This window comes from Staurois parvus, unplaced genomic scaffold (assembly GCF_062004578.1).
Source record: "Staurois parvus isolate SC_StPar_1 unplaced genomic scaffold, SC_StPar_1.0 ptg000145l, whole genome shotgun sequence".
Lineage (NCBI taxonomy): Eukaryota > Metazoa > Chordata > Amphibia > Anura > Ranidae > Staurois > Staurois parvus.
Genome location: NW_028317941.1, coordinates 10,016,729 through 10,160,907, shown reverse-complemented (window position 1 = coordinate 10,160,907; position 144,179 = coordinate 10,016,729). Strand labels below are relative to the sequence as shown.

Sequence of the window (144,179 nt, the reverse complement as noted above, 5' to 3'; positions counted from 1 at the left end):
CCGATGGCACGGGACTGCAGCTAATTAGCCACTAGGATTACTTTTTCATGAAAAAATGACACCAGGATGATGCCTGCAGGCACTGTAGATCGCTTGTCCTTGTTGGGTGTATTTGCTATGTCCAGCCTGTGGGCTGAATGAAAAAAATAGAAGAAATCTCTGCCAGAAAAAGTGTGTGGTAAGCCCACCATTAGAATATACTGCCCTGCATTCACCCACTTCTAATGGTGGGCACACATGAAATGTGCCAACAAATATTATAAAATATATATGCCAAAGCATAGGGGCCAACAGCGACAATGACAACAATCACAACAAAAAAAAACTATAACTATTTTTGGTTTTTACATTTTTTTTATTTTTGGGGGATTTGCACTTTTTATTTTTTCACTTTTTTTTAAAACTTTAAAATTTTTAAAACAGATTGTAGGGTCTCTTCAAATGTGATAGCCAGTTTCCTACCTACCTAACATCTTTCGAGACCCTGTGTAAATATGTGTCCTGAACTGTGCCATGCTGTACCCTATACTAATACTCCACTAGTGTGTGGTAGTGACAGAAGCAGTCCTTGAGGCAGAGACCCGGTTGGCCAGGACAGGAGGGACAAAAACAGTGGGTGTCATGCCTAAATCCATCTTTGCTACAGACACAATATCTTTTTTGGGGTGTTCTTTGGATTGGGTTACCAGGAATGCCTCTCATGCAGCCGGCTAACTGCATCTGGGTTGGGGTTTGGACCACAGCACCTTCTGGATACAAAAGGGCCGTGATGATCTCCTCCTGGAATTTTAGGAAGGATCCAGTTCATCCAGTTGCTTTGTAAAGCACAAAATCATTATATAGAGCCAATTGAAATAAATAAAAATAAATTTTTTTGTACCAACATCTGGATTTTCATGAAACTAAGTACGGCTTCATCATCTGGTCCACCTTTCCCATGTTAAGGTTATAGTCGTGTACACAGAGGGGCTTTTCAACAACACCAGCTGCTGTGGCAATTTGGATGGTCGTATCTGCGTGAATGGAAGACAGGACGAAAACATCCCGTTTGTCCTTCCACTTCACTGCAAGTAATTCCTCAGTCCTCAAGCAGGCTTTTTCCTCATTTCTAAGACCGGTATTTGCAAGCCGTTGAGGGAAGCCCCGGCGATTAGGTCACACGGTGCCACATGCGCCAATTCCAAGATTGTACAAATGTCTAAATAGTGGCACGCTTGAGTTAAAATTGTCCACGTATAAGAGGTGTACCACATATGGAAAAAGAATGACACTAAGTCCCAAACTATCTTGCCACTGCTCTCCATGTAGTCTGGACATCTGGGGGGCTCCACATGACTATCTTTTCCCTTGTAAATCCAAAACTTATATGTATAGCCTGTTGCCCTCTCACAGGTCTTACACACCTTGACCCCATATCTGGCACGCTTGCTGGGGAGAAATTTTTTGAATGCAAGGCGGCCAGAAAAATTAATGAGGGATTCATCAACACAGATGTTTTGCTGGGGATTATAGACATCTGCAAATTTTTAGTTAAGGTGATTTACAAGGGGCCGAATTTTGTGGAGCCTGTCAAATTCAGGGTCACCCCAAGGATGACAGAGTGTGTTGTTGTTGAAATGCATAAAAAGCATTATAATCTCATATCTATGCCTGGCCATGGCAGCAGAGAACACGGACATATGATAAAACGGGTCTGTGGACCAATACAACCGCAATTCTTTTTTTTAGTAATGCCCAAGTTGAGGGTTAGGCCCAAAAAAACTTTAAATTCGGAACCCATAAGGGGTTTCCATGTGAATGGTTTGTCAAGGTTTGTATTTGGGTTGGTGGCAATAAACTGTTGTGCATATCAATTGCTTTTATCCACAATCAATGCATACAGATCTTATGTGAAAAACAGCTCAAAAAAATCAAGGGTAGTATTTAAATTTGCTATTTCTACCTGAGTTGGGCCGGAATGGGGGAAGTACGGGTTCTGCAGAATTTGTGGGCTGCCAATCAGAATTTGCAAGCACACCTGGAAGGATACTAGTGGCTCTATGGACCTGTGTGCCAATTCTTGGTGGCTGCAGGCCACTACTTGTGCTTGCCACCGCACCAGCTTGTACTGCACTTATGGGACTTGCCACATCACCAAGTGATACTGCAGTGCTGGTATGTGAAAGACCAGGATGTACTAGGCCGCTGGTGCTCGCCTGTTCACCAAAAGGTAGTACTGGCACTCTGTTGCATATGAGAGTCATCATACGTTTTGGAACATCTCAGCAACCTGGTAATGGAGTTGGGTACACCTGATCTTAGCAGGGACCTCTTCTCCATTGTCTGAGCTATCTGTCAGCGTGCTGCTGCTGTCTACAGGTTCATATTCTGAGGCTGATTGTGTCAGGGAGTTTTTCCCTTTGATCTCACCTGACATGCTTAGAACCCTTAAGGTCTCTTCACTAGAGTACCTTTAGTTGGACATTTTGGCCACTGAAGTTATAGGTACCTAGTGTGACTCACAGGAAAAAGAGCACCTGGTTGTCAAGGTCTGCTTGAACTGCTACAAAGAAAATTAACCGGCAAGTGCTAACAGAGATCAGGCCTGATTCTGCGAACACTGCGATTTTGTGTGCGATGTATCAAATGACAGTAATCTACAGACACTGCACTTGCTGGGGGACAATGCGGGGTAAGCATAGGGGCTAAACACAAGTGCTGGCAGGTGCCGGGGCTGATGCTGCATCTGATCAAAGATATTGATCCGTTCAGACACTATACAGGTGAAACTCGAAAAATTCGAATATTGTGCAAAAGTTCATTTATTTCAGAAATGCAACTTAAAAGGTGAAACTAATATATGAGATTGACTCATTACATGCAAAGCAAGATAGTTCAAGCCGTGATTTGTCATAATTGTGATGATTATGGCTTACAGCTCATGAAAACCCCAAATCCACAATCTCAGAAAATTAGAATATTACATGCAATCAATAAAACAAGGATTGTACATAGAACAATATCAGACTTCTGAAAAGTATAAGCATGCATATGTACTCAGTACTTGGTTTGGGCCCCTTTTGCAGCAATTACTGCCCCAATGTGGCGTGGCATGGAAGCTATCAGCCTGTGGCACTGCTGAGGTGTTATGGAAGACCAGGATGCTTCAATAGCGGCCTTCAGCTTTTCTGCATTGTTCGGTCTCATGTCTCTCATCTTTCTCTTGGCAATGCCCCACAGATTCTCTATGGGGTTCAGGTCAGGTGAGTTTGCTGTCCAATCAAGCACAGTAATCCCACGGTCATTGAACCAGGTTTTGGTGCTTTTGGCAGTGTGGGCAGGAGCCAAGTCCTGCTGGAAAATGAAGTCAGCATCCCCATAAATATTGCACCTTTTCACAATATTCAAATGTTCTGAGATTGTGGATTTGGGGTTTTTATGAGCTGTAAGCCATAATCATCACAATTATGACAAATCACGGCTTGAACTATCTTGCTTTGTATGTAATGAGTCTATCTCATATATTAGTTTCACCTTTTAAGTTGCATTACTGAAATAAATGAACTTTTGCACAATATTCCAATTTTTCGAGTTTCACCTGTACTAGCAATGGAGGTTTGAATCTGAAGCTATCCGGGAGGGACGCTAACTGACTCTAACACTATCTGAAGTTGCCGGTGACACTAATACAGTGATCAGCAAAAAATCTGTACACTGTACTAATGACACTGGTGAAAGGACAGTGAAGGGGTTAACTGGGTTGGGGGATCAAGCGGTTAAATGTGTCCTAAAGCGTTCTAACTGTAAAAGTGTGCTGCTTTTACTCACTGTGTGTTGATTCTTCTCTCTCTGGGATGGAATGTGCTCTGAGAGAGAAGATGTCATCATTTCCTGTACCTGTGTAACTGTAAACACAGGTACAGGAAGATCCCTGATAGGACAGGGATCAACCATCCGACTTAGGCCGACCATCACTGGCCTAAATTAGACGATTGATCCCTCGGGGATCAAATTGCGGCACCCATGGGTCAGCAAGACGACCGCTTCCCCCCCCCCCCGGCCCACGAAAACCGCGGGAGCTCAAATCATGTACATATACGTGATTTTGCGCACCCGTGCCGCCCTGTGGCAGTATTTCTGCTATAGGGCAGCGCGGATGTGGTTAATGAATGCTTTTGTTTATATCAACTTAACTAACTTATGTGGTATTTAATGAATGTTTCCTATTTTTCCAATAAATAAAGCATAAACCTATAGTAATTCACCTATAGTGAATTGAGCTTTCCAGTATTGCATGCAATATATGGATACATGATCCAAATATCGTATGTGATCTCCTTTAGTGGATTAAGCCCAATGTCAGTTATGTTTACTATGCCTTCAGTAATAAATGAACACCTGACACTCAGTACTGAGCGCTCCTATGTTCATTAAGGTAAGTCAGGGGATCAATAAATATGAAAGACATATTTTCAGATCTCCCACTGATCATTCTGGACAGTTACAATCCTCCCCACTGTGTGCTCGCAATACAATCTCTAGTTCAACCATCATCAAAGTGACTTAGTGATTAGCACTTCTGCCTTGCAGCCCTGAAATCCATGGTTCGGATCCCAGTTGGGAAATTCCCATATGGAAGAAAAATATATTTAAATCTACATTTCTGGAATGCATTTACAAATATATGTAAAAATATATGTTAAAATTACTTTTTTTATATGCAAAAAAAATCTGAAGAATATGTTTAAAATATATATTTTTAAAAAATCTATTTTTTAAATATATTCTTCAGATTTTTTTGGGGTGATTGGGCAGATAGATGGCAAATGAGGTTTAATGTTGATAAATGCAGAGTTATGCATTTTGGGGCTAAAAACATGAATGCATCATACATCCTAGAAGAACTGCTTGTTTAATCAATGGTTGAGAATGATCTGGGTGATCTCATAGATCATAGACTTAATAATAACATGTAATGCCAAAGTGCAGTTTCTAAAATATGTTCTTGTAGTTAAAGAGATGTAGACTGTGTATATGTTGGAGAGATAATTCTTCAATTATTATCACACTTCACATTTATGTCACCAGTCATTGGAAAAAGAAGCCAATGGCTCTTCATGTAAATACTAACATTATTTTCTTGGTTCACTCTACTAAAAAAGTATTTTTTTATTACTATCTGTGTCTCTGATAAATTTCTGTCTGCACTTCTTGCACTAGATGGATCCAATCCCCTGAACCATTACTGAGTCATTTGAACTTGAATAAGGGCAGCAGTAAAACCTTTTGAATGTGTACTTAGTTACCCTTGCTCTTCTTTAGCATACTGCATTGACACTGTAGTGTGGTGTTCCTACTTTACAGGCCCAGGTACTTTTAATATACCAGCCCCAATATGCACCCCTTTAAATGATTTCAGACCAGGATCAAAGACAAAGTTTAACAGTCTTTACTGCAACTTCAACGCAAACATGATGAAAGTGCAAACGATCCCTTCCCCAATTGTGACTAACTGATAAATGGCTGCAGAGTCCTTACTCAGTAGTACCCCGATACCCTCAGTGTTGGGATGACACACACGGTTCCTCAAAGAATTTCTTGAACACAGCAGGGTTTCAAGGACCTCATCCTTTCCTCAATTTATATCATGGGTGGGTTGTCTGAAACTCAAAAATCCCACGCACTGGGAGCAGAGAATTTAACACCAACCCAGCCTGGGCCAATACCAAACATAAAACATGAAATATAATTACATTACTTTAAATTAAATCCAACAGCAGATAAAACATCAAAAATATAATATGTTAACAAAATTAATAATGAGAGCAGAACTCATAGAGTCTGCAGTTCACAAATATTAATATGGGTCTGCGAGGAGGACCCATTCTTCCATGACCGGATGGCTTCCAATTACCTGGCGCACAACCAGATGCATATAGCCTGGCTTAACCAGCTCTTCCCTGTCGATATAGATAAGTCAGCAGATGTTCCACTCTTTGTAAATTTGGAGGAAGCAGGCCTTGATGAATTCATTTTTTAACCAAAACTCTCAGAAATTCCCTCCCACATGAACTGGATATAGATTTTCAGTCATTCCTCTTGCAGCTGCTGGAACACTGGTTCTAGTGAAAAAGGCAAGGTATATAAAAATTTTCGGCGAATATAATTATCAAAAGGTCTCTGCAGTTTGGCCAACCTGGTCAAGACAAGTGTCATCTGGGCAGCAGGATCTTCCCTGTGGCTAGCCACATGCATTGGACAAGACTTCCTTGGGGGCACCAAGTGAATGGGATGGTGGCCTCTTAGGAGGAGGAACACTCCTCCTCACTGCTGCCATATCATAGTTTGTTCCAGGCTACCTGATTCTTTTTGACTGTCTTAGATGGCACTGGGATTGAAGGTTCTGGGGGCACCAATGACACAGAGCAGTGGAGCCTGACCGTACTGGAGGTAGTATCTCCAGAGGCCCTGGTACAGGGGAGTCCAAAAGACCTGAGTCTAACCTGCTTACAAATCTGCCAGCGAGTCTCACCTTTCCCCACAGTATCTAAAAAAAAAAAGAAAAGTTTGGCTAGACTTTTCTATTAAAAGGATGAAGCACTTTTACATTATCACAGTGAACCTATTTCACCTACCCTATGTGTTCAAGGGATATAAAAAAACAAATTTCTAATAAACCTTAGGAAACAGTTTGAAATGAACAAAGGTTCAGAGAGCATGTGTACCGCATTCATATCTATTACAGCATGAAACAGAGCTTCTGTTCATACTGTACATTTAATGGATTTTTAACAAAGCTTTTGTTAAAGCTGAACTGTCATGTCATGTCAAAATGTATCACTGATGTGTTAATCTTAGTAATATATAAACTGCATTTTAGAAATGCTCTCATGCATACCCTTTCATTTAAATTTAAAATATATAAAATGAAATGGCATTAAGTATATTTCTAATTGCCATGTGACAGTGCAGGAGAGGAGTTGAGTATTGCAGCCAGACTTGCTTTTTTATTCTAAAAGACACACGGGGAACCGTTTATAAAAATACTTGAAGTCAGGCTTTATTGAACAGAATAGCAGCCTGAGCAATATGGAGTTATGACTCTCAGCATGAAAGACCTGTTTGGTAGTGTTGAGCTTTAAGGGCTATATGAGAAGTTAAAAAAGAAAAACTCACACACACACATCTTTATAGTTTAGAAAACTCTCATTACCATGGGAGCTTCTTTTATTGCACACTTAGCCAATGTACCCTTGATACATGACTCTGTGCTCCCCACTGGTACAGGGACCATCACCTTTAACCCACATAGTCATTCTGTTTGGTCTCTTTAAACAAAAAAAGAGATCCTTCTTCCTTAGTTAACACCACCAAGTAACATTGCTGCCTAAAACTGTCACTCACTCTCCCTTTCTCTTTATGAGCCTATTCACAATAAGTCCATTAGGCTGTGTTATTTAACACAAGTCCAATGCAATGCAAGCCAAAATTGATTATATCCAACAGGCTCACTTACACCAACACTGCGTTGGTGTGTACCATTGAACATGTAACATGCTTAATGAAGCATGTTAATAAAGAAAACAAAATGTGGCTCTTGCTAAAATTATAACACATTTCAGGACAACGTGTGAATATACATCAACTCAAGTTATGGTAAATTGCACTATTTTTATAACTTTATAAAAAGATTATGCAGATATGCTGTATATACTGTTTCTATATATACAGAATATATATATATATATATCCCTATATTGCCACACCCCTTCAAATCATTGGCTTCAGGTGTTCCGATTACCTCCATGGCCACAGGTGTATAGAACCAAGCATCCAGGCATGCAGACTGATTCTGCAAACATTTGTGAAAGAATGGGTCACTCTCAAGAGCTGAGTGAATTCAAGCATGGTACCATGATAGGCAGCCACCTATGAAATAAGTCCATCATGAAATTTCCTTGCTACTAAATATTCCACAGTCATCTGTTAGGAGTATTATAACAAAGTGGAAGCAACTGGGAATAACAGCAACTCAGCCACAAAGTGGTAGGCCACGTAAAATGACAGAGTGGGGCCAGCACATGCTGACACGCACAGTGCACAGAAGTCGCCAACTGTCTGCAGAGTCAATAGTTAAAGACCTCCAAACTTCATGTGGCCTTCAGATTAGCACAACAACAGTGCTTAGAGAGCTTCATGGAATGGGTTTCCATGACCGAGAGGCTGCATCCAAGCCTTACATCACCAAGTGCAATGCAAACCGTCAGACGGAGTGGTGTAAAGCATGCTGCCACTGGAGTCTAGAGCAGTGGAGAAGTGTTCTCTGGAGTGATGAATTATGCTTCTCTGTCTGGCAATCCAATGGATGTGTCTGGGTTTGGTGGTTGCCAGGAGAACAGTACTTGCCTGACTGCATTGTGCCAAGTGTAAAGTTTGGTGGAGGGGAGTACTATGGTGTGGGGTTGTTTTTCAGGGGTTGGGCTTGGCACCTTAGTTCCAGTGAAGGGAATTCCTAAGGTGTCAGCCTACCAAGACATGTTGGACAATTTCATGCTCCCAGCTTTGTAGGAACAGTTTGGGGACAGCCCCTTCCTGTTCCAACATGACTGAGCACCAGTGCACAAAACAAGGTCCATAAAGACATGGATGAGTGAGTTTAGGGTGGAGGAACTTGACTGGCCTGCACAGAGCCCTGACTTCCACCCAATAGGACACCTTTGGGATGAATTAGAGCGGAGACTGCGAGCCAGGCCTTCTCATTCACCATCAGTGCCTGACCTCACAAATGAGCTTCTGGAAGAATGGTCAAACATTCCCATAGACACACTCCTAAACCTTGTGGACAGCCTTCCCAGAAAAGTTGAAGCTGTTATAGCTGCAAAGGATGGGCCAACTCAATATTGAACCATAAGGACTAAGACTGGGATGCTATTAAGGTTCAGGTACTTGTTAAAGCAGGCCTCCCAATACTTCAGGTAATATAGTGTGTGTGTGTGTATATATATATATATATATATATATATACTGTATATACAGGGGCTGGACAAAATTATGGAAACACTAGGTAAAAGAACAATGTGTGCACCAAGGGGTGCACATGGTTAGCCAATATTTGTATATAATTATCATCATTATTATTATTATACAGGATATATATAGCGCCAACAGTTTACGAAGCACATAGTCACAGGCATGTGATGATGGGGCCTACAGAATACCTTCTCAAACCATGATTGTCCTGCTACCATGCTTTACCATTGCCACAAGACAGTCCTGGTCATAAACTTCCTATCAATATGGCAACCTGGAAATGTTTTATACACAGCTGGTGTATGAAAAGTAGCGAGAAATGTAATTTTCTGCTTGTGTAATTTGATCACTGCTTTTTGCACAAGAAATACTAAGCACAGGTCAAATTTTAGGCATCCAATGCAACAGAAGTTTTATTTTTAGTGAGACTTTACCTAAGGCTGAAATACTTCTAAAGGGATGCAAAAACTGTAGGTTTCCGCATTAGAACACTGAGACTTGCTCTGATGGTTATAATGAAGGCTAACCCTTACATTTAGGAATCAGTCTGGAAAGGACATGGTAAAACAAACAACAATTTCTTCAGAACAGGAAAAGATAGGGATCTGCAACAAGGTTTCCTAAAAATCCTTGCAATGTACATAGATCACCTAGAGATGTTGTGTTTTCTCAACAAACTGGAGTTACACTTTAAATCTCTGTTTGATTTCCATATCCAGCAAAAACAAACTTGAACAATCAGTGTTTGTAGTTTAAGTTGTTTGCAACTTTACTCCATGAAAATAGAACATATATGATGTTGCTCTATTGGATTCTCAAGTCTTCCACTTAAAATGTTCTTTTCAATCGTACTTTATGCTGTCCATACATTAAAATGCACATACTACAAATGTCCATATTTTTGTAATGAGAGTTTTGTAAAAAGTTTAAATAAAAGTTGTTTTAACTTGACAGTTGTTCTCTATAAATAATGCTTTTAACTATTTTTTTAGTTATTTATTGCTGTCTGTGTCTCTTTTGCACATTTTTCCCGAGGTATCAGGGGAGCCATTGGAGAAGATTTACTAAAAGTGGTACACACTGAACTTGGGACAGCTGTGTAGAGTAACCAATCAGATTCTAACTTCAGCTTATCAATAAACCATTGACAAACAAACCTAGTAGCTGACTGGTTACTATGCGTAGCTGCACCAGGTTTTGTGTGCACCAGTTTTAGTTAATCTCCCCATTGTCACAGACTGGGGGGAGAGCGCAGCACAAGTTGCCAATTAGTTGTGTTGTGCAAAGAAAGTACTGATAGGATAGAAGTGAGAGAAAGATAAGCTCATCAGAGTGCTGTCCAGTGAGGGTTTGGGGGCAGTGAGGAGACCTTTAAGGCCTAGTTCACACCACTGCAGTTTTTAGTGCTTTTTGCAAAAATGCACTACAGTCCATTTAACATGGTTTCCTATGGGACGCATTCACATCTATGTATTCTTCAGCCACTGCGTTTTTGGAAAGGGTGAGCAACTTTTTTAAACACAAAACAGTGCATTTTGTTTTAATAAACTTCAATGGAGACGCTGCAGAAAATGCATGTGATGCATTTTTGACACGTTGATGCGTTTTGCATTTTTAATCTGCCCAGTGTCAAATTGGCCAAAAAAAAGCTTTAAAAACACAAAACGCATAAAAAAAGTGTTAAAATTACGTGTACAAAAATGCAAAACACACCACAAAAAGCACTGTAGAAACAAATCAAATGCAAACTGCTTATTTGTGAACCAGGCCTAAGGGTTAATGAACTTCAGCAGAAAAAAAAAGGTCCTACCGATGCTAGACAGGGCTGCACTGTGTTTACAGAGCTATTTAAATCTCAAGACTAGATGAATAGAAAAACAAATCCTTGGCAGTTAAAACAGCTCCCTTTACAGTATTTATGTATCTATGCATTTAGCTGCTTGTCTGGAGTTAAATTTTAAAGACTAAATGTAGCTGAAATAAAAAAAAACAAACATCACCACAAGGGACTTAACTTATGGTCAGTAGAATCATGTGTCCCTTCTGCTGATGACTTTTGTTATGTGCAGGCTTCTTCCACCTATTTCCCCGCACCCCTACTGCTGTAATCTTCTGATTTTTTTTTTCTGGGGGGGGGGGGTGTTAATGAAATGAAGGGGCTGTCACAGGCGCTCATCAAGAAGCATTCATAGAAGCCAGTATAACAGCTGCTATCAATGAAACATGATATATGAATGGAGGAGGGCAGACCTTGTAATGTGAATGGGGCCTGAAGGAAGTGTTAGCTTTAAACTCCCATGCTGTTATTGGCAGATTCTCTTTCAGAAGTCTTTCTAAGCAACTACTACATTCAGATATGTATTTGGAGGTCCTCCATTTCGTAGATCATGTCTATTATGCTTGTTCCTCCCTTTTTGTCACCAGTCTTGTTGTTACCAGAGCTTCAGTATCTTTAAACTGTACAGTCTATCTCTGCATGTCACTTTTATAAAGAGGGCTGCTGTGCCCTTAAAACATTGGTGTTTGATACGGGACTTCAGTAAACTCTTACATGGATGTATTGTTGACAAGCTTGCTTTCTTCTTCTTGAAGAACTTGTACAGTTCACCAATTATGGCTTACAGAATGGACTCCCAACTGTAAAGCAGCATCTAGACAAGTAAAAAATAATTTAAAAAAAAATTAACAAAAATTTTAAATGCCTTAAGGCCCCTTCCACATGGGGCAGACTCCACCAGCTGAACAGGTGGATGGCTAATCCGTATCTACTGTGCTTATACACAGACACAGCTTACTCTCCTCTATCGGTGATTGGATGTAAATGGACCATCAGCCTGTTTACACCCGACTGCCATCTGATGCCCTAGAAGGAATCTGTCTCTTTTTAGATTGGATGCTCCATAGAAGAGAATTTCTGATCAGTCCGCTCATGTGAAAGGGGCTTTAAAACCCAGCTGAACTTTCAGTTTAAATCACTAAATGAATTCCAGAAGCATCAAACCAAAAGATAGGCAAAGTATTTAGAAAGCAGCCACAGCCTGAGTAGAAACGTCAGTCTAATGCAATCATACTGCAGAGAAGGATACTTGCTCTCTGCGGAAGCATCAGTCTCTCTCTGCAGATATCTGCAACATGCTGGCAGGGGAAATGTTTTTCTACTTAGGCGATGTCTGCTTACTAAAAAAACAAGCTGTAAGACTTTGCAAATATTTTTTTTGATGCACCTAGAATTTACACTGCTCAAAAAAATAAGTGTAATAGCATCAAGGATATTCCTTTGGTCAGTTAAGTAGCAGAGGGGGTTGTTAATCAGTTTCAACTGCTTTGGTGCTAATAAAATTAACAACATGTGCACTAGATGGGCAACAATGAGACAACCCCCAAAACAGTAATGGTTTTACAGGTGGAGGCCACTGACATTTTTTCTCTACTCATCTTTTCTGACTGTTTTTATTAGTTTTGCATTTGGCTAGGGTCAGTGTTACTACTGGTAGCATGAGGCGATACCTGGACCCTAAAGAGGTTGCACAGGCAGTCCAACTCCTCCAGGGTGGCACATCAATACGTGCCATTGCCAGAAGGTTTGCTGTGTATCCCAGCAGTCTCAAGAGCATAGAGGAGATTTCAGGAGACAGGCAGTTACTTCAGGAGAGCTGGACAGGGCTGTAGATGATCCTTAACCCATCAGCAGGACCATATCTGCTCCTTTGTGCAAGAAGGAACAAGATGAGCACTGCCAGAGCCCTATAAAATGACATCCAGCAGGCCCCTGGTGTGAATGTCTCTGACCAAACAATCAGAAACAGGCTTCATGAGGGTGGCCTGAGGGCCCGACATCCTCTAGTGGGCCCTGTGCTCACTGTTCGACACCATAGAGCTTGATTGGCATTTGCCATTAAACACCAGAATTGGCAGGTCCACAACTGGCGCCCTGTGATTTTCACAGATAACAGTAGGTTCACCCTAAGCCCAGTGGTGTATTTAGGTTCTGTGTTGCCCTAGGCAACACAAAAATTGGTGCCCCCCACAGAAAGAGCCTGACATTGACCAAGAACACCCCTGCTCTCCACCAGAGCCTTCCACTACAACTGCCCCGATACACCAGCCACCATCCCCCATGGCGAGAGAGAGAAAGACACTCACCTTCACAGCTCCGGACATCCCCAGGAACGAGAGTTGGGGTGTGCATACACCATCATGAAACCCACAGCATCTCTCAGAACCCACCAGGTCACCATGCCACGTGTGTCCCTTCTTCCATCCCTTCTTTCAAGGGGCAATGCTGCCCTGCCCCCCTGAAAAATGCCACCCTAGGCAAATGCCTTGCTTGCCTTGTTGTAAATACACCCCTGCCTGAGCCCATGTGACGGATGTGAAAGGGTCTGATGAAGCTGTGGATAATGTTGTGCTGCCTTTAACATTGTTTAGCATGACTGTTTTTGTGGTGGGTCAGTGATAGTCTGGGGAGGCATATCCATGGAGGGACACACAGACCTCTACAGGCTAGACAATGGCACCCTGACTGCCATTAGGTATTATGATGAAATCCTTGAACACATTGTCAGACCCTAAGCTGGTGCAGTGTGTCCTGGATTCCTCCTGGTGCACGACAATGCCCGGCCTCATGTGGCAAGAGTATGCAGGCAGTTCCTGGAGGATGAAGGAATTGATACTATTGAATGGTCCTCACACTCGCCTGACCTAAATCCAATAGAACACCTCTGAGATATCATGTTTCGGTCCATCCAATGCCACCAGGTTGCACCTCAGACTGTCCAGGAGCTAAGGGATGTCCTGGTCCAGATCGTGTAGGAAATACCCCCGGATACCATCCATCATTTCATTAGGATCATGCCCTGACATTGTCAGGCATGCATACAAGCACGTGGGGGCCATACAAACTACTGAGTACCATTTTGAGTTTCTGCAATGAAATTTCAGAAAAATGGACTAGCCTGCTGCATCATTTTTTCACTCTGATTTTCGGGGTGTCTTTGAATTCAGTCCTCTGTAGGTTGATCATTTTCATCCTTATACATCCTTATGTTCCTAATACATTACCCAGTCTATATCAGTAAAGATATCCAGCATTATATTTTTCCCCATTGAGATCTAATGTGTTTTCAAAGTGTTCTTTTAATTTTTTTGAACAGTGTATTTAACTAATTTAAACTGAAAGTTCCATTGGGCAGTACCGCTGTTGTCCCTTCCCACACCCTGTGCTTCATCCTAAAAAAAACTAAAAGAAGATGAAAAGTCTACATTTAGAGATAGAGAGCGAACCTTACTTCTCCTAAAGTACCTGTATATACTGTCACAATTACCAGTGCCCTAGTCTAATATCATTAATGTATTAATGTAAATATGCAGTACAGTAACACTGAATTAATATGATTGTCATGATTTACTACTTTTACAAATTAAATAATTTATAATGCTTGCTATCTCATTGTCTGCCAACCTCATAAAAGCAGGAATCATAAATTCATCCATATGGTGTCTCTTTAAAATATACACTATTTTATTGCATTCATTACATGATTACTTCTTCTGAAAAGATCACTTTGATAATGTCTGCTAAATTATTTTCCATTATAATATTACTATGCATTAGAATTCTGGATGAACTAAAATGCATTCTCAAATTAAAAGGGGTGGTATATTGTTCGGATTCCAAGAAAAGCTATAAAAAGACTTACAAGATAAATTGGCTTATAAAAAAAAATAAATGTGTATTTTTTTTCACCTAGCATTAGCTTGTCAGAATTAATCTTGATGAACGGATACTGAGCTACAAGGTTGTATCTTCTTTCTTTTTTTTATGCTTTTAAAACCAAGGTCAAACAGTAGGCAACATGAGACCTTGAGGATGTCATTGACTGGAAAAAGTATAGACTATGAAGCTACATCACTAATTATTTACTGTTCATATTGTTACAGATATAAATGTAGAGAGGAAAAATGGAGATTCAAAGTTGTTTGCTCATAGTTATTGCTATAAATGTTATGTTTGTAGCTTTAAGTGGAACTCCAGGTTAATTGAAAATTAAATGCTACATTCTATAATGGCCAATCAATAAGCTTTTTTTAATTTTTCTTCTTGTGTGTTGTTTAGTTACTTGGTGATCCTACCAGTGCCACTGTATAGTCTATGTTTTTTGTGAAGGGCCAGGTGAATTTGTAGCAATGTTGTCAGCTCTCTGAGTCACAACTCTTAAACTGATACAGCAGTGATGTCATCTCGCTGGCATCCATAGCTGTATAAAGGTCGTTGGGACAGAGATCATACTCATCAGTCACACTACTCAGGAGAGAAATGTAAGCAAACTGAAGGTTAAATAGATAAATAAAGTGCAGCGCTAAAGCATATCAAAAAAGTTTGTTCTTAAAAATTTGTTGTCAAAAGTTCATAAGATATCTCGATCAATACAATGGTATACACAGCTAGAAGGATCCAGTGGAAATGACAGAAATGCGCACTCACCGACCGCGCATAGGAAATGCGCATTTGTGTGTTAAAATCACAGGTGTCGAACTCCCTCAGGACGAGGTGTCATCAGGCAGTGATCTGCTAGGCTCACAGGACCTCCTTAGGATCAGGATTAAAAACGGCCAGGTGAGGGCTCCCTCCTCCAGATATAGCTGTGTCTGCCAGTCTGATAACCCCTCAATAAGGGGTAAAAAACGGGAAAATGCCCATAGTGTAGTATTTCAAAAGTTTATTTTATAAACACATATAACAGGACAGGTCAGTATTAAAACTGGCAAACAGCCAGAAAGTGCAAGGTGAAAGGTACTAGTACTGACCTAGAGTAAAATGGGCACCAGACCTCCTCGTGGTCTGGGCGGTGATGAGGCGTCACAAGCTGTCAGTTCCTCCTGAGGCCTTTCGTGCTAAGACACATCTTCAGAGGGGAGGCTGACAGCTTTGTGACAGACGCCGGATTCTGAAATAGCAGACAGCGGGAGTCGAGCATGCGCACAAACTCGCCGCCATTTTCGAGTGGACCGGGCAACTGCACACCTAGACGCCATTTTGCCGTGGATATAGGAACTGCCAGCAGAGATGCAATACATACAGCTGTCAGGGCACACTGAAAGGTGCTTTTGAGACGAAAATAGTGGCTCATGATCCCAGGGGATAAGCAAAATGATCAGTCCGGTATTACAGCGGAAAATATAGCGCCAGAACCCCTTGACAAGTACTTTTATCACCAGGGATGGTGATTCATAGGTAAGATAATGCTAACTTATCCACAGCATATGGAGGTGCTTCGGATACATAAATCCACATTTAAACATATATACATAATATGAAATATAAAATAAAATGTGGTCAAAGGTTAATAATGGTGTGTCCTAAAAAATGGTTCGAGGAAAATCCTTATATATAATTGCATCAATGACCGGTCTGGAGTTGGAAGTCACATATATGTGTGAAACCACTGCCATTATCTGAGAGACCAGACAATTCAAAAAATCTTTATATTTCAAGACACCATATTTGCCAAAGATGCTGGTGGTTAAAATTATAGCTGCACCCAGCAATCAAAGCACACAGCACAAATAATTGCCATAATTGGTAGCTCTTAATCCTAGATGGGTGATCAAAATTACCATAGCCGGTCCTGATATTCAATCCTTCATCATCAGAATTAATACCAATTTATCCATGGCATATAAAGGTGCTAAAAGTGCAACAATCCGTACCAAGAGTATAAATACTTGAGTAATAAAAAGCACATAAATGGATATAGGTATATATGTTGATATATAAAATCATAAATGATATGACCAGGTACACTAAAATAATGTTTCATAAAATATAGACTAGGATAGCATAAAATGCATAAACTGAATAGAATAGCATAAAATTACATATGATAACATAGAAGCGTCAAAGGTTTAATATAACATTCATATATGTCAATCTGGAATAAATAATCAATAAAAATATTTATTAAAAAAGGACTTCTCAATAAAAGCATAGGATCCTAACTGTTAGCTATAAAGCAATTAACGTCAATCTCGATATTGTGTCCTCTGGGGTGTAAAGTATCTAATTCGTAAACCCATCTTGTTTCTGATTGTGACACAGCTCTGGTCTTGTTAATACCCCTCCAATGTGGTGATATCACATCAATTCCTACAAATTTAAGAGAGGAGGGGTCGCTGTTGTGAAGTAGTCTGTAATGGTTAGAGAGTGAATGCTCCCTGTAGCCCTTCCTGATATTGGCTACATGTTCTCTTAACCGGTAAATGTATTTAAAGTGCTGACTATATTTAGCACCTGTTTAGTATCTCGTAGGTAAGATGGGGTTTGTGTTACCAAAGGCTGGAGGTAGTGATCTATATACTCCTCTATTTTACAGCTGAGGGATCCGATCCCACTAATTATTGGACGTCCTGGTGGGTGGACTGGGTCCTTATGTATCTTGGGTAAGATGTATAATATAGGCAGTTTGGGTGCTGAAGGGCATAAGAAAGCCTTTTCTTTTTTGTCTAGAATATTTAGGTCATAGCCTTTAGTAATAATCCTCTTGAGCTCCTTTTTGTAGCCTAGCATTGGGTCACGTGGTAAAGGTTTGTAAGTAGTACTGTCACCAAGGATGTTATTGACCTCAGTGATGTAATCGGTCTTGTTCAAAATCACAACTCCTCCCTTATCGGCCGGTCTGACAACCAGATCTTTCCTTTCAAGCAAAGATTTAATCACCCTATTGTCCCCCGCTCTATTGTATGAGTCTTTAATAGGGATGTTTCTAAGATCTCTTAGGACCTATCTTTAAAAAGATTAACACAAGAATGTGCTTGGGGTGGTGGGTTGTAAGTAGATGCATTCCTTAAATAACTGGCCACCGACTCAACAGTACCTTAAATTGGACTGCATAAACCCATCAGAGATGATATTACTCGTGATTGGGTTATTACAAAAGTATCGTTTTTAGAGATAACTGTCTTGCAAATTTATGTACATCAATGTATGTGCCAAATTTATTCAGTTTCTTTGCAGGTGCATATTTAAGTCCTTTATCAAGGAGACGTAGTTCATCATTAGTCAGATGTGTATCACTCAGATTAAAGATGCCCTTGCCAACTACATTTTCCTCTTTTTTGGGGTATCTATTCGTCCTCCTTCCCCCTCTCTTTCCCCTCCTGAATTTCTCCTTTTTCTTGACAGACCCTCCTCTAAAAAAGGCTGTCTGGGGTGATAAGGTTGATGTGTACCTTTAGGGACGGGGTTTTGAGGTTTATGATGATGATTCTGATAATTATTCTGAGGGTTGGTTGGTTTCCTCTTTTGAGGGGGGTTATTAGAAGGGGGATGTTTAACCCTATTATCCCTAAATTTCCATGGGGATGGGTGATAATAGGGATGGTGATAATTAGAATTGTACTGTTGAGTCGGTGGCCAGTTATTTTGTCTTGGAGGGGTGTAGTAGTCAGTGGGAAACCTGTCTCCTACATAATTGGTATAAGCATTAGGGTGTCTATAAAGCTCTCTAGAGCCAATATTATTGTCCTGGAGGGGTTGAGATCTATTGGACGAGGGAATAGGATATTGTTTATTGTGATTGAAATTGGAGTTCTTGTGTTTCGATTTATTAGATCTAGAATTGTTAATATTGTTAGTAATAGGAGTTTTGGGAGGAACGGGATCTTCCTGTTTTTGCCAGTTAAAGACTGATTGATCCGAATAATCCTTAAACTCCCTATGGTACTTTTTCTTCTTCTTTATCTTTTGTTCTTTTTCTATCCCCTCCAGATGTTTTTTGAGTTTATCTGATTCTATATTGTAGTTACCCTTATCCTTATGTGGAGTTAATTTATCTCTAATAAGATTAATCTCTTTATCTAAGTGTGCTAGTTTCTTCTTTTTCCTGATGATGAGGAATTTTAACAGATCTATTCCAGCATTGTTAAAGAACTGGAACCATTCCAAATGACTGTTAGTGTCCTCTGAATCTGGGCGCACATCCCAGCGTAATGACTTGGGGACCATATGTTCCTTCGTATATTTATTCAAAAAGGAGATGTCCCATAATGTTTTAATTTCACTTGTGGCAAGATTTTTAAGTTGTAGGAACAGACCTTTTAGGTCGTCAGTCTCTTTATCACCTGTATCAACTGTAAAAAAATCCTCCGATATGACAGTTCTAGAAAGCCTGTAGTCAAAAATATCCCCCATATTACGTCAATAGGATAGATGGGATATAATCAAGTATGTACGATACTAAAATCAGAAAGCAGCTCAAAACTTATAGTGATAAAAACAGAACATAAATTATATAAAATAAAGTGAGCGCTCATTAAATAAGAGAAAATATCAATGAGAAAATAATCAGCTAATGGCACAAGAGGGGATCACAACCTCCTCTGACTGTATAAATAGATAAATAAAGTGCAGCGCTAAAGCATATCAAAAAAGTTTGTTCTTAGAAATTCGTTGTCAAAAGTTCATAAGATATCTCGATCAATACAATGGTATACACAGCTAGAAGGATCCAGTGGAAATGACAGAAATGCGCACTCACCGACCACGCATAGGAAATGCGCATTTCCTATGGCGGCGAGTTTGTGCGCATGCGCGACTCCCGCTGTCTGCTATTTCAGAATCCGGCGTCTGTCACAAAGCTGTCAGCTCCCCTCTGAAGATGTGCCTTAGCACGAAAGGCCTCAGGAGGAACTGACAGCTTGTGACGCCTCATCGCCGCCCAGACCACGAGGAGGTCTGGCGGCCATTTTACTCTAGGTCAGTACTAGTACCTTTCAGCTTGCACTTTCTGGCTGTTTGCCAGTTTTAATACTGACCTGTCCTGTTATATGTGTTTATAAAATAAACTTTTGAAATACTACACTATGGGCATTTTCCCGTTTTTTACCCCTTATTGAGGGGTTATCAGACTGGCAGACACAGCTATATCTGGAGGAGGGAGCCCTCACCTGGCCGTTTTTAATCCTGATCCTAAGGAGGTCCTGTGAGCCTAGCAGATCACCGCCTGATGACACCTCGTCCTGAGGGAGTTCGACACCTGTGATTTTAACACACAAATGCGCATTTCCTATGCGCGGTCGGTGAGTGCGCATTTCTGTCATTTCCACTGGATCCTTCTAGCTGTGTATACCATTGTATTGATCGAGATATCTTATGAACTTTTGACAACGAATTTCTAAGAACAAACGTTTTTGATATGCTTTAGCGCTGCACTTTATTTATCTATTTATACAGTCAGAGGAGGTTGTGATCCCCTCTTGTGCCATTAGCTGATTATTTTCTCATTGATATTTTCTCTTATTTAATGAGCGCTCACTTTATTTTATATATTTTAAAACTGAAGGTTAGTGGTTATGTGACCTCAAAGAAAAACTGAAAACAAAAATGTATTTATATGATAAATTATTTCAAAATGATGAAGCAACTATGGGCAGGTGGTTTTGTGTAGCCTTTCCTTCAACTTTAAGTATGCAACCTTGTTATTGTACTAAGGATATTGAATCAAACCATTCTTGCAAAGTTTGTGAATACTGGCAATTCCTTCTGTCTGCACTGCTGAACACCAATCTGACCCTAAGAAATCCACATGTAATGTCCACAGGGAAACCAACACTTATGCAGGTCTCACTGGTTCCTCCTACTGACTAGAGATTGGAAAACCTGCCCACATTCAAATCATCGTTGACAGTTTCGCCATGATTGAAGATCATAAACTTTGCCATGAACCCCTTTAAAGTTTAGGGGGAAATCTTCTTATTCAATTCTGGCAATATGTAGGGCTATTACACAAGGTACAGTCAAATAAAACACATTGGAAGCAGGGAAGAATGGCACTACCATTAAGGACATTTTCTAATGCCAAAAAGAACATACAGTATATCACAGTATATCTCCGAAAACAGGACTGTCAGCTGTCAATTGGGCATTTCTATATAACTATACATTTCTTCAAATGATTGGCTCTTGTGACTCCGCTAAGTGGGCAAAGTAAATGTCTTGCGTTATAGATTTTTCCTTTTTTATGGTGGCAAGGTTTTCAGCCAAAACATTAGGATTCATTTATCCAGGGACCCCCCAAAGGTTTGCCACAAACCTATGGTATCAGTGAGCCTGAACTTCATTCCTGTGACTGACCTACACATCACTGCAGGAGTGTATTGTCCGCTACATGAAAAATAGCATATAGAGTCCCATGGTAGGGTGACTTGAGTATTGCTCCCAATGCGCATGCTCACCAGTGTCAACTGGGTCTCTAAAATTACCAACTTATGACATTTCCCCTCCCTCTCTGTCCACATATTTAATACCCACCTTTGGTGGGTGAGGTGTGTTTTGACGCAGTGGTAGTATGGCCTGAGCAGTGCATCAGTCGTGTGGGCTGTGCATGCTCTGTAGAGCCGCTGGTGTCACTGTCTGCGCCACTGTGCGGCCTGCGGCCAAGCAATCCGGTGGTGGGAGCCAGTGCAATCAGCTAGTGGGGCATGTGACCAAGTGGTCCAGCGGTAGGGATGGCCCATAACGCTGGTGGCTATGTACTTGACTAATCCTTGTCTAATGAGATGTTGGTGTGTTTGTTTACCATGGGTTACTTATGCATTACAATTAAATAACAGTAAAAGTGAGCTCTCTATAACAAAAGCAGCTGAACATTCAATGAAACCAGATAAAGCCTTGTGGTAATAATGTAAACAATAATATGCAGCACTAATAATCAATACCAAATGTCTAATAAATAATGCAATAAAATTGCATACAGCCAGTGACCAATAAATGTATGGTAGAACAGCATTAGAATCCAGCCGTTGTGATGGTGCTCCCCGTGCATATTGTATAAATGCACACTAACCAGACGCGTATTGAAAAATACGTGGTGTAAATGTATCTCATGAAGATCCCCCTCTCTGGTCAAATGTCTGGACTGGAACTTGCGATTTTTCCCTACGCTGGCAGAATGTCTCAGACCTTTTTCTGAGTGTACTCCTGTGATGGACACACAGGAGCTAAGGGCTGCAAGTCTTCCTAAAAGGAAGTTTGAAGATAAGCAGAACTGCTGAGAAAGATAGTCTTGTATGGGCTGTGCTTCGCATTCTAAACTGCTGGAGCTTGTAGTTTCATATTGTCTATGTCACTTCCTGGACACTGGGACTCTGCTCTTCTCTCTGCTCTGCCTGCAATGGGTGCCTGTGTGATCTTGAAGCTGCGGCTAGGACACCATAGCCCACTGAGGACCCGTGATGAGTAGCTGAAGTCCCTAAATTGCTGCCCTGTGCCCCTGGACTTTGCTGTTCCAGTCTGTGGCCTGTAACTCACTGTGTCTGGAACCTTTTACTCTGTGTGCTGGACTTAATTTTGCTCTGCCTGGACCTTTTGCCATGTGTGCTGGACTTAACCCTGATCTGCTTGGACCTTTTGCCCTGTGTGCTGCACTTAACCCTGCTCTGTCTGGAACCCTTTGCCTGTGTGCTGGACTTAACCCTGCTCTGCTTGGACCTTTTGCCCTGCACGCTGGACTTAACCCTGCTCTGCCTGGAACCCTTTGCCCTGCGTGCTGGACTTAACTCTGTTCTGCTTGGACCTTTTGTCATGTGTGCTTGACTTAACACTGCTCTGACTGGAACCCTTTGCCCTGTGTGCTGGACTTATATCTGCTCTGTTTGGACCTTTTGTCCTGTGTGCTGGACTTAACCCTGCTCTGCTCAGAACCCTTTGCCCTGTGTGCTAGTCTTAACTCTTTGTCTGCTGGAGTCCTGCCATCCCTGTAGTGTGTGCAGCCCTGTGTTACAGATTTACCCCTTTGCCTACCAGAACTCTGCTTTCCTTGCCTTTCAATAAAAGTCTTGTGTGTACTCCTGCTCTGTGTGTGTGTTCTTTTCCACCCACCCCTCCGTCACATACACCTATTATTTTTGTATGTAGAATCCATCTGGGGACTATTGTTTTTTGGCTTTTTGGAGTCCTCACAGCCCTTATTTGGTTATTACACACTATAAGGATAGGATGTGTATTGCTTTAGCTAGAGTCTACTGATGTGTGATTCCCCTTCTCAGATATATAATATATGCTGTATTTTATTTAGACAAATATATATCTTTCCTTTTGGGTGACCAATTTGTTGGAATATAGTGATGGCCTGAGATCAATTACTCTGTCAATGACCCGCGTACTGCTACCCTTTTGGTAGGTACACATCTTAGAGGGTGGAATTGGTCTGTGATAGCCCCTGAATAGTTATTTAGCCAATTATTGTATTGCATTATCAGGATAAGCCATCATACCATCTAGTGCTCGCTCGGCCTCTTTTTTGCTCTGGTGCCCACCCCAGGGGAACCCCCAGGCTATTGAGATACACATGATTAAGGTGCTTTATATACTTCCTGTGTATATGGGATACATGTCAATTGTTCATTGAATGCACTATATTTGTATATTGTACTGTATATGATTTTTATGTGATTATTCTTACATTTCAATGACTGCTACTGAAATCTCATTGTCCTGAAGAAGCTAATAAAGAGAAATGTGTTGACTCATGAGGACTCATAATCCTACCACATAATAATTGCTGCAATATTTAAACATGATTACACAAATAATAGGGAGAGTGAGTCAGCAGCTATATCTACTAGAAAATTATGCATGCGTACTTTAGCTTGAGATACAAGCAGATTGTATAAGTTTGTAATTAAACTATGTTTTTATATACTATTGCTGTATTTTTCTTTTTTCGCCATTTATATCATATAGTAATATAAAAAGTGATTAAATATTGAGCATTTTGTTCTGAATTTATATAATATAGTAATGTAATTAGTGAGTAATTATTGAGTGTTATTACTATTACATACCATATAGTACAGATATATAGGTTTACTAAGAAAGTTAACAATAAATTACACTTTCTTTTATACATGAAAAGGAGGCATGTAAAAAAGTCCACATTCAAAGAGGGAGACATCAAAACAACTGTAAGTAGAAGGTAATGCTTACATTCCTTGTGCTGCACCATTGCCATGTTGAATGTATTAGAGATCTAAAGCAATATGACCAGCTACATAGAACTGTAAGATGAGTTTGGATAAATATAAACTAGGAAGATGAGGCTGCAAATGAAGTTCTTAATACCATTTGCTATCTTTCTGCAGGAAACCCCTATGACTTATTTCAGCACTTTTCAGAACATGCTTGTTGGTTGACAAAGTTGCACAGGTGCCAATTCACTGGCTGTATCATTCTTCCTACTGGGCTGCTTTGTTTACATACAGAAGGAATCAGCCAGAAGCTCTCATTTACTGGCAATTTATCCACTGGACCTCTGGAACGTTTTGCCACTTTCATAACCAGAGAATTTTTTGCTATCCAGCACTGTGCTTTTAAAATGGCAATTGCTCAGTCATGCAACACTGTAGGCAAATGGAATATATATTTTGTATTACTATAAATAGAGCTTTTGGTGGTATTTGATCACCACTGGGTTATATATATATATATATATATATATATATATATACAAAAAAGACCAAACATATTGGAAAAAAAACAATATTTTATTTTTTCTGTTTTAATACATATCCAATGAAATCCATTTTCTACATAAATTTAGGCCAAAATATATTTTGTTACATGTCTTTGGTGAAACAAAATCCCAATAAGTGTACATTAGTTTGTGTGAAAGTCATGACATCTATAATCTATCGTATACATACTGGAATTTACTCAGCGTTTACTTTCTGACTGCTGCTCACATTTCTTGAGGTACTAAAATGCCAGGACAGTACAAACACTGGACAGTAGACACCCCAATGTATTTGCTTAAAAAGGAATGTTGAGTCCATGGCAGATTTTATTTTTTGCCACACGTTTTTTGGAAAATGAAAAAAAAAATATTTTTTTTTTACACAAAGTTGTCAATTTAATGAGATATTTCTCACACATGCCATGGGTATATATAGAATTATACCTCAAAACACATTCTGCTACTTCTCCCAAGTATGGGCATACCACTTGTGAGAGACGTTTTGATCTAGCCACATACAGGGGCCCAAAATCCAAAGACCTTTGCATTTTAAGGGGTGTTAATTATGCATTGAATTACCTGACTACCTTTCACATTTTCAGAGACCCCAAAATGCTAGGACAATATAAACACCTCCAAGTGACCCTTTTTGGAAAGCAGACACAAAGGTATTTGCTTATGGGCATGTTGACTCTTTGGAAGATCTTTTTTTTTTTTTTTTTTTACACAAAGATGCCACTTTACTGAGATATTCCTCACACACAGCATGGGTATTACACACCCAAAGCACATTCTGCTACTTCTCCTAAGTATAGGGATACCGTATGCGTGAGACTTTTTGGGAGCCTAGTCACGTACAGGTTCTCAAAACCAATAAGAACCTAATAGTTTCTTCCTTTCACATTGATCAATGTGGATGAAGAAATCTCTGCCAGAAAAAAAGTAAAAAAAGTATATGCTAAAGCATAGGAGCTAACACGCAATGAACACCCCACGCTCCTAATGTTGGGCATACATGAACAAAAAAAAAAACAGATTTCTCCAGTCACATGGATAGATATGGATGAAGTAATTTCTGCCAGAAAAAAAGTGAAAAAAGTATATGCCAAGCATAGGAGCTGTTGTTTGCTGACCAACCCATGCTCTTATGCTGAACATACAGGTTCTGACCGACTCATGCTGTGCCCAATCAAAGCACAGATCAGCAGGGGTGCTATCACTCCTGCCTCTAATCTTTTAGAGGCATGGTGCCTGGGGGAGCCTGCCACTAGCAGCAAATGTACTGTTAGCAGTCAGTTATTGTGGTCAAATTCTTTACCAAATAATTATAGACTCGTTAGTTAGTTTACCATCTATAGTTGGGAAGATACTGGAGAGTTTAATAAAAGACCACATAGATGAGTTCTTGCTGGAAAAAAATATTTTAAGCAACAGACAGCATGAATTAATGAAAGACAGAAGTTGTCAAACAAATCTTATTTCTTTTTATGAGGAGATGAGCAAAACCTTGGACAGAGGGGAGCGGTGGACGTAGTATACACGGATTTTGCAAAAGCGTTTGACACAGTTCCCCCCACACGGCTAATGTGTAAGGTCAAGTCTACGGGCTTGTAGACACCTTAATTGTGAGTGTTATTCATACATTAAAGCAGTTAACGATTTTGAAACTTGCTGCACCATGATCTCTTTCTTTTGCCTTTGAATATGGTCCCAATGGTACGGAGATATATGATATAAAGGTGATATATACCCCTGGAATCTATCCATATCTTTGAATGGTGGCTACTCATCCTATGGGATATCGTTTGTTTGCAGAGCACTGCATCCAAGAAGTAGATTGATATCTATTGCTCCCAGAGCAAAAGCGTTTTTTGCTGGTCCATTTCCTGATCAGCATTGAGCTCTGGTGAGTGACCCAACTTTTTTTTGGTTGTGGATTTAGCACGGTGTGGACATCACTTGATTTTGAAAGATATTTTTTGGACATTTATTGTATTTATGAACACTTCTTTTTTTCATATATTTTTTTACACATTTTTTCTTTGTCATTTAATTATTTATATGTTTATTTAGCTCATTCCTTTTATTGATTTAATAATGGCATGCAATGCCAAGCTGCTGTTTCTAAATCGAGCAAAATCCTCTCTTGTATTAAAAGAAGTATAGACACCAGAGAGAGATATATCATGTTACCCCTGTAAAAATCATCAGTAACACCTCCTCTGGAATATGCAGTTCAGTTTTGGGCAACAACTCACAAAAAGAACATTGGGGAACTATAGAAAGTGCAGAGAAGGGCAACCAAACTGATAAGAGGAATGGAGGAGCTCAGCTATGAGGAAAGATTAGAGGAACTGAATTTATTCTCTCTTGAGAAAAGAAGATTAAGGGGGATATAATCAACATGTATAAATACATCAGTGGTTCTTATAGTGAACTTTGTGTAGAGCTATTCACCCTGAGGTCACCACAGAGAACAAGGGGGCACTTTTTATGTCTGGAGGAAAAGTAATTTAATCTCCAAACACAGAAAGGTTTCTTCACAGTGCGCTGGCTGGCCAGTTCAATGGATTGCTTTAAAAAAAAGCCTGGATTCTTTCTTAGATACACAGAATATAACTGGATTCTAACATTTATAGGTAAAGTTGATCCAGGGAATATCCGATTGCCTCTCGGGGGATCAGGAAGGATTTTTTTTCCCTTCAGGAGCAAATTGGATCATGCTTTGCTGTTTTTTTTGCCTTCTTCTGGATCAACTGCGGTTATAGGATTATAATTTTTTTTTTTTTAATGGTTGAACCAGATGGACATTGCACATGTGATGGATGGTCAGCTGGATCACAGTCACACAGACATCAGAGGCATCAGAGTCAGACTTTTCTGCACAGGCACAGTTCCGCTTTTGCTTCCACTGATGAATGTAAAGAGGGGGGCTGGAACTCCGCTAACCGGCTTGCAGTAAGGAACCGATTCTGAGAGGAACAATGGAAGGAGCTGCATCTCAGCTGCTATACTGGTCCCAGACACCCGGCATCTTCCTCTGTCCTTTTTTCCTCTCCTCTGCCACCCCTCCCCTCAGCTAAAGGATTATTCATCACGTGGTGGCATCCCACACAGTGAGAGTGCCGGCCAGCGCTGTGCCTAGGTGCTCCTAGGTGGCAGTGCACCCTAGGTGGCTTCCTAGTTTGCCTAGTGGAAGCACCGACCCTGGTTGTCATTAAAACTGCCCAAAGTTAAGTAAATCACTTAAGAGAAGTGCTGTGGTAAATAACTCATATTCAGTAATGGCTTCCACAATCGAACACAAGTTTCCAAGTGTCTATTGACTTTCAGTGCAAAGGTCTTAAAATGTATGTATGGTTGTCACAGAGGCAATTAGGCTGGACATAGGGATTCCGTCAAATCTAACCAAACCATCCTCCCCCACCTGTTTTTGTACTCCCCTGTCATGTATACACTTAAAACACCAGATAAGACAAATAAACTGACCAATTTATTTAAATCAACTCTCATACACCTTTGTGTAACCCTTATTATTTATATGACATTATAAGGGGCAGTTCTCTGGGAAATGATATAAAATGCTGAAGGGACTTAAATTCAGACTTTGTTTTAAAATTGTCCTTACCACAGATCTGCTTTATAGCCAGATATTTTAGGATAACCTGTAAGCACCCCTCAGGGACTACAGGGGCTAGCTGTATGATTCCCTGTTGTTTGCAGTCTGCCCACACCTCTCTTTCCCTGCCCTTCCTGAATATTCAGTGGGGAACTCCTGCATGTCTTTTTCTTTCCCATATACACTCACCGGCCACTTTATTAGGTACTCCTTGCTGGTATCAGGTTGGACCACCTTTTGCCTTCAGAACTGCCTTTTTTATTATTATTATTATTATTATACAGTATTTATAAAGTGCCAACAGTTCGCTCAGCACTGTACATTACAAAGGGGGACAGAACATGCGACAGTTCAATTACAATACAATGCGATATACAAGGAGTTCGAGGGTCCTGCTCTTTCGAGCTTACAGTCTAGGAGGGAGAGGATAGTGGTACAGGACGAGATAGCTATGGGGGATGGCGTGGTAGGAAGAGTGGAGGATGTCGGCAAATTAGCAGGGGGTGGGGTAGGCTTCTCTGAACAGGTGGGTTTTCAGGGTGCGCCTAAAGGAGAGGAGAGTAGGTGATAGTTGGGGCAGGGAGTTCCAGAGGATGAGTGACACCCTGGAGAAATCCTGGAGGCAGGCATGGGAGGAGGAGACCAGGGAACTAGAGAGAAGGAGGTCTTGTGAGGAGCGGAGTGTGCGTGTTGGGTGGTACTTGGATATTAGGTCGGTGATGTAATTTGGGGCAGTATGGTGGACAGCTTTGTACATCACTGTTAGGATTTTGAATTTTATCCATTTGGAAGCCAGTGGAGGGATTGGCAGAGGGGGGTGGTGGAAACAAAGCGGTTGGTAAAGTGAATTATTCTGGCTGCCGTATTCAGAATCGACTGAATCGGGGATAGCCTGTGGCGAGGCAGGCCAGTGAGGAGGGAGTTGCAGTAATCGAATTGTGATATGATGAGGGAGTGGATGAGCTGTGTAGTGGTTTCTGGGGTTAGGAACGTGCGGATTTTGGCGATGTTGCGGAGGTGGAGTCTGCATGAGTTTGTTAATGATTGGACTTGGGGCTGGAAGGATAGGTTGGAGTCAAGAATGACACCAAGCACTCTGGCCTGCTGGGCGGGTCTGATAGTGGTATTGTTGGATGTGATGGAGAAGTCAATGGGGGGTGGTGTGTGAGCTGGGGGGAAGACTAGGAGCTCGGTTTTGGAGAGGTTCAGTTTAAGAAAGTGGAGCGGCATCCAGTCTGATATGTCGTACAGTAGGTTTGTGATTCGGGCGGAGACTGAGGGGGTGAGGTGTTGAGAGATAGATTTGTGTGTCGTCGGCATAGAGGTGGTAGTTGAAGCTGTGAGAGTGTATGAGTTGGCCAAGGGAGGAGGTGTAGATGGAGAAGAGAAGGGGCCCGAGGACGGAGCCTTGAGGGACCCCAACAGAGAGGGGGAGTGAGGCGTAGGTGGTAGCGTTATAGGTAATGCTGAAAGAGCGTTGTGATAGGTAAGATGAGAGCCAGGAGAGAGTGGAATCTTTGTGGCCGAGGGAGTGTAGTTTTTTTTTGAGGAGGGGGTGGTCGACTGTGTCGAAGGCCGCGGAGAGGTCAAGGAGTAGGAGCACTGAATAGTGGCAATTAGCTTTGGCAGTTAGAAGGTCATTGGAGAGTTTGAGTAAGGCGGTTTCGGTGGAGTGTAGGGGACAGAAGCCAGACTGTAGGGGATCGAGGGATTCTAAATGGCATAGATTCAACAAGGTGTTGGAAACATTCCCTCTTTTGGTCCATATTGACATGAGTTTCTGCTGCCTTTCTATCACCTTTAGCCCATTCTCCTCTGACCTCTGACATCAACAAGGCATTTGTGTCCACACAACTGCCACTCACTGGATATTTTCTGTTTTTGGGACCATTCCCTGTAAACTCTAGAGATGGTTGTGTGCGAAAATCTCAGTAGATCAGCAGTTTTTTAAATACTCAGACCAGCCTATCTGGCACCAACACACATGCCATGTTCAAAGTAATTTGAATCCCCTTTTTTCTCCGCTCTGAAGCTCAGTTTGAACTTCAGCAAGTCATCTTCATCATGTCTAGATGCCTAAATGCTTTGAGTTGCTACCATGTGATTGGCTGATTAGCAATTTGTGTTACTAAGCAATTGAACAGGTGTAGATAATAAACTGGCCAATGACTGTATTTACTGGTTTGGGACAGTTCACTATAAGAGAGAGTCCATAGGTGTGTTCATATGACCACACCTTCAACTTATGGACTTTGAGTCTTGATCACCCTTTTGAAGTGGTGCAGTTTCATCAGGTGTCCAATAGTACATTCCTGTATCTTGATTGCTTTCTCTCAGGCTTGAATTTCAATCAATGTTTTGTATTGAACATTTTGTGGTGAATATTCCCCCTAGCCTTGTCCCTTGTCAGAATAGACAGTTTGGGTTTTTTTTGTTCAGGGCGAGAAAAGGTAGAGATTTCTTTGCACTTCCTGTTGTGTCTCTGGGACAGGGAGTAAAAGGAAACCTCTTCAACATGACACAGACAGCAACAGTAAAATAGCAGGGGTTTTAACCTTTTTTTACTCCAAAACTTAGAAAAAGCACCCTTAAGGACAATTACTTATGCATCCACATTTTGCTGCTTATTTTATATGACAAAAAGATTATATCCCATAGAAAATATTTACTGTATATAGCAAAACTGGTAGATAGTGGTGCCACATCCCAATGTACAATATGTAAGAGATAGCAAGAAAGGGGACTTTTTATGCATCATACAACAATCAAAATTAAAAAGTAATATTTTTTTAATTGAAATTGTTACAAATTCCATGAAACACCAAGCATATAAAAGTTATATGCATATTACATATTATATCCTAAAGAAGTTAAGTGAAATAAATCTTCAGACCAAGGCCATAGGTTGTGGTCAAGGCCAGGTTGTGGTGAATTCAAACAACAATTATTTTTGTATAAAAAAAATATTTAAATTACAAAAGTATGCTTTATTGGATAATGGCAGCATTAATATATATAAAACTTTATACTGTAAAGAGAATATTTTAATTTACAATATGCTCATTACCACAAAGATGAGCAAAGCAATTTCTACCTAAAAGTGGACCATGAAAATACTGACAGTCCCACTCCAACCAAATGTAAATGGTTAAATAAAACCTGTCAAAAATAAAGAAAAAAAACCTTACCCCTGCCCCACCTTCCAGCTCTTTTAAGACCTGTAAGTGACTATCTCACCTCTGCCTCCTGGGAAAGCCGAAGCGCAACATTTCATGAGAATGCACTTATGCAATGTGTTCGAGCACATTCACATGGAATTTTAGGGAAGACATTGGTGAGACATGGTGACATCAGCTGCATTCCCTGACAGTGTTCGGAGCCAAGGCTGAGGTAAGTAGTTTTACTTTTTTTTTAGTAAAAATTTTATTTTTGACATTTTTTAGCAATATGTATTTAGGGGACGGGGGAGCTGGCAGTAAAGTAGTTTTGGGTTTTCTATAAATAAAGAAATCATGTTTACACTGGCTGTGTTTACTACTGCTTAGGTACTTGAAGTGTACATTACTGTCAAAAACTGAGTGAAACAGAGCAAAGCAAACTAGCCAAAAGTCAAAGAATGGGCAGTATTCACTAGGGACCCCCTCAAATGAGTTTAGACTCTGCTACTTCCCGCTCCCAGGTTGCTTCCCCAGACACTCTTAGAGGTACGTGGAAGTTGCAGTAGGACTGGTAAAAATGGCCAGGCGACTAGAGAGGAAACTAAAGAGCTGGCATGAACACCAAAGAAAAAAGCTCAGATTTATCCAGCTGTGAGGGCTTGGGGAAGCATAGCTTGGCAAATAGAGTATATCTAGCGTTGCTGTGCCCAGGATCAAGGGCTCAGAGTAGCAAAGTTTTACAAATGAAGTGTACCAAAAGTTGAGATGCCTGGCTGCAAAGGCTCAGGATCAGAGGAACAAAAGTTTTTCAAAATGAGAATACCAATGCTAGTGGGCAGAAGTGACAGGTGGAGCAAACCAGGAACAATGCCAGAGGGAAGAAGTGACAGGAGGTGGAGTGTACCAGGAACAATGCCAGATGACAGAAGTGATAGCTGGAGCACATCAGGATCAATGCCAGAGGCAAGAAGTGACAGGTGGAGCGTACCAGGAACAATGCCAGAATGAAGAAGTGACAGGTGGAGCATACCAGGAATAATGCCAGAGGGCAGAAGTGACAGGTGGAGCATACCAGGAACAATGCCAGATGACAGAAGTGATAGCTGGAGCATACCAGGATCAATGCCAGAGGGAAGAAGTGACAGGTGGCGTGTACCAGGAACAATGCCAGAGGGAAGAAGTGAAAGGTAGAGCATACCAGGAACAATGCCAGAGGGAAGAAGTGACAGGTGGAGCATACCAGGAACAATAGTGCTAGAAGATGCACTACTGAAACAAATAAGGTAAGAAGCATCCACAATTAGCTTGTGTAAAATTGTTTCTTCATTATTTCAGTCCCACTAAAGATAAGATCTAACACTTATTACTATATACATCCCTAAGTGACAGCCTCCAACTTTCTGTCTGCAGACAAAATATACAAATCAGGTGTTCTAAATCATGATCTTACACAGGCCAGTCAGATCTGAGGATACCGAAATATACTGTCTATAAATTAACTGGTTAAGAGGACCTCTCACCAAGTCACTCATACACCTGTGGCCCACTAGCTTCTGACTCTGGTTAGAAAGTGAGAAATGATGATGGGGACCATTTATATGATTGGGGAGGACTTTCATTTATTCACTGTGATGTATATGATCCATTTGATATAATTAACTCAGGGGTAGGCAACCTGCGGCTCTCTAGCTGTTGTGGAACTACATTTCCCATGAGATATTGCAAAATAGACAGTTACAGCTATGACTTGCAGATGCATGATGGAACTTGGAGTCCTGCAACAGCTGGAGAGCAACAAAATTCTTACCTACTGAGTATATTATGTAATGCATTGACATGGGATACCAGAGTGCAAGAGTAATAGGTAAAATCAATCTGAAGGCAATAAAGAACAAATACAAAATAAGAATGTCAAAATGAGAAAGAAAGAAAATAGAGAGACAGATAAAATCTGCATGTAGGGTCAGATTTAGAAAACAGCAGGTATGGTGGATTGTAAAGAAAACCTGTTATAAAACACAATGGATGTTATTCTAGATATTGTTAGCTTCCTGGCTGTATTCAGCTTCAATGAAGTGAACCGTTAATCTTGCATATTTTTTTTTTTACGTCAGGGACTCAAAAAGCAATGGGCTAGCAATTTTAAAGGGAGGTTAGTATATGTAACCCACATGTTTTTCTCACAAAAGCTTTAAATTTAGCAAGTACTCTAATTTCCAGGCAGCACCATAAAGCTATGTATCATAGAAGGTCAGTAGTTAAATAAACAGTGATGGGAAATTGGAAAGGAATGTTATGTTTAAAGGAACTCTGTAACAAAGTAAAATACCTGTGTTAGAACACTTATATGTGAGCTACCATTCTCCTTCAAAGTGCAATTAAAGTCCATTGTGTGGGGCTGAGTTGTCCACATTATTTATTATTTATTATACAGTATTTATATAGCACCAAAAAGTTTGCTCAGCGCTGTACATTATAGTGGGGGACAGTACATGAGACAATACAGTAACAATACAATACACGAGGGGTTCAAGGGCCCTGCTCCTTGGAGCTTACAATCTAGGAGGGAGGGGATAGTGGTACAGGAGGAAATGGCTGTGGGGGATGGAGTGGTAGGAGGAGTGGAGGAGATCGGCTGTTAGGTGAGGGCGGGGTAGGCTTCCCTGAAGAGATGGGTTTTCAGGGTGTGCCTAAAGGTAGGGAGGGTAGATGACAGTCTGATGGATTGGGGTAGTGAGTTCCAGAGGATGGGGGAAGACCTGGAGAAGTCCTGGAGTCGGGCATGGGAGGAGGAGACTAGGGAACTGGAGAGTAGGAGGTCTTGTGAGGAGCGAAGAGTACATGTTGGGTGGTATTTGGATATTAGGTCGGTGAGGTAGTTTGGGGCAGTATTATGAATAGTTTGTACGTCAATGTTAGTAGTTTGAATTTTATGCGTTGGGCAATCGGAAGCCAGTGGAGGGAATGACAGAGGGGGGTGGCGGATACAGAGCGGTTGCTAAGGTGAATGAGTCTGGCCGCTGAGTTCAGGATAGACTGAAGCGAGGAGAGTCTGTGATGAGGTAAGCCAGTGAGAAGGGAGTTGCAGTAGTCAAGTCGTGCGATAATAAGGGAGTGAATGAGTTGTTTAGTAGTGTCTGGGGTTAGGAACGAATGTATTTTGGAGTTGTTGCTGAGGTGGAGCCTGCATGAATTTTCCAGTGATTGGACATGGGGCTGGAAGGATAGGTTGGAGTCTAGAGTGATACCTACAACTTTGGCTTGCGGGGTGAGACTGATGGTGGCGTTATTGGTCGTGATGGAGAGGGTGGGGGGGCACGGGCTGGGGGGAAAACTAGGAGCTCGGTTTTGGAAAGGTTTAATTTGAGGAAGTGGAGTGACATCCAGTCTGATATGTCGTTCAGTAGGCAGGTGATTCGGGCAGAGACTGAAGGGGTGAGGCGAGGGGTAGAGAGGTAGATTTGCGTGTCATTGGCGTAGAGGTGGTAGTTGAAGCCGTGGGAGTGTACCAGTTTGCCAAGGGAGGAGGTGTAGATGGAGAAGAGAAGGGGCCCGAGGACAGAGCTTTGTGGGACCCAAACAGAGAGGGGGAGAGAGGGGAAGGTGGCAGCATTATAGGTAACACTGAAGGAGCGCTGGGATAGATAGGAGGAGAGCCAGGAGAGAGCGGAGTCATTACATTACAGGCAAGTGTGCTGTGCATGCTTGCACTTTATGGCACACTTACCTCTCAGTGTTCCTTCCTCCAGTGGTAACAGGTCCAGGCTACAGTCTATGAAACAATGCTTGCACCTGCGAATTATGAGGAAGAGAATGTGCACATATGCCTTAGGCAATTATTAACTCCTATCAAGTTTTTGGGGGTTTTACTTTGTGTGTCTGTGTCTCTACATGGTGATTTCAACAAATTGAGGGAAAATCCAAAATTTCGAGTTTTCACCAAGAGGTAATGGTAAAACTCTCAATGGTGGCACCTGTTCAGGTATGACCTGTACAAAAGATATTTTCTTCCCTCTTCTTCAGAACAAAAGACACAAAGTAAATTAAAACTCCCTAATAGAGCACAGGCAGAAAAAAATTAAAATGTCCAAAAACTAAAAAAAAAAAGTTTTGGCTACGTGTACATATGGTTGTGGTACATATTACAGATAGCTCACTCATTCGCTTCCTTCCTTTTACCTTGATCCTCTAGACTGTAAATTCATAAAAGTGTAATTTTCTAGATCCCTGTAATATCAAGTCATTGTTGTTCCTATTGTGTTAATTTTGTTGTTCCTATTGTGATAATTTTGTGATAATTTTGCACTGTATGCAAACAGTAATTGAAGTTGAAATGTAATTTTTAAAAGTTGTACAGTACAGTTTTATTATATTATTATTTATTATATTTTTTATATTGTTATGCATTTGATTTTTTTAAGCCTTGCAATATGTACTGTCCATATCACCATTAAAAATTACACACAGCTATACAAATCAATAAACAAAGGGAACTTCTGTGAACTTTTCCCAACCTTTGCAGATGCCTCATGACCTATTGATCTTGGAAGAACTGATAATTCATTTTTTCCTAGCCAGTTACTGTTGTCTATAAACACCTTTAGCACTGACTTGAATGGGTTAGGTAACATTAGAAATAGGACATAAAATAGTCACAATAGCACATGACAGACCCAGAAGTATTAGCAATACCAGAGGTTCCAGACATAATGCATTCAAAGCAACATCAATCAGCACAGTTGATCTATGCTTCATCCCAACACATCCACCCAAATGCCTGATCTGGCGTGTTCACAAAAGGGTCGCTTATAAATCTTGAAGGTTGACTGCACCGTGGTATGCTGAAACTCTTTTATTAGCAAAGCAGCATAAACACAAGCATGCATAAGAGATTCCTTTGTTCCCTCCCTTATGCTTCTTTTCAAATAAAAGTGGATTTTCACTATACCACACTGAGGTCATCCTTCAACATTCCTATTGAATTTACAGTGTGCTGAAAGACAAATTGACCATGCCTTCTATTGCACTATTTCTTTGAAAATGTATATGTGTTCAATACAGCAAATGACTAAAAATCCAAACGGAAACTACATCTCCATACAAAAATATATGTCTGCATGTATTGCAATTATGTACATCAATGATATGGTATTTTATGTTAAATATTGTTGCTGTTTGAATCTTGACACTCTCGACTGTCCATCAAACTGCTGACTATCTCAATTTCTGTGATAGGCTCGGGTTGTTCATTGTGCACTGCGACACATCTCTAGAAAATAAAATATAAAATAATGCATCAGATAAACATAAGTAACAGCCAGCATCATATTTTATATATATATATATATATATATATATATATATATATATATATATATATATATATATATATATACACATATATCTATATACAGTATATACACACACATATATGTGTATTATGGAAATTTGTTATACTTACTGTAATTTTCCTTTCCTTGACCCTCCTCACGTCAGCCTACTACGGGTCAGCTCCGCACTCCTGATTCCTCCAGGACAATCCATAACTAGCCCATAAATCTAAGCTAATCCTCCACTCAGGTGTTCCATCACTAGCCTCTCAAGGGAAATGAAGGGTGGGAGGGTCAAGGAAAGGAAAATTATGGTAAGTATGATAACAATTTTCTGTATTCCTGGACCTCCTCACATTAACCTACTACAGGACATAACTAGCAATGACAAGGCCCAGATGGGAGGGAAAACAACAAAAAGATACTGGGACAAGAAAAGTACTGCAAAGCACACAGACATTTAATGGTTCACAACTGAAGAAATAACTTAAGTCCCAAAGTGATCAGAATCCCTTAGAGATACATCCAGCCTGCAATGGTGCATGAAAGTATGTATAGTGCTCCAACTAGCTGCCTTGAAAACCACCTCTGCCGAGACTTTCAAATAAGAAGTCCATAATGCCACCGTGCCCCTGGTTGAATGAGCCCTTTCTTCTTCTGGAGGAGGAAGGCTCAAGAATGTATAAGCCGATTGTATAGTTCTAATAATGTAGGCTAAGAGAACCCTAGGAGACATAATCTGCCCTCTTCTTGGGCCTAAGGGGTAGACAAAGAAATTATACACTTTTCTGACATGTTTGGTGCACTCTAGGTATGAGGTAGAAATGAAACTAGATCTAGTTTTTCCATTCTTCTTCTGTTTCCTCAGGAATAAAGTATGTAAATATAGACTCCCAATTCAAGTGGAAAGACGTGGACACTTGGGAAGAAAAGAAGGTTCTTGCCTGAAAACCACTCTCTGGAAAGAACAAGCAGTACGGTTCCTTCACCAAGAAGGCACACAACTCTGAGACTCTTCTTGCTGAGGAAACAGCTATTAGGAAAATCATTCTTAAGTAAGATAATACATTGAACAGGACGATGGAGGGTCAAAAGGAGATACACAATAAAGCTTTAAAACCAGGGTCAAATCTCACTTTAGAAAGTAGGTCTTCACCAGAGGATGGATTCTCATTGTGGCCTTCAAAAAGCGAATCACCAAAGGATGCAATGCCCATCTTCTTTGGGTCAAAGCTGCTAAGGCCAATACTTGGACTCTCAAGAAATTATATGCCAGACCCTTATCCATGCCCTTTTGGAGGAAGTCCAACACAGTAGATATTGATGGAGAGATAGGATCCCAGCCATTTGTCAAGGCAAATTCATGAAATGCTCCCCACACACGTTGGTATGTGGAATTTGTAGACTGTTTCCTTGAGCGTAACAAAGTGTCCATGACTCCGTCTGAAATATACATTTCTTTCAACCATCCCCTTTCAATCTCCAAGCCATTAGATTCAATTTCTTGATGTATGGGTGTTGTTTTCTATTCTGCATCAACAAATCTGCCTGATGTGGTAAGGGAATTTGATCTTCTAGTCTCATTCTCCATACTAAAAGGAACCAGGGCCTTCTTGGCCAAAACTGATGAATTACTATTGCCTGGACCCCCTCCTGCTGTATCTTCAGTAACACCCAAAGAATTAGAGTTATGGGAGGGAATTCATACACTAGGTGAAAGCTCCAGGGGCTTGAAAGGGCATCCTGGCTCAGAGCTTGCAAATCTCAAAAACACGAGAAGCATCAAGGAAGCCTGTTGTTTGCAGCTGAGTCCATCAAATCTATCACTGGTGTCCCCCACTGGCTGAAGAGTGGCTAGAGATAACTCAGACTGAGCGACCACTCATACAATTGACTTAGAGGGGGGACGTGGCCGGCTGCAGAAGGAGATGGCAGCTCTGTAAGAGAGCTCCGGGAGCCGCCGAGAGCTGCAGCCCAGCAGAGTGACGAGTGACAGCGGGGATACCCGCCAACACCACAGTAAGCCCTCGGAAAGAGGGGGGCACCGGGGAGGCATGATGGGGAAGAGGAAAAATAAGGAGGGGCCCCGCAAATTGACAGAGTTTTTCATTCTGGCGGGAGGCCCCTCCCCTCAGGATGGCGCTGGTCTCTGTCCCCCTCCCGTACATCAAGGACACGTGAGGGGGGATGGCCATACTCTTCCACTACACACATCCAGCCCAGCAGAGACTGCAGGCTCTGCACAGTCTTCTCCCACAAATAGCCCACAGAAACACAGCCAACGCTGCTCCCCAGAGGTACAGCCTGGGGGTGAACATCTGCAGAATGCATCATTACATAATTCCACTACTGAGTTTGTGAAACATCTGGAAGATTACCCTGCAGAGTCCTTGCCCCTTACGACTGCAGTAATGAAATATATGTTAATTACACTTAAAGGCTCCCTGCATAAAGATATTATGGGCTTTGTATCGCAAGTTAACAAGGATATTAAATGTATGGGAGAACGGGTATCACACGTGGAAACTAAAATGGGTGAATTCGCTAAAGCTCACAACGAATTAGTTGATGCACATAATGAATCTGAAGACGACTTAACAGCATTAAAGGCAAAATTGGTGGATCTAGAAGACCGGTCCCACAGGAATAATGTTAAATTCAGGGGTATTGGCAAAAATATTTCTACTGCAGATCTGCGCAAATATATTCAGCAAATGATTTCCACTCTGCTACCTCACACTCCGCATAGAGAAGTAGTAGTGGACAGTGCCCATAGACTGCCAAAACCCTCCTTTCTCCCCGATCATATTCCAAGAGACACTATAGCGAGAATCCACTTTTACCACTTTAGAGGAGCTAATGCTATTTGCTCAAAAAAACAACCCGCTCCCAGTCCCTTATACTGGGATCTCCTTATTCACTGACCTTTCTCAACATACCATACTAGCCCACAAAAAATTAATATCTTTCACGAAACTGCTACGGAACAATGATATCAAATACCAGTGGGGCTTCCCTACCAAACTGCTTATCTCTAAAGACAACCGTGTTATAACGGTCAAATCTGAAGTGGAAGGATTCCAATTAGCTAGAAAGTGGGGCATCCTGCCGGCAGATGACGAACCAATTCCTGCCAAAGCCTCTCCTAAAGAAAATCTCCTGACTGGGAACAAGTAGCGAGATGAGATACCATGCTGTGCATTCTCCCGTGCCTCCTAATTCCTACCCACTGTACACTTGGACAGCCATCATTAAGCTGCGCCTCTCGGCATTGAACCCCCAACCGTTGCAGTGATTAAGTTCACACAAAGTTACTCGTTGATTGTTATTTTTGTTGTCTCTTATTTTTTTTCTTCCCTTTTGCTAACTTTTTTCTCACAGAGCACCAGAATTGACCAAGTATGGGAACAAAACATATCTCTTTTCTCCTGCTATATGAAGAAACAACTCTTCACTCCTCGTTGGATCTTTACAGACACCGTAAGCCTATCCACCTGGAATACCTCTTTCATTCTTAATCATACCACTTGAGGGCATCCCTGCATCATTTACCCTACATCCACCATGGTTCTAAAAATAATATCTATGAACTCACTGCCTCAATAGCCCGTTTAAACGCCATTCCATGTGGAGAGAGGCATAACGGTTGGCTGGCGATGTTATTTGTGTCCAGGAAACACATTTTGCCTCTACTAAAGCTCCACACTGCTCACATCATTCGGCCCGGATAAGAAATGTGGCGTCTCATAGCCATTCGTAATTCTGTTTGCATTTTCATTGCTTTCCCAAGAATCTGATAGCAAAGGTAGATACTTAATTATTGTCTGTGAAATCAGCAACATCACTTATACCATTGTCAATCTATATGCCCCCAATGTTCATCAGATCCACTTCTTAAATTCCTTGCGGAAAAAGGTGGCAAAATTCCAGAAGGGATTCCTACTTTTCTGTGGAGATTTTAACGCTATCATTAATACCTCCTTGGACATCTCACACTCCTCTCGCAGCCTAAGACATTCTCTCGCTAATGTGTTCTCGGAGGCTAATCTGTATGACCCCTGGAGATGTTTAGCATTACTCCACACCCCACAACTCCTACTCAAGAATTGACTTCTTCTTGATGGATATTCAATTATTACAAAATGTTTCCAGTTCATTTTCCAGTGCATTCCAGTGCAAGAAGCAGTTAACCAACCTAATCACAAAGGAAACACAGATTAACAGTGATATCTTCTTTCTCTTAAGATGCAAAAAGAGGAATCTCATACCACAAGGCCTCCGGATTAAAAAACCTTGCGTAAATACAATCAACTCTCCTTATGCAGAAGGACTTTGCAGACGCACCAGCAAGAGATTAAGGAATAACCTCATTCACAAACTGTATGTAAAAAGGGTAACTATCAGGATACAAAAGCAGTCTTTGTTTGAAACCCTAACATCATTGGACCCTATCAACGTTAACCAAATCAAGAATGAATTGGAAACTTTACAAAGACAAACACAAAAACTTGCCATGAATGGGAAGCAAAAAAACTTCAGAAGCTACAGCAAGAGCAGATTTTTTGGATACAACCTAAACATAAAAGCAACCCAACATCTATACCTCCTACTATCGGTGACCTGGAATCTAATCTGGAATCCCAAGGTATCCCTTGTGTAAGTGCTGACCTGACTAAAAATGTGGATAGAACAGAGGAACTTGGAATCATCAACTTGTCAAATCATAAACCTTATGAACCAGAATTAACCATCCTCTCCAAAGGCCTTACATTCTGCCCAACCACCAAATTAGATCATTTACAATTATTGTCAGATATGGAGGAATTCTTCAGGAGACTAAGGCTCAAAGAATATTTCCACAGCAATGAAAGGAATCCTAGGACAATGGAGTGCTACACAAAGAAAAAGAATAGCCGCTTCACACCTCCACAAGGACGCAACCCCAAATTGGACACCTATATTGACAGTTTCAGATTGCGAGCTACATCCCTGATATCCACCCAGCAAAAGAAAATTCTGTACAATCTTTCACCACTAGAGCGAAGGGCTATACACGATTTGCGCAATAATCAGGCCATTACCATCAAACCAGCAGATAAAGGGGGAGCAGTTGTGATGGATACAAACAAATACATACAAGAAGGCCAGAGGCAGCTGGAAAATACCATCTACTATAAGAAACTGGATTATGATCTGACCCAGGACTTTGCAAAGCAATTAAAAGGTCTCCTTAAAACACTTCCAGCCCACCTACTTTCAGAACTTATAAATGCGATTCCGGATCATCCAGAAATCGGGGACTTCTACATGTTGCCCAAAATCCACAAGCCAGGAAATCCAGGCAGACCCATCATAACAGGTATGAATACACTCACCGAATAAATTTCAGGCTTTGTAGAAACATTTTTAAAACCGTTTCCTGCAAGACACAACTGACTCTCTAAACAAGATCAATAACATACAGCAATTACCATCTAATACACTTCTAGTGACTATGGATGTAGTATCCCTGTATAGTAATATCCCTCACAAGGATGGATTAGCTGCATGTCACAGATCCTTATCATCCTCACCAAACCACAAATACACTGCTGAGGATGTTACACAGCTCATTGAATTCATACTTACACACAACTACTTTGCCTTCAATAAAGACATCTATCTTTAATGTATGGGTACTGCGATAGGCAGTAAAATGGCACCCCAATATGCCAATTTATTTATGGCTGACCTGGAGGAAAAATTCCTGAACAGCATGGAACAAAAACCATACAGATACTATCGCTATATTGATGATATTTTCATCATATGGACAGAAGGTGAAGAATACCTAAAACAACTTTACTCATTGATCAGCACTTTTCATCCATCAATCAAACTAAAAATGGAATACACAAACACACACGTAAACTTCCTAGACACTACAGTATACATCAGGGATGATACGCTTCACACCTCAATATACAGGAAACCCACTGACAGATGCAACTACCTCCACAGTTCTAGCTTCCACCGCCAACACACAAAACGTGCCATCATACGCAGTCAGGCCATTAGATACCACCGAATATGTTCTGACCCAAGAGACAGAGGTACACATCTCGGGACACTAGCAGACTACTTCCATAAGAAAGGTTACAAGAACAAAACTATCAACAACAGAATAAACACAGCCTTGAGAACCCAAAGGGAAAATCTACTTCAGTACAAAGAGAAAAAAACAAACAACCGTGTACCTTTAGTAACCACATACAACCCAGCACTAGAAGGAATAAGAAAAATTATCAAAGATTTACAACCCATCATAACAGAGGATGGAACTCTGAAAGAAATATTCCAGCAACCATCAATACTGGCCTTCAGACAACCACCCAACCTCAGAAATAAACTAATCAGTAGGAAACTTCCTTCTGATGATGATGTCACAAATAATGGAAGCAAACCCTGCAATAAAATACGCTGCAAACTGTGCAACCAAATCAATCCATCAAAAAGTGTCAGACACTCAAAAGGGATCTTTAATATCTCCAGATCATACAGCTGCACCTCCAGTAATGTTGTGTACCTTATCCAGTGCAGAAAATGTAACAAAGGATCCTATGTTGGTGAAACAGGACAGAAGTTACAAACAAGGATGAATTTGCACAGACATACCATCAAGGAACATAAAGAAGATGACTTTTGCACACCTGTGGGACACCATTTCGCACAACCAGACACCACAATGGGAGACCTCAATATTTTAGTTCTTAAAGGAAATTTCAAATCCATCCAGGAAAGAAAAACTTTTGAACTAAGAATGATAATTCTGTTTGACACAAGAGATAACGACCTTAATTTGGACTTGGGATTCCTCACTCATTATCCAACAGTTTTATCACCTCAAGCATCACTGCCTCTGTGAGTGTAGTCTCCCCCCTCCCCAGACTTTGCTTTTGATGTGTCTTATCTTATCTGCTCTCCTTTTTTTTTTTCCTTCCAACTCCAAAACATCTCTTCTAACCCTTTGTGATCAGTACTGCTTTAACCTGAAGAAGGGGACACTCCCCAAAAGCTTGTCCTTAAAATTGTTTGTTAGTGCAAATAAAATTAGTATCAAGGACAGTACTCAATTGTTTCTGTTTCCAGTGCAGAAATTCATCCTGTGACGTGGTCAGATCACGCACCTATTTCTCTGAGTATCGAGGAATCCTTAAACTTTTCTCCAGTGTTTTTGTGGCGGAATAATGTCTCTATGTATTATAACCCTGCTTTTCGTTCCACTCTTACCACAGCTTTAAAGGAATTTTTTTACATCAATTCCTCTCCTACTACAAATGTTTTTAGTATGTGGTGCACCCATAAAGCATATTGTAGAGGTCTTCTTTTGAAATTGGCTTCACAGGCAAGACGTGATAGGAATAAATCCTTCTCGGAAATGGTTCACAGGATAGCTAGATTAGAACATCTCCATATGCAATCCTTATCTCCCAGTGTCCTACAGGACCTTCAAAATTCTAGGCTTGAACTTAGGACCCTTATGTCTTGGCGACACGCTATGAATTTGAAAAAAGCTAAAACTACCTTTTATACACAAGGGATCAAAGCGGGTAAGATGCTCGCGAGATACCTTGCTATTAAGCAATCAAAATCTAAATTAACGTCAATAGTGGATCCTATATTGACTAAACCTTTGTACCACCCCAATAAAATAGCGGATGCGTTCCGCTCTTACTATTCTCAACTATATAACCTTAAAGAGGACTCTAATACTCCCCAACCTACCCCAGAGCTTATCCAAAAATTCTTAGATAAATTATCACTGCCTAAATTATCAAATCAAAAATTAGAAGAGCTCAATCAACCTATCTTGGAAAACGAGATAAGTATAGCTATTAAGGCTATAACATCCAAAACCCATTCATCCTTCACCGATTCCGTTCAAACATCTGTGAAATGGGCCAATCTTGCCCTTACCTGAGATGTTTGGCAAACCTTCATAAGCTCTTATCTGCGGGCTTGGCATTCTGCCTTGGCCTTGGGTCCCTTAGTAAAGGAGGACTAACCAGACCTCAAGGAGGGTCTGAAATACTCCCGTCCAGGTCTGTAAGACTTTGCGTCTTTAAACTGATCCTTTGATCACTTATTTGTACGAAAGGAATGGCGCTGCCTTCTTCTCTCCTGGGGCAATAATCTTGACTTGCCCGCTGAGACTCTGTGAATGGCATCCTCGAGGGTCTTTCCAAATAGCATTTTTCCCCCCAAAGGGAATAGAGAAAGGGCCTTGTTTCAATGCATTATCAGCAGACCAGTGCTTTAACCATAGAAATCTGCGTTCTGTCACTGAATGAGCTATGAGCTTGGCTGCCATACTGCAGTCTCTAAAAGAAACAGAATCCTCAAGAGGCAATGTAACATGCCTTGCCAGCCTTTGCAATGCTGCATCCACCTTGGGGAGTGTATCGCAAAGCTCAGAGTCCTTTATTTTAAAAGGAAATAGTTTAGCTCCCCTATTTTGTGTTGTAAGCATGCGGTTGGGCTTCGCTCATTCTTCCTCAATTATTTCCCTGATTTTGAAAATCAAAGGGAAAGCAAGTAACTCTCTTTTTAGTTTAGGATATTTCCTCTGCTTTCTTGAAGGAGAGGCTTCTTCATCCTCCCAGACAATGGCTTGTTTAACTGCATTCACCAAAGCTGAGACTTAAGTAAAATCAAATAAATCTGTCTCAGGAACCGAATCTGACTCTAAGGAATCAGAATCTGAATTTCATTTATGATGGGAAGACGACACTGGAGACCGTGAAATTTCATCCGAGGAATATCTTCTGACGTTTTCCAAGATCTTTCCGAAAGCCTGCGAAAGCCATCGGCTACTGCCTTTTGAATATAGGATTTAAACTCCTCAGATTCTGCTTTCTTATCTTACGCTGCATCTTTAAGGCAAGAAGCACACACCAATTTTGTAGGTAGCGCTGGCGCTGAACAGGCCCAGCACAAATTCTCATGCATGCGTAATGGAGAAGCCTCTTGAGAGGAGAAGTCCCCGCCTTCACGTTGCTGGTGTGCTCTCCTCCTGCGGGAAATTCTTGAATTGTGGGTGACCTTTCTTCTCAGAACCTCCTGGTGACTTTCGTGAGCAACTGGGGAAGGCACATTGACTGACACCACTGATTGACTTTTATTCCGTGCTGGGCTCTTCTTCCTGTCCAAGAGAGGATGCACTCTTTTTTTTAAAAAAAATGTTGCCAGAACCCAAATAATGACAAATAAAAAAAACTTGTTCTTACTAGTATAAAGAACACACAAAATAAATAAATAAAATAAAATAAATAACCTTTCAGAAGTTTGCTTCAGTACTCTGGCTGGCGGTGTGGAGGAACTCATGATGACATTAAAGAAACTGAAATAAAAGAGAGCATATGAAAAACACAGCACAGGAAGAAGCTGACATTGACGGTACCTCAGAAGGAACCATGGACTCACAGGGGCAGTTGGAGCTTGAAGCCAGCAGAAAGAGATCAGGAGGCTGCAAGTCTGTGTGAAGTCTCCACAGATGACAGGAGCTGAGAAGGAAGCTGCATTTAAATCTCCCGCCCAGAAGCCTTGGAAAGGAGCTGAAATCTTCCCAACTGCTGCCTAGTAACCAGGAAGTCCCAGCCACTCACACCTCCTGCTTCAGCCAATGAGGATCACCTGTGAGCTGTAAGGGAGCTGGAGGACAGCAAGCCAAGTCATAATGGATGAAATAGAAAGGAGAGAAAGGTAAGCACCTCCACACCTGCCAGACACAATCTGAAGCAGTTTATGCTCCTAACATCCTCCTTGCCCGAGCACTCAGGGCACCCACCATATAGGATAGAGAGAAAACAGGTGGCGCACACACCTAGTGCATTATCCAAGGTTTATTGTAGGAATTAAATCATAAAAACATACTCACAGATGAAGCATGTATCTAAAAAGCATAGAAAAATGACAATGGCCACAACGGCGGGCAAGGTGTTCTCACTGTCAGTGCGGTCAAATTGCTGACGCGTTTCAGGGACGAATCCCTTTCCTCAGAGCTGATGACCAACCTCTGATGCTGATGTATGATGAATGGAAAGTAAAGTAAGAGCCTCGCTGTTGATGTCTCTCTATCCAGTGGCTGATTTCCCTGTCTGAGGAGGGCTGCACCCCTGGAACATTTCCTTTTGGTTGTCGCTGTCCTGGTACCCTTGGCTTCCCTTTTGGCTGTGCATATCCTGAGGCACTGGAGAGTACATACGCTACCCACCATATAGGAGCCTTGCACCTAAACAGGGGGTCTACAGCCCAGGAGAAGCTGAACCTGGGCAGAGGTCACATTTTCACTTCTGTCTCTTCAATGAGTGTCCGAAGCGAGGACGAAAAAAGAACACCTGAGTGGGGGATTAGCTTAGAATTATGCGTTAGTTATGGGTTGTCTTGGAGGGGTCAGGAGGGCGGAGCTGGCCCATAGTAGACTGATGTGCGAAGGTCCAGGAAATATATCTATATATATTCAGCATCATTCCTACATGAACCTTGCATAATAACTGCTGATATATTTTACTACCTATAATATATCTGTGACAGCTTGAGTAGGACATTCCTCAGTGACAGATATTCAGGTAACAATATCTGTTCATGCACTCTGGTCTATACAGCACCTGATTTATTTATTCCATTTTCTGTTTACATTGTTGAGGTACATTACAATGCTCACACATACCATCATGGTGTTTATACAGTATGCATTTAGTGTAATAACAGGAAGGTGAATGTTGTATGCATTCAGCTTTCAAAATACTGGAACAATATATTTTACATATATATGTATACACAGTGGGGCAAAAAAGTATTTAGTCAGCCACCAATTGTGCAAGTTCTCCCACTTAAAAAGATGAGAGAGGCCTGTAATTGGCATCATAGGTAGACCTCAACTATGAGATTTGGAAATAATTTATTTGCACATTATGGTGGAAAATAAGTATTTAGTCACCTACAAACAAGCAAGATTTCTGGCTCTCACAGACCTGTACCTTTTTCTTTAAGAGGCTCCTCTGTCCTGCACTCATTACCTGTATCAATGGCCCCTGCTTGAACTTGTTATCAGTATAAAAGACACCTGTCCACAACCTCAAACAGTCACACTCCAAACTCCACTATGGTGAAGACCAAATAGCTGTCGAAGGACACCAGAAACAAAATTGTAGACCTGCACCAGGCTGGGAAGACTGAATCTGCAACAGGCAAGCAGCTTGGTGTGAACAAATCAACTGTGGGAGCAATAATTAGAAAATAGAAGACATACAAGATACAACTGATAATCTCCCTCGATCTGGGGCTCCACGCAAGATCTCACCCCGTGGGGTCAAAATGATCACAAGAACGGTGAGCAAAAATCCCAGGACCACACGGGGGGACCTAGTGAATGACCTGCAGAGAGCTGGGACCAACGTAACAAAGGCTACCATCAGTAACACACTACGCCGCCAGGGACGCAGATCCTGCAGTGCCAGACGTGTCCCCCTGCTTAAGCCAGTACATGTCCGGGCCGTCTGAAGTTTGCTAGAGAGCATTTGGATGATCCAGAAGAGGATTGGGAGAATGTCATATGGTCAGATGAAACCAAAATAGAACTGTTTGGTAGAAGCACAACTCGTCGTGTTTGGAGGAGAGAGAATGCTGAGTTGCATCCAAAGAACACCATACCTACTGTGAAGCATGGGGGTGGCAACATCATGCTTTGGGGCTGTTTCTCCGCAAAGGGACCAGGACGACTGATCCATGTACAGGACAGAATGAATGGGGCCATGTATCGTGAGATTTTGAGTGCAAACCTCCTTCCATCAGCAAAGGCATTGAAGATGAAATGTGGCTGGCTCTTCCAACATGACAATGATCCCAAACTTACCGCCCGGGCAACAAAGGAGTGGCTTCGTAAGAAGCATTTCAAGGTCCTGGAGGGGCCTAGCCAGTCTCCAGATCTCAACCCCATAGAAAACCTTTGGAGGGAGTTGAAAGTCCATGTTGCTCAGCGACAGCCCCAAAACATCACTGCTCTAGAGGAGATCTGCATGGAGGAATGGGCCAACATACCAGCAACAGGGTGTGCCAACCTTGTGAAGACTTACAGGAAACGTTTGACCTCTGTCATTGCCAACAAAGGATATATAACAAAGTATTGAGATGAACTTTTGATATTGACCAAATACTTATTTCCACCATAATTTGCAAATAAATTCTTTCCAAATCAGCCAATGTGATTGTCTGGATTTTTTTTCTTATTTTGTCTCTCATAGTTGAGGTCTACCTATGGTGCCAATTACAGGCCTCTCTCATCTTTTTAAGTGGGAGAACTTGAACAATTGGTGACTCACTAAATACTTTTTTGCCCCACTGTATATATACATACACACACTATATTGCGATTTGGATTTAGGTGTTCCAATCACCACCTACCACAAGTGTATAAAATCGAGCACATAGGCATTCAGACTGCTTCTACAAACATTTGTGAAAGAAGGGGTCACTCTCAGGAGCTCAGTGAATTCAAGCATGGTACCATGATAGGTTGCCACCTGTGCAATAAGTCCATCCATGAAATTTCCTTGTTACTAAATATTTCACGGTCAACCGTTAGTGGTATTATAACAAAGTGGAAGCAACTTGGAACAACAGAAACTCAGCCACAAAGTGGTAGGCCACATAAAATAATGGAGCGGGTCAGCACATGCTGAAGCGCATAGTGCGCAGAAGTCACCATCTGTCTGCAGAGTCAATAGCTAGCTCCAAACTTCATGTGGCCTTCAGATTAGCACAACAACAGTGCGTAGACAGCTTCATGGAATAGGTTTCTGTGGCCAATCAGCTGCATCCAAGCCTTACATCAACAACTTCAATGCAAAGGGTCAGATGGAGTGGTGTAAAGTACGCCACCACTGGACTCTAGTGCAGTGGAGATATGTTCTATGGAGTGACAAATCACTTTTCTCTGTCTGGCAATCTGATGGATCTGTCTGGGTTTTGGCAGTTGCCAGGAGAACAATACTTGCCTGACTGCATTGTGCCAAGTGTAAAGTTTGGTGGAGGGGGGATTATGCTGTGTGGTTGTTTTTCAGGGGTTGGGCTTGGCACCTTAGTTCAAGTGAATGGAACTCTTAAGGCATCAGCCTACCAAGACATTTTGGACAATTCTATGCTCCCAACTTTGTGGGAACAGTCTGGGGATGGCCCCTTCTTTTTCCAACATGACTGTGCACCAGTGCACAAAGTATGGTCCATAAAGACATGGATGAGTAAGTTTGGGGTGGAGGAACTTGACTGGACTGTACAGAGTCCTAACCTCAACCCCATAGAATACTTTTGGGATGCATTAGAGCGGAGACACTCGAGCCAGGCCTTCTCATCTGCCATCAGTGCCTGATCTCACAAATGCGCTTCTGGAAGAATGGTCAAACATTCCCATAGACACACTCCTAAACCTTGTGGACAGCCTTCCCAGAAGAGTTGAAGCTGTTATAGCTTCAAAGGGTGGGCCAACTCAATATTGAGCCCTACGAACTAAGACTGGGATGCCATTAAATTTCATGTGCATAAAGGCAGACGTCCCAATACTTTTAGCAATATAGTGTGTGTATGTATATATATATTATTATTATTATACAGGATTTATATTGCACCAACAGTTGGCTCAGCGCTTTACAATATAAAGGGAGACAATACAGCAACGATACAGTCCAATACAAGAGATTCCTTCCAGGAATATCAAAGCCACTCAACAACTATATTTTGTAGTCCTGTACTCAAAAAAATTCACAGTTACAGAGTCTTGTCGTGTCACATATCCCTCCCCCTTGTTTCGACCCAGTAGGAGGTGGAACACAGTAGCCCGAATTCTTGATTGGGTCACCTCTGCGTGAGCTGTCAGCCAGGTAGGCCCATTCTTTCTTCTGGGTGCACCCCCTAGATTGAATCTCAGCAGTGTCTACTTTTTACTATACTCAGCCCTGCCATGGGGTTCCAGGGGTTAACAGTCTTTTTGCGAGGTCTTCTGCCTTTCCTAACACTTATTCCCAACTCCCTGTCCTGATGGTGTAGGCATCCCTCCTGTCACAATATATATATTCAAAATGGAGAGTATGTTTCCAAAGATTTGAATAGTTTTTTTTTCATTAATGTATATTTAAAAACAGCACTACCACTCCCTCTACCTATAATCACAATCAAATACTGATATATCATTATCATACAGTACACCCCAGCTCGAATTCTAGAAACATAGTATGATTTTTCACTTAAGGAAAAAAACAAAATTCCATGAAAAGTGTTCCAACATGAATTATTCCAAGTGCATGCAGTATTAAATCTGCACCGATTTCTCCAATACTAAAAATAGATCAAATCACTTTTTTTGCTAAAAGGTTATTTATGGAAAAAAATTGTTGATTTAGTAACATACCAGATTATACTTAAAACAATAACAAAATCTAATGTACTTTTAGTAAAGTAATCCTTTAAACGACCCCCTTCCCCTCCAAAGTCTCAAACTCATCTGTCCATGCCATATCTATGTGTGCCAACTGGGCCAGGCAGCTTCTCCATGTGTGCAGATAATCCGTGTTCGCGGCAATGAAGATGCTGTCTATTTTAAGTACCAACAGTGAATATAGATGTTTATTTACATGTGTAGAATAATCTGCTTACTAGGGATACTTTATGGTGGCAGTTGTGTAGCTCCTGGGGGCAACTTAAGACATGGCAGAACTGCAACCAAGTCAGTATAGTGTGTAGGGCTTTGAGGAAGCTTTTTGGGGAGGGGGGGAGGGATAAGTGCACTAAAATTACAGTTACACTTTAAACTGAACCTGTGTTCAGACTGCACACATTCAAATAATTACATATCCCTAAGAAATACTGAAACACTTTAAGACAATCCTCAATTCTCCTCTGCAGTTATAGGCATTGTGCAAAAATTCATCTTTAAAACTCACATCAGAGGAGCTGAAACCACATTTCATTAGCACTTTACCTTCTGTAGAGAGCAACATCTCAACAACCTACCAGCTCTCTAAACACACAGTAGTTATTTGTAAGCTGCTAGAAGACTACTGAAACTGGACTTTAGATTATTTGCTGTGGTCATCTTTAAGAATAAATTACTTCACAGTACAAGCAGCTAGTGAGATCAGTGAGATCTTGTTTAAAGCTTTTTGCTGCTTATTATAAGTATGCAAACCATTTATGACCATAGTGTGGCACAGGTGCACTTTAAATATGATGTGTTACACAAATGGAAATAGAACATAACAGCTTTTTACATCAAGTATAATTGGAAGACCCAGCATATCTAAATCAGAGTTTAGTTTAGTAGATTCTGGAGTGTTGTGTCAATGATCACAGCACATGACATCTCATGTTTATCTGCCATGAATGTTACCACATAGTCTCACTCTCCCTGTCATATTAGTCATTTTTTTTTTTTAACACAAGAACAGTGACAAAAATTGTGGTCGAGATTTTTCAGCTGTGGCTTCAAAGATGTGTAGAAGGGCTAGCTTATTGTATCTAATCAATTAATAACAACAATATTTCATTTTCTCTGTTTACATCATGTTTAGAGCATTGTCTTAATATTATATATAGTAGAGTTACTATCGTAAATGTACCTGCCAGTTTATATTGCTTGATGACAATGAAAGTTTTAATTTTTCAGAAGGATCCGGAATTGCAACATGAATCAGTATCTTCACATATCTGTAAATATTCAGAACATTGCAAAAGTAGTTAAAAGATTCCTACATAATAAAGGTACTACTGATAATTTCAGTTTTGTGTCTTTGTTAGAAGTGCAAAATTGCCCTTTGAATTAATTCAAGGATTCAATAAGACGTGTGGAAGCCCTTTGAGAGGGAGGTTGACAGGCGGCTGAGGGGCATATGTTCAAAAGGCCAAACCACCACACATCAGAAGCACTATTATCTTGAATGGGTAATTTTTAGAGATGGTACTGCCCACCAAATGTGACAGGCGGTTTAAAATTTGCCAAGGCATGTGTACAGTCTCAAACAACTGCATGTCATTGTTTAGGTGGGGAGTCAGAGAGGAGCCTCAAAACCATGGCTCAACCACCTGCTTTTATCACCCACTGGGCACCTGTGTGGATGAGCCCTAAAAGAAAAAATCTAGACCCAATGATCACTTTTTTTACAACTTAGATATACTTGCAAATCACCCTTGCATGTAAACTTGTAGTCAGACTATTGTACCAAATTCAACTCTGCACGTAAAATCTGACATTAATCTGTTTGTTGTAGGGCCAATATTTCAGTTTTTCACACACATGGAACATGCACATTATTCCTAGAGATGAGCGAAGAAATGAAAAATTCGATTCGACTGATTCGGCGAATTCGTGGACAATATTCGATTCGAGTCGAATAAATTCGCTGTGAATTTAACTTAAAAAAGGGTGTTTCTAGGCTTCAGAGAGACTTAATATTAGTGCAGAACACTGTACCTTTAATTTAAATGCCCTTGGAGTCTGCTGGGGAAGAGAAATAATACTGTCAGTCAGTATGACATGCAGATGAGTGCCGTCGATCTTAGAATCACCGCACACTTCACTCATTTGGGCAGTCACGGGGCCAAAACCAGAGTGTGGAGCCACAGTGTGGCGGTGGAGGCAGCAGCAATGGGAGGCCATACAGCACCCTATGACAAAAATGGAAACCACCAGCAGTGTGAGGAGACCTGAAAGTGGCACATGGCAGAGTGTGGCGATAGAGACAGCAGCAATGGGAGGCCGTACAGGGACCCATGACACACTCTGGACCTGGCAGCAGCATGAGGAGGCGGTACAGGGGCCCATGACAGATTACGGGCCTGGCAGCAGCATGAGGAGTCGGTACAGGGGCCCATGGCAGATTACGGGCCTGGCAGCAGCAATGGGAGGCCGTACAGGGACCCATGACACACTCTGGACCTGGCAGCAGCATGGGGAGGCGGTACAGGGGCCCTTGACAGATTACGGGCCTGGCAGCAGCATGAGGAGTCGGTACGGGGGCCCATGACACACTCTGGACCTGGCAGCAGCATGAGGAGGCGGTACAGGGGCGCATGACAGATTACGAGCCTGGCAGCAGCAACTTGGACAGGAGGACGTTCAGCTTCTGCACCGTCGGGTGCGTGCTCGCAAACTGTTGTCTCTTGGAAACGGATTCCAAGAAAGACTGCTGACGGAATCCGTGAAGAGGAGTAGCAGGAGAAGGAGCATCTGAACGAGCGGAATATGCCAACAAGCGACAACAGGGGCCCATGACAGATTACGGGCCTGGCAGCAGCATGAGGAGTCGGTACGGGGGCCCATGGCAGATTACGGGCCTGGCAGCAGCTATGGGAGGCCCGTAATCTGCCAGCACCCTATGACAAAAAATGAAACCCACCAGCAGTGTGAGGAGACCTGAAAGTGGCACATGGCAGAGTGTGGCGATGGAGACAGCAGCAATGGGAGGCCGTACAGGGACCCATGAGAGACTCTGGACCTGGCAGCAGCATGAGGAGGCGGTATAGGGGCCCATGGCAGATTAGGGGCCTGGCAGCAGCTATGGGAGGCCCGTAATCTGCCAGCACCCTATGACAAAAAATGGAACACACCAGCAGTGTGAGGAGACCTGAAAGTGGCACATGGCAGAGTGTGGCGATGGAGGCAGCAGCAATGGGAGGCCGTACAGGGACCCATGAGAGACTCTGGACTTGGCAGCAGCATGAGGAGGCGGTATAGGGGCCCATGGCAGATTAGGGGCCTGGCAGCAGCTATGGGAGGCCCGTAATCTGCCAGCACCCTATGACAAAAAATGGAACACACCAGCAGTGTGAGGAGACCTGAAAGTGGCACATGTTTGGGGCATGATTCATGGCGGATTTAGTCAGTTGTGTCAGGAACTGGTGGTTTGAAATCCAGACTAATCCACGCCTGATTCATTTTCACAAACGTGAGTCTCTCCACACTTTGGGTGGACAGTCGTGTCCTCCGCGGAGTTGCAATACCTCCTGCCGCACTAAACACGCGCTCCGATGCCACGCTACTGGCCGGGCATGACAGCCTTTCAAGGGCAAATTCAGCTAGTTGGGGCCAAAGGTCAAGTTTCGTTGCCCAGTAGTCAAGGGGATTGTCTACCTCGGTTGGCAGGGTGCTGTCCAAGTAGGCCTAAGCCTGTTGTTTGAGGTCCTGCTCCAGGTCCACCTGATGCTGCTGCTGCTGCTGCGGCTGGTTAGTAGTTTCCTCACTGCGCTGGTGAAGAAAGCTACTCATCATCGACTGCAGACTGAGGCAGCCGCTGCTGGTGGAGCTGCCACTGCTCCTACCACCCCACCCCTCCCCTGCTGCCATGGCAGCGGAACACGAGCGCACAGGGCCCACAGTGTCTGAGGATGGACGTTGGCGCAGACAGGCAGAGACCAGCTGACTACATAGGTGTTTTTTATAGTACGTTATTTTGGCCTCCCTCTCAGCAGGTGTGAAAAAGGCCACCATTTTTGAACGGTAGCGAGGGTCCAACAAGGTGGACAGCCAAAAGTCATCCCTCTGTCTGATGGTTATTATTCGGCTGTCGCTACGCAAGCAACCGAGCATGCTATGGGCCATTTGTGCCAAGGAATGCGAGGGACTCCCTGCCTCCATCTCCACAGCATACTGCCACGGTGCGTCTAGGTCCTCTGTCTCCTCTTCCTCCTCCTCTACCAGATGCTCCTGCTCCTCCACTCCTGTCCGCTGAGTGGAAAAACCACCCATTTCACTCAATAATTCCTGAGCACCAATGTCCTCCTCTACCTCCTCCTCTTCTTCCAGTCCTGCCCCCACAGGGGCCATGTGGCGTTGAGATCTGTGCGCCACGTCTACCGCACCCTGACCAGCCATTGTTAACAGCATTTGTTCCAGGACGTGCAACAGAGGAATGACGTCGTTCATCCCATAGTCCTGCCGACTCACGAATAGCGTGGCCTCCTCAAAGGGCCTGAGCAAGCGCAGGTGTCACGCATGAGCTGCCAATGGCTGACATCTAAGTTACACAGGGAGTACCTTTATCTGCTTTTAACCTCAGGAAATCTGTGATGGCCTTTTGCTGTTCGTAAAGGCGGTCTAACATATGTAGGGTTGAATTCCACCTTGTTGCAACGTCACAGCAAGAGGAGGCGGTATATAGGGGCCCATGGCAGATTAGGGGCCTGGCAGCAGCTATAGGAGGCCCGTAATCTGCCAGCACCCTATGTCAAAAAATTCAACACACCAGCAGTGTGAGGAGACCTGAAAGTGGCACATGGCAGAGTGTGGCGATGGAGACAGCAGCAATGGGAGGCCGTACAGGGACCCATGACAGACTCTGGACTTGGCAGCAGCATGAGGAGGCGGTATATAGGGGCCCATGGCAGATTAGGGGCCTGGCAGCAGCTATGGGAGGCCCGTAATCTGCCAGCACCCTATGTCAAAAAATTCTACACACCAGCAGTGTGTGAGGAGACCTGAAAGTGGCACATGGCAGAGTGTGGCGATGGAGACAGCAGCAATGGGAGGCCGTACAGGGACCCATGACAGACTCTGGACTTGGCAGCAGCATGAGGAGGCGGTATATAGGGGCCCATGGCAGACTAGGGGCCTGGCAGCAGCTATGGGAGGCCCGTAATCTGCCAGCACCCTATGTCAAAAAATTCAACACACCAGCAGTGTGTGAGGAGACCTGAAAGTGGCACATGGCAGAGTGTGGCGATGGAGAAAGCAGCAATGGGAGGCCGTACAGGGACCCATGAGAGACTCTGGACCTGGCAGCAGCATGAGGAGGCGGTATATAGGGGCCTATGGCAGATTAGGGGCCTGGCAGCAGCTATAGGAGGCCCGTAATCTGCCAGCACCCTATGTCAAAAAATTGAACACACCAGCAGTGTGTGAGGAGACCTGAAAGTGGCACATGGCAGAGTGTGGCGATGGAGACAGCAGCAATGGGAGGCCGTACAGGGACCCATGAGAGACTCTGGACCTGGCAGCAGCATGAGGAGGCGGTATATAGGGGCCTATGGCAGATTAGGGGCCTGGCAGCAGCTATAGGAGGCCCGTAATCTGCCAGCACCCTATGTCAAAAAATTCAACACACCAGCAGTGTGAGGAGACCTGAAAGTGGCACATGGCAGAGTGTGGCGATGGAGACAGCAGCAATGGGAGGCCGTACAGGCACCCATGAGAGACTCTGGACCTGGCAGCAGCATGAGGAGGCGGTATATAGGGGCCTATGGCAGATTAGGGGCCTGGCAGCAGCTATGTGAGGCCCGTAATCTGCCTGCACCCTATGTCAAAAAATTTAACACACCAGCAGTGTGAAGAGACCTGAAAGTGGCACATGGCAGCAGAGTGTGGCGATGGAGACAGCAGCAATGGGAGGCCGTACAGGGACCCATGAGAGACTCTAGACTTGGCAGCAGCATGAGGAGGCGGTATATAGGGGCCCATGGCAGATTAGGGGCCTGGCAGCAGCTATGTGAGGCCCGTAATCTGCCTGCACCCTATGTCAAAAAATTTAACACACCAGCAGTGTGAAGAGACCTGAAAGTGGCACATGGCAGCAGAGTGTGGCGATGGAGACAGCAGCAATGGGAGGCCGTACAGGGACCCATGACAGACTCTAGACTTGGCAGCAGCATGAGGAGGCGGTATATAGGGGCCCATGGCAGATTAGGGGCCTGGCAGCAGCTATGTGAGGCCCGTAATCTGCCTGCACCCTATGTCAAAAAATTTAACACACCAGCAGTGTGAAGAGACCTGAAAGTGGCACATGGCAGCAGAGTGTGGCGATGGAGACAGCAGCAATGGGAGGCCGTACAGGGACCATGACAGACTCTGGACTTGGCAGCAGCATGAGGAGGCGGTATATAGGGGCCCATGGCAGATTAGGGGCCTGGCAGCAGCTATGTGAGGCCCGTAATCTGCCTGCACCCTATGTCAAAAAATTTAACACACCAGCAGTGTGAAGAGACCTGAAAGTGGCACATGGCAGCAGAGTGTGGCGATGGAGACAGCAGCAATGGGAGGCCGTACAGGGACCCATGACAGACTCTAGACTTGGCAGCAGCATGAGGAGGCGGTATATAGGGGCCCATGGCAGATTAGGGGCCTGGCAGCAGCTATGTGAGGCCCGTAATCTGCCTGCACCCTATGTCAAAAAATTAACACACCAGCAGTGTGAAGAGACCTGAAAGTGGCACATGGCAGCAGAGTGTGGCGATGGAGACAGCAGCAATGGGAGGCCGTACAGGGACCCATGACAGACTCTAGACTTGGCAGCAGCATGAGGAGGCGGTATATAGGGGCCCATGGCAGATTAGGGGCCTGGCAGCAGCTATGTGAGGCCCGTAATCTGCCTGCACCCTATGTCAAAAAATTAAACACACCAGCAGTGTGAAGAGACCTGAAAGTGGCACATGGCAGCAGAGTGTGGCGATGGAGACAGCAGCAATGGGAGGCCGTACAGGGACCATGACAGACTCTGGACTTGGCAGCAGCATGAGGAGGCGGTATATAGGGGCCCATGGCAGATTAGGGGCCTGGCAGCAGCTATGTGAGGCCCGTAATCTGCCTGCACCCTATGTCAAAAAATTTAACACACCAGCAGTGTGAAGAGACCTGAAAGTGGCACATGGCAGCAGAGTGTGGCGATGGAGACAGCAGCAATGGGAGGCCGTACAGGGACCCATGACAGACTCTAGACTTGGCAGCAGCATGAGGAGGCGGTATATAGGGGCCCATGGCAGATTAGGGGCCTGGCAGCAGCTATGTGAGGCCCGTAATCTGCCTGCACCCTATGTCAAAAAATTAAACACACCAGCAGTGTGAAGAGACCTGAAAGTGGCACATGGCAGCAGAGTGTGGCGATGGAGACAGCAGCAATGGGAGGCCGTACAGGGACCCATGACAGACTCTGGACTTGGCAGCAGCATGAGGAGGCGGTATATAGGGGCCCATGGCAGATTAGGGGCCTGGCAGCAGCTATGTGAGGCCCGTAATCTGCCTGCACCCTATGTCAAAAAATTTAACACACCAGCAGTGTGAAGAGACCTGAAAGTGGCACATGGCAGCAGAGTGTGGCGATGGAGACAGCAGCAATGGGAGGCCGTACAGGGACCCATGACAGACTCTAGACTTGGCAGCAGCATGAGGAGGCGGTATATAGGGGCCCATGGCAGATTAGGGGCCTGGCAGCAGCTATGTGAGGCCCGTAATCTGCCTGCACCCTATGTCAAAAAATTTAACACACCAGCAGTGTGAAGAGACCTGAAAGTGGCACATGGCAGCAGAGTGTGGCGATGGAGACAGCAGCAATGGGAGGCCGTACAGGGACCCATGACAGACTCTAGACTTGGCAGCAGCATGAGGAGGCGGTATATAGGGGCCCATGGCAGATTAGGGGCCTGGCAGCAGCTATGTGAGGCCCGTAATCTGCCTGCACCCTATGTCAAAAAATTAAACACACCAGCAGTGTGAAGAGACCTGAAAGTGGCACATGGCAGCAGAGTGTGGCGATGGAGACAGCAGCAATGGGAGGCCGTACAGGGACCATGACAGACTCTGGACTTGGCAGCAGCATGAGGAGGCGGTATATAGGGGCCCATGGCAGATTAGGGGCCTGGCAGCAGCTATGTGAGGCCCGTAATCTGCCTGCACCCTATGTCAAAAAATTTAACACACCAGCAGTGTGAAGAGACCTGAAAGTGGCACATGGCAGCAGAGTGTGGCGATGGAGACAGCAGCAATGGGAGGCCGTACAGGGACCCATGACAGACTCTAGACTTGGCAGCAGCATGAGGAGGCGGTATATAGGGGCCCATGGCAGATTAGGGGCCTGGCAGCAGCTATGTGAGGCCCGTAATCTGCCTGCACCCTATGTCAAAAAATTTAACACACCAGCAGTGTGAAGAGACCTGAAAGTGGCACATGGCAGCAGAGTGTGGCGATGGAGACAGCAGCAATGGGAGGCCGTACAGGGACCCATGACAGACTCTAGACTTGGCAGCAGCATGAGGAGGCGGTATATAGGGGCCCATGGCAGATTAGGGGCCTGGCAGCAGCTATGTGAGGCCCGTAATCTGCCTGCACCCTATGTCAAAAAATTAAACACACCAGCAGTGTGAAGAGACCTGAAAGTGGCACATGGCAGCAGAGTGTGGCGATGGAGACAGCAGCAATGGGAGGCCGTACAGGGACCATGACAGACTCTGGACTTGGCAGCAGCATGAGGAGGCGGTATATAGGGGCCCATGGCAGATTAGGGGCCTGGCAGCAGCTATGTGAGGCCCGTAATCTGCCTGCACCCTATGTCAAAAAATTTAACACACCAGCAGTGTGAAGAGACCTGAAAGTGGCACATGGCAGAGTGTGGCGATGGAGACAGCAGCAATGGGAGGCCGTACAGGGACCCATGAGAGACTCTAGACTTGGCAGCAGCATGAGGAGGCGGTATATAGGGGCCCATGGCAGATTAGGGGCCTGGCAGCAGCTATGTGAGGCCCGTAATCTGCCTGCACCCTATGTCAAAAAATTAAACACACCAGCAGTGTGAAGAGACCTGAAAGTGGCACATGGCAGCAGAGTGTGGCGATGGAGACAGCAGCAATGGGAGGCCGTACAGGGACCATGACAGACTCTGGACTTGGCAGCAGCATGAGGAGGCGGTATATAGGGGCCCATGGCAGATTAGGGGCCTGGCAGCAGCTATGTGAGGCCCGTAATCTGCCTGCACCCTATGTCAAAAAATTTAACACACCAGCAGTGTGAAGAGACCTGAAAGTGGCACATGGCAGAGTGTGGCGATGGAGACAGCAGCAATGGGAGGCCGTACAGGGACCCATGAGAGACTCTAGACTTGGCAGCAGCATGAGGAGGCGGTATATAGGGGCCCATGGCAGATTAGGGGCCTGGCAGCAGCTATGTGAGGCCCGTAATCTGCCTGCACCCTATGTCAAAAAATTTAACACACCAGCAGTGTGAAGAGACCTGAAAGTGGCACATGGCAGCAGAGTGTGGCGATGGAGACAGCAGCAATGGGAGGCCGTACAGGGACCATGACAGACTCTGGACTTGGCAGCAGCATGAGGAGGCGGTATATAGGGGCCCATGGCAGATTAGGGGCCTGGCAGCAGCTATGTGAGGCCCGTAATCTGCCTGCACCCTATGTCAAAAAATTAAACACACCAGCAGTGTGAAGAGACCTGAAAGTGGCACATGGCAGCAGAGTGTGGCGATGGAGACAGCAGCAATGGGAGGCCGTACAGGGACCATGACAGACTCTGGACTTGGCAGCAGCATGAGGAGGCGGTATATAGGGGCCCATGGCAGATTAGGGGCCTGGCAGCAGCTATGTGAGGCCCGTAATCTGCCTGCACCCTATGTCAAAAAATTTAACACACCAGCAGTGTGAAGAGACCTGAAAGTGGCACATGGCAGAGTGTGGCGATGGAGACAGCAGCAATGGGAGGCCGTACAGGGACCCATGAGAGACTCTAGACTTGGCAGCAGCATGAGGAGGCGGTATATAGGGGCCCATGGCAGATTAGGGGCCTGGCAGCAGCTATGTGAGGCCCGTAATCTGCCTGCACCCTATGTCAAAAAATTAAACACACCAGCAGTGTGAAGAGACCTGAAAGTGGCACATGGCAGCAGAGTGTGGCGATGGAGACAGCAGCAATGGGAGGCCGTACAGGGACCATGACAGACTCTGGACTTGGCAGCAGCATGAGGAGGCGGTATATAGGGGCCCATGGCAGATTAGGGGCCTGGCAGCAGCTATGTGAGGCCCGTAATCTGCCTGCACCCTATGTCAAAAAATTTAACACACCAGCAGTGTGAAGAGACCTGAAAGTGGCACATGGCAGAGTGTGGCGATGGAGACAGCAGCAATGGGAGGCCGTACAGGGACCCATGAGAGACTCTAGACTTGGCAGCAGCATGAGGAGGCGGTATATAGGGGCCCATGGCAGATTAGGGGCCTGGCAGCAGCTATGTGAGGCCCGTAATCTGCCTGCACCCTATGTCAAAAAATTTAACACACCAGCAGTGTGAAGAGACCTGAAAGTGGCACATGGCAGCAGAGTGTGGCGATGGAGACAGCAGCAATGGGAGGCCGTACAGGGACCATGACAGACTCTGGACTTGGCAGCAGCATGAGGAGGCGGTATATAGGGGCCCATGGCAGATTAGGGGCCTGGCAGCAGCTATGTGAGGCCCGTAATCTGCCTGCACCCTATGTCAAAAAATTAAACACACCAGCAGTGTGAAGAGACCTGAAAGTGGCACATGGCAGCAGAGTGTGGCGATGGAGACAGCAGCAATGGGAGGCCGTACAGGGACCATGACAGACTCTGGACTTGGCAGCAGCATGAGGAGGCGGTATATAGGGGCCCATGGCAGATTAGGGGCCTGGCAGCAGCTATGTGAGGCCCGTAATCTGCCTGCACCCTATGTCAAAAAATTTAACACACCAGCAGTGTGAAGAGACCTGAAAGTGGCACATGGCAGCAGAGTGTGGCGATGGAGACAGCAGCAATGGGAGGCCGTACAGGGACCCATGAGAGACTCTGGACCTAGCAGCAGCATGAGGAGGCGGTATATAGGGGCCTATGGCAGATTAGGGGCCTGGCAGCAGCTATAGGAGGCCCGTAATCTGCCAGCACCCTATGTCAAAAAATTAAACACACCAGCAGTGTGAAGAGACCTGAAAGTGGCACATGGCAGCAGAGTGTGGCGATGGAGACAGCAGCAATGGGAGGCCGTACAGGGACCATGACAGACTCTGGACTTGGCAGCAGCATGAGGAGGCGGTATATAGGGGCCCATGGCAGATTAGGGGCCTGGCAGCAGCTATGTGAGGCCCGTAATCTGCCTGCACCCTATGTCAAAAAATTTAACACACCAGCAGTGTGAAGAGACCTGAAAGTGGCACATGGCAGCAGAGTGTGGCGATGGAGACAGCAGCAATGGGAGGCCGTACAGGGACCCATGACAGACTCTAGACTTGGCAGCAGCATGAGGAGGCGGTATATAGGGGCCCATGGCAGATTAGGGGCCTGGCAGCAGCTATGTGAGGCCCGTAATCTGCCTGCACCCTATGTCAAAAAATTTAACACACCAGCAGTGTGAAGAGACCTGAAAGTGGCACATGGCAGCAGAGTGTGGCGATGGAGACAGCAGCAATGGGAGGCCGTACAGGGACCCATGACAGACTCTAGACTTGGCAGCAGCATGAGGAGGCGGTATATAGGGGCCCATGGCAGATTAGGGGCCTGGCAGCAGCTATGTGAGGCCCGTAATCTGCCTGCACCCTATGTCAAAAAATTAAACACACCAGCAGTGTGAAGAGACCTGAAAGTGGCACATGGCAGCAGAGTGTGGCGATGGAGACAGCAGCAATGGGAGGCCGTACAGGGACCATGACAGACTCTGGACTTGGCAGCAGCATGAGGAGGCGGTATATAGGGGCCCATGGCAGATTAGGGGCCTGGCAGCAGCTATGTGAGGCCCGTAATCTGCCTGCACCCTATGTCAAAAAATTAAACACACCAGCAGTGTGAAGAGACCTGAAAGTGGCACATGGCAGCAGAGTGTGGCGATGGAGACAGCAGCAATGGGAGGCCGTACAGGGACCATGACAGACTCTGGACTTGGCAGCAGCATGAGGAGGCGGTATATAGGGGCCCATGGCAGATTAGGGGCCTGGCAGCAGCTATGTGAGGCCCGTAATCTGCCTGCACCCTATGTCAAAAAATTTAACACACCAGCAGTGTGAAGAGACCTGAAAGTGGCACATGGCAGAGTGTGGCGATGGAGACAGCAGCAATGGGAGGCCGTACAGGGACCCATGAGAGACTCTAGACTTGGCAGCAGCATGAGGAGGCGGTATATAGGGGCCCATGGCAGATTAGGGGCCTGGCAGCAGCTATGTGAGGCCCGTAATCTGCCTGCACCCTATGTCAAAAAATTTAACACACCAGCAGTGTGAAGAGACCTGAAAGTGGCACATGGCAGCAGAGTGTGGCGATGGAGACAGCAGCAATGGGAGGCCGTACAGGGACCATGACAGACTCTGGACTTGGCAGCAGCATGAGGAGGCGGTATATAGGGGCCCATGGCAGATTAGGGGCCTGGCAGCAGCTATGTGAGGCCCGTAATCTGCCTGCACCCTATGTCAAAAAATTAAACACACCAGCAGTGTGAAGAGACCTGAAAGTGGCACATGTTTGAGGCATGATTCATGGCGGATTTAGTCAGTTGTGTCAGGAACTGGTGGTTTGAAATCCAGACTAATCCACGCCTGATTCATTTTCACAAACGTGAGTCTCTCCACACTTTGGGTGGACAGTCGTGTCCTCCGCGGAGTTACAATACCTCCTGCCGCACTAAACACGCGCTCCGATGCCACGCTACTGCCCGGGCATGACAGCCTTTCAAGGGCAAATTCAGCTAGTTGGGGCCAAAGGTCAAGTTTCGTTGCCCAGTAGTCAAGGGGATTGTCTACCTCGGTTGGCAGGGTGCTGTCCAAGTAGGCCCAAGCCTGTTGTTTGAGCTCCTGCTCCAGGTCCACCTGATGCTGCTGCTGCTGCTGCGGCTGGTTAGTAGTTTCCTCACTGCGCTGGTGAAGAAAGCTACTCATCATCGACTGCAGACTGAGGCAGCCGCTGCTGGTGGAGCTGCCACTGCTCCTACCACCCCACCCCTCCCCTGCTGCCATGCCAGCGGAACGCGAGCGCACAGGGCCCACAGTGTCTGAGGATGGACGTTGGCGCACAAAGGCAGAGACCAACTGACTACATAGGTGGTTTTTATAGTACGTAATTTTGGCCTCCCTCTCAGCAGGTGTGAAAAAGGCCACCATTTTGGACCGGTAGCGAGGGTCCAACAAGGTGGACAGCCAAAAGTCATCCCTCTGTCTGATGGTTATTATTCGGCTGTCGCTACGCAAGCAACCGAGCATGCTATGGGCCATTTGTGCCAAGGAATGCGAGGGACTCCCTGCCTCCATCTCCACAGCATACTGCCACGGTGCGTCTGGGTCCTCTGTCTCCTCCTCCTCCTCCTCCTCTACCAGATGCTCCTGCTCCTCCACTCCTGTCCGCTGAGTGGAAAAACCACCCATTTCACTCAATAATTCCTGAGCACAAATGTCCTCCTCTACCTCCTCCTCTTCTTCCTGTCCTGCCCCCACAGGGGTCATGTGGCGTTGAGATCTGTGCGCCACGTCTACCGCACCCTGACCAGCCATTGTTAACAGCATTTGTTCCAGGACGTGCAACAGAGGAATGACGTCGTTCATCCCATAGTCCTGCCGACTCACGAATAGCGTGGCCTCCTCAAAGGGCCTGAGCAAGCGGCAGGTGTCACGCATGAGCTGCCAATGGCTGACATCTAAGTTACACAGGGGAGTACCTTTATCCGCTTGTAACATCAGGAAATCGGTGATGGCCTTTCGCTGCTCGTAAAGGCGGTCTAACATGTGTAGGGTTGAATTCCACCTTGTTGCAACGTCGCAGATCAGGCGATGCTGTGGAATTCCGTTCTGCCGCTGCAGCTCAATGAGGGTGTTCTTTGCGGTGTAGGAATGGCTGAAATGCATGCACAGTTTACGTGACATTTTAAGGATGTCTTGCAGTGGGATGGTGGATTTTAGGAACCGCTTGACAACCAGATTGAACACGTGAGCCATGCATGGCGCATGGCACAACCTTCCTTGACGCAGAGCAGACACCATGTTCTTTCCGTTGTCAGTCAACATGGTTCCGATTTTTAGTTTGCGCGGAGACAGCCATCTGTCGATTTCTCTGTTCATTACACTCAGCAGTTCCTCCCCTGTGTGACTACGTTCGCCAAGGCATACCAGGTGCAGCACAGCGTGACACCGTTGCGCCCTGCACATGTGATATGCCGGTCGGGTAATGGGACTTGGCACGGGGGTGGCGGCTGAGGACACGGCGGAAAAAGAGGTGGTAGAGGCGGACATGCTTGCTGGACCAAGGACGTGCAAACGTGGAGGCAAAAGCGTCGTGACCTGTCCAAGTTGCTGGTGCGGCTGTGCCGGCACCACGTTCACCCAGTGGGCCGTAAATGACATGTACTGTCCCTGACCGTAGTTACAGCTCCACACGTCGGCGCTGCCGTGCACTTTGGCAGAGACCGACATGCTCAAAGACTGGCCCACCATCTCTTCTACATGTGAATGCAGGGCTGGCACTGCCTTTTGGGCAAAGAAATGACGGCTTGGCACTCTCCACCGCGGCGCGGCACAAGCCATCATTTCTCGGAAAGGTGCTGAGTCCACCAGTTGGAAAGGGAGGGACTGCAGCACCAGCAACTTGGACAGGAGGACGTTCAGCTTTTGCACCGTCGGGTGCGTGCTCGCAAACTGTTGTCTCTTGGATACGGATTCCAAGAAAGACTGTTGACGGAATCCGAGAAGAGGAGTAGCAGGAGAAGGAGCATCTGAACGAGCGGAAGATGCCAATGAGCGACAACTCCCCTCAGCAGAGGTGTTGGAGCCTTGACTGGCTGATAGAGGGCGATTGACGACGTCGGGTGACGGAGCAAGTAACGGAGCGGGTGATGGAGCGGGGGCTGGGGCAGGCAGAACCGCCGTATGTTTATCACGGTTTTCCCAGGCCACCGAATGGTGACGCTGCATATGCTGACGCAACGCTGTAGTCCCAACATGGGCCCCCTGGCCACGCTTGCATTTCTGGCCACATAGTCGACATACGGCTACGTTTACTTCCTCGGGCGGCTTGAGGAAAAATTGCCACACCACCGAGTAGGAAACTTTGCCCCCGCTACTCTTCACTGGCTGACTGCTACTTCCTCCGTGCGCACCGGCACCACTACTGGCCGTGGTGGTAGGCTGCAGTGGAGCTGGTGCTCTACTCCGTGGACGTTTGGCTCCACTGACACTGATGCGACCCTGCTGCTGTCTCCTGGGCAACCCACCGACTGTTTTGCTCGCTGCCAAGCTGCCACCCTCTTCTCCTGATGATGCGGAAGAAATTGCCTGATGACGACGAGGCTGCCAAGTGCGATCAACCTCCTCATCATCAAGTAGGGTCTCCGCCTCACTACTAGCCCCCTCGGCTGCGTCTGGGTCAGGAGACAGACCTGTCTCTAGACCGGCTACCGAGCCACTCTCCTCGCCAGTACTTGTTCGCTTGGCTGCTGAAAAGGCCGATGTCTCCCCCCGTTCCTGACCGCCCTCTGTTAGCTCTTCCTCACTGTACAGTGGGGCTGAGCCCACAGCATGCGATACTTCGCTTGGTGAGGGAACAGCAAAGGACAGGGGCAGGTAGAGGACACGTGATTTCAGTGGGCTTGGTCCCGGGCCATGCCAACTAACGGTTGTGTCTGACGTACCCACCGACCGTTGGCTGTAGGTGTCAGAGGTGACCTGGGAAGAGGAAGACGACCGAGCCAACCAATCAATGACGGCAGGGTTGTCGGTGGAGACACGACCGCTGGATGACACCGGGAGCACTGGCCTCTGGCTGCGAATACTGCTGCCTCGACCCCTTCCTCTGCTGCCACGTCTGCTCGCTCCTAAAACATTGCCTCCTCTGCCACTCCTCTGCATGTTGTCTGACATACTATTTAATTCAACGATTAGGTGTCCCTGAGTAACAATTCTCTGGCACTCAGTAACAATTCTGTCTGTCCCTGAGTATGAATTCTGTGGCCCTGAGTAACAATTCTGTGTCTGTGCGAGTAACAATTCTGTGTCTGTGCGAGTAACAATTCTGTGTCTGTGCAAGTAACAATTTTGTGTCTGTGCGAGTAACAATTCTCTGGCACTCAGTAACAATTCTGTCTGTCCCTGAGTAACAATTCTCTGGCACTCAGTAACAATTCTGTCTGTCCCTGAGTAACAATTCTCTGGCACTCAGTAACAATTCTGTCTGTCCCTGAGTATGAATTCTGTGGCCCTGAGTAACAATTCTGTGTCTGTGCGAGTAACAATTCTGTGTCTGTGCAAGTAACAATTTTGTGTCTGTGCGAGTAACAATTCTCTGGCACTCAGTAACAATTCTGTCTGTCCCTGAGTAACAATTCTCTGGCACTCAGTAACAATTCTGTCTGTCCCTGAGTAACAATTCTCTGGCACTCAGTAACAATTCTGTCTATCCCTGAGTATGAATTCTGTGGCCCTGAGTAACAATTCTGTGTCTGTGCGAGTAACAATTCTGTGTCTGTGCAAGTAACAATTTTGTGTCTGTGCGAGTAACAATTCTCTGGCACTCAGTAACAATTTTGTCTGTCCCTGAGTAACAATTCTCTGGCACTCAGTAACAATTCTGTCTGTCCCTGAGTAACAATTCTCTGGCACTCAGTAACAATTCTGTCTGTCCCTGAGTATGAATTCTGTGGCCCTGAGTAACAATTCTGTGTCTGCGCGAGTAACAATTCTGTGTCTGTGCAAGTAACAATTTTGTGTCTGTGCGAGTAACAATTCTCTGGCACTCAGTAACAATTCTGTCTGTCCCTGAGTAACAATTCTCTGGCACTCAGTAACAATTCTGTCTGTCCCTGAGTAACAATTCTCTGGCACTCAGTAACAATTCTGTCTGTCCCTGAGTAACAATTCTCTGGCACTCAGTAACAATTCTGTCTGTCCCTGAGTAACAATTCTCTGGCACTCAGTAACAATTCTGTGTCTGTGCGAGTAACAATTCTGTGTCTGTGCAAGTAACAATTTTGTGTCTGTGCGAGTAACAATTCTCTGGCACTCAGTAACAATTCTGTCTGTCCCTGAGTAACAATTCTCTGGCACTCAGTAACAATTCTGTCTGTCCCTGAGTAACAATTCTCTGGCACTCAGTAACAATTCTGTCTGTCCCTGAGTATGAATTCTGTGGCCCTGAGTAACAATTCTGTGTCTGTGCGAGTAACAATTCTGTGTCTGTGCAAGTAACAATTTTGTGTCTGTGCGAGTAACAATTCTCTGGCACTCAGTAACAATTCTGTCTGTCCCTGAGTAACAATTCTCTGGCACTCAGTAACAATTCTGTCTGTCCCTGAGTAACAATTCTCTGGCACTCAGTAACAATTCTGTCTGTCCCTGAGTATGAATTCTGTGGCCCTGAGTAACAATTCTGTGTCTGTGCGAGTAACAATTCTGTGTCTGTGCAAGTAACAATTTTGTGTCTGTGCGAGTAACAATTCTCTGGCACTCAGTAACAATTCTGTCTGTCCCTGAGTAACAATTCTCTGGCACTCAGTAACAATTCTGTCTGTCCCTGAGTAACAATTCTCTGGCACTCAGTAACAATTCTGTCTGTCCCTGAGTAACAATTCTCTGGCACTCAGTAACAATTCTGTCTGTCCCTGAGTAACAATTCTCTGGCGCTCAGTAACAATTCTGTCTGTCCCTGAGTATGAATTCTGTGGCCCTGAGTAACAATTCTGTGTCTGTGCGAGTAACAATTCTGTGTCTGTGCAAGTAACAATTTTGTGTCTGTGCGAGTAACAATTCTCTGGCACTCAGTAACAATTCTGTCTGTCCCTGAGTAACAATTCTCTGGCACTCAGTAACAATTCTGTCTGTCCCTGAGTATGAATTCTGTGGCCCAGAGTAACAATTCTGTGTCTGTGCGAGTAACAATTCTGTGTCTGTGCAAGTAACAATTTTGTGTCTGTGCGAGTAACAATTCTCTGGCACTCAGTAACAATTCTGTCTGTCCCTGAGTAACAATTCTCTGGCACTCAGTAACAATTCTGTCTGTCCCTGAGTAACAATTCTCTGGCACTCAGTAACAATTCTGTCTGTCCCTGAGTAACAATTCTCTGGCACTCAGTAACAATTCTGTCTGTCCCTGAGTAACAATTCTCTGGCGCTCAGTAACAATTCTGTCTGTCCCTGAGTATGAATTCTGTGGCCCTGAGTAACAATTCTGTGTCTGTGCGAGTAACAATTCTGTGTCTGTGCAAGTAACAATTTTGTGTCTGTGCGAGTAACAATTCTCTGGCACTCAGTAACAATTCTGTCTGTCCCTGAGTAACAATTCTCTGGCACTCAGTAACAATTCTGTCTGTCCCTGAGTAACAATTCTCTGGCACTCAGTAACAATTCTGTCTGTCCCTGAGTATGAATTCTGTGGCCCTGAGTAACAATTCTGTGTCTGCGCGAGTAACAATTCTGTGTCTGTGCAAGTAACAATTTTGTGTCTGTGCGAGTAACAATTCTCTGGCACTCAGTAACAATTCTGTCTGTCCCTGAGTAACAATTCTCTGGCACTCAGTAACAATTCTGTCTGTCCCTGAGTAACAATTCTCTGGCACTCAGTAACAATTCTGTCTGTCCCTGAGTAACAATTCTCTGGCACTCAGTAACAATTCTGTCTGTCCCTGAGTAACAATTCTCTGGCACTCAGTAACAATTCTGTCTGTCCCTGAGTAACAATTCTGTCTGTCCCTGAGAATGAATTCTGTGGCCCTGAGTAAGAATTCTCTGGCACTCAGTAACAATTCTGTCTGTCCCTGAGTAACAATTCTCTGGCACTCAGTAACAATTCTGTCTGTCCCTGAGTAAAAATTCTGTGGCCCTAATAACGTTTCTGTGGCCCTAAGTAACAATTCTCTGGCACTGAGTAACAATTCTGTCTGTCCCTGAGTATGAATTCTGTGGCCCTAACTAGCGTTTCTTTGTCCCTAAATAACGATTCTGTGGCCCTCATTAACAAGTCTGTGTCCCTGAGTAATGGTTCTCTGTCCCTAAGTAACTTCTCTCTGTCCCCAATTCTCGTTTCTGTGGCCCTAACTCTGTCCCTGTCCCTAGTACAGAGCGGTCTGCCTCTGTTCAATGACTGCAGGCAAATGAAGATTTCCAAAATGGCCGCTATATATACCTCGACCATTACACAGTGCTGGCTGGCTGGCTGCTGATTGGCTGATGCGATCACATGTCGTTGAGGAATGCATTATGGGGCAGCGCGCCTTGTCTGCGCGCCTTCCCCGACATCCCCGCTCCGTCGCCGCACATGTCAGCCGCCATTTTCGGAAAAATTTCGATTCGCGCGTCCGAATTAGGCTGTTTTTCGGATTCGGCACGAATCGAAATTTTTCCGATATTCGACTCGAATTCCACTTCGGATACTTCGATTCGCTCATCTCTAATTATTCCCTTTAAAAATTTACAGAAGTTCACCAAACATAGATATTATTTGATAAAGGAGGATCTATAGAATAAAGGATGGTTGCCTTTTTGTGTTGCGTGATATTTGTGCAAATTAATATTTCACAGAAAAAACTGTCAAACCTTTAAATAATCTATTAGATATAACATATGAAACGGTATCAAGTTATTAAATGTCAAATATATCATGCCCCCCCAAAAAACATAAATAAAATATCAAATAAACCATGCCCAAAATTGTAAATAGGTATTGCATTAAAAAACTATTCATCCAGAGTTAAACCTAAATTATGGCCCTGAAATGTATCTACCTCTACCATGTGTACTATGCATACTAAACGTATGTGTGACCAAATGCATAGCAGTTTGGCAAACTTGCCACGAACCGAACTCAGGTAAATATGCCTCATCACTACCAATTATAGAAGCTCAAGTTTTCTCTTCAATATTCTTATAGGACTGAGAAGTGTACTGTAGCCTCCCTAGCAGTCTGATTATGTCCATATTTCTGTGCTCAAAGCGGTACATTTTTTTGCATGGAAATATGTATTTTTTTTTGTAGGCCTGTAATTTTTAGGAATAGCTCACTGAAATCTGTCCGAGTCTAGTAAACATCCCAGGTATGTTAAAATTTGAAACACGAAATCATAAATTATAATTGAATATATAATCATAAAAAATAATAATATAATAATAATAAATTTAATTCAATAATATAATCAAACCAAAATCAAAAGCAAAATCGTTTTCAGTGTCTGATGACGAATTTCCCCACAAATCATCATCACTCAATTCTGCAAGTGGTTCTGATTTACTATCGCTGTTCTCTAGCTGGTCTAAAACCACTTTTGACCTAAAGGGACGCTTTTTGGACGCCATGGACGTTTCTCAGTTTCAAGGCAGAAAGAACAGTAAAAATGCAGGCATGGCACAGGACAAAGCACTAGGAACAAAATGTATGTGAAATGGTTTGATACAGTAATGTTTTACTATGTGATTTTAGTGAATTTAGTGAATGTCACTTTTACAATTTTCAAATTTCCCGCCAGTTCCGTCCCTGTACGTCCCGACGTCACAGGGAAGGGAACCCAGAAGACAGATGCCGGCATCAGCCAGAGGGCATTGCAGGGGACACTGCAGGAGGGACATCGCGGGAGCGCAGGACAAGGTAAGTGACCGAGGGATCCCGCAGCAACGCTGCAAGGTATTCCCAAGTGTAGCTCGGGGTTACCGCTTGTGGTACTGAAACTTTACCCCAAGTTACACTCGGGAATACCTCCAGGGAGGTTAAAGATTCATGGAAATGCATACTAAGAACATTTTTTCGTAAATGGCATAATTTCCATAGACACAATGATGGACTGCAGGCCACAAGTTTTTTTGTAGCACAGGATAAAATATACAAAAGCATATTAAAACATCCATATATTTGTTTACTTCTTAGCAGCATTTAGATACTAAAAATGAGGAGAAAAGGAAAAACTATTTTATATAAATAAACTAATAGGTATCCCATTAGGGTTTGGATCTATTTTAACAATTCTGGAAAGTCTCTTGGTGTGGCTTTGTGGTAAAAACAAACATGTAAAGTGTTACTAAAGGCAAAACATTTTTTTGGATAGGGTGGAGAGAGATTAAAACTCTTGCCTGTGACCCCTGATAAAGAGATTCACTCTCTCTATATGTCCTGTTTGCCATTATCATTGAAAGTGAACATAAAAGAAAATCCCAAATTTGGGTTGTCACCAGAACAATAATAGAGGGAACGTCTTCAAAAGGGGACACTAGTTCTGGTGACGCTCCAAGATTCCCTTACTTATGAGGAATTTCCTCTCACTTCCTGTTTTGGCTATGGGACAAGAAGTGAAGGAAAATCTCCCCACTGGGACACAAATGGCAAAAAAAAAAATGACAGGGGTTATAACCCCCCTTATTTTATCCAGAATGAAAAAAAATAGTTTGCCTTTAGAGACACTTTAATCAGTAATTCCCTTTTGAGAACATGTTAAATAATTACTTTTCCATTGGGATTACTATACTTTTTGTTTTCATTTGAGTTACCAAATAGTAAAATGTATAAAGTCCACATAGCAAGATTGTATCTAAAATGAGCTATTAAAGGAAATATTGCATTGCATTTAGGAAAACTATGAGAAAAATACAAACCTTATAAACAGATATATTAGAAGAAAAACGATTACCACTGATGTGCAGGCAATAATCAAAATTGTGATCCATATTGGAAAGATTACTTTGTCTAAAAGGCAAGAAGATTTTTTTAGCAAATATGTATTAATACAGAAAAATGAATAACGCTAACATCTGTCTGTATATGATGTATTTATACCTCCATCTGTCCCGTGCTTTTCATTAAATTTTTATTCTGATTTTATTTGTGAGCTCAAATGTGTGTTAATGCTAAGTTGTAAGGCATGCCTTAGAAAAACAAAGATGCAGTAACGGTGCTGTCATTTTCATCTTAGTGCTTGGGTCTTTGAACATGCAAGTGAATGGCAGAACACTGACTTCTGATTTAAACATTTTGATTGTAAAATGATGGTAGCTAGTCACAAGAGAAGACCATGGTGTGATTAGTGACCTTTTTCTGAAAATGCTCTCTTGTTTCAAAGAATTCAGAGTGAATCTGCATATCTGTGCGTAAGTCTGTATGTTCACAATATTCACATGGGCGTACACATTTTACCAATCTTTTTACACATGTTTTTCTTCTATCAGTTTTTTGACTGCATCTGACATACTGAACATGCATACATATATACTCAGATGCAGATTTTTGGATTTGGTGTTATGGATCTGAATGTAATGCATGTACACACAGCTGTGTTAATGTCTCCATAGAAAACAATGCAATTGTGCACAGAAAAATAAATAAAAAGACTTTTAAATGCAATTTTTACTGCCATGTGAATGAAGCCTTAAATGTTCTGAAGTACTGTCACCAAGACAGTGAAGCAACATGCATTTTTAGAAAGAGGTCACCAATGACAGACAACATATTTCTCTTTTGACAGATGTATTAGGATACATACATCTAACCATAAAGTATGCGATCAAAGGGTACAGGTTTGTTATAGCTGATAACATTAAATTCTATATTTCAGGTAGAGAACTTGGTCTAGGTAATAATACATTTTAATGTAAGTGAGGGCTGGAATGGATTTATACTACCCAATCCACAGACCGCGGCATATTCACAATTAATTGTTTACTACTGGTAATTTAATTTTGAAGTTATTACTGTACTCCTTGTATTGATTTTTATTTCAATAATTTTTATTGAAAGATTTTCAATACCAGAACAAGGTAATAGTGTTTGATTCAGTAGAGAGTATATTCATACAATATAGTATTAATAAGCATTTACCCCACCATTTGGCTGGGGTTAAATTTGGGTTTTAAGGCATTAGCATCAGAGGTAGACTTGGGTATATACTGAGCCTTGGTGAGGTGTATGAAATTGCAAAGGGGTATTGAGCAAGGGGGATAAGGAGGAGGGTAGGGGGGGGGGTCTAAATGTAATGGGGTGGAAAGGGAGTACCAGTCTAGAATGGGTGAGTAATTCAATTGTTTGTAATATATCAGAATTGTACTGAGCAGTTAGGGGTTTCTAACCAGCTAGTCCATTGGGATTTAAATTTGTGTTAGGTGGAGTTGTTAAAAGCCGATCTTTTTTCCATTTCACATTGGAAATTAAGATCTGTGATTAGTGTCTTGAGGGAAGGAGCAGTGGTGGTGTTCCATAATTGGGTTATATTGATTTTTGCTGTGAAAAGTGTATGGACAATGGTAGTACAAGAGTTATAGAGGAATTGTTCAATCCCAATGTGTAAAAGCACAAGTGAAGGATTTGGGGTTATCACTGTTTTGGATATTTCAGAGATTAATTGGAAGACACAGTGTTGAGCCTATGTCTCCGCATTGTCGGCAGCAAGAGGAGGAGTGTTTTGGGTAATAAAGGGCTAGTTTGACAGGGGTTAGGTACCATTGGTGGAGGATTTTTAAATATGATTCCCAGTGCGAGCTGCAACGGCGGGATTTGTAAGTAGTGTTAAATGTTTTGTTTCATGTCTGTGCTGTAATTGTTTATGAAAGGATTTTTTCCCAATTGGATAGGGAGGTAGATTTTAGAGCGAATTGCAGGTTCGTTATGTACTTGTAGAAAGTGGAGATGCCTTTACCTAGATATTGTGGTTTGGTAAAGAAAAGATAGGCGGTATTTGGGATCTTGGTATGAGGTATATTTTTTGTTTGCATACAGTGGGCGATTCTTAAGTGGGTGAAATATTCAGTGGTAGGGAGATTGAATTTGGTTTAGAGATTCTGAAATGAGTGTAGGGTGTGGTCTTTATAGAGGTCTGTTATATTATGTATGTTTTGTTTTTCCCATTGAGATAGGTCCAGAGAGGGTGTAATGGAATGTAGTATGTCAATTGGGGTAAGGATGTGTTTGGGATCTGTGTATTCCATGGTCAGAAGTTCGCAGCAGGCTTGAAGAGCGGCTTGGATACATGGGTGTTTTAGTTGGTAGTTTTTTTGTGGCATTGATGGAATTAGAAGTAAATTTGGGGGTTTAAGTGGAAGAAACGGCAAGGTTTCCATTGTAGACCAGATTTTTTTCTCTGGTTGGGTTCCACCAAAAATATATTTGGTCAAGAAGAGTAGCATTATAGTAGGATTTTAGATGTGGGAGACCTGCGCCTCCTTTGGAAGATGGTCGTATTAAGAGATTGGTGGTGCATCTAGGTTTTTCAGGAGTTCCATAAGAATCTGGCGAAAATCGATTGTAATTTGGTGAAAAAGGTGTTAGGGACTGGTATGGGAAGTGTGCGAAAAATGTATAGAATTTTTGGTAGGATGTACATTTTCAATGTCGCAACTCGGCCTAGTTTGGAGAGTTCTGAGGTGCGAAGGGTGGCAATTTCTTGGGGCATAGTTTTGAGTAGTGTTTTGTGATTTGAGGTGAATAGTTGGTCTGTTTGCGGTGAGTTTGATTCCTAAATAGGGGATGTTGTTTTTTTCCCAGGAGAAGGGGAATTGTTTGGCAAGTAATATCTGGGTTTGGTGTGGTGTATGGAGATTTAGGATTGAAGATTTGGGTTCATTAAGTTTATAATAAGAGACCGTTGAGTATTGTTGAAGGTGAGTGCGTATCGTTTTGAGGGATCTGGTTGGGTTGGTAACCATCAATATGATGTCGTCTGCAAATACACTAATTTTGTGTTCAGTGTTAACGTGTTTGATGCCAGTGAACGTCGGGTCGTCTCAAAGTTTAGAAGCTAAGGGTTCAATGAGCAATGCAAATATGATGGGAGATAGTGGGCAGCCTTGTCTAGTACCATTGGTGATATTGAAAGGGTCTGATAGTATTTCATCTGTTAGTACTCTGGCTGAGGGGAGGGATTATAGTGATAAGATGGCTGTTAACATCCATCCTGTAATACCAAATTTCTGTAGGGTCAATCGCATAAATAGCCAATGTATTCGGTCAAATGCTTTTTCTGCATCTAAGGATAAGAGTAATGAGGGTTGCTTGGTGTGTTCTAAGTGGTGAAGAAGAGATATAAGTCTTCTGGTAGCATTGGGTGCTTGGCGGCCTGGTATGAATCCTACTTGGTCTGGGTGTATCAAGGTAGGAAGATAGGGGAGTAGTCTGCGAGCTATAATTTTTGCATAGAGTTTTATGTCTGTATTGAGTAGGGAAATTAGTCTATAATTCTGGACAAGTTGTGGCTCTTTGCCAGGTTTTGGTATTGTCCTTATTATCGACTTTAGCATGTCTTTGGGGAATATACCAGTGGTGGCGGCATGATTAAAGATTTTGGTCAAGTATGGTGATAGGTTAGGGGCAAATTAGTTGTAAAATTTGTTCATGTATCCATTGTTTCCTGGAGATTTGTTAAGAGGGAGTCTTTTGATGGTTATTTCTATTTCTTTGGGAGTTATTGGAGTAGATATAGCATCAAGTTGAGATGGGGAGAGTTGGGGGAGTTTAGTTGTGTGGAGGAATTGTTGTATGGATGTTAGTGTTGGTTGGATAGTGTCAGGGTCGTTTTTAAGGTTGTATAGCTGTTGGTAATAGCTCGCAAAGGCATTGGCTATTTCTTGTGGGTTTGTGGTTAAGATATGTGTGGTTAGGTGTTGAACTGAGGATATTTTGGATTTTAGGCATCATTGCTTAATCATTTTGGTTAATAGGGAGTTGGCTTTGTTGCTTAGGGAGTAAAATTAAATTTTCGTTTTTTGGAGGGTTAAGGTCGTATTTATAGAGCAGGAGGGTTCTGAGTTTGTTTCTGTCTGTGGTGAGGGAAGCAGAAGTTCAGGGATTTGGGGATTTTTTGTTTAATTCTTTTTTTGTTTTAATTGACATGAGGAGTTTGTCAATTTGTTGGTTTCTTTGTTTGGTAATACAGGAATTTAGTTGTATAAGAATACCTCTCATGTATGCCTTGTAAGTGGACCATAATATAGGTATAGAGATATCAGGTGATTCATTCATTTCAAAGAGCATATTATGTGTATCAAATATATGTTTCTTGTGCTCAGGATTTTTCAGTAGAATCAAGTTCAATCTCCATATTCAAGGGATCGTAGAATGTTGATTGTGGTCTAGAGTAATGGAAATTGGAGCGTGGTCTGACCATGCTTTAGTGCCGATCTTGGAGGAGGTGACATGCTGTAAAGTCCACTTGTCTGTGATGAAAAAGTCAATTCTGGAGTAGGAGAGGAGGGATGGGGAATAGTAGGTGTAATCTTTTTCCGTACTGTGTTGGCATCGCCATATATCGTAGAGATCGTTGTTGTGTAGAAAGTGGTTAAAGGTATGCTTGGAGGAGCGTTTACTGGAAGAAGAGTCCAGGAGTGGATTGCCTACGATGTTGAAGTCTCCGCCGATGAGTAGCCTGCCTTGTCTCTGGGAAGAGATGGTTGAGTTGATTTTGTTGTAAAATTGGAGTTGGTTGGTATTTGGACCGTAGATTTTCCCAGGGTATATAAGATTCCGTTGATTTTGCATATCAGAATATGGTAGCGGCCTTGAGGGTCTGCTACTTCTGAGATGTATTGGAATTGGAGGGAGTCTCTTATGACTATGATGATGCCGTTCTTTTTCTTGGAGCTGGTTGCCATATATATAGAGGAAAAGTGGTGTATATTGAATTTGGGGATTTTGGTGGAGGCAAAGTGGAATTCTTGGAGTAATAGGACGTCAGCTTGTAGGGAGCGAGCTTCTTTCTGTAGTAGGGATCTCTTGTAAGGAGAGTTAAGGCCACAGACATTCAAAGATGATATGTTAATCATGTTGCTGAGTGTAAACGGGTTGTATTGAGTAGTAGAGATGGTTCATAAGTTGTGGAGAAAGGTAGGTTTCCCTTTGTCATAGGTGGAAAGCTTCCATAGTGAAGGAGTAGTGATCTTGATTTGGTCACTGGTTTGAGGAGGGTGTTTCATCTTGTGATGCAGGTTTTTGAGAGAAGAGGAGTTGACTTGAGCGACTGGGGGTGTGAGGAGGGTAGAGGGGTAAAAACACTTGTGGAAAATACAAGTAACATGTGTAGCACATTTTGCTACTGTATAACGGGGGGAAATTGAACATGCATGACTCATGAAAGCTGTCATGCTGAAGAAAAACTTGGGGTTTAGAAATGTTCGGTGATGAGTGATGTTAGGGACTGTTGGTTCAAGACCATTCTGCATCCATTTGTTGTGGTGGGATTGGTGGGAGAATTGGATTGGTGGGAGTCCACTGGTATGTTGTTCCATGTTTTCAGGATTTCGATGCCTTCTTCTAGGGTTTTGATCATATAGGGCCTTGATGTTTAACAATGAGCTTCTTGGGGAAACCCCGTTGGTAGCCTGTTCCATGGTTCTGCAACGCTTTTGTTATGGTGATAAGTTTCTTGCGGTGGAGGAGTGTGGCTTTGGATAGGTCTGCGAATAGTTTGATATTCGCTTGAGATGCTGGAATTGAGGTTGGGTTTTAGCAGCTATCATTATTTTTTCTTTCACGTGGTAGAAGTGTATGTGCGCTAGGATGTCTCTAGGTATTGCGGCCGGTAGGAAAGACGGTTTTGGTATTCTGTGTGTACGGTCTATGGCAAGCTCCACATCTGTTAGAGAAGGGATGAGGTGCTTCATGTATTGTTGGATGTAAAGAACAATGGCGTCCATAGTGATAGATTCCAGTATTCCGCGGAATTTAATATTGTTCCGCCTGGAGCGGTCTTCTATGTCTGCCAATTTAAGGTTAATTTGTTCTATGTCGGCATTGTGGTCTGCGTGTGCGTCTATTAGGTCATTGTGTGTTGTGAACATTTCCCCCATTTTATTTTCAATGTGGCGGATACAGTGGTCTTGTTTTTGTAACGTGGTTGAGATTTGAGATAAAGTTGTTGTCAGATCGTCATGTAGTGTTTGTCACAGGGAAAGAAGAATACTTTTCATCGAGATTTCAGTGATAGGTTGGTCAGAAGCAGGAAAGTTCCCAATCAAAGATGGAGTAGAAGTAGTAGTAAATGCAGGAGGATAGGAAGGTTGCAGATCAGGAGTAGATTCTATGTCCAGCCTGGGCCTGGACTTAGCAGGACTGCTAGTGGAGGGAGACAGGGGCGGAGAGGACTCACCCGGGTCTCCTTGGTATAGTGGTGCCTTTAACCTGGGGTCTGTGGTCTGATCTGTGTTTCCCTATGCCTGTGTGAGGAGATCATTCTGTGAGCAGCCGGTGCCATCTTGGCTGCAGGGGCTGAGGTCTGGGAAGAAGCTTGTTAGCTTCCCTGGCTGCCCCGGCAATCTGCAGCATAAAGGCATGATCCGGGGGGGTTCTGTATTGCTCTGTGTCCACATATGTGATTGGGGAGAGGTGAGTATTGTCGCTGGGTCCTGTGTGTGCTGGGTTATGGCTGGCGGTAAGACGGAGCTCTTGTCGGTGAGCTGCCATCTCGGAACTGGCCGCGCATGTGCCCCCTTGTATTGATTTTTAAGCAAGCACAAAAAATGCAGTATCTATACAAACAACTGTAAATAATTTAGAAAGTCTGGTCTAGCAATGTTTCATAGTGCTGAGCAAAACATATTCACCATTATTCATTAAAGGACCACTATAGTGAAAATATTGCATTCTGTATGGGGTTACTACTTGTATGTTCAGTATTTCACATCCCTTCATTTATCATTTTCTCCATTTTTACACTCATACTAACTTGTCCAGAAACTGACAGTTTCAGGGGTTGGGACCAACCATATACGCTTGACAAGGGTACTTACAAATGTTGTTGTTTTTTTACTGTATATGATTTAAGACAATTTCCAAAGGGTAAAACCCAACTGTTGCTGTAAGTTCTAATTGTTGCCTTCACTGGTTCATCACCCCTGCAAGCTCCCTCCCAGCTGATTTCCTGTTCCCCTGAAGCCATTTATATTTGTTGCTCTGCCCATATCACATACATCACAATGAAAGACCAGCACTCCAAGATTGTAAGTGAGGGTGCTGAGGAACTCTCGCTTACAATCTGCAGACATATGATGCCTGTAGCTGGAGTTTGGAGGTAGAGCAGAGCTGCTGTTTGATGGGATCAAGAAACACCAAGTGACCTTGCCTAGCAAGTCAGATCATTACACCGCTGGAGTATCATAGCAGCTGGATGGTCGTGCATGAAAGCATAAGAATCTCTCTGTTATTGTTGTGCTGTTTGCTGCTTATATCAGGGAGCATAGGATGTGGTGAGTGTGACATTAGCACTGAGCACATGGGGTGGAGGATCCTAAACTATGGCGGTAGTCTTTTCCTGGACATTAGAGGACTAAATTCTATATAACATCCTACACCTTTTCTCTGGGACTTTCTTTATTTAATTTAGCATCACAGCTACTATGGTCCTATCAGTTCTGTAATGTGATTCATGTACACACATGGATTTGAAGCTGTTTTAATATAGCAGGTACTGCACATTGATGTTGAAATCACAAAATTGGTCCTCCTTTGATTTGCCCTGTTTTAATCTGCCTTGCTTGGCATACATTTGTCATATCATTGTTGCTTTTTTTCTTGTGCTCTGATCAACCAGGCCTGATTGCAAAATAAAAGATAGGATAAAGAAGAACACAAAAATAAAGGACAGGGAGGGAATTGTTGCTGTGTGTGTCTCTATCTATATAAAAAAGATGTATCTGTAGCAATTGTGCATACAGAGATGGACGCAGTCATCCATCTTGCTAAGGATCCTCCATCTTGTATCATTTCTACTCCCAAATCAGCTTCCCTCCAATATCCCCCCTCCCTCAGGAATGTGGTCTGTATGATGCCAGAGATCACAGGTACAGTGGGAGAGCTCCAGGTTTATAAATGCCAAACAGCTAGTGCCCGGGTGTCTGTCTCAATCTGAGATATCATAAAACCAAAAACCAGTCCTTCACTGAGCTTCAAAGACATTCCAGCTAGCTGTAAAACAGACTCACATTTAAAAATCCCCTTTTCCATATAATTTTATATCTGGAGATATGGAAGACTTACAAAGAAACTAGGCATATATTCAGATCGGTCACTTTAATACAAGATGGCTGATATATTACACCCCCTAGATGAAATCTACAGGAGAGCAGATTATAATATCTCCTTAACCGTCCCAAGCAGGTATGTCATATTTAAAATCTAGACGTTCAGCAGATGCTTCTGCATATTAATCCACTAGTGGCAAGGCTGCTACATTCACCGAGGGTAAGTTATGGATCATGATATAAACTGGGAGGGATTTTGGTTCTAGCTTGGATCTCCGCCTGCAACACCCTCCCCAAATGAGGCGATTGGTTCTCTGCTGTAAGGAGACACCCCACTGAGTTCCTAGAAAAGGCTGTAATGCTTGGAGCAGAAAGTTAAGTTGAGTAGGTCAAGTTGAAGTTGAAGAATTCTCCCTTTTAACATCGGAACCAACTTTGGGAGATAAGGCATCCTTTTGCTCTGAAACTTGAAAGCTGCTTAACCCAGGACTTTTGGCAAGTACTTTACCTCTCTAAATTCCTTTCTGTTATCTCTTTGCTGTGTTATTGCTCTCTGTATTTATATATATATATTGGCTACATCTTTTTCTGTAAATATTGTTATTGCACCCTTTTGACCTTTGTAGTAATAAATCCTAATATCTGAAAAGTGTTGAACTGTTTCTAAAGCTATTTAATGCAAACTAAGAATCCCTGTCTCTGGAGAGCGCTACTGTATGTTTTGAACATCTGCATACATCTGCCTGCGGTGACATTGTGTATACAAACGATTATTCAAACATCATAGTGTTATTGCTGATATTGCTGAGTTTCCTCTTTCTCTGTACAAAAAGGAGGTGGTGGCAGTGTGAAGGGTTAATTGCATAATTAACCTGACCCAGTAACAATTGCTCCCAGACTGCAGGTACACAGATTGTGGTCCATTAGCTGGAAAATCTTTGTGCAAGGTGCAGCTGGGCATGGCATTGTTACTCACGTGACAGCGCGGTTTTAGATTGGCTAGTCCTTCGGTCACCAGTTTGGTGAGAAGGGCTGGGGTCTGGCACCGCGATCGTCACAGTATCTGTTTATCTCCAAGAACTTTTTTCAGAGAGGTAGCAATCCTTTAATGGCAGGTAGGTTACTTAAAGTGTATCTCTGATCAAAATGTAAACTCATATTTTCATTTACACTCTGAATTTCAATTATTCTAGTATATTCCTATTAAAGCGGTAGTAAACTGCATGAAAAAAAATGAAAAAAACCCTGCAAGTTACAGGCATAGTGTGCTAGTATGCATTTCATACTAGTACATTATGAAGTGTTTACCTTGAAACAAAGCCCTCCAGCAGAGCACTGTCACAGCTCCCTGGAGATTCCATCTTCACCAGGTCTTCCTTCCAGGTTTCCGAGCTCTGGCCAGCTGACTGGCCAAGCCGCGATGATATCACTCCCGTGCATGCACACAGGAATCCCGGGACATGGCACAGTGATCTGAAAGAACAGCATGGGTATGCCATTCCTTCAGAACACATACACTGAATATCAAAAAGAGCTAATATCTCCTAAACGGTTCATGTTTAGGAGATATTGATTTTACCTACAGGGACACTTTATTATAAGCATACTTGTAGGTAAAGTTATTAAAGAAGAGTTTACTACCACTTTAATCTAAATGATCTTAAAGTTTGTAAACGTACAGTATGTTGTGAAGAATCCCACAATTTACTTCCTTGAGTTTTGTGACACATACTAACTCTGCCCTGTAAGTAGTCACTGTTGTGTCACACAGTTTGCAGACCCGGCCTTCTGAACTACAGAGGTGCTGAGAGGAGGAGTTTCAGGAGACACATTCAGTGCAGGAATCACTGCTTGAAAGCAGTAAGGTACCATGGGATTATGTAGTCCTTAGAAGTTGAAAGTAAACAACAGAGGAGAAGCTTCAGTCAGAAAAAGTGGCTCTCAACATCTGTGGTACTTGCAATATCAAATGAGAACTCAAAGCTGCAAATGAAGTGATTCTTTCATGGTCCTGGAAAGGGCATTACAGAATTAACACATTCAATCAAAGGGTCCGAGGGGTGTATGTCTCTCTTAAGAGGTCTAATGTACCTTATTATCCCTTTGAACCTTTTGCTATAGTTGTATTGTATGTCTAACAGATTGGTAACTTCTTACACATTAGTGTGACCACTTTTTAGGAGAGTAACTCCATCACAGCAGGAATTATGGATTCTCTATAAAGTTTGCCTATGGTAGTAATAAACACAACAGGTTTGGGATGTGTATTGCTTAGTTGTTATGCCAAATTTACAATGGCTTTTTATGGAAGCACCCTCATTAAGAGTTATTTACAGAACCTACTATTGGAGGTTTATGGCCTGTTACCTTTCTTCTTAGCTGGCCTGTGCTCTGCCAATGTGCTTTAAGCTGGACTGTGGTTTATTGAATGTTTCACCCTCTTGAACTGTCCACCACAGACATGAAATTAATATCTGGCCATTTTTGTTATGGACTTACAAATTTTGGAGCTATGAATGTGTCATTGTGTTCAGTACTAGTTCCCCATTACCACCACTCTGCAGTTCATCAGACCTCACTATTTCATGATGACAAACATTGTGAAAACTAGATTTAGGTATACATACACTTTAAAGTCCCATTTCCGGCTGCTGTAAAATTTACCCATTTAGTGAGGTACCCTTCCTGTACTGCATGGGTTCAATGTTTGTCTAAGGGTGAAATAAATAAGTACAACTATTTACCTAATTTTCTGCTCCTTCAGAATTCCTTCCTTCCATGCAACTGATCACCCAAAGCTGCTTCATGCTGTTGCCTAGCTGGTAGCAGCTTTCTGACGTCTTCACGTACAATGCAAGACCAAGAGTCCTACGTTGTATGTGAGGATGGAGATAGCTCAACCACAACCAATAAGTGTCAGATGGCTATCAGGAAAGCAAGGAATAATGTATTTGTGCCTTTTCCTTCCCCCTAGCTAACAAGCATTTAGCTCATGCAGTATGGGGGAGACCCCACTGCATGGGTAAAGATAATAGTAGTGCACATTGGGGCTTTAGGTTTCTCCCCACAATTTGTACTGCTGAACTTGGACTCCAGTCAAACAAAATTATCCTATAACAATGCTCTGATCATTTTCACTGCAGCAACCATAAAATTAGCACCATGAATAAGCCAGGACTATCCATGATCTCATAGTAAACAACCAAAATAAATATTTTGCAACAAACACTAAGCCGTGGTTCACACTGAATGTGGCTTTGAAATTGTGTTACTTCACTTAAAGTAGGGCGATTTAATGTGCGACTTACCTGACATCTGTGCTATTTCATGCACCGATGTCTATGCAAGTCACACATGAAATCACCAAAAATAGTGCAGGGACCTTTTTTCAAAGTTGCACCATTTTGAATGGTTCCACAAACAGGGTGCAACTTGTCATACGATTTTTAACTGTCAAATCGAATTGGTGTGGACGGAAGCTAATAGAAGAAACTAAGCGGCCAAAATAAAAAATATCAATTTCACAATACCTGTTCACACTGGTCCCTATTTAAAGTATTCAATATCTACAACAACCTAACAGTAAACCCTAAATAGACCATAAATATTTTCTTTTTCTCACTTGATTCTGCAGTTTTAGTTTATATGATCATATCGAATTTGCTCTTTCCTCTCTTTCCTTTTGTTTAATATTCTAAAGCTGACACCCTACCATGCCAAAATTTAGTAATAGGTATTAATGTTATTTCTGATGTTTTGTACTTCAGTTTTTGATAGTAGTATGTGTAATCACTACATTTTGATTATGTGCTGAAATTGATAGGACATTACTATCACAGAAGGTGATAATTTTCAAACTTTTTCAACTATTTTAAAATCAATAAACTAATACATCTTTCAGTGTTGACTTTAGTTTATAAATAGTTATAGGAATAGGTTATAAATAGTTTATAAATAAATATAGCATTAGTATGCAGAAGACAATAAAATAGCAGGTAAAGTTTGCTACTGCTTACCGTTGTCTGTAAAAACCGGATGACTCCATGCACCCCAGTATTTGCTTTTGGCACAATAGATTTTCTTTGCCCTAATTTGCATACTGTAACTTTTGTCTTTTTCCAGATAAGAAAATACATATTCTTGGCTTTTAATATCAAAAATATCCTGAAATTTGAAAATAAATATTATAATTATGTAACGTTGTATGAAGATTCATGGGTTGTTCTGCTATTAATACTATTTGTTTATATTTCTTTAAAGTGGTTCTAAAGGCTCAAGGTTTTTTACCTTCATGCATTCTATGTATGAAGGTAAAAAACCTTCTGTGTGAAGCGCCCCCCCCCTGCCCCCCTCCCCCAATTGTTACCTCAGCCACTTCTGATCCAGCGATGTACACAATAGCCTCAGTTGTATGGGGACTCCCCCTCCTCATTGGCTGAGTTGGCTGTGATTGACGGCAGCAGGAGTCATTGGGCTCCCACTGCTGTCAATCACAGCGGGGGCCAATCCTCTGCTCTATGTGTCTTATAGACACATAGAACAGCAGCTATGTGCACAATAGCCTCGGCTGTATGGGGACTCTCCTTCCTCATTGGCTGAGAGGGATGTGATTGACAGCAGCAGGAGCCAATGGACTCCCTCTGATGTCAATCACAGCCAGTAAGCCAATGAGGAGAGAGCAGAGGACGAGTCGCAGCTCTATGTGTCTTATGAGTCTTATGAATGCATACATCAGCGAACATGCAGCAGTGCCCCCAGGACAAGCAGCTTTCTCTGGGGGCACTGAATGAGGGGGAGGAGCAGATTGCCGGTGGGGGAACCGAAAAGAAGAGGATCGGGGCAGCTGTATGCAAAACTGCTGCACAGAGCAGGTAAGTATGACATGTTTGTCATTTAATTAAAAAAAAATGAAGATCTAGTATCACTTTAAGTAAATATAATGGGATAACTGTAGATGGCAAAACTGATAGTAATGGACAGTAAGCAGAAAGGTATTGCATGCTTCAGGAAATATAGTGACTTAAATTTACACCAACATTTCAACCAGAGGTAGACTGACAACTCATGGGGCCCCTGGGCAATAGGAGATCATGGCGCCTCCTGTGTCCCTGCCCACATTCAATCCACACCAACACAAAGCCCCCCTTACATATTTCTGGAAGTTCCCGGTTTCTTTCCGTAGAAACTGATGGGCACTTCCAGTTTTAAGGATGGCCGCAGCTCAGCAGATATCTTTATGATGCAACCAGGGGTGTTTTATAAAAGCAGCAGGCCTGTGCCCAAGATCATAAGCTGGGCTCTAAGGCTAGAGAAAGAGGTATGGAAAATATTGGGTGTGGTTTCTGGGGGCTGTAGGTAGCACCTGCTGGTTACATAGTAAAGTAAAGATGCCCGAGGATTGAACAGTTGCCTTGTGCGACTGTTAGGTTTCAACTCAGCTCCTTCCTGAAAGGGTTGTCAACCCCCCTACAACTTTTTTTTTTACACTGAGCAAACATGGAAAATCTGCTGCCGGAATGCATTTTTTACAAAGAACCTGAAATATGACAGAACTATTAGAAACTGAGAAGGAAAGAAGGGGTGGAAGGATCGAGGCAGAAGGGGGGAGGGGGGAGAGAGAAGGGGGAGCAGAGATAGAAATAGGATTGAGAGAGAGATGGGGAAATGGAAAAGTAGAAGAAATGCTTCTACTTTTACATCTCCCCATCTCTCTTTTGCTGGGGGGGGGGGGGGGCAGAAGGGGAATGTGAGAGAGGGAGGGGGAGGGGGGAGACAAGGAAGGAGAGATTGGAGATAGGAAGGTGAGATAGAGAGAAAGGGGGAGGAAATAGGGAGATAGTGGGGAGAGAGATGGGGGGTGAGGGAGAGAGAGAGGGGGTGAGAGAGGGGAGGGGAGGGGTGAGAGAGAAGAAGAGAGAGAGCGGGGTGAGAGAGTTTATCTGCTATTCACAATTATGTCCCATCCCCCTATTATATGAAGTACAGGGCTTACCACACCCACACAAACAAGTGCTCCCCCATTTTAATGAGTGCACACCACTTAGGACATATGTAGAGTCCCCCATTGTGGTACAATGCCCCCCCAGAACACACACAGGGCCCCCACTACATAAAGTAATTACAGAGTCCCCCCCCCCACACGCACACATAAACACCCACACACGCAGGTCTCCTCTGTGGGGGACATGGTCAACTTCTGTGCGGGACATGGTCAACTGATCCAAAGAGACAAAAGGACATTGCGCAGTATTGTGACCTGGACATCATGGGAGTCTGTAGTCACTTTTGCAGCAGTTGTTCTTTTTCTGGGTCACAATCCTGCAAAATGCCCTTTTTTCTCTTTTGGTCAGTCAACCACGCTTATGCGTATCAGTTAATGTTTTCTCAGTAACTGTATATTGCCATCATAATCTTTGATACTGTACCTCGTGACATGGTAAATAAATTGGCAACTTCAGTCACAGAGGCACCAGCTAAGCAGGCACCAACAATTTGCCCTCTGAAGCTCTGTAAACCTTGACATGACTCCGTATTACTAGCAGCGCACACAGTGAATAATGAAAGTGAGGCTTTCCCTGTTAGCTAGGTGTCTCATCACACAGCAGAAGCAAAAGAATGTTACATCACTTCCACTTTCAACATGAAAAATGTTGTCACTTTCACATCTGCAAATCATATAGTGTTTCCATTTTTTTTCTAACCCCGGTATATAGTGTGAGAGTCTAACTGAGGCCGTACAAATTAAATTGTTTGTGTAGATAGGCCCTTGCTTTACAAAATTGTTGGGAAAGAGATTGCACAATCAGATTGTACATGCGTGGTTAGATTAAAGTATAAAATAAACCCCCCTGCATAACAATCTAAACAAGTCCCAGATCCAGTTATTATGTGATGCATAAGACTCATAACATGAAAAAAAGAATTTCCTTATATAATCCTAAAAACTCTACATGAGAGCAGATTCCTCACATTGGTTGATTTATTTTCCACCCTGATCTCTCTCTGCTTTAGCAATTACAGATGATTCTCCTTTGAGATTTTAATACAGTTCTTAATTTCTACTTAGACCGCTTGGGGGATCAGTCAAATATGAATTTTCACTCTACCAAGGCTTTTCCCCATTGTGTCTGGGCTGGAGGGATTTCTGATCATGCCACCTTCACCTTTGAACTGACAAGTGGCAATATTCCAATTTCGGCTTTGGAGACTCAATTCTTCAGGGTTGATTAATGTGATTGCTATTAATTCATGATTAAAAGATAATTCACAATACTGGCTGAATACATTTAAAGCTACAGTTCAAGGCTCCTTTGTGGCCATTGTTGGTGTTCTCCAGCTAGACAATGAGGCCTTTGTGGTGCAGATAGGGTCTACCATGGTCCAGGCTGAGGCCCATTATATTTTGAATCCTTCTAAGTTAGCTTATGGGGACTAGCTATCTAAGAAATGAAACTATGAACTATTCTTTCTGACTTGTACATGGTAGAAATTATAATATTCCACTCAGAAATTGTTTGAATTTGGTAATAAGGCAGGAAAATTCCTAGCTTATTTTACTGGATCTTAATATATTCTGTCAATATATACTATACAAAGCCTTAGTTATTAGATTTAATAACTATATGGGAAAGCTGGTAGGATCCGAGCAAGCTGGATTCATCCTAACAGATCCCTCATCTAAATATTGTTAAAGACTGTTTACTAACCTACAATTTCAGACTTCACATGAGAAGGGATAGCATTTATTTCCCTTGATACACATAAGGCTTCTAACAGCGTTAAAGGGCCTTACCTTCTTAAAGTTCTACATATATTTGGCTTCAGCCCCAACTTTATTCAGTGGGTTGAAATACTATATACTGCCTCAAAAGTGAGAATTAGAATTAATACTTCTATCTATAATACATTCACAAGTTTTCATGGCACAAGACAGAGTTGTCCTCTCTTCCTTTATTATTAAGGGCCTTCAGGTGAATTAATTGCAATTGTGTTTCTTCATATGCTGATGACAACCTGATATATCTGGAGGACCCAACTGATGACACCCTGATATATCTAGATCCAAGCAATCTCCTTCACGTATTGACTCTACTAAGGAAGTTTAAGGAATTAGAAGGTTTTAATTTATCACTCCTATCCCTTGACTTCAAGGAAATGGAGATCCATGATAAGGAAGGATGCTACCTGTTTAGACAACTAGAGATAGCGATGGGTGTGAGAGTCCTCACATAAAAAAAAAATCAAAATGGATAGAAAGGAAAGACCCTTAAACTGGAAAACATTGAAGGATAATAACACTTAATCATGACGGAGAAGGTAGCATGAGCAATACCACCCGCACAAAAGGATAGGTATGGTTGATCGTATATTGTAACCCGGATTGGGTATATGAACACTAGGGCTGGAGGGGGAGAGGAGCTATTTCTATACTTCTATTTATGTAGGAGGATAGAGAAGATCATTTCCTAAACTTTCCAGAGTTGAAGGTGCTGCAGCACTCAGATGTCCGGCAGAGGTTTGTTCAGAACCCTGACCTGTGCAAGGATCCTCCTTCCTAGGAACTGTCTGTTCTGCAAAAGAACAAGATTCATTTGCCAGGCAAGAGGTTTCCTTCCAGTTTGGGTGGAGAAGTAACCATCCCCCACTAGAGACCAGTGAAAAGCCTCTGCGATGCCCTGATCCAAAGAGTTTATTTTGGTTTCTTTCCCAGGTTCCAGAGTCTCTAACATAGAGGACAAGCTGAAAAGGACTGACAGATCACATGAAAAGGGTAGGCCATGATAAAAAGGAAATAAAAAGCAAACAAAGTGCATCACTACCCTATATGATACTCAATGTCATACATGAATGAATGGTGGACACCTCTTACATTAACATACATAAATATACCATCCAAGTACTCAAACAAAACTATGTAAAGGGCAAAATATATCATTGAATATAACTGCAATTATGAACAGTGGTGGAAACCCCTTAAAATTAAAACTTCACAAAATTCTTCAAAATGTGCAAACTATAACAAAATCCAAATAACATAAACAAGTATTATAAAAAAGGGATATAAAAAACAGTTTAACTGTAATTCTGAATGATGGTGGAAGCCCTTCAAATAAAAAAATCCACAAAAATTAGCAAAATATAACAAAGTCCAAATGATATGTTGAGATCTTGATGAATATAGTTTTTAATAATATGCAAGCCCATGTCTGTTTTATATGCGTTAATTGCAACACCACGTGAGCTCATCCACATCATAAGCTCCCCTCTATATTTGACCTATATGTGAATAGGTCTCAAAGTGCCTTCACCCACCGTGGATCTTATCCACTGGTTTGGCTCTCCTGAAATTCACCAACACTTTTCCACGGTTACACCTCCTGAATTAGCAATCTTCTACATCGAGCATTAGGCTCAAACGAGATTATAAAAGGCTATCATTGCACTTTTTCCATATTAAAAAGCTCAATATTTATTTAATGAACAAGGAATTCCTTCTCCTTGAGGAAATCATGTGACCAGTGATGAAACACATTAGGGCAAATTCCAACCTGTCTTTGTTCTGAACAAAAAGGTTGTTTGTTGTGTGTAGAGCAAATCTGAATAGGAGTAATATTTTCATTATTAACCAGCTGATGCAGTTGCAGTGTTCTAATAAGGAATGCTGCAGGGTCTGTATAACTTTAGAAGTAATCAACACTTTGGGAGTATCTCACCAAAATTTAAATTTTTGTTGCCAGAAATGCCCAAAATCTGATATGTATCATAATGCAGACTTCTTGGAAAATCAGTGGCTAAGGCCCAAAGCAGCTGGTGCTGATGAGGGTTTTCAGGCTATCAGAGGTGAACAAGTCACTGTAGGTAGGCAGTGGAGTGAGCCCAGAGGTTGGATGTTTCATGTAGTGCTTCAGAAGCAAAAACAGCAGCGGGCTGGTTCTTCCTATAGGCTGAACAGCAATAGAAAGAGTGCTTGCATGCAACGTTCCACCTTATTGATTACATAAGTCAGAATCAGTACCCCAGGTTTTCTGGCACTTTAAATTGCTTTTTTTGGCCAGCTTGGACCAAGAAAATTATTTGCATGCTAAAATGGACTGGCTGCTGCAAAGTCTACATTATATACCATACAGGGGCGGACTGACAACTCATGGGGCCCCCGGGCAATAGGGGATCATGGGGCCCCTGTGTCCTTGCCCAAACTCAAAAAAGCCTATGAAAAAGGTACCAGGGGCATCTCATGGGGTCCCCTACTGACCCCGGGCCCTTGGGCAGTGCCCGAGTTTCCAAATGGTCAGTTCGCCCCTGATACCATAGTATATTTTGCTATGTACAGTAAAAGTGTCTTCCAGCAGTGTTAAAAAACACTTATCCTCTGTGTAAGGACAGCCCGTTTTAGCTCACCTTCACTATTCAGGAGAACCCTTGTATTTCTTTTTCTTCAGTGAATACAAGGCTTCCTCTGACTGAGGTGGAGAGACAGGCAGATGGCATCATGATCTCCATCTCAACCAGAGGAATTCTTGCTTTTATTAAAACAAAATACAAGGCTTCTGCTGACTGATGGATATGCACTGCAACTGACTATCTGTATATTCAGCAGCAGAGGTGAAGTGTCACAGCGCTACGTAGTAAAAATTACTACAGTTAATAACAGACTAAGCAGCAGCCAGTCTGTTCAGGACAAAAAAATATTATATAATGTGTAGGGAAACCAGGAGTTCTTGTTTAACCCATACTACAGTGAAACTAGCAGTGACAGAATATATTAAAAAAAGTGGAACTGTAGCAGCTGAGCTAACTCCCAATGCTTCAGCCTGACAAACCTTACTCCCAAAATTAATCTTTAGAGACATAGTCAGACCAGAACCTGTGCCATGGCTATGGACTAGAAAAGCACTCTACAGTTAAATTATACAGTACTACAATGCAAAGCCCAGTGCCCAAAGGTCACATTCCAGGCTAGCCCTCTAAATCCTCCAGTTCAGTGAGGTCTGGGTATGGCCTCCAAAGCTGTTGCTGAGGATACTCAACTCTGAATAGCTGCTGTGAATAGACTAGCTCAAGCAGCAAACTGGAGTCTTAACTGAAGTCATCAAGAAAAAAAATATGTGCGGTGTACAGAGTATCATATTTGAAGGCAAGAGAGAAGAAAATATATAAATAAGAGTAATAGGGTTAGCAACATTAAAGTTGGACATTAATCAGCAAAGCTGCAGAAAAGGTTTCCATCCTTCTAGGACATTATCAAAAACATCTAGACATACAGTAAAGGGTAGAGGTGAAATTATACTGGGACTGTGTCATGTTTCACATGACTGTCATATGCCTTTAAGTGTTCTTTGTATTTTGTCCCTGCTCCTCTCTTTCCTTTGGTTTAGTTCATGCTGTATAGATAGCCCACCCTTTTCCCAGTAATGCATTTCATCTTCAAGCCTCATGTCTTATGGAAGCAGATCACATTATGATCTTTTGACTTATCTGATGTTCATTGTTGTAAGATTCTCTCAGTTTATGGAATAAACTTCACAAAATCTACAAGGTGTCGTCTGGATTGAGTCACTGCCTGTGTTATTCAACTAAGATTGGAGTTATCGCTATCTCATCACAACTGTAAGTTACAGAGATCACACTTTCACTGCTTAGATTGGAGACACAGAACAGACTCTCTTCCTAATTTTTTGCACCAGTGTCTCATCCTCCTGTAGGCAGCAGCATAACCCAATACTTCAATAATTCAAGAACTTCTGTGTCCTTCAAAGGTTGACAAGGAAAATATATTTACAGCATAAAGAACAATAACAAAGTGTAAGTTCAACAGTTAAAAATTTTTCTTTATAATACCTACCTTGAATAGTTTTGTCTGAGTCTCTGTAACTCTAATATGATACTGGAAACACTCTGATGATACAGGGTTTATACTTGGTGGAGAAAGCCATTCAAGTTTCGTGTTCTCATTAACTGAGGTTACAGAAATATTGATTGGCGCATTTAACAATTCTGCAATTAAAACAGCATAAATGAATGTAACACTTCAATTATCTCATTCCAAGCTTTGTAAACAATTCTGTGCAGACACCGGCCTTTATTATAACTGCAGTTTTTGTGCATAGAGCACTGTTCATTCATGTAACATTACATTAATTCTCAGGAATGTATATTGTATTAAATTGTTTATTTATGCTATTTCAAATACGTTGATAAAAGCCATTATCACTTACATGATGGACTGCTGCACATAACCTTGATTAGTTGTAACTGTTAGCTTGAGACTGAAAGTGAAAAGGGGGATGCCTGTTTCAAGGCCCCCTTCCCTCATTAGATTGTGTCAGTAGCAGGAGTTTCTTGGCTCCCATTACCTGCATATTTACCTGTTAGGGAAGACGTGTGGAAAAGGTCAAGTGACTTTTCTTGTAGGTTGAGGCAAGGTCAGGTGACATCTTAGAAAGTTCTAAAGGGGTTTTGTGTACCTAAATAAGGCTAAGGTGAGTTCTCAGATGTACTAAGTGTTAGAAGTACACCACCTGTGAGTTCTGGAGCTATAATACCATTCTCACAGGGGTGTTAATCCAGCAGCATGAAGACACTTCTGCAGCAGATCCTGCAGAAAGCCAGCGAAGAAGGAGAAGAAGATTGGCTGAAGAGGTGTCTGGGCCTCTTCAACAGTGGCTGTAGCCTCTGCTACAGCCACAACCATCACTGCTGCTCCCTCTGTCACCTCTGGTCTGCTGTTATTATGGAGAAAGCCAGCTTAGAAAAGGATGATTACAGGGAGGAAGTGGAAGAAGACCCTTTACCTCAGAAAGCAGTCCAGCAGAGTGCTGCCAAAAGTGGAGGATCCGCAGCCAGTGGGTTGGTGAAGAGGAGGTGCTGCCAACACCAAAGATACTCTCCCTCTCCTCCCCGTACAGGAGCCAGAAGGAGCACTGGGATGACCAAAGTTGGGAACAAAGGCAGAGCAAGGAAGAGCAGCTGTCCATCAACCTCAATGAATTAAGCTATGTCGCAAGGGCAACAGGAGAGTTCAGAAAGAAGCAGAGGGGCCATCAGCCTGGCATCTGGGTTCCCTAAGAGAAGCAGATCACCCAGGCAAAGAAGCAGCAGAGCCAGATCCCCAGCAATTCCATCTAGACAGGAAAAGGTCTGCAGCATAACAGTCGTCTGTACCCAGACTACTCAGCAGAGCCCATAGCAAGAACCTACCAATCGTGAATACTCACAATTAAATGTATTATGTAACATGACTGATTCATTGTCTAAGCTAGTTAATGACCTTAGTCTAATGCTGATGCTAGTGAGAGGTCTTAGGATACCAGAAACCACAGACTGCAGACTATTCCTGAGACTTCTCTAAAGGAGTCAATGCCATGTAAATTATTGCTATTGGATTTTTAGTCTGGAAGAGAAAATCAGGAGTGGCGATGTTATTGATTTACTCTCCTTGCCTCTGTTGGCTAAAGAATTTATTTTTAGAGGTGATTAAAAAAAAGATGGCAAAGTGGATGAGGATAGGCCTAGGCCTGTAGCCAGGAGTTTTAAATACTGGTTGCAGGCCTTCTGCATTTATTCTTGCATAATGTGTAAAAAAGGTTCCTGAAAAAAGTTTGGGTATTTTTCAATACATTGACATCATATTGGAAACATATTATTATTATAATTATACAGTATTTATATAGCGCCAAAAAGTTTGCTCAGCGCTGTACATTATAGTGGGAGACAGTACATGAGACAATACAGTAACAATACAATACATTAGGGGTTTGAGGGTCCTTGGAGCTTACAGTCTAGAAGGGAGGGGATAGTGGTACAGGAGGAAATGGCTGTGGGGGATGGAGTGGTAGGAGGAGTGGAGGAGATCGGCTTTTAGATGAGGGCGGGGTAGGTTTCCCTGAAGAGATGGGTTTTCAGGGTGCGCCTAAAGGTGAGGAGGGTAGGTGACAGTCGGATGGATTGGGGTACTGAGTTCCAGAGGATGAGGGAAGACCTGGAGAAGTCCTGGAGTCGGGCGTGGGAGGTGGAGACAAGGGAGCTAGAAAGTAGGAGGTCTTGTGAGGAGCGAAGAGTACGTGTTGGGTGGTATTTGGATATCAGGTCGGTAAGGTAGTTTGGGGCAGTATTATGAATAGCTTTGTACGTCAATGTTAGTAGAATGGCAGAGGGGGGTGGCGGATACGGAGCGGTTGGTAAGGTGGATGAGTCTAGCTGCTGAGTTCAGGATAGACTGAAGCAGGGATAGTCTGTGGTGAGGTAAGCCGGTGAGGAGGGAGTTGCAATAGTCGAGTCGTGAGATAATAAGGGAGTGAATGAGTTGTTTAGTAGTGTCTGGGGTTAGGAACGAACGTATTTTGGAGATGTTGCGGAGGTGGAGTCTGCATGAATTTGCCAGCGATTGGACATGGGGCTGGAAGGATAGATTGGAGTCTAGAGTGACACCTAGAACTTTGGCTTGCGGGGTGGGACTGATGGTGGCGTTATTGGTCGCGATGGATAAGTTGGGGGGGAGCGTGGGCTCGGGGGAAAACTAGGAGCTCGGTTTTGGAAAGGTTTAATTTGAGGAAGTGGAGGGACATCCAGTCTGATATGTAGTTCAGTAGGCAGGTGATACGGGCGGAAACTGAAGGGGTTAGGTGAGGGGTAGAGAGTTAGATTTGCATGTCATCGGCGTAGAGGCGGTAGTTGAAGCCGTGGGAGTGTATCAGTTGGCCAAGGGAGGAGCTGTAGATGGAGAAGAGAAGGGGCCAGAGGACAGAGCCTTGGGGGACCCCAACAGAGAGGATAGTTAGATAGTTTTTTAAGGAGGAGAGGGTGGTCAACTGTGTCGAAGGCCGCGGAGAGGTCGAGGAGTAGGGGGACTGAGTAGTGGCCATTAGCTTTGGCGGTTAGCAGGTCATTGGTGAGTTTGAGATGGGCAGTTTCGGTGGAGTGTAGGGGACGGAAGCCAGACTGTAGGGGATCAAGGAGGTTGTTGTCATTGAGGTGGGAGCTTAGGCGATTATAGACTAAGCGCTCGAGGAGTTTGGATGTAAATGGCAGCAGGGAGATGGGTCTAAGGTTGTTCAGGTCGGTGGGGTCCAGGGAGGGTTTTTTGAGTATGGGGGTGATGTGCGCGTGCTTTAGGGGGGAGGGGAATGCGCCAGTAGAGAGGGAGAGATTGAAGATGTGGGTGAGGGAGCGTAGGATGGAGGAGGAGGGTGACCGTAGGATTTGTGTGGGGACAGGGTCAAGGGGGCAGGTGGTGAGGCGGGCTTCGGTGAAGACCTTAGTGACCTCTTCAGTGGTAGCAAGGTCCTGTACAGCGATCTGTGTTCCACAGATCGCATCGCTGCAGGGATCACTTCAAAGGCAATAGATGCGGGGGGACTTTTAGAAACATCCCCCCACATCGGCAGCACTCCCTTTCAGCCGTTTATTGGCAAGCGCCGGACAAGAAGAGATTAAAGGATGGAGATCCTTGGCTTTACAGAAATTATGGAATACACTTGTCCGATATTGGCCTGAATATTTTTATTTGTGATCTGCAAATGTGTATTGAACTAGCCATGGTCCAGGGGAGTAATGCCAGTTGGGTCTTGTGACCCACCTGGCTTTTTGGGGACAGTTGATGTTTAAATTTCCTGCTATTTGTGTAAATGGCTCGGTTGTAGTGACTGGGACTGTTTTGGTTTTTGGTTAATTTATTTATTTACTATATGGTGATGTGATTTTAAAGTTTTGAAAAAAAAATGACCAATTTTATTTCATACTTTTCATTTGGTGTTTTTATTATTCCTGCGTGCTGATTATGATCCCATGCACAATTCTAAGTGTGCATCCCTTTGTATAGTCTATATAGTCTATTCACAACTGTGAAATTTCTTAGGAACATTGAGCATATTAGGAATAAAATAAAGGAATTACAGATAAAAATATAAATATCATGGGCAGAAAGGGATCAGTGATATAACTATGCAAAGAAACCCACTGAGGCAGCAAAAAGAATAGACAGGGAAGAGGAAAACAACTGTCCAGAGACTTAAGAGGTCAAGTGGATTGGAATGGAAGTCATGAACCAGTGCAGACCATCAGTGCAGAAATTCAGAGAGCATGACTGTCAGTGCAGATGAGATGGTACTGGAGTATAGATTTAGAATCCTTACAAAGAGTATACATAAAACAGCATGTGGATTAACTCTTTGATTTTAGAATTTGAAATGGCTTAGTCATCATTAGGATCCCTGATTATGGGAATAGGTTTGCCTGCAGGATAAATTTTAATCTGAAGTCCTTATCAATGATATCTGACAATATAGATAAGATCAGGCAGAGTACCAGATGTTAAGTAGAAACATAAAAAGGTTCCTCCAGAGGCCAGAACAGGAAGCAAACAGTTCAAGAACCAGGGGCATAGGGGTACACGAAGCAGGTTCAGATAAAGACAGGTATAGAAGATGAACACCAACACAGGATGGGTCATGAACAAGACAAGATCTAAAAGAATAGTCTTAACACAAATGGGCTGGAAGGTTAGGTTAGTACACATTACACTTAAATCAAACATTGATGGCTCTTGAGCCCTTGCCCTCACACAGGTATAACAAAACACTTGGAATATTTAAGAAACCAAAAAGAAACAAATAAAGTCTTAGATTGTAAGCTCCAAGGAGCAGGGCCCTCCTAACCCTCTTGTATTGAAGTGTACTGTTGCTGTATTGTCTCCCGTTATATTGTAAATCGCTGAGCAAACTGTTGGCACTATATAAATCCTGTATAATAATAATAAAAGTTGATTACTAGGGTTTATTCATACTTTACATTACCTTTCAAAGTGTAGATGCACAAGGTAGGGGTTAATAAAAGCTATGAATTTTATGAAGGGAAAGACACCTTTTCCTTTGATTTTGAGATGCGTAATATCTAAAAGCACTTTATTTGTAGGTGATTATATAAGGATAAAAAAAAGTGCGGCTCTGCCCCATACTGAAATTGCAATAGGAACAATGGGGGGAATTCAGTAATGCATTTGGGTCTATTTTCCAGCAGTGTAACCCCTGCACCTAATTCATGAAATCCTTACGGTAGTTTTACTAAGAGCTCCAACATGTGTAACAAATTCAGGTTGGTCTTATTTTATATCAGATTGATAATACGCTGCTATATCTGGGATAGATTCAAAACAGATTAGTGCTAGTTCATAAATAACCAAACTGGAAGTAATAAAGACCAACTCTAAGTTGGTATTACATACGTTGAGATGAGTTGGCGCAAAGTGGATGTCCACTGCCAAGTCCATAGCCCCACTGATGGGGGGGGGGCGGGGAGAAATTAGAAAGGGAAAGAAGGAGAAGACCACTGCTGTGCCCTATAGACAATACACGGGGGCATTAGAATGGTTGTCACTTCAAGGCTAGCCATCAAAGTACAGCACAAGCAAGTCTCTTATGTCACATGTAAGTAGAGAGGTAGAGAAGGGGCCACGGAGTGCAGATCTTTATACACTTTATTAAAACAATGCTGTGACTTACAATCACATTTCTGAAGATAACTACAGGTACATCTGAAATCTATACAGTTCTCCGGAATCGGTGTGCATGGGCTGCGGGTGCATGGGCTGCGGACGTCAAAATCCCAGGTCCAGAGCCAGCTGGAAGGTGGAACAGGACCGGAACACCACTTTGATATGCAGTGGAATGCACGTGGAACGCATCATTCAATGTGACCGCGTCACCGGAAGTGATACAACGTTTTGTAGCATGCTCGTCAACTATGGGGGCGCGCTCCTTCGTCAACCTCTGCTCTGTTTTAATAAAGTGTATAATGGTCTGCACTCAGTGGCACCTTCTCTACCTTTCTAGAGGTTGGCATTACAGTGTACTGTATATTGTTGTTAGCCGGTCAGTAGACATGTGCAAAAACCTCCATGCCCCCACCGTCACTGGCTTCTGTGATGCTGTAGGCTGAATAGCTTCATTGCTTGCTAGGTCATCAGCATTCTAACAACCAATGACAATGGGCTAAACACTATCAGTGAGTGGAGACTGATTATGATGCTGAAAGACTAGTTGCCCATTGGGTCCACTTTCTTTGTGACTGACAGAGAATAGCTGCAAGCAGATTTCATAGTGGCTACTGGTCTATAGAATCTGCCCATTGCCAACCACTGTCAACCACAAGGAAGTCAGACCTGATGAATACCCATCAGGCTTTGCCTATCCAGTAGAAGAACTCTTTTCCATTGGTAATCACAAGCGAGGCAGACCTAATGGAATTAGTCACTTAGAATCCCACAACCAGGCTCCAATCACCCAACAGTCAGTCCTTATAAATCCCAGGGGCTTGCCTTGTCACTAGGCAGGATATGAAGATTCAATAAACATTTACACATTCCATTTACTTACATTTACACATAAAAGCAGTAAATGTGCTTTATAACAAGCCCTCACTGACCTCTGATGGAGCAGGTAACTGTGGAGCAATGTATCCTAAAATTCATTGCTAAAGACCTTAACCCCTTCCTGCCCAGTGTCATTAGTACAGTGTCAGTGCTTTTTATTAGCACTGATCACTGTATTGGTGTCACTGAGGATGTCAGTGACAGTCAGTTTACCGAAGTGTCAGAATGCCCGCCGCAGTCCCTCTATAAGTCGCTGATCGCTGCCATTAATAGTATTAAAAAAAAAAAATTCCAGTATCTATACTATCATTTATAAACGCTATAACTCTCACGTAAACCAATTTATTTACACATAATGGGCTTTTTTCTTAGCAAAGACGTAGCAGAATACATTTTGGCCTAAACTTATGACGAAATTAAATTTTTGAATTTTTTTTTTTCTGGACATGTTTAATAGCAAAAAGAAAAAAAATATTGTTTTTTTTCTCAAAATTGTCAGTCTTTTTATAGGTTAGAGGCGTTTATTATACCACCAAAAGAAAGCTCTATTTATGGGAAAAAAGGACATAAATTTAATTTGGGTGCAGTGATGCATGAGTGGCAATTGTCAAGTAAAGTATAGCAAAAAATGGCCTGGCCTGGTCAGGAAGAGGGGTAAATCCTCTGGAGGGCAAGTGGTTATAGAATAGTTTACCGCAACATTTTGCATTCCTGATATGTGTCTGTTGTATTTTGCTGTCCATGCATTTGTGTTAAAAAGTATTCTGTTCTCTTTATATTGCTTCCTTTATGTGAAATACTTGGTGTTCCTGACAGCATCCTGCTTTTTTATTTCAAACTGATCACGCGTGGTAGCATATCCATCCCAGTGTCGTCAATTTTCAGGCTGTGCTGGGAGAATAGCCTGCCTGTCCTCTGATGGTCAGACTTGTTCTGACAGACCCCCTTGGAGTGCCATTCACAGGGAAGATCATGTACTGCTCATTCTTCACCCCCACTTCTCTACGTCCCTTATGTAGCTGAGAACAGAGATTATTTGATCACTTATAAAAAAAGAAAACAAAAAGGTATTTCTAACATTGTTTTGACATGTGAAGAATGAAAAATATTTGCTACATTTCATTTCGGTTCGATTCGTTAAGCTACTAATTTTATTTAGTTGCATTCATAACAAAGTTTAGTTCCGGTTCACTTCATTTATTCATTTTGACCAGACTTTTGGAAGACAGCTATATTTTTTTTATTCTATTCTATTTAAGTTTTATTCTATTCTTTTCTGTTCTATTCTATTCTATTCTAATATTTTCTATTGCTTAATTTTCTATTATATTCTTTTATTTTCTATTCAATTATGTTTTATTCTATGCTATTATATTCCATTCTGTTTTATTCTATTCTTTTTTGAAAATGCGAATTTCAGAAGATAGCTATAGTTTTCTATATTGTTCTATTCTTCTCTATTTTAATCTGTTTTATTTTTTTCATTCTATTCTTTTCTATTCAATTATTTTCTATTCATTTCTGTTCTAATCTTTTCAATTCTATTCTATTATCTTTTATTATATTCTATTTCATTCTATTCTTTTTGAAAATCGAATTTCAGAAGATAGCTGTATTTTTTCAATTTTTTTCTATTCTATACTTTTCTATTTTATTTTATTCATTTTTTATTCTATTCTATTTTAGTCTTTTATTATCTATTTTATTATTTTATTTTCTATTCTATTCTGTTTTATTCTATTTTTTTCTATTCTATTCTAGTCTATTCTATTCAAACTTGAGAAGACAGTTGGCTATATTCTTTCTACGATTTTATTCTATTTGAATTCTGAAATTTGAATGTTCATATTTGAATTTTGGAAGATGGCTATATTCTGTTCTATTCTATTTTTTCTATTCTCTTCTATTGCTTTCTATGCAATTCCTTTTTCTATTCTTTTATTTTCTATTTTATTCTATTCTATCCTGTTTTATTCTATTCTTTTAGAAATTAGAATTTCAGAATATGGCTATATTAACACTAATACACACAGTCTTTGAAGGAGATCAGCAATATGTAAAAAAGAAGGGTAGTATTATGGCGCTAGGTGAGCTAGGGTGGATTGGGGATATAAATAATAAGGTGGGAATGGGTAAAAAGTCTCTAAAAATGTTCCATAGTAAAATCCATCATAGTCAATGAGAATCACTTAGACATGGCTGCATTTTCAATTTAAAAGGATTGGATAACACTCTTTGATCTGTTTAAGGAAAAAAACATGGGAAGAGCCATCACCTAAGTGTAGATTATAGGTGTAAAACAAGCGAGAATTAAAAATATCACTCACATTTAGAACTAGTGCTACAGGGCAGCACGGATGCACAAAATCACATATAAATACATGATTTGTATTTCCGGGTAGAGAGCACCCATGTGCATGCTGCCCTATCTGCGCCGTCATTGGCAGCTACAGATGTCAATTATTGGGTCCCAGGTGGAGATTCCCGCCTACACCGGCGATCACCGAGTAACACTGACAGAGGAGAGATCTGTCTGCAAACAACACAGGTCTCTCACCTGCCAGCAAGAACATGCTGCTGTGTATTTATCTGCATAGCAGAGAGATAAAAAACAGCATGTCTCCCTAGTAAAACACACACAGCACATGTTGTAAAACACACGCAGTACACAGTTAACTCTTTGATTGCCCCAGAGGTTAACCCCTTCTGCCCAGTGTCATTAGTACAGTGTCAGAGCTTTTTATTTGCACTGATCACTGAATTAGTGTCATTGGGATGTCAGTGGCAGTTAGTCAGTTCCCACCCGATATCAGAATGCCCAGCGCAGTCCCGCTATAAGTCGCTGATCACCGCCATTACTTGCATAAAAAAAATAAAATTCCAGTATATATACCAGCATTTGTAGATGCTATAACCTTCATGTAAACCAATTAATTTACACGTATTGGGATTTTTTTTTCAGCAAAGATATGTAGCAGAATACATTTTGACCTAAATTTATGACACATTTGATTTTTTTCAATTATTTTACTAGATATGTTTTATAGCAAAAAGTCAAAAATATTTTTTTTTCAAAATTTTCAGACTTTTTTGTTTATAGTGCAAAAAATAAAAAACACAGAGGTGATAAAATACAACCAAAAGAAAGCTCTATTTGTGGGGAAAAAAAGGACATACATTTTATTTATGTACAGCATTGCATGACCATGCAATTGTCAGTTAAACTAACGCAGCACCGTATCACAAAAAACGGCCTGGTCAGGAAGGGGGGTAAATCCTCTGGGGGGGGCAAGTGGTTAAAAGGATCAAGGAATTGATTCTTTTAATAAATGTGAGTGCTATTTTTAATTCTAGCTTGTTTTTCACCTATACTCTGCACTTAGATTGTGTTTTCCAAGGTTTTTTCCGTATACATAGTCAGCAATATGCTTAAATTTGGAATCTGGTTTCAAATTCAAATTTGTATTTGAATTTGTATCAGATTTGATTCAAATTAAATTCAAATTCAATTTGAATTAAGATAATTCCTTATTTCAGATGAAATTTTGTTTTGTTATATCGGATTCATTTAAATTCTTTACAAATTGTAATTTGGAAATTCGGATACATCTGAATCTCCAAATAATGAAAATTTTGTCCGAATTTCAATTCAGAATGAAACGAAGCACACATGTCTGTTGCCTTTAATTTCTGTTTTAAACTGAATGGGTTGTTCTACAAGGTAAGGGTTCACATATACATTATGTTGTTTAAGTTGTTCCCTCAGCAGCTCAGATCGCCCTGATTTCCCCTCCTAGAGCACCTGCTCAGTGTTTATATTAGATATTAGAAAGCTGAAGAATATCATGCACTTCTGGGAAGGGGAAGAAGGGTGAGCTGAGAAGAGCAAAAAACACATTTAATTATTAAAATTGAAATAAATTGGGCACAAGTTTTAAAGGTTTCCTTTAAATTAGACTTTTTGTACTTTAAACATGAAGAAATGTTTGATATTCAAAGTTAAAAATAACTGTTGTGTGCGCTATACAAAATCTAAATAAGCACTAGGTCATGATAAAGGGAACTGTCAAACACTTACCTATCATGCCAGTTTGAAAAGTTTTTGAGAAACGAGTTAAATTATTAAAGAACCAAATCCTAATTTTTGGTATTTCATCATTATTTTCTTTGGGGAAGACATCTTTCATGTGGCATCCAATATTTCTCCCATGGCTTTTCAAATATTGTTTGCAAGCTAGTGTTTTATCATATAGTCTAAAATAGGAAATTCAAAATTAGATTCCATTATTAATGAATGATTGAAAAAAAAAATTAACCTGAACTTACGTACCTTAATGCAAATGAATATCTTGCATCAGAGGGAGAATCATTTCTCCATTCCCACGTACAGTTTAGATTGGTTACATTATATATTGCACATGATACATTGCTGATGTACACTGAAAAAAAAGTGCAACCAGAAGCTGTGAAGGACTGCAGGAAGATGATATTTTCATGCACACAGATTGGTCATATGACATGCTGCTCTTGGAGCGAGGACTATATTTAGAGATCACAAATGATGAGGCCCTTTTATTTGCCACCCCATGCAGCTATCATGCAAACATTTCTAGTTATGATGCATTATTTGTGGCAGCATGTTGACTGCTTTACATTCACAGTGATTTTCTTTTAACTGCACTGATAAACAAACCAAGGAAAGAAATTATTTAATGGTTCTTGATCTTTAAACATTTGACTTCCCTCAATATTCTCTGTCTATACTCTCCCCTATAATTCCTTGCTGAAAGGATTGCCACTAACAAGAATAAAAAAAGTTTAGCAAAAAATAAAAAAATGAAAAAAAAATTTAAATCTGTAAAAAATTTCAGTCACAATCAAGCACTTAAAATACCCCCTGAAACATTTTTGAACCCACCCCCATACACAGGCAGATATGCATATGTTGGGAGTGTCTTCCCACGAAAATGCTGATTGTGATACACATGATACATATCGCTTTACACACTGGAGTGAGAGCAATAAAGCTAGGCCCATTATTAACGGTTATCTTTAAACAAATTATCTGTATAGTCTTTTAAAGCATCGCCTATGGAAAATACAAGATACAAAAGTTTGTTGTCATTTCAGGGGTGCACATAATTTTAAGGCTTGACATGTTGGGTATCTATTTACTCAGCACAACTCTTTTAACTCTTTTATATTTTATAAAAAATACAATATTGCTTTTAAGTGCCATAAAATTGACTGAAGTGTATTTTTTAATGAAATTTTGCATATGAAGCACCATTTCGCCAATACTCACATAGTACAGGTAGCCAGATACCATGTGATTGCTATGGGCCAATAACAGATCACAACTGTAAGCAAGTTGTTCATTAATGGAAATCCATTCATGACAGTTTGTTTGCATTGTTATCAAGTGACTGCTATGACCAATCATAGTGATCACATGATACCCAATACCCGTTCACCGCTAACTGTAATCTGCTCTGTCTGGTGGACACAGCAATCACAGGAATGGCACTGCTTACTCCTAACCCAGAACAGGCTGGATGACATACTGTACATATATGTGATCCAGCCTGCCCATGCCACCCTGCCACAGTAAATGTTCTGTGGCCGGGTGATAACCAGTTTCATATTCGATAAAAATGAAATGTGGTGGCCATCTTTAAGGAAACCATGGGGGCATCCACTTTGGAGGTGTCTGGTTGTATCTAAAAATAAAGAAGAAGGAGTGGTACATGAAAAAGGAGCGAGGATACACATGGTGAGAGGGTGCAGGAGTGTGCAGGGGACTGACTGCCTATCTGTAAGGTACCCCACCATTGAAGATCGCCCCCTTCCTTTCTGCATTTGAAGGCAGTAATTTGGTGTGCCCAGGACCCTGTTGTGAGTGGCTGTCACCCTAAGACACAGGAAGCCAAGGGCAAAAACAGTTTTGAAATGCTAAATGAACAGGGCTCCAGGTAGCCTCATACTCCACTTCTACTATCGCAGATGCTGGCCCTGTCCATCACAGTTTCCATGGTACAAAAAAGAAGATCTGGTTGGCCGCACATCCAATAATATCACCTTTGTTATTAAAATCTGATAAAAACATATCCAAATACATGGTAGAGAAAACAGCAGATCCAGCTAACGCATTTTACACCACGTTCAGCACTTAATCATAGCATACAGCATTGAACTGCATTGCTGTTTTTGCTACCATGTATTTGGATATGCTTTTATGAGCGTTCAACAATAAATATGATATTATTGGACATGAGGCCAACCAGATCTTTTGTGCACATTGAGAGCTTTGACTTGGAAATTGTGAGTCTGCTCCTTGGGAGGGTGTGATGGATTCAGTGATGCCAATGCATAGAAATTCTGGGAGTGAGTGCAAGACTGGTAAAAGCTCAAACTTCAGCAAGCTGACTTTCCTTCCTTTTGAGGCTGTGTTATTTCTTAAAGGGCCCCACTGCTGCAGGCCAAAGTGCTTATCTTACCTACCACTATTCAGTGGGGCAGAGACTGTTTAATGACTATAATTAGCTTTTTTTTCCTCTTGGTACTAAGCATAGACTACCCCAGGGGCGGACTAACAACTCATGGGGCCCCCGGGCAATAGGGAAACATGGGGCCCCTGTGTCCTTGCCCAAACTCAAAATAGCCTATGAAAAAGGTACCACGGGCATCTCATGGGGCCCCCTAATGACCCCGAGCAGTGCCCAAGTTTCCAAATGGTCAGTCCGCCCCTGGACCACCCATACAATTGCATATTGCTAGTAAAGAGCATTGATAGTGCTTAGTTAGTATTCCCTCCATACAAAATATATTGTTTTGTTGCTTGTGTACTCTTTCAATGCTAACTGTCTTTTCTCAGATTGTTGCTGTTGAAATAAATTGTTAAAACACACAAGGTGAGTCTGTCAATGTTGGGTGAGAGGAGTGTGTCATCTCCAAATACACAGAAATTAAAAGGAAAAAAGCCTAAAAAAGAAAACTATACAGCCACCACATCTAGGAAATTTAAAACATTTTCATTTTTGTCTTTCATACAACTTTAAGCAATCTTAACATGGTATTTGATCTAAATACAAGAGAATTGCAGATAGTAGAGACTGCAGATAGGAGTGTTGTGTCATCATCCTGATATCGGCTTGAGTTTAAAAAATGTAGATTGCAGTGAAAGCGATTATAGGAATGTGTTTTTTTAGTAAACAATTAAATACATATAGAATGATTTAAATTGAGGTTATTGCAGTTGTTTGTAGTTTTTTTTTTATATTATTTAAAGGTGTGCTACAGAATACAATAGAACATAGAATTCAAATATCAGGTAAAGTAGGCATGTACAAAACAAGTACAAAAGGCGGTCTATTAAGGAAGCAACCATACACAAATAAAATGAACAACACCATGACTGAAGTGTGGCAAATGGATGTAGACATTGAGTATCAGCCAAGGAAGCACTGAAAGGACAGAGAGCCTTAACAGTAAGATCTATCATTACAATCCCTGGTAAGGGCCAAGTTGATCGTAGTAACCCAATTTAGGGTGGGAAGGTATTGGGAAGTCATCTGTAGCAGGAGTAGCCTAAGTCTGCACACACCAGATGAGGGTGGGGTATTAGGGAGGAAGAGAGGTTTGGGCGGGGGTGGAAGGAAAGGGGAGGGGGGTTACCACTGAGGGAGAATAAAGAGCAAGCACAAGGCTTTCACTTGTAGTTTCTCATTTGCTAATTAGATGGCTAAATACATTTTTATTCATATTGCATTAGGGTGTGAGATAAGTATAAGTATGGTGCTCTGAGACAGATTTTCTGCTAGATTGGGTGTAAATATATATATATATATATATATATATATATATATATATACATATATATATATATATATATACTGTATATATATATATATATATTTGGATTTTCCCATAATGTGCAATCAGATATGTTTTTTTAGTGCAGGTTAAAAGATAAGCAGTATGTAATGTCATCTTAAAAGACAGCCACTAAGAAGCAACAAAAAATAACGGTAAATGGCAAGACCTGAAACTAGCTTACTGACAGATTCAGGACACCGCTATCACATGGTAAATACAATGTATGTTGCATATTCCAATTTCATTAGACAGAATATTTTTGTTAACTGACCTGGTGGTGCATGATACACATACTCAGTTGTGTTGCCTTCAAAAACAATTGAAAAATGTTCACAAAGTGCAGTTGATACTGATACTATGAACCCAGGATGTAGATGACAATAAACAATTTTGTAGTTTTCTGTCAATATCTCCTAAGAAGAACACCAAATATACAACACTTTAATAGTTCAAAAATTGTATCTGTGGTAAAAAGTAACAATAAGATATGGTCTATATACACAGGGCTAACACCAACATCTCCTCCACCACCAAACCCATGTGGCCATGCTTAGCTCTGGTGAATGCCCATTCAGGTCAAGCAACTGCAGTAAGAGAGTCGGCTATCAAATATTTTTACTCTGAATTGACAGAGAGAATAAAGAGTAAATGGAATGACATGAGAATTTCTAATGGTTTATGTATAGCTCTCTTTGTCCCACGCTGCTGGGTGCTTTCTGTGTTAGTAGTTTGAATTTAATGCATTGGGCAATTGAGAGCCAGTGGAGGAAATGACAGAGGGGGGTGGCAGAAGAGGAGCGGTTGGTAAGGTGGATGAGTCTGGTCGCTGAGTTCAGGATAGACTGAAGCGGGGATAGTCTGCGATCAGGTAGGCCGGTGAGAAGGGAGTTGCAGTAGTCCAGACGTGAGATAATAAGGGAGTGAATGAGTTGTTTAGTAGTGTCTGGGGTTAGGAACGAACGTATTTTGGAGATGTTGCGGAGGTGGAGCCTGCATGAGTTTGCCAACGATTGGACATAGGATTGGAAGGACAGGTTTGAGTCTAGAGTGACACCTAGGACTTTGGCTTGTGGAGTGAGACTGATGGTGGAGTTGTTGGTCGTGATGGAGAGGGTGTGGAGGGGGGGCACGGGCTGGGGGGAAAATCAGGAGCTCGGTTTTGGAAAGGTTCAATTTAGGGAAATGGAGCAACATCCAATCTGATATGTTTTTCAGTAGGTGGGTGATACGGGCAGAGACTGAAGGGGTGAGGCGAGGGGTGGAGAGGTAAATTTGCGTGTCATCGGCGTAGAGGTGATAGTTGAAGCCGTGGGAGTGTATCAGTTTGCCAAGGGAGGAGGTGTAGATGGAGAAGAGAAGGGGCTTAAGTACCGAGCCTTGGGGGACCCCAAAAGAGAGGGGGAGAGAGGGGGAGGTGGTAGCGTTATAGGTAACGCTGAAGGAGCGTTGGGATACATAGGAGGAGAGCCAAGAGAGAGCAGAGTCTCTGATGCCAAGGGAGTGTAGTTTGTTAAGGAAGAGGGGGTGGTCAACTGGTCAAGGCCGTGGAAAGGTCAAGGAGTAAGAGGACTGAGTAGTGGCCATTAGCTTTGGAAAGATAACCAGCTTCTTCCCGGCACTTGGCCCCTGCAGCCAAGATGGCGCTGGCCCCCTGCAGAACGACCTGTCGCCCAGCAACAGCAGCAAGGGGAGACCACAGACCACCAGGTAGCATACCATCCGGACCCCAGGCTGAAAGGATCGCTGTACCCAGGGGATCTTGGTGAGTCCTCTCCCCCCCTGCCTCCCACATCCAGCAGCCTGGCAAATTCCAGGCCCAGACTGGACACAGAATCATCCCCTGACAGACAACAACCTTTTCTTTCAACTACTATCCTATCTGCTAATGCTTCATCTTTGATCGAATCCTATCCTGCTTCTGACTAACCTATCACGGAGAATATATGAAAAATCTCATCCCCACCTTCACTGACCTGGAATTGGCTATAGATCAAGCATATCGAATCCCCAAACCATCATTTCTACCTGTGACGGTCCCCAGAGATATATTGGCGTGCATACATTTTTACCTTGTAAAGGAAAAAATAATGATTGCAGCAAGAAACTCGACCTCCATTCCACCAGCCAAAGCAAACATTAAATAGTTTGCAGACCTCTTCAAAGCCACACTCTCCAACTGTAAGAAGCTCATCAGCATAACCAAAGATGGAAGCAGATTGGTCATAACCTCCACTGAAGCATATTACCTTCATGCCCAATTCCCTGGGCACCACTCTCTAACACACAAGCTGGCAATCGGCCCCTGATCGAACATATTGATCTTCCAAGTTCGTCTCAAGCATGAGCTCTCGAAAGAGTCATGCTTTATCATGCCTCCACTCTACACAGTAGCAGATACTGCTACACATGCTACTTGCGTTGTTTGCCAGTCTTTTTTACCCCTGTTTTTACCCTTGTTCATACCCCAAGCTACCAGTCATCAGTAGCCAGAACTGTCCCTCTCAACAATCCTCTCCACACAAATTCAATCTACAAAAATAACAAACCCATGCTCATAAAGTCGCACACCTGGCGGTCCATCACCTCCACCATGCGGAAAACCACTTCTCTCCACAGCATCTGAATCACCACAGCTACGGAATTCAAACCATCTACAATCAACAAAATTATTACTATATCTTCGCTAAATGTCCAAGATCTCAACTCCCCTTCCAAAAGATCCCTGATCTTGAGAGAAGTCCGTTCCATTCAACCTGACATCATATTCCTACAGGAGACCCACTTCGCCTCATCCAAAATCTCTAAATTCAGTATTCCTCAGTTCTCCACAGTATATATAGCAAGAAATCCTAAAAAGAAAAACTGCGTCATTACAGCCATAAGAGACTCCCTGGAGTTCCAATTTATTTCTGCAACAGCGAACCCACAAGGTCGTTACCACATATTGATCTGCAAAATCAATAATACTACATATACATTAGTGAACGTCTATGGTCCTAACACCAATCAACTCCAATTCTTTAACAAACTTAACTCCACCATAAATCAACACAGAAAAGGCAGATTACTCATCGGCGGAGACTTTAACACTATCGGGAATCCTCTTCTTGACAAATCATCCAAAACAAGATAATCAAAACAATCCTTCAACCAATTTCTTCATTCCAATGATCTCTATGACATCTGGAGATGCCAACACAGTACAGAAAAGGACTATACCTAATATTTTCCATCCCACTCATCCTATTCTAGAATTGACATCTTCATCCCCGATAAATGGACTCTACAACACGTCACCTCCTCCAAGATTGGTATCATTACTTGGTCAGACCATGCACCGATCACAATCTCTCTTGACAGCAAACAACATTCGTCGATACCCCGTTTATGGCGATTGAACACAATCTTGCTGAAAAACCAAGACTACAAGCAACAAATAATAGATGCACACAGAACATTCTTTGAATTTAACGATACTCCTGATATATCCGTAACCACTCTGTGGTCAACTTATAAAGCATACATGAGAGGTATTCTGATACAACTAAACTCTCGCGTCAACAAAAACAGAACCCAACAAATACATAATCTCCTAACCTCAATCAAAACAAATGAGGAAAGAAACAAAAAATCCCAAGACCCAACAAACAGCAGATAGAGATAAATTAAGATCCCTTCTACTCCACAAATATGATCTAAATCTTCAAAAAATTAAAGCAAAATTCTATTCACTAGGTAACAAAGCCAGCTCTTTGCTAGCCAAATCGGTAAAACAAAAATGACTGAAATCCAAAATAGCCTCAATTAAACACCCATCTGTGAATACCCTAAACACAAACCCGCAAGACATAGCAAACGCCTTTGCAGTATACTACCAAAATCTATACAACCTTAAAAATGGCCCTGACACCATTCAACCAACAATCACATCCATACAACAATTTCTCCAAACAACCAATCTCCCTCAACTATCCTCAGACCAACTTGACTCCATTCTACCCCAATATTACCCAAAGAAATAGAAACAACCATTAAAACACTCCCAATTAATAAATCACCAGGAAACGACGGATACACTAATGAATACTATAAACACCTTTCCACAGACTTTTCACCACACCTGACCAAACTCTTCAATCACGCTGCCACCACAGGCTCATTCCCCAAAGACATGTTGCAATCCATCATAATGACTATACCAAAACCAGGCAAAGACCCCCAACTCGTCCAAAACTACAGACCAAATTCGTTACTCAATACCGACATAAAACTATACGTGAAAATTATATCCCGAAGAATTCTCCCCTACCTCCCCACCCTAATTCACCCAGATCAAGTAGGTTTCATCCCAGGTCGCCAAGCACCCGATTCTATCAGAAGAATTATCTCCCTCCTACACAACTTAGCAAATGTTAAGAGCCCCTCCTTAATCCTAACTCTAGACGCAGAGAAAGCATTCGACCGTATACATTGGCAATTCATGCAACTCACACTTCAAAAATTCGGCATCACAGGTTGGATGATGAAAGCCATCTTGGCATTATATTCATATCCATCTGCTAGAGTTCTGACAGATGGCACATTATCTGACCCCTTTGACATCTCAAACGGTACAAGACAAGGCTGCCCACTCTCCCTGATAATATTTACACTCCTTATTGAACCCCTAGCTTCCAAACTCAGAGAGGACTGATCATTTACAGGAATCACACATCTTAACATGGAACACAAAATCAGCCTATCTGCGGACGATATAATATTAATGGTGACCAACCCAAAAAAATCCCTCCAAACGATTTGCTCACACCTATATGCCTACTCAACAGTCCCATATTACAAACTTAATGAACCCAAATCTTCCATACTTAACCTTCACATCTCAGCCTAACTCCAAACCCAACTAGCCAAACAATTCCCATTTTTATGGGAAACAAACAGCATTCCTTACTTAGGAATCAGACTCACACCAACGACAGACCATCTATACACAGCAAATCACAAATTATTGCTTGAAACTATCCCCCGAGAACTAAATACTTTACACACCTCAGAACTCTCCAAACTAGGTCAAGTGGCGACTCTAAAAATTTATATTTTACCCAAAATCTTATACATATTCCACACACTCCCCATGCCAATCCTAATTAATTCTTCTCTAACCTACAAACAATCCTCACAAAGTTCCTATGGAACTAAAAAAAAATGAGATGTACCACCAATCTTTTAATACGACCTACAACTAAAGGAGGAGTAGAACTCCCACACTTCAAGTCTTATTACACAGCTACTCTTTTAGAACAACTATATTTTTGGTGGAATCCACTGAAGGAAAAAATTTGGTCCATAATGGAAACCCTCCCTTTTCAACCACTTAAACCTCAAAATATACTTTTGACCCCACCGATCAACCGAATAGAACCCCAACTAAAACATCCCTGCATTCTAGCCTCCCTACAAGCTTGGTGGGACCTCATATCCACTAAATTTAAAGACGTTAAACATATACCTACTCCAACCAATATAATACACCTTCTCATTCCCTCATTAGACCTATCCCAATGGACAAAACAAGGAATAACCAACATAACAGACCTCTATATCAATAAATCTATATGCCCCTTCCAAATTCTCCAATCCAAATATAATATCCCTACTACTGAAAATTTTACATACCTAAGAATCGCTCATTGTCTACAAACAACTACTGTAGCTTACCCCACAACACTATGATACCAATTACAGCCTACATCTTCCTCACCAAACCTCAATACCCAAGTAAAGTTATATCCACCTTCCATATATACCTCATAAACTTGCAATTCACTCTACAAACAACCTCCCTAAACAATTGGAAAAAAATCCTATCAGACCAAATAACTTTAAAATGCTGGGACAATACCTTCAACATCACCTATAAAGCTACCCGATGCAGCTCCCACTGGGAGTCATATCTAAAAAAACTCCACCAATGATACCTGACCCCGGTCAAACTCTCCATCTACTATCCGAAACAAGCTCCTACATGCTGGAGACAATGTGGTGAGCCAGGCTCAACACTACATATTCTGTGGTCATGCAAGTCACTTCGATCCTTCTGGAATACTACTTTTCAATTAATCTCCGAAATAAACAAAATTTCGATAGTCCCGTACCCCTCATTAGCACTCCTACACATCGTAATCGAGAAACTCCCTCCCCATTCCCGAACAATTATTACCCACATACTCTTTGCCGCCAAAATTAATATTACTAGATTATGGAACACAAATAATACCTCCTCAATCACTTCATTAATTACAGACCTTAACACTCAATGTCAAATGGAAAAATTATCCGCAATAAACACTTCTTCCTATCACAAATTCAATAACCAATGGACCCGATGGCTAAATCACTCAAAATGTTCTGTACAACCCTGATGACATTTCATGAGATTAAATTACCTCCCATAACAAGACTGGTATCTCCTCAAGTACCCAGTTATATCCCTCCTCCCCCAATCCTATCCTCCCCCACCTCTCCACCAAAACCCCCCTAACACCCCAAACTCCTCACCAAGATTCATCATATGCACACGAATACCTCTGATGATATTTCTAAACAAGACTAACACCTCATCCGTCCATTGGGTGGGTATCACAACAAAAATGCTCAACTATATTTTGTCCATTGCAATATTGTATGAATGAACCATATCTCATTTCCCTGTTTTTTCCATGTTTATCTCTGAAAAACTTAATAAAAATATTGAAACATAAAAAAAACACTTCCATATACTGTAGATTCACTCTGCACATGGACACAGACAAATAAACAGCTATTTCTCCAGAATAACAAAAGGTAGGAATCTGCATCAAAGCTTGTTAAAATCCTTGCAATGTACAGTACATAAATCACCAAGAGGAGAATGTTTTTTTCTCAACAAATGTGGGCTGAGGGCTGAGAGAATTAGCAAATAAATATTATTATTATTATTATTATTATACAGTATTTATAAAGTGCCAGTAGTTCGCTCAGCACTGATAAAGTAAATATAACAAATGGTAGTAACAATTGTTACATTGTATCTCTTGTTGCAAAGATTGTGGGGTTGATTTACTAAAACTGGAGAGTGCAAAATCTGGTGCAGCCCTGTATGGTAGCCAATCAGCTTCTAACTTCAGTTTTTTCAATTAAGCTTTTACTAAAACAAAAAAAAAAAACTGGAAGCTGATTTGCTTCCAGAGCTGTACCAGATTTAGTACTCTCCAATTTTAGTAAATGATCTCCTATGTATTCTTTTTGCACCTCAGCCCTCTTTATTGGCCATAATGTGATATTTCACTACTGCCTTTAATAAAAGAACATTCATTCAAAGAGAAAATAGCCCAAAGAACATTACATTTTTCCCTAAGTGTGGAAATCCCTAGCAAATGCCATAACACAGAATGCTGTTAGAGTTAAAGTTATGATCAAAGGCTGGCTTTTTGTTTTCAGTTACCTGTTGATTGGGCTGGCTCCTAAATGTGGTTATACATTTTTTTAGTCACTTTTATGGGTCTAGTTATAAAAACATTAATTGGATCAATATCACAAGCATTCACCCAGCCTTCATGAATCTTCCCTGCATTTTCCCGAATACAATAAATTATTTTTCTTTCTCTTTCTCTCGTTTCAACAATCATAGGAAATAATCATATTAGAGAAAAAAAGGAGAGAAAATGTGGGCAGGATGGAGGAATACTTGTGGCATTCATACAACAAATGTTTTATAAATAGACCCCTATGTGTACTTTGTGAGCTTGGTTTATGCAAATTAGACTCAAGATGCATTGTTCCCATTCTATGCGAGTGATGCAAATGATCTGGGCATTGACAGAGATTGTACAGTGGGGATCGAAAGTTTGGGCACCCCAGCTAAAAATTTGTATTAATGTGCATAAAGAATCCAAGGAAAGATGGAAAAATCTCCAAAAGGCATCAAATTACAGATTAGACATTCTTATAATATGTCAACAAAAGTTAGATTTTATTTCCATCATTTACACTTTCAAAATAACAGAAAACAAAAAAATGGCGTCTGCAAAAGTTTGGGCACCCTGCAGAGTTAATATCTTGTACTGCCCCCTTTGGCAAGTATCACAGCTTGTAAACGCTTTTTGTAGCCAGCCAAGAGTCTTTCAATTCCTGTTTGAGGTATCTTTGCCCATTCTTCCTTACAAAAGTCTTCCAGTTCTTTGAGATTTCTGGGGTGTCTGTCACGCACTGCTCTTTTAAGGTCTATCCATAGATTTTCAATTATGTTGAGGTCAGGAGATTGTGAAGACCATGGCAAAACCTTCAGTTTACGCCTCTTGATGTAATCCCCCGTGGATTTCGAGGTGTGTTTAGGATCATTATCCATTTGTAGAAGCCATCCTCTCTTTAACTTCAGCTTTTTCATAGATGGCATCAAGTTACCATCCAAAATTTGCTGAAATTCTATTGAATCCATTTTTCCTTCTACTCGTGAGATGTTCCCTGTGCCACTGGCTGCAACACAACCCCAAAGCATGATTGATTCAACCCCATGCTTAACAGTTGGACAGAGGTTCTTTTCATTAAATTCTGTGCCCCTTCTTCTCCAAACGTACCTTTGCTCATTCCTGCCAAAAAGTTAAATTTTAAGCTCATTGGTCCACAGAACTTGTTTCCAAAATGCATCAGGCTTGTCTATATGTTCATTTGCAAAGTTCAAACGATGATTTTTGTGGTGAGGACGTAGAAGAGGTTTTCTTCTGATGACTCTTCCATGAAGACCATATTTGTACAAGTATCTCTTTATAGTGGAATAGTGTACCACAACTCCAGTGTCTGCCAGATCTTTCTGGAGGGATCGTGCAGTCAAACGTGGGTTTTGAAGTGTTTTTCTCACAATCCTGCGAGCTGTTCTGTCTGATATTTTTCTTGGTCTTCCAGATCTTGCTTTAACTTCCACTGTTCCTGATGACTGCCATTTCTTAATTACATTTCGAACAGAGGATATTGACATCTGAAAACGCTTTGCTATCTTCTTATAGCCTTCTCCAGCTTTGTGAGCATCAACTATTTTCAGTTTCAGTTTTCTAGACAACTGCTTAGAAGAACCCATGGTGCTGATTGTTGGGGCAAGGTCAGATGAGTCTGGGCATTTAAAACCTTTGAGATTGACATCACCTGGTCTTCCCAGACGATGATTGAGAACAATCCATGACACTGGCAGGTCTCAGCTTGGCAAAGGGGGCAGTACATGCTATAAATTCTGCAGGGTGCCCAAACTTTTGCAGACGCCATTTTTTTGTTTTCTGTTATTTTGAAAGTGTAAATGATGGAAATAAAATCAAACTTTTGTTGACATATTATAAGAATGTCTAATCTGTAATTTGATGCCTTTTGGAGATTTTTCCATCTTTCCTTGGCTTCTTTATGCATATTAATATAAATTTTTAGCTGGGGTGCCCAAACTTTCGATCCCCACTGTAGGTATAAGGTTAAAAATGTCAATAATTGCTCAATAGCTTAAATAAAGGCATCCTATTTCATTATGTCTTTGAATGTATTCATTTATCCAGGCCATGTCATAGCTGGTGGCTACAGAGACATTTTAGATGGCAACAATCAATAATTATTACAACAACAAACAGCACCTGTGGAAATAGTTGAGGCTTTTACTAGCTATGGCCAATTAACGCTCTGTAAGGAACAACAAGCCCCTTTTTCATAAAGAAATTGCAATGACTAACCTATAGCAACCAATTAGATATTTAATTTTTACAATAGTAAACTTCAAATAGCTAACCCGTGATTGATAGATATGATCTACTGTGTTCAGTTGTTTGATCTAGATTAAGAAATTAGTCCCAAAATATAAAGGCTCAAAATAAAATTTACATTTAAAATAACAGTAACAATGAAAACACTGATTACCTTCTTCCAACTTGTTTTATCCAGAAATCGATAGGATAAATTATAACAGATCTCATACTCATCTATTTCAGATATTACCTCTGTATCCCAGGTAAGATTAACGGCATTTGGGCGATAATTTAATATTCTAATGTTAGGCCTTTTAAGAAGAACTGAAAAGAGATCACCATATCTTTAGAAACACATGACAATAACAAGAATGTTAAGACTTTTGCTCCTGATATTGTTTTACTTAAATACTTACAGTTTAATGTGGTATTGGTTACATGTATCTGGTAACAAACCTTGATTGATGCCAGTAGAAGGATCCATAATGGTATATGGTCTTTATGAGACATCATTCACACTGGCCCCTTTAAAAATACAAAAAAAAAGAATCAACATGTACAATCCATTACATATTCCAAATTCCTACACTGCTAGTATCCACTTGTGACATTATCTTTCCCCCCCAAAAAAGCCATGACACCCAAAGAAGCCGAAGCAGCTTCTTGTAGAGGAAGCAGATTCTGTTGCATGATTGTTCTACATAAAATATCTGAGTACCCTTAAAAAAATATACATAAATAACATACTGTAAGTAGCATAGGTAGCCAAATTCAATAAAATAGAGAGAATGTTAACACTTTACAATCTACCATTATGCATGGTAGGTCTTCGTGCACACAGGACATTATAAAAACACCCCTTCTCTTGACAGCAGTGTTTTGGCAGAAAAAACACCTGACGCTTGTCAGTGTCTAATGCTTGTACAAGCATTTAGGCGTGTTTACAAGCATCAAGCGCTTGGGCGCTAATTGATTTAATTGGCCAGAATAATAATTTATTCTGGCCATTTAAATGAATTAATGCTCAAGCGCTACACGCACCTAAAGTTAACACTCGTTTAGATGCGTTTACACGCATCAAACGTTTTTTTCTGCCAAAACGCTGCTGCTACCGGCCGTACTGGCCCTGGGTTTTTTTTCCTGCAGGTAAACACTATTGCTACTAAAAGCTTCTAAAAGTCTAAGTGTGCTTGGACGCATAGGATAACATGGAGAGCCACTTGGAAGTAGTTAAAAAAACACCTGACGCCGCCAAATGTGGCTGCAAAAGCACGCTGTGTGCATGAGGCCTAAGTCTCCACACTGTACTGCTGCAGCTACTGTATCACAGTGCAAAAGCAGGGCTGGCTATCCATTACACCATCACTATTGACAGCCTATGGAGTCATCTAATCCTCTAATCCTCGGAGAACCTTGCAATACACATTCTCTAGGCGTCAGCTTGCAGGATTTTGCTTCTTCCTATTCAGAAAGAGATTCCAGAATAACAATTTTCATTAAAATGAACAGAATTATTGGATGGGTGACTTGGGTAAACCCTGATCCATATCAATCTTTGAGAACTAAAAAGCCAGGAAAGAAAAAACATACTTTGCTATAAACTAAAAAATACACTCGGATGTGGTACTTCAACTGGTAACCCCTAAAAATTCTAACTAAAAAAGCAAAACATTTATTTTTAGTTTTGGATAGAGTGGAGATGGATTAGAGCACCGGGCAGGCTTTTCTTGCTGTTTGTGTCTGCATTAGGAAGACTCACCCTCTCTTTTTGTCCGGGTGACTGTTATGAAGGAGAATGAACATGAAAGAAAATCCCAAATTTTTAAATGTCACCATAACAGGAATACAGGGAAAATCTCCCAATGAGTACACTTCTGGTGATGCTTGTGAACAGCAGGAGTTTCTTTATATTTCTTATTGTGACCATGGAAGTGAAGGGAAATCTACTCAATGAGACATTGATGACAAGATAAAAAAATTACAGGGGTTATAACCCTTCTGAAAAAGTTTTAGATTTAGTTCTACTTTAAATATCCTAAAATCTTTCTAAGACAGGGGTATTAAAGTATGCCAATGGTTTGTCCATGCAACCCTTTTGTTTTAAAGTATTTTTTAATGTCAGTTTTTAAAAATGGTACTTGGAATATGTCTTTTAATAGTGATGTGTCCTGTTATCCACACTGGTAATCTTCATTGTCTTCAAAAGAAAACTCAGAATGAAGAATCTTCTGCATCAGACACAGTCTGAGGTCTGTCAGATGCCTTTGGTTCCATCTTCCAGCCACTACATCACTACAGGATACAGTAGTGACATAGTAGACAGCAGACAGAAACACAGCATGTAGCAAGGGGCCAGGAATCTGGCAAACAAGTATATGCTTTCAGATGAAAGGATAAGTTTGCCTTTTTGAAAAATAATAAATGCACATATTTTTACAGGTAAATAATGTGCATTTTTTTTCTATTAGGAACCTGTAAAGCATTGTACCTGAAACCATCAGATCACAGGTGCAATGCAAGGCTCCTGTAGACTGTCAGTGTAGCTGCTTGCCCATACCTGGTATGACAGAAAGTATCAATGAACTATCTAGAACACTCAGCAGTGCCATTGTAGTTTATTGAGGACTACAAGCCATCATCCACAATGGCTGATGGTAGTTGTAGTTCTCCTATTCACACAACTCTGTGAATGAATGATGAAGTTGGGTGGGCAGAACTCCACATGGATGCATTTTTTTAAAAATTATGGCAGCGGGGAGAAGATAGTTGGTTGTCACAACAGGGATTTGGGAGGGAGAAGTGTGGGAGCTGCTCAGTTAGTAACATATTACATGTGATACCCTAAATATGGGTGTCACATGTAGCATGTTACTAAAGGTGAAATTATCTTTTAAGTATTCCATTTAAGGTGTTGATATTCAAGGTAGCACGTGTTATTTTTAATTTGTACTCATAAAAGTTATGCTATAATTTACTGAAAAAGTTTTCCTTCCATTTTTTTTGTTCTAATAAAAACTGAAATGTCCCTGTCCACTAGGGATTATCCTGGGTGCCTAGGATACAGGGAGAAAAAAAATGAGTTGCTAGGTAACAAGAAATTGACATTGATACATGCAAGGTCTTTGCTGATTTACTAGTTTTAAAAGGCATAATTTCACTCAAATAACAGATCTGCTTTAAATAAATGTTCTAGCAATTAAACCACAGTACCCTTACATATTGGCATTCAAAATTTAGCATTATTTCTATTAAAAAAAAAAAAGCAAAAATTCAGTATTATTAGGTTTTGCAGAACGGAATAGAAAATAATTTCTATAGTAAAATATACTTTTTTTTTTACTGAAAACTGTCTACCTTTCAAAGACTCAAATGAATTTATTCAATTAAACATTTGACAACAAAGCAGTAAGAATAACATGTAGCACCCATGGCTGCAAATCAGAATCTATCCTGTAATATTTTAGATGTCAGTAAAACACACCTTGAAGTTACCATATTTTTCCTCGTACTCTTACTACATAAACTCAAAGGTCATCATTTTCAAATAAAATGTATTGTAAAAGTATTGTAGTGCTGCATGGTTATATAATGTCTTTGATATTTCCTGGAGCAAGTCATCATAGATTTGCTGCACCAGTTTACAAGCTATAGAAAGCATGCTGGTAATTTTTTTGAGGCTGACAGATAGCCTCTTAAATTTTATACAACAAAAAATGGTCCTTGTGACCATTTGTATACTTCCCCACATAATCAAAATCAGGGTAGGCATTTATTTTTGACCAGTGAGAACTTAACGTCTCTCAAAATCAAACAAAATGTTAGCAATCAAATTGCCTGTGTTCATTGTGTTACGACAGCCTAGTTAATTTATGAATGAGCAATCTCAGTATTCTTAAGTTTGTGATATTTTTAGAAATAAAATAATTTTAAAAAGTATGAGGCACAGACATTTGATGATGATAGAATTTAACCCTTTTGCTGCCAGGCCCAGCACTTCACTTTTAAACTCAGGTGGTCAGACCATTTTTGCAATTTTGCTGTTTTTTTTAAATCTTTCCCTTACAGCTCTCAGAGTTTGTAAAAGACCCCCCAAACCATATATTTTCTGAAAGCATAGGCCCAGTAGAATAAAAAGGACGTGTTACTGATTTTTTAGGCCCTGTGATACTTGCGTAAACGTTTATCAGGCCAATAATTTTGTTAAAAATACATAAAAATCCTTATTCGCAGACACAAACACAGCAAAACTTAAAAATATTCCTGCTAAATTTCTACTAAATAAAAAAATCAAAACTGTATTAAGTTAACAAATAACAAATATTTGTACATTTTAAATGTTGCCTTTTTGTGAAATGGTGAAAACTGACAGTGCGCAAAGCAGTAAATAAAAGCAATTTACTCTAAAATCTCTTTAAAAATCTGAGGTTATCATTTTTCACTTACAGGTTTCAAAGTTTGTAAAAGAGCCCCAAAGCATGCATTTTCTGAAGGCACATGAACCATAGAAAAAAAAAACTGCTACTGATTTTTTTAGACCCCACAATAGTTGCGCAAATGCTTATCAAATCGCTATTTTCACTAACAATACACTGAAATAATTTTTAGCAGACACAAACACAACATAACTTACAAAATTCCTGTTAAATTCCTACTAAGGCCTCATTTACATGGCGTACTAAAGTGTATGTCCGAGGAGGGCCATTCTTTATCTGCTCAGGGATGCCCAGGTGTTCCATGCATCCCAGTGTAGGCAGTCCCATTCATGCCAATTGGGATGCAAAGGTTGCATAGGCACAACTGCTGTACCCAATCTGACATCCGTGTAAATGTGGGTGCAGGACCCCAAATGCAGACATTTTGAGCTCAGGGACAAGCACCCAGACCCACATAGATGTCAAATTGGACTGAAGACATAGTCCTCAGGTCCCTTTCTCTGCATATGAATGAATTGAAGTATCTGCATAGACACACCTATTCATTCATAAACTGGAGCATAGTAAACACTGTTATGCTCTAGTGATGAATGAACATAGGAGCAGTCGGTACCGATCGCTCATTATGTTCATTAAGGAAAAGAAGTAAAGACGTAGACACATGTTTACCATCCCTCCATCCTGACAGCTATTTCCCTCCCAAGCATCAGCTGCAGCCTGCAGGAGGGAAAGCCAGCCAGCTGCACTGTCAGAAATCGTGTTGGGGGATCAGCGAGGGGAGGGCACTACGGGGGGGCCAGGGGGAGTACTTGTCAATCCTTCTGTGGCTCTCTCCCCTGCAGCTCCTGAAGCCAGGGTAGGGCAGAGGAGGGAAGGCAGCTGGGGGAAAGCCAGGGAAGCCAGATGTGGATGTTTAGTGTTGCGAGCAAGCAGGAAGGATCAGTGCACGGGGGGGTTGTCAAATGCACTGTTCTGAGGGATCAGTGTGGCAGAAGGGGGACATAGGAGTATCACTGATACTATTAATAAGGTGCTATTCCTTCTACTGACACCAATGATTGGGCACTATTTCTGCTGCAGTTTTTGGTCAGAAGACCAGAAAACTGGCCATTTGTTCGGGAAGTTTGGAAACACAGGAGCTCTCCATATTTTTAATGTTAAATTTAAGAGAAAAACAGGGATTTATACTCCAAATACTGTCATTACTCTTTAACCCCATAGAGTTATCCCAAAACAAAAAATTTTCAATGGTTGTCCTTTAAAAAAAACCTGTACTGGGAAAGTATGGAGGTTTCAATTAATAAACTATCTGAAAAAAATGGCTGCCCTGATTCCATAGCAATCCAATAACCTTATTATTTTTTTGACATGGAACAAGTTATACAAAAAAGGAGATCTGCTTTAAGACTTTATGCTTTATGCTTGCTTGTTCTCAGTAGGAAACTCAAAAGAGCCAGGGGCAGCTAAGCAAGTCATACTTTTAAAAGGTCATCAATAGCAGCCCTCATTGGGCTAATTTACTAAAAGAGTTGCGAATATTTACTAAAAAAATTCCTTTACCAAACCAAAATCCATATATCTTTTGGAACAGGTTTGCTTTAATTTATAAATATACATTAAACTTATCACTAACCTTTACTTTCTCAGCTGCTGTCCAATACATCACCGGAGCCACAGGCGGATCTGTATCCAGGTGTGGAATTTCCATTCAGAACTTATTTTTTGCTCTTTAATTCTATGAAGATGCTGTGTGATATTTGATAAAAACAATCTTTGTGGTTCTTCACTCCAGTAGGTTATGTGTAAATATATCTAGTTCCTTAATGTTGGCTTGTGCAATTCAAACTGAAATCTTACCAAAAACAAGGAAGTAAGCAAGAAGGAAATGTGTCAGACAGAAAAATACTGGGATGACATATGTACATTGAAAATATTTTTTTTCTCTTGAAATTACAATAGTTGAACTCAAAAATGATTATGAGTTTTACTTGTTTATAGTGATGAACAAACCATACAAAGCTAGTACACAGTGCCCAAATCCCATTAAAGTCTACAGGAGCTGAATCTTATTTATTATTTTTTTCTGCCTTTCTTCAAGGCCAGTTTGCAAGATTTTGGTAATAAAGGGCACGAGTAGATGGTAGATGCAAAATTGCAAAAATAATTGAACAGTAAGTGAGTTTTTTAATGAAGTTTAAAGGGCAACACATTAACCCCTTCCCACTGATAGTTTGTATATATGTGGCCTTACTGGACTGGGCTTTGTGCTGTGGGGCCGCATATATGCATATCTGTCTTTCTGCTGGGAGCATGCTGCACAGCGGGTCCCGTACTAATGATCGGGACCCAGAAATTCTGGTCCTGGGTCACTTGAGTGCTATGATAGCCTCTGATTGGCTATGACAATGATCAGTCACTGTGAAGCCCACCCCCTGCATTTTCTCATTCTCTGAATAGAGGGGAGTGGAAAGAAAGAAAGAAAGAAAGAAAGAAAGAAAGAAAGAAAGAAAGAAAGAAAGAAAGAAAGAAAGAAAGAAAGAAAGAAAGAAAGAAAGAAAGAAAGAAATTAAATACCTAGATCAAGAGTTGATCTAGATCAGTGCCAGGGTTAGTGTTTGGGTCAAGTAAGGGTCCAAGGTCAGGGTCAACGGTCAAGGTCGATGGGCATGATCAATATATATATTTTTAAAATTAGTATCTGTGTCAGTTAGTTTTAGGTAGAATTAAAAAAAAAAAGCAAAATGTGCACTATTGTTTCTGGACTGTACTACAGGTACAAACAATGACTAACATACACATACTGTATGTGGTATCACTGCGATCATCAGCAACAGAATTTATTTTGGATTGTTCTTTGGTGGTAGGGTATGATAGTAGCAAGAAATATGCAGCTATATTTAAAACATCTTATTTTTTTTGCTATTTTGGGCCAGTTTTCCTTTGGTAATAAAAAAAACAGGAGCTAGCCATTACCATTTACCACCAAATGAAAGCCTAATTTGTCCTGAAAAAACAAGGTATAATCTGGCTGGATGCACAAAGTAGATGTGATGATATGTACGGTTTTACTAACACGTGTCAAAAGTGCAAATTGTGTTTAAGCATTAACATTTGGATGGAAGGGGTTAAATAACATGCTTGCTGGATGCCATAAACCTGTATATAAAGTGGAATACTGAAAAAAAAAACTTGCTGCTAAATGACTGTTCCAATCCTTGGCCTGCTTCTGTTTTTAAGCAAAGAGGCTGGAGGATCCTGGGTGATAGCATTGGCCACATATGGTCATGTGGAGCATCGCTCAGTGAGAATTGTGAGTTTATGGGTGAAGTGATACATGCTTTTTTGGGGGGAGGGCTCTTTTAAGCAAATATTTTTTCAATGCTGTGTGCTTTAATTACTATTTACATTTTTTTTTTGTGAATGAGTAACAAGAGGTACTATGTAATCCATATTAATTCACTTAAAGGGGGTAGTAATACTGCCACTAAATGAATGGTTTTCACCTACAGCAGGAGGTGAGGCAAACTGGCCAAATTTGGCCATTTAATTCTTTTACTTGGTAAACCGCAAAAAGTGTTGGTTCAGGTCAAATCCATGGTCAACTAGAAGCTAATCCCTACCTATCTACTAATGTAAAACTAGAACACAGGAGCACCTAGCTTGCATAAAAGGATAGGTGTTTATAATGTTCATAAAATATATGAAGAATATTCCAAGCCATGACTTTGTAAACATTTGCGTAGCAAATGGTTTACACTAAACAGGCTCTTAAAAGAGAACTATGTTTTTGTTCAGTTTATGTTCAGTTTAATTTAAATGTTTTTATTTATTTGGTGAAAATATGTTCATCATGATTGATGCTGGATTGACAACGCTGATTTTTTTTTTTGTGTGTGTGTTTATTTGCAATTGACTGTTTTTAGGAATAAGTAGGGGTATGTACCCCTTACTCATTCACTCCGGGTGGGTTGGAGGAGACAGCTATCTAGAGGCCCTTTATCTTAAAGGGGGATTCAAAATTCCAATGGGTGCCCACCCCTAACATCTTCATAATGGGGTTCCCCCCCAGTGATGAGGGAATGTGGCCTTTATTGGTAAAGTGTTACTAGGACCCTACATTCACTATATCTGGTCTCCCACGGTACACAGAATATGGAAGTACAATTACTTGCAGTCTTGTGATTTCTATCAGTGTCCAGCCGAGCACTGGTTAAAGCTAGTAGGAGTTTTAATTTTGCTCTAGGAGGATGCAAAACCCCTGACCTCTGTCTGGACAGTACTGATTTGCCCTGTGCTGATCTCATGCACTCTCCCAAGAAAAAAACAAAAAAACTCTGAAGCAATACACACCAAACTGAGCATGTGCAGAGTGACTCCACACAATATGTCTTCTCGGGAGATAAGAGAGGGAAAGTGGAAGAAGGGGAGGATCAGAGAAGTCAAGATCAAACAGCATATTTACACAGTGCAGAGGATTAGGTGTCCGTTTATGACACAGAATATAGCTGCGATTCAGAGGATCGCAGCTATTCTCTGGTCATTCACAGTTTATGACACTCAGGAGATCAGAGGAGAACTGTTCAGCTCTTCACTGGAGATCTGTGTTCTCCCTCCAGATTCTCCAGCCCAGAGCTGGAGAATCGGAGGAACCGCAAACTAAGCAGCAATAATTTACCTCTGCTTAGTAAACTGATCTTTTACTGTTATCTCGAGAGATTATAGTAAAATCATCAGTTTTCCACCATTTGTAGACCATTCTCCAGCGTTTGGAGACCGTTCTGCCTTCTTTCGGAGAACTGCTTCATAAAAGGCATTCACAGGAGAACTGTGTTCTCCGAGAATGCCGGAGAACTGAGCAGCGATCATTTATCGCTGGTTCATAAACGGACACCATAATTCCTTAGGTTTCACAGTGAGTATAACAAGCATGCTTTACTGCATATACAGACTGATTTTACTGTTGTGGGTTTAGTAATACTTTAAGCAGGATTGGCCTGCCAGGTGGCATGCTAAGACTAAGGGTCTGGAGGGAGGGGACACCATGTCATTTCTTTTTGTTTTGCTTCCCACTCAAATTAAAAAGAACAAGGCATCCGTAAGGTACAGCCTGCCAACGCAGGTGATTAATCACCCTAGCACAGTAGTTTATGTGAAACAGTGTTACAAATCTTTATTGATAATTAAAGATAAAAATGATGTCTTCCAATCATGAACCATCCTACGTTTACACCCAATAAAACACAATTAAAACAAAATAATCCAGATTGTTGTGCCCCTATGGTTGGTTTGTATTCAGAGGCACTTACTGGTCATAAGAGCTATACATATGAAATAGAAGCTAATAACTAGCAGATAAATTAATTACACCTCAATTAAGGACATCAACAATGAAAAACATTGTGCACACATTAAGATAGTAATTGTAGTATGTGTATTGGCGTCTTGAGAAGCATTATTGGCTTCTCATTAGGGCCGTCAAGAAAAGTGAAAGCCTATTAAGCAGAGGTAAGTCCTTGCATAAAGCAATAGGCAAACAAAAGCAGCTGCTGAGATCTCAAGCCCATAACAATCAAAGGTATGTATATATATAAAAGTCCATAGACGCAACAACAATGAGGCAAAATTATGTTGATTGAGATGGATCCTTGTTCAGTATTCAACACTATATGACTTAGGTATAATACAGGCTAGGTTTGTGCAGACTGATCCATCCAAATAAGTCAACACAAAGTATAAATGGCAGGAAACAAATATAAATGGCAGATAGGAAGGCTTTGCAACAGCAAGAGAGGAGCTGGAGTAGCAGAGTGTGGATGGAAAGAGCATATTAGTCATACATATACTATGTCACACACTTACTGCTACCATTCCAAGTAAATCCCGGAAGTCCTCAATCCTCGATCCTTTCCATGTTAAGCCATGCAGTCGGCGTAATAGCAGACTGAGAGTTCTTGCATTCCAGATGCCTCTGTTGTATTAGAGATGATCCGGTATTCCAGGAGTAATGTTGTAGCATAACTCAATTGACCAGGTCTGGGGACTCCACCAAGTGCTAGTTCAGGGCATGATAATGTAATAACTTTGACCCGTTTTGCCAGCCAATCATTGCGGACTTCTTCACAACGAGGAGGGGACAGTCTCCTGCTTGTTTATATACCTACATTTCCATCATAGGTCTATGATAGCACCCCCTAGTGTATAGATGTCATCATTATAAAGTATCTTATTAAAAGAAATCTAGGTTATATAGTATAGATCATTAGGGTATTATAAGTTCCCATGTACTGGAGGAGATTTCTAGTGGGATCCACCTAAAAGTATATAGCAAAAAATCATCAGTCACTTTTTTAGGAATCAGATATCCCCAGCCTAGTAAAGGAAGACTTTAAAACTTAGCTCGGTATTTAACCTTTTTGGGACCAAAGTCCCTAATGTATACATGCAGAATTTTTCTTTCTGGAGTAAAACTCAAAGTCTCCTTTTCTCAGTGACAATTTCAGGGCAAAAATACCTTTTACTTTAAGACCCTCAATTTGGTCTCAAAGTACATTCCTAAAATGTTTAGCCAGGGGATTTTCCTTTTCCTTGTCATTTATTTATTTATTTATTTTATATCTCTCAGATGTTCACTGATTTGGATTTGTAACTGTCTTTTAGTTTTTCCTATGTAAAACTTTTTACACGGGCATTCCATCATATATATGACTTTACTCGTACTCGTAGAGCAATTTATCAATCTTTTGATTTCATAGATTTTAGTATTGTCTGCATCTGTGAACATCTGTGTTTTTTCCACTAATGGACATATCTGACAGATAGATTAGTCAGCCAGTTTTCTGTTTTGCTGCTTTTTAAATTCAGATTTAACTAGGAAGTCTTTTAAATTGGAGGCTCTACACACCACCATATGAGCTTTATTCCCAATTATCTCTGCCAAAGTGGGGTTAGATGGTAAGATATGCCAATGTCTTTGTAAAGTATTTTTTACCTCCTTCCATTGTTGGCCATGTTTAGTAATACATCTTGTAGGATCCATACAATCTATTTTTTGTTGCTTGCCTCGTGTGTTCAATAGAATTTCTCTGTGTGTCAATTCAGCATTTCTTTTTGCTTTTCTAAGTACACTATGTGGATATCTCCTTTATCTAAACCTCATGTACATAGAAGTAGCCTTTAGTTGGAATTGGGAATCTTCAGTATAGTTTCTCAGTATTCAGAGAAATTGACAGGCAGATATACCCTGCTTCAAGGTCTCGAGATGGTGGCTATCTGCATGTAGCAGCATGTTTGCTGCCATCTCTTTTCTGAATGTTCTGGCTATAAGATGACCTTGTCCAATAGAAACAGACAAATCCAGGAATGAAATCTCCTTGTAATCATAGCTAAATGTTAGATTGATAGTCCTATTATTTAGATTCAATCCCTGCATAAATTTCCCAAACTGTTCTACCGTACCGTTCTAAAGTATCAAGATATAATCTATCTACCTCAGCCATCCAAGTACATTGATGTCTGGTACACAATCTTCTGTTTTCAAAATCCCAGGTGTAAGCACGCATAACCTGGGGCCCAAGGGGCCCCATCAACGTGCCGTGTACTTGCTGGTAGCTCACACCTAGGAATTGGAAACAGTTATGGTTGAACATGAACTCTAGTAAGTCCAGGATGAATTTGTTCTGGGCTCCCATTCCTGGGTAATGTAACTCAAGAAAATGAGTCACCGCTATAAGTCCCAATTTATGGGGGATGGACATGTAGAGTGCTTCCACGCCCACCCCTGCCAATAAAACTCCTTCTGGAACCTCAATTTCTTGAATTTTAGATAGTACCTCTCTTGTGTCTTGGATGTAAGAGGGTGAGGTTGTAACCATGTCCTTAATTATGTCATCTAGATACTTGCCAATCTTTTCCAATGATCCATTCACTGTAGATACTATGGGCCTACCTGGTAGTTTTAAGGGATTTTTGTGAATTTTAGGTATCACATAAAACGTTGGTATGTTAAAAGTATCTGTCTTCAAGAGATCATACTCTGATTTGGTTAGAAGATTGACGTTATAGGCCCAGAATAATTTGCGGTTCAGCAAATCCATAATTTTCTTAAATGGATTTTCAGGAAGCCTAATGTAGGTACTAGTATCACTTGTCTTTTGACTTCTTCCTCATAATCATCATTATTCATTAAGACTACATTTCCTCCCTTATCACTCCTTTTTCTAATTATATTAGGGGTGTTTTTTTAATTCAAGGGCCTTTCTTTCATCCTTGGTTAGATTATATCTATGTTATCATCATTTGAGTCATTTCCATCAAGTAGACTAATCAGAACCTGAAGTGCTTGTTCATCCTGATCCTGGTTTTCAATCTGGGTTAGGAGTACATTGTGTATAGCTCAAAGTAACACCTTCCGTAGAAATAAATTGAAATCACCAAAACCTCAAAGTCACTCATCTTGTTCATTAGAGAGAAAGAAAGTCCCTTTTGTAAGAGTTTTATATGTCTAGATTCAAGGTGGAAATCTGATAATTAACAATTTGAAGGTCTATCTTATCTTGTGAAGGTAAATCCATCTTATTTTTTAATTTAATCAGGTCCTCTGACTTCTGGTGCAACCTAGAGTATTTGTTTCAGCAGTATTTTGTTTACCTCCTGTTTCTTTGATTTGTACACTCCCTTGACTGGTTTTAGATTTCAGATGTCCTCCCTGTTCGGAATCTGTTGTTTCTGCTCCTAAAAATTAACAGTTTTTTTATTACTATCTGATGATTGGGGTCCCTTCTTGTTTGAGTATATCTTCTACCTCTGGATCGACTTCTCCCTCTGGCAGTTGTAAGATCAAAGATCTTACCCCTACTCCAATTGTCAAGATCCTGTTTAAATTCCTGTTGTTTTGTTAAACGTACGTTTTTCTGAACCTTTTCAATTTCCCTTTTTAGCTGTTCATTACATTTATTGAATTTGAGGTAATCTTTAAAGGAGTCCAGAGATTTAGCACTATCTTCAATTTGTTTTGTTAATTCCGATAACTGTAGCTTTTCTGCATCAATTATTAAACACATAACTTTAATCCCTTGTGCAATGTATTGTATTTTCCATTTTTCACAAATTCCATACCAAATCCAAACGGTCTGGTATGTATTTTAGGGGAATGCCCAAATGCATTTACAAGACAAAGGAAGGTTGCAAGGAATTGTGAATTAATGACATTTTAAGTTTTTTTTTTTTTGTATCACTTTTGACATACTACTTTGTTTACATGGTAGAGATGTACCACTACACAAGCAGGTTTGTTAAATTAATAGTAAAGTTTTAGAGTTCCACGTTCAAATTAATAAATTCACTGCTCCCTGCAAAATTATATTTTTTAAAACTTTTTTGCATTGGAATGAAACCCCTGGGACAGTACCCAGGTCCATTGACTGATTCAGTTCCCATGACACCCAATGACTTCATTTGGCTTCAGATTTGGCATTCAAACTTTTGATATGTTCAGCTAAACATCTGCAAAACAAACCCAGGTGTGTTTGGCTCATCCCTATTAGGTACTATTTAGGAAAAACTTGCAAATATCCCATGCCCTATATACCTCAACGTTGAATGAATGTTTTTCCTGTAGATTCAGTACTCTGCATAGGGTCATGTAACAACAAAAGTTCACAAATCTCAAAACAAAAACAAAAACAGGGACCCAAAGCATCCCACCATCTAAGAAAGACATTTAAAAACACAATACCAATAAAAGGTAAATGACCAAACAATACAAAGTGATTACATAAATATCAGAGTATCAATTAGAGATGACTGGAGTGCTTTTTAACAAAATGTATTTATTTATTTATTTCAGGTACTTATATAGTGCCGTCAATTTACACAGCACTTTACATTTACATATATATATTGTACATTCACATCAGTTCCTAACCCTCAAGGGGTATAAAATCTAAGGTCCCTAACTCACATTCAAACATACACATACTATGGAGAATTTAGACAGGATCCAATTAACCTACCTGCATGTCTTTGGAGTATGGGAGGAAACCGGAAAACCTAGAGGAAACCCACGCAGGCACAGGGAGAACATGCAAACTCCAGGCAGGTGGTGCCATGGTTGGGATTTGAACCAACGACCCTAGTACTACCAGGCAGAAGTGCTAACCACTAAGCCACTGTGCCGCCCCAATCTTACAGTGAAATTACAATTTCACCTGTGCCACAGTTTCTTCAAAATTGCCTAAAATGTGCCATGCAGACTTTGTGAAATTTGTTTAATAAATACTGGACTTTTGGCTTACCTGTAAAATCAATTTCTTAGAGTACATCATGGGAGCAGCTTCAATAATCCCTATTAACATGGTTATGCACCACCTACAGGTGATTGTAGTTATGTAGTTAGGTGGGTTAGAGTTAACTCTGTTTCTGGGTTGTTGGTTTTGGTGGGATCTTTGCATCCGACTCACTGCTCCTGTGGATTTAAAAAGGAATAGTGGTCTGTGGCAGAAGAGTCTACCTACAGGAGTTCGAGAGCCTTGCTGCTGGCCCATCAGCTGTGTTCTGTGAGGTGTACAGCCACTTAGGAGTCCGAAAGTTGTGAGAGACGTCCAACCTGGGGTTTGCCCTGAAGACACCAACCACTGGGGATTATCTTTAATGGATCTTTATCCACATGGACTCTACATTTGCAGGTACACTGGGGCAGCACATAGACTGGTTAGGAGTAGGGACATAGGGATAATGACTGTTCATCTGAGTTCTTGTTGAACTGTCCAGTCTGTTTTTTGAACTTTGTACTGTTGCACTTTAAATCAGTCGAATGTTAAACCATAATTCAATATAACAGTGCCGCGCAATAAACAATCCAATATGTTCCATTTTTAAAGTGTTGCTGCAATATTCATATAACAATCTGTAAAGTGCATATAATCATTACAGTATGTGCATAAACTATATGTGCTATGGATATCTCATATACTAGAAACAGTCCTCATGTACGATATCTTCAACACACAATAACTTAATTCTTGTATAAATCCGTGCACGTTTCTTCCATGTGCAAAAACACCCTTTTGTGCTCCTCCACCACTGTCATACATAACATGCATCCAGAAAGTATTCACAGCGCTTAACTTTTGCCACATTTTGTTATGTTACAGCCTTATTCCAAAATGGATTAATTTTTTCTTCAACATTCTAAAAACAATAGCGCATAATGACAACGTGAAAGACGTTACCTTTGAAATCTTTGCAATTTATTAAAAATAAAAAATGAAAAACCACATGTACATAAGTATTCACAGCCTTTGCTCAATACTTTGTTGAAGCACCTTTAGCACCAATTACAGTCTCAAGTCATTTTGAGTATGATGCTACAAGCTTGGCACACCTTTGGGAAATTTCTCCCATTCATTTTCCACAAAATGTGGCAAAAGTTAAGCACTGTGCATACTTTCTGGATGCACTGTACGTATATACTCTCACCTTCTTATTTGACCTACAGATATTAGGTCAAACAGCGCTTTCCCTTTTAACCCGGGTAGGTATAAATCTTTTGCAGCTGCACTCTTCTCCACACTCTGCTCCAGAGGGTTCCTTCCACTCCTTATCCATTATATCCTTTGCATGTAGACAGAACGCTCAACATAGTGTAGCATTTATATTAACCAATGTTTATTAAAAAATAGGAGTGCACTCACATTAAAAAATGTCCAGCTTTCAGTCTGTCACATTCAGTGTACTCTGGTGTACTCTGGAGTTAAACAGTGCCTTCTGCCTGGTCTGAAGTCCTTTAAAAGGGGTGCACTGCAAGTAACCAACACTATTGCACACTTAGTCTAGAGCTTGGGTTGCTGGCACATGGGGTATGAAGAGTTAACATACTAAGAGTCATCTTAATGCAAGTTAAACATGTGGTTGCCACGGGCAACAGAAGGTATAGTCAGAATGCAGCCTGGCGTAAATATGTAAATGGAATTGCTCTCCATCCTGTGCAGTGGTATGGAAGTTCAAGAGTTAAAGTCAGATGCATGTTGGAGCCCGTGCTTTGTTCAAGGTGGTCTTCCATGCTGCTAGTGGGCGATGCTGGACAGGAATCTGTGGTCAGTGGGAAGATGTACATTTACATTTAGGAAGGTTCCCATGTTACAAACAACCAGTGAAATTGGTACCATTTGTATGAAAATAAAAAATATGCAAAATACGTGTGAACAAGGTGTCAATCAATTAAAGTGTTTGTTCACCAATACCAGAAGTCTGCCAAGCAAAATAGGTGAGTTGGAAGCTTTGGAGCATGCAGAGAACTATGATTTAATTGGTATTGCTGAATCTTGGCTTCATTCTTCGCATGACTAGGCCATAAATATTCCTGGCTATGTTCTCTTTCGGAGAGACAGAGTAAATAGGAAAGGTGGTGGTGTCTGTCTCTATGTGAGAAGTGATCTCAGAGCAAGTGTTTAAGAGGACCTAGTTGATGGAGAGTGTGATGAGGTTGAAGTATTATGGGTGGAACTGCACATGTGGGTGCATACTACAAAGGTAATCATTGGCGTTTGTTATAGGCCTCCCAGTGTTAATGAGGAGGTGGAAACTCAGCTCCTTGCACAGATTGAAAGGGATGCAAGGGCTGGGACAGTGATAATAATGGGGGATTTTAACTACCGAGAAATTGACTGGAGTAATGGTACTGCAGGAACAGTTAAAGGGCAAAAATTTTTAAACCTACTACAGGACAATTTTATGATACAGTTCATAGAAGCCCCTATTAGGAATGATGCTCTGCTAGACCTGGTAATCTCAAACCATGCAGAGCTTATTACAAATGTCTATATAAAAGAACATCTGGGTAGCAGTGACCATAACATGATTTCATGTATTGTTAGCTGTAAACAGCAAGCACATAAGGGAAAAATAAAAACGCTCAATTTCAAGAGAGCTAATTTTCCAAGGCTGAGAGCTGCTCTCCAAGACTTAGACTGGGGGGGGATATTGGCATCAATGAACACAACACAGAAATGGGAGTTCTTCAAAAAGACTGTATATTAACACACTGCAAAATATATTCCCAGGGGCAACATGTTTAAAAAGCTAAAAGTCAAGAAAAGAGCTGTTATTAAATATAAAAATGAAGGAATGCTATCATCGTTTAAACATTACAAAGAACATAACAGAATATGCAAAAAGGAAATAAGCAGGACCAACCCCCAAAAATTCTTGAAATATATTAATAGTAAAAAGGTCCGGTCCAAGCATGTAGGCCCTATACAAAATCATCGAGAGTGGGTGACTGGGGACAAAGAGAAGGCAAATTTATTAAATATCTTTTTTCAGCTAGACTAATTATGAAACTAATTATGTAACTATGTAAGGGGACCCAAAACTGGAGAACAGTTGTTGTGTAAGTGTACATGGTGTTCGTTCATCTTTAAGAGCCAAGGCCTGTCTGAAGGTTGAGTATTCCCTTGTCCCAGGGCATTGGCAAAAATGGTACAAAGGAGAGGTACCCCATATGTGTGAAATAGAGTGATCCTGTTGTAGCTGTTATAGGTGCCTAGCATAGGGAAGTTCCAATGCTGTCAGACTGGCTCCTGAGCTGATGTATCCTCTGGTTTTGAGCTCATGCTTCTCCTTACATTGGCAGTATTGCTCCATCTGCCTCAAAACAGAGGGCTCAAGGGAAATCCGACAGATTCTTGTACAAATCGGTATCTCCAGTGGAGGAAACTAACCCTCTGGACAGACAAATCTTGCTCCAACCTTAAGGCGCTGATAGACTCCAATAGCCACAAAGTACCACTCACCTAGGCAAAAGGCACTTTTAAGAAGGTATCCAGATGTTTGTCCATGTTGATGTCATTCACCTGGCACATGAAGTTTTTGTTGAAATAAGAGACTGCCACATCTACCGACAGCAGTGAGTTATTCCTCCATGGGGTATTTCTGGGTGAATCTCTTTGTTGGAGTGAACATCTTTTTGAGGTGAGCCCAATCTGCTCATAAAACATCTTTAAGATGTGAATGTATGGTAAACAATTGGGGATCTTATTGCAACACCATGATCCTAGGGACAGGAATTTTCTGAGATTAGGACAAGGAAACAGCAACTTCACGTCAGTGTGCACAACCAAAATTCACAATGGTTGCTCAGGTGCAGAGTCCTTGGAAGGAAAGTCTTCCTCCTCCCCCTCTTCAGGTACACAGCTATCTGCGTCTATAATTTTCTTCACTTATAAGGAGGAGGGAGGAGAAGGAAAATGCCTCCAATTAAAACTAGTCCAGCCCATAACAGCAAGTATCTTTGAGAGATGTTGTTGAATCCCCACTAAAGAAGATGACAAATCTTCTTTAGTCACATAGGAATAGGAGGAAGATATCCCAGAAATCTTCCTTCTAGAGTGGAAATACCCAATAAGCGAAGGGAATCAGATCCTTAAGGATCATTATGACCCCCAGCGGAAATAGTACCAGGGGTGCTATGTCTAGATTCTACCCGACTTGACAGAGGTATTTGGGATCCTTACCCCCTGATTCCCTCCTCTCCGCTGTCTGTTAGATATATAGCCTGATAACTTCCAAAAATGTGACCCATGCTTAATAATCAATCCCAGCCAGCTGAGAAGGCATTATGCAATATCAACAGTGTGCTGGCTACCCTAGGGCAGGGGTATTGCATTAAAATTTACAGAGGTCCGATCAGTAAAATGTTTCTTCCAGCAGAGGTCCGAATTGCAAGTTGGTACAAAGACTCCTTTACATTACAGCCCCCCATATATCACAATTCCTGGTTCTTATATCAGTGTCCTCAGTCCCCTGTACATCACAGTCCCCCACTTCACTTCACAGTTTTTCCTTCAGAATAGTTCTCTCAGACCACCTTCATATCACCCCTACCCCCTGTAGTGAATCGCCTTTACATAGCACACACCCTTTATTCACAGCAGTGTCCTCAACCCCCTTCCAAATCATCACACCCCCACCATATTGCCTTCTGCCCCTTCACATCAACCCCCCTCCCCCACACATAGCACTGCCCCCTTCACATCCCCCCTGACAGCCCTGCCCCCCTTCACATCCCACCCCACAACACTGCCCCCTTACATCACCGCCCACAGCACTGCCTCTCTTCACAGCACTTCCCCCTTTACATCACGCCCCCCTCACTGCACTTCTTCCACCTTTATATGACCCTCCTATAGCACTGGCCACCCCTCACATCACAATTCCCACCCCCATATTAGTGTGCTCTGACTTCTTCACATCACCCCCCACAGCACTGCCCCTTCACATCACCCCCCACAGCATTGCCCCTTCGTATAACCTGCCCCTCAGCATGGCCCCCTCACATCACCCGCTTCCCCTTAACATCACCTCCTCAGTACTGCCCCCCTTCATATCACCTGCCCCTCTTTACATCACCCCCCACTGCGCTGCCCCCTTTACATTTCCCTCACATCAAATATACCCCCACAGTTCTGTACTCTGCCCTCTTCACCTCACCCCCTCGCACAGCAATGCCCCCCCTTTATATCAAACCCCCAAACACAGCACTGCCCCCCTTTACATCACTCCCCTCCAGTAGTGTCCCCCCCCTTACTCTCCAACTTTAGACAGTGCGAAGAGTGGGAGGCAAGATGGTAAGGAGGGAGGCACAACTCTACATTAGATGGCGGGGGAAGAGGGAACTCTACAAGTTATCTTTTCAGATTAACCAGCAGGTGATTGGTGGCTAGGACACAGGATCGTCCTAGCCATCAATTACTTGCTAGTTAATATGAAAATGTTAACTGCCGGTAGCTCCAGCTCCAGCTCCTGCCCCCCCCACTCACCATCCAATGCAGAGCTGTGCCTCCCACACTCAGTTCATTACCATTCTGCTTCCCCACTCTCTGGGATGTCTTGAAAATGTCAGTGGTGGAGGCCTGAGAATAGAAGTGGCTCCTAAATGGTACAACCACGGGTCTGGATAGGACAGTGGCTCGGTACGGATCTGGACAGTGGTACGCCATCTAATGATGCCTGCCATAGAAGAAGGACTGCTTACCAACTATGCCTCCACCACCCAGAGGTAGAGCTGCTGTGTGCAGCTGACTTGGCTGGCTCAGTCCTCCCAAAACAATCTGGCACTGAAGAACACACAGTGCAACGTGGAAGGCTCATTACCTGAAGAAAACAGCAGCAGATATATTGACATATTGCACCAAGCGCACGTTCCCTCAGTTAGCAGCCTCTCCAGCAGTATCCATACCTGAAATTTCTCTTTAAATGAAGATTTTGTTGATAACAGAGGGTACATGGAAGTATATACAAGAGCCAAGATCTAACCCACCTACAGATGAGTTGACAGAGAAAGAGCAAGTAGCTCAAAGTACTATATCCCTGAGCATAGATGGTGATCAAATTGTATGTGTATTGTATGTGTACATACAGTATGCAAGTATGTATGTACATGAATATAAGTGAAAAACAGAAAGTATGAACAGCTAAAAAGTTCATCCAACAGAACCAAAAACCACATTAAGGCCTCATGCACACTGGACGTTTGGCCATCTCTCCTAGACACCTTTCCTCCTGGCAGCAGCAGTTTGATAGAAAAAATGCTTGACGCTTGTATATGAGTGTAAACACTGGCAGTGGCTTTTTGTTTCTGCTTCTAAATGCCTCTAAACACCTGTGTGCATGGACACTTAGGCTAACATGCAGGGACGTTCAGAAGCAGAAAGAAAACCCTGCCAGACACCCATAACAATAGCATTGAAAATATCCGGTCTGCATGAGGCCTAATAGTATTATAAAGTGTAAATGTTTTTTGTGCAAAAAAAAAATAGTAATTTAAAGACAAACTGCAGTATTTGGAAAGCTAGAATGAATCAGCAAAAAACTAGTTAAGTGACAAAAAGCCAAAATGTATAAAAGAAATAGAAGATGTTTCAGATAGTGAGTATGACTTTCTCTCCAAAGAGGGCGACTCATCAGTGGTCATCTGGTGCATTGAGTCTGTGGTCTCCCTGCAGCTGATCTTTTCCTCATTACTGACTTACCATGCCTTCTTCCATCCTATCTTGGGTAAGAGAAGGCTTTGCTTTCTTATGTCAAAGCTGTTCCCATGATGACTAGTGATCTGGTGACCAATGGGGCAATATTCAAAAAGCAGCAGGAGAGGTTAAAAAAGCACAGTTTCACAGATTGAATGAAAGAAATGAGTAAAGCAGACCAAAAAGATACTTGCACTACAGGTACTCACAATAGCAATATCATCAAATCTCCCCCACTACCCCCGACCACTTCCACTGCGTGCCAAGATACTCCTGATGGCTTGAACTCAGAGGGACCCACCTTGGCCCCGCCCACTTCCAGATTCACATATTATCTCACCAATTTCACCAGGCCTGCCTGCCCCCACTTTGTGTGCATTTGAACGGTTGAGCAGTGCGTGGAGGAAGGGGCTGTACTGGGCTGAGCAGGGAGTATGCTGCTGAGAGAAAGGGCTTGCCCCATTACCTTGTGTAGGTGAAACCAGAAACTCAGAGGACCTGGAACAGGCCGTCTGAGTTTACTGAATTATCTATGCAGGGTGACGGGGCAAGCATTTTCCCTGTGACAGTGATAAACACTGGTAGCCAACCCCGGAGAGGTAGAGATCTACATGAACAACATGAAAGAGATCACTGAGGTTCTGCACTTTTTTTTAAGAAACTAACAAGGCCTAACTAAATAGTAAGGAAATTTTAGAAAAATATAATAAAGCAAATGTCATTGTAATAATATAAACTTAGCCTACCTTAACACTGGACAGTGTCAGACAGTAGAGCAATGGACGGTGTCAGTATTGCGCTGTCAGTAAGACAAAGGACAATCTTAGTAGTTTTTATTTATTTTTATTTTAACAATTTTTTTTAGGAGTTATGGTGAAATATCAGGGGTCTCCCCATCTACACAAACATACACACTCTATACCTTGCAACAAACTGTCTGCCCCTCCCATAATACCATATGAACCCTTGAGAACCCTGCACCCACCTTGCATGTGACCACAAGCTGATAAAAGTCCTTGCTCGGCACCTGAGCTTGTCCGTTATACTGGAACAGGATCTCTGGCAACAGCAACACCAACTTGAGATGCTCATGTAGTTTTAGGGCAACCAAGGCAAATTGCCCCTTCCCTGAGGGATCCGTGCATGCTATACGGATGGAGGCTAGCCTTCACCAGATCTCTCCTCCTCACATACATCCCCGAACAATAAGGACAATGCTGGACTACAAAAAGACAAAGCAAGAGCGCACTGGCCTATCACATTATCCAACAAAGATTTATTGTGTTATAGATAAAAACATACACACAAACATGTGATGAAAATTTGCATATCTAATGACAGCCACTTAGTGCAATGATCGATAGGAGCCAATACACCCTGACATCTAGATGAGAGCCATCCCAGGGTCAAAAAATCTGACGCATTTCGAAGGCAACCCTCCTCCTCAGGGCAACCTCAGTGGTACAGGCAGTTACAGTATATTGGGCTGTGCAGTGTTTGCACTGTGTGCTATTAAGCAAACCTAGCTTTGTATCTGGGGCAGCAGGGGCTGTGGTCTCTCCTCCTCTCTTCTCCATACCAGACCCGGAAGCAAAGAATACATGGGATGCAGTGGCAGTGGCCATCTTGGCTGCAGAGTGAATTGTCTGTGTCCAGGTAGCAAAGAAGGAAGAGAGGATTCCTGCTCCTGTGCTGTCTCCAGCAGTCCGGACCGCTTACCCTGACACCAGTAGCTGCCAGTGCGTTCGTGTCTGAACCCTCTTCTGTTGTCAGCACTAACCCTTTCCCTCCCTATCCCAGGCTACTCTCCCCCTGTCCTCCTCTCCTCCCCTGTTCTGTTCAGGTAATAGCGCCAAAAGATTAAAATTTCTCACCAGCTAATGAGAACAGAGGGATGTGTCACCGAAAGCAAGCTGGAAGTCGAGTACTGGAGCAAGCATTTCACCACTCAGCTGTGGGACACAAGATGCAAGGACACTGGGGATCCGATCTGGATCTGCAGGATTTGGTGTGGTGATCATGATAATATGACACAGAGGCCACATAGCCCCCTTAGAGCATGGGTGGGGTCTCACTTGCGACCCTTGATGCTATGCCCATGCTGTTAATATATTAACCAGTTGACAAAGGCTGTATAGCAGCTTAACTGCTACTAGGTGGTCGCTGTGTGCAGAATCACGTATGTAGATGATGCTGCACTTCCTGAGTGGCCACTCACATCTGTGGAATGCCAGTTCTGCTGTGATTAGTCACAGTAGAAGCCAATCAGTGGGTGCCGGCCAATGGATGACTAACAGCACCTGCTGACTGGAGAGGAGAGAGATAGAACACAGCTTTGACTATGTAAACAAGTCAGAGCTGTGCCTTGTCAGTGGCGATGCAACGGCCTTTGTTTCCCTGCAAAGCAGGGAATAAAATTTAGTGCATGCCTTAGCAAAATACCACATACTACACATGTAGCACTGCCCACTTAGGGATTGCCGTTGAATTGCGGTCCCCCTATAGTCCTGCACAGCCAGTCTGTTAGCATTTTTCACACTGCTTTCATCCACAGACAGATCAGACCTTGAGTGTTGGTTTTGTTGTTTTATTAAGGGGATTAAACTTGGATAGGGTGTCAGGGCTCCCAGGTATGACCAGAGGTGTGTGACTGATGCAGGGAAACGCAGACTTCAGATATGTGATAAACAATACAATTTATTAACACTAACCATACAAACATAAACGCAGTGCAATACTAAACATAATACAGTGCAAACAAACCAAACCAAACCACCCACAGATAACAGTACATACAAGCAAGCGTCGTCAGGCAGGCCGGGTCAATATCAATTGGGCAGGTAGGTACAGGGGGAGCAAGCAGAGAATGGTCGGGGTCACAGGCCAGGTTCAGCAGGTAGCAAGCAGCGTAGTACAGAGGGTCAGGCAGAGGGATGGTCAGGGTCACAAGCCAGAGATCAAAACAGGTAACAAGCAGCGTAGTACAGAGGGTCAGGCAGAGGGACAGAAACAGGATGCAGGACAGATACAGGGCCCAGGACAAACACAACACCAAGGCAGAGTCTGTGGGTCTGGCCATCCCTTAAATACCCCAGCATCATCAGTTCCAGGTGTTAGCTGACTGAAAGGTTGAGTCTCTGATTGCTGGGAGCACCCGCTGGCCAGCCCTGGTACTGCAGATCAAAAGGCAGGTGAGTCCCACCATTGCTGGCCAGTCCATTCCTAACAGTACCCCCCCCCAAGGAGCGGCCTCAGGACGCTCCAAACAGTCCTAGCTGGGCAAAATGTTCCACCGCCCGGGTCTGGTAACTGGCGGGATATCAAAGACTGGCACACCGGGCTGGACTCCGGGCAGAGGCACATCGAGCAGAGGCACACCGGGCAGAGGCACACCGGGCAGAGGCACACCAGGCAGAGGCACACCAGGCAGAGGCACACCAGGCAGAGGCACATCGGGCAGAGGCACATCGGGCAGGACTCCGGGCAGAGGCACATCGGGCAGGACTCCGGGCAGAGGCACATCGGGCAGGACTCCGGGCAGAGGCACATCGGGCAGGACTCCGGGCAGAGGCACATCGGGCAGGACTCCGGGCAGAGGCACATCGGGCAGGACTCCGGGCAGAGGCACATCGGATTACCAGGCGAAGCAGCAGGCAGCGGGCCACCAGGCGGAGCAGCAGGCACCGGGCCCCCGGGCGGAGCAGCAGGCACCGGGCCCCCGGGCGGAGCAGCAGGCACCGGGCCCCCGGGCGGAGCAGCAGGCACCGGGCCCCCAGGCGGAGCAGCAGGCACCGGGCCCCCGGGCGGAGCAGCAGGCACCGGGCCCCCGGGCGGGGCGACCGGGCCCCCGGGCGGAGCAGCAGGCACCGGGCCCCCGGGCGGGGCGACAGGCACCGGGCCCCCGGGCGGGGCAGCAGGCATCGGGCCCCCGGGCGGGGCAGCAGGCATCGGGCCCCCGGGCTGGGCAGCAGGCACCGGGCCCCCGGGCGGGGCGACATGCATCGGGCCCCCGGGCGGAGCAGCAGGCACCGGGCCCCCGGGCGGAGCAGCAGGCACCGGGCCCCCGGGCGGGGCGACCGGGCCCCCGGGCGGAGCGGCAGGCACCGGGCCCCCGGGCGGAGCGGCAGGCACCGGGCCCCCGGGCGGGGCGGCAGGCACCGGGCCCCCGGGCGGGGCGGCAGGCACCGGGCCCCCGGGCGGAGCGGCAGGCACCGGGCCCCCGGGCGGAGCAGCAGGCACCGGGCCCCCGGGCGGAGCAGCAGGCACCGGGCCCCCGGGCGGGGCGACCGGCGTCGGGCCCCCGGGCGGGGCGCCGGGCGCCGGGCCCCCAGGCGGGGCGACAGGCATCGGGCCCCCGGGCGGGGCGGCGGGCGCCGGGCCCCCAGGCGGGGCGACAGGCATCGGGCCCCCAGGCGGGGCGACAGGCATCGTGCCCCCAGGCGGAGCGGCGGGCGCCGGACCCCCAGGTGGAGCGACAGGTCTCGGGCCCTCAGGCGGAGCGGCGGGCGCCGGACTCCCAGGAGGAGCGACAGGTCTCGGGCCCTCAGGCGGAGCGGTGGGCGCCGGACCCCCAGGTGGAGCGACAGGTCTCGGGCCCTCAGGCGGAGCGGCGGGCGCCGGACCCCCAGGCGGAGCGACAGGTCTCGGACCCTCAGGCGGAGTGGCGGGCGCCGGACCCCCAGGCGGAATGACAGGTCTCAGGCCCCCAGGCGGGGCGGCGGGCACCGAGTCACCAGGCACAACCGTGGGCTCCGAGTCAACTGGGATGACCGCTGGCACTGGGTCAGACATTGGATCGTCTGGCTGGACAGCGGGCATCGGGTCACCAGGCATCAGGTCATTTGGCTCGACAGCGGGCACCGCGTCATCTGGCAAGGCAGTGGGCTCCGAGTCAACTGGTATGACCGCGGGCACTGGGTCAGACATTGGATCGTCTGGCTGGACAGCGGGCACTGGGTCACCAGGCATCAGGTCATTTGGCTCGACAGCGGGCACCGCGTCATCTGGCAAGGCAGTGGGCTCCGAGTCAACAGGCACGACAGTGAGCACCGGGTCATCAGGTACCGGATTGTCTGGCTCGACAGCGGGCATCGGGTCACCAGGTATGACAGAGGGCACTGGGTCACCAGGCATCAGGTCATTTGGCTCGACAGCGGGCACCGGATCAGGTACCGGATCATCTGGATCAACAGCGGGCATCGAGTCAACTGGCCTAATAGGATCGTCAGGCTGGATCAGTTCATCATGCTGGGTAGAGGCATCAGGCTGAATGCCGGCGTCCGGCTGAGTAGAGGCTTCAGGCCGAGTAGAGGCTTCAGGCCGAGTAGAGGCATCAGGCCGAGTAGAGGCATCAGGCCGAGTAGAGGCTTCAGGCCGAGTAGAGGCTTCAGGCCGAGTAGAGGCATCAGGCCGAGTAGAGGCT

General features: G+C 42.5%; 1 protein-coding gene across 1 annotated transcript; it reads right to left on the bottom strand.

The window, feature by feature from the left end:
• Positions 1 to 24,530: 24,530 nt before the first annotated feature.
• LOC149464930 (interleukin-5 receptor subunit alpha-like) lies at positions 24,531 to 127,787 on the bottom strand. Its single transcript, XM_089673888.1, has 12 exons — positions 127,596 to 127,787; positions 123,370 to 123,588; positions 117,720 to 117,828; positions 117,476 to 117,627; positions 107,823 to 107,964; positions 104,007 to 104,115; positions 103,755 to 103,930; positions 93,155 to 93,306; positions 85,329 to 85,476; positions 72,970 to 73,060; positions 52,273 to 52,360; positions 24,531 to 36,564 (listed from the first exon to the last, which is right to left on the bottom strand). Exons 3-12 carry the CDS (start codon positions 117,814 to 117,816, stop codon positions 36,454 to 36,456), a joined length of 1,266 nt encoding a protein of 421 aa, XP_089530014.1. The 5' UTR covers positions 117,817 to 117,828; positions 123,370 to 123,588; positions 127,596 to 127,787; the 3' UTR covers positions 24,531 to 36,453.
• Between the last annotated feature and the right edge of the window lie 16,392 nt (positions 127,788 to 144,179).

Bases quoted from the DNA above. Each gene is read 5' to 3' on its own strand.
- LOC149464930 (XM_089673888.1), bottom strand. From the start codon at position 117,816: ATGATGTCTCATAAAGACCATATACCATTATGGATCCTTCTACTGGCA. The intron at 85,477-93,154 runs GTAGGTATTATA...TTCAAATTTCAG, and splicing joins CTCAGACAAAACTATTCAAG to GATATTTTTGATATTAAAAG. The intron at 36,565-52,272 runs GTACATTTACGA...TTTATTTTCTAG, and splicing joins CAAGCAATATAAACTGGCAG to AGATGTGTCGCAGTGCACAA.